At 38.1% G+C, this 122,329-nt stretch overlaps 3 protein-coding genes and 1 non-coding gene across 14 annotated transcripts; all 4 read right to left on the bottom strand.

Annotated features, from left to right (window-relative positions):
• Nucleotides 1–6,670: 6,670 nt before the first annotated feature.
• ERLIN1 (ER lipid raft associated 1) lies at nucleotides 6,671–46,791 on the bottom strand. Of its 4 annotated transcripts, none has more exons than XM_012768400.3 (12): nucleotides 46,621–46,791; nucleotides 46,170–46,293; nucleotides 44,433–44,514; nucleotides 36,899–36,945; nucleotides 34,822–34,883; nucleotides 32,527–32,652; nucleotides 30,520–30,593; nucleotides 23,113–23,171; nucleotides 20,454–20,545; nucleotides 12,199–12,288; nucleotides 11,215–11,294; nucleotides 6,671–8,965 (listed from the first exon to the last, which is right to left on the bottom strand). In XM_012768400.3, the coding sequence occupies exons 2-12, from the start codon at nucleotides 46,280–46,282 to the stop codon at nucleotides 8,744–8,746; spliced, it is 1,047 nt and encodes a 348-aa protein (XP_012623854.1). In that variant the 5' UTR covers nucleotides 46,283–46,293; nucleotides 46,621–46,791; the 3' UTR covers nucleotides 6,671–8,743. The 4 variants fall into 4 exon arrangements, with proteins under 4 accessions (XP_012623854.1, XP_012623859.1, XP_075865975.1 ...); XM_012768405.2 differs by having other exon boundaries at nucleotides 46,563–46,710; XM_076009859.1 differs by lacking the exon at nucleotides 6,671–8,965 and adding an exon at nucleotides 8,972–9,856 and having other exon boundaries at nucleotides 46,621–46,712.
• A 2,495-nt stretch (nucleotides 46,792–49,286) lies between these two features.
• CHUK (component of inhibitor of nuclear factor kappa B kinase complex) lies at nucleotides 49,287–86,311 on the bottom strand. Of its 6 annotated transcripts, none has more exons than XM_076009854.1 (21): nucleotides 86,113–86,311; nucleotides 81,027–81,121; nucleotides 78,091–78,205; nucleotides 77,120–77,189; nucleotides 76,220–76,308; nucleotides 74,959–75,048; nucleotides 74,695–74,819; nucleotides 74,416–74,523; nucleotides 73,693–73,828; nucleotides 67,252–67,446; nucleotides 66,470–66,572; nucleotides 63,119–63,242; nucleotides 62,657–62,808; nucleotides 60,224–60,285; nucleotides 59,128–59,237; nucleotides 57,689–57,738; nucleotides 54,463–54,559; nucleotides 54,024–54,171; nucleotides 53,451–53,584; nucleotides 51,350–51,449; nucleotides 49,287–50,452 (listed from the first exon to the last, which is right to left on the bottom strand). In XM_076009854.1, exons 1-21 carry the CDS (start codon nucleotides 86,215–86,217, stop codon nucleotides 50,423–50,425), a joined length of 2,238 nt encoding a protein of 745 aa, XP_075865969.1. In that variant the 5' UTR covers nucleotides 86,218–86,311; the 3' UTR covers nucleotides 49,287–50,422. The 6 variants fall into 6 exon arrangements, 5 of the variants coding, with proteins under 5 accessions (XP_075865969.1, XP_075865973.1, XP_075865970.1 ...); XM_076009858.1 differs by having other exon boundaries at nucleotides 49,287–50,334; XM_076009855.1 differs by having other exon boundaries at nucleotides 53,468–53,584.
• Nucleotides 86,312–88,367: 2,056 nt separating this feature from the next.
• CWF19L1 (CWF19 like cell cycle control factor 1) lies at nucleotides 88,368–120,695 on the bottom strand. 3 transcript variants are annotated; one of them, XM_012768447.3, is made up of 14 exons: nucleotides 120,564–120,695; nucleotides 117,565–117,649; nucleotides 116,337–116,415; nucleotides 115,690–115,791; nucleotides 112,900–113,114; nucleotides 110,638–110,756; nucleotides 106,218–106,302; nucleotides 105,013–105,153; nucleotides 104,018–104,132; nucleotides 103,188–103,267; nucleotides 93,159–93,368; nucleotides 91,909–92,028; nucleotides 91,390–91,487; nucleotides 88,368–88,814 (listed from the first exon to the last, which is right to left on the bottom strand). In XM_012768447.3, the coding sequence occupies exons 1-14, from the start codon at nucleotides 120,584–120,586 to the stop codon at nucleotides 88,670–88,672; spliced, it is 1,617 nt and encodes a 538-aa protein (XP_012623901.1). In that variant the 5' UTR covers nucleotides 120,587–120,695; the 3' UTR covers nucleotides 88,368–88,669. The 3 variants fall into 3 exon arrangements, with proteins under 3 accessions (XP_012623901.1, XP_012623910.1, XP_012623921.1); XM_012768456.3 differs by having other exon boundaries at nucleotides 88,368–88,772; XM_012768467.3 differs by having other exon boundaries at nucleotides 88,711–89,525.
• LOC142875817 (small nucleolar RNA SNORA12) lies at nucleotides 92,220–92,367 on the bottom strand. Its single transcript, XR_012923100.1, has one exon. It is a non-coding gene; the product is annotated as a small nucleolar RNA SNORA12 (small nucleolar RNA).
• Nucleotides 120,696–122,329: the final 1,634 nt, after the last annotated feature.

The raw sequence follows: 122,329 nt of genomic DNA, 5'->3' as shown, positions 1-122,329 counted from the left end.
AATGGTTAATGGTGATGGTTACACAACACTGTGAATATACTTTTTGCCAATGAATTGTACACATTAAATAAGGTTACAATGGTAAATTGCATTTTGTATGTATTTTACCACAATAAAGAAAAAGAAACATTTACTAACTTGGTGGTTGAAAACTGTTATTTCATTTTTATTTGCATTTAAAATAATTAATGCTATGATTTATTCTTTGAGACAAATCTTACTATTAATATCTCACAGTCTATCCACTATTTTATGGGGAATTTAATTGGCATAATTAAAAATCAATCTTTTAAAAAATATAAAGTCCACTGTGGTTTTCCTATTACTTATTGCAGCAAACACTAAAAATCTATGTAGCACTAAAACTGTTGGTTTCAACTGTGTTACTGTTCTCTCATTTCAGAGTAATTTCTCACAGCAGCCTGCTTACTTCCACTAAACAAACTTGCTTACTAGCCTGCATTCACGTATCTATTAGCACGATGACCAGGACGGTTTTTACATAAAGGTTTTTAGGGTCCGTGAGCTGGGATGGGGCCCCAGCTGATGATGGATTTGTGTGTCAAGAAGAACTATAGTAGAGGGGATCAGCTTAGGGAATTCATATATATTTCTGTCATCCTTCTAGTACCTTCTGTGAAACCAGTGTCCACTGGCATTTTTGTTGAGTTTCTGCAAGTGAGACATCTCAGTGAGGTAAATTATTGACTTTGAAGTACTGTGAAAAGTTAGAACTTTAATGTTGATTTGGATGTTGAAAGTAGGTGAGCAGAGGTAGACTGGTAAACATGTGGCAAAGGGCACTATTCAGATCCATCCCCTGCTTAAAACTCTAACCTTTGGAAAAAGTCACTGGTGTGTAACAAGACTTAGAAGGCCCACCACCATTTACCTCACCCATTCCCTCTGATACCTGCCTCTCCAGTCTCAGCTTTTGGTGCGCCCACATTCACTAGTAATGTTATGCCTATGTTGAATTTATTCCCATTTCTGGAAGCTTCCTGAACTGAGGTCTTCACACTATCACCTAATCCTTTATATACTTTTAATAGCAGCTTGAGATATAACTCACATACAATTTATCCTTTTGAAGTATACAGTTTGATAGTTTTTAGTATATCCAGAGTTGTACAGCCACCATCAAAAGCAAATTTTGGAATCTTCATTACCCCAGAAAGACATCCCATACCCATGAACAGCCACTCATTTCTCTCTCCTCCCAGCCTCTAGCAATCACCAATCTACTTTTAGCCTATTTTCAACATTTCATATAAATATAATCATATAATATATAGCCATTTGTGACTGACTTCTTTCACTTAGCATAATGTTTTGAAAGTTCATCCATGTTGTTGCACACATCAGAACTTCATTCCCTTTTTTTGTTTTTTTGAGAGACAGGGTCTCACTCTGTTGTCCAGGCTACAGTACAGTGGTGTCAGTCCAGCTCACAGCAATCTCAAACTCCTGGGTTCAAGCGATCCTCCGGCCTTGGCCTCCCAGTGTGCTATGATTATAGGTGTGAGCCACCACGTCCAGCCTTCATTCCTTTTTTATGGAATAATATTCCATTATATGGATATACCACATTTTATTTATCCATTCATCAGATGATGAACATTTGGGTTGTTTCCACTTTCTGGCTACTATGAATAATATTGCTATGAGCATCCATATACAAGTCTTTGCGTGGACATGTTTCAGTTCTGGGTAGATACCTAGAAGAGGAATCATTGGATCATGTGGTAACTGATAAAGTTTGGACATTTGGCCTCTCCAAATCTCATGTTGGAATTTGATCCCCAGTGTTGGAGTAGGGCCCGTGGGAGGTGTTTGGGTCATGGGGGGCAGATCCCATATGAATGGCTTGGTGCCTTCCCCACAATGATGAGTCAGTTCTTGTTTCATTAATTTACATGACAGCTGGTTGTTTAAAAGAACATGGGCTCTCTCTCACTCCTTTTTTTTCCTTTTGTTTCCAAAGTCCATGAAATTGCTCCTTCTCTTGTCATGTGATGTGCTCCTCCTCCTTTGCTTTCCACCTTGGTTGGACATTCCCTGAAGCCCTCACCAGAAGATGCTGGCATCATGCTTTTTATACAGCCTGCAGAACTGTGGGCCGAATAAACCTCTTTTCTTTATAAATTGCCCAGTATTTATTTGTATTTATTTCCTTTATATTTAACACCAACACAGAATAGACTACCATAGTAAATATTTAACATTTTGAGAAACTGTCAAAATGTATTCCAAAGTGACTGCATCATTTTACATTCCTATCAGCCAAGTATAAAGATTCCAGTTTCTTCCCATCATTGTCAACACTTGTTATTGTCTTTTTAAATTTAGCAATCCTAGTGGGTGTGAAGTAGTACTTTGCTGCATTTCTCCAATGACTAAAAATGTTAAACATCTTTCATATTCTTACTGGCCATTTGTATATCTTCTCTAAATTATCACCTATTAAGATCTTTGCCCATTTTAAAATTAGGTTGTCTTTTTATTATCACCTTATCTTTAACTGTCTAGCACTCTTTCTCATTTTTTTTTTTTTGAGACAGAGTCTCGCTTTGTTGCCCAGGCTAGAGTGAGTGCCGTGGCGTCAGCCTAGCTCACAGCAACCTCAAACTCCTGGGCTCCAGTGATCCTTCTGCCTCAGCCTCCCGGGTAGCTGGGACTACAGGCATGCGCCACCATGCCCGGCTAATTTTTTATATATATATCAGTTGGCCAATTAATTTCTTTCTATTTATAGTAGAGACGGGGTCTCGCTCTTGCTCAGGCTGGTTTTGAACTCCTGACCTTGAGCAATCCGCCCGCCTCGGCCTCCCAAGAGCTAGTCTTTCTCATTTTTTATCTTCTCCCTCTCTTTTCTTACACTCTCCTGGCACTGCATTTCTCCCAATTACATAGTCTTATCATACTCGGAATTCTCTGATTAAGGGTCTACTTTTCCTGAGACTGTTGATTCTAAGAGAGCAGAGACTCTGTCCCACTCATTGTTGTTCACCGTTGGTCCATTACTTTGTACATTTTAGGTTTCCTGGCACATACCAGGTACTCAACAAACATTGGTTGAATTGTATTTAATTTTATAGTCACCTTGTTTTCTCTTGTTCTATCAGGAGGGTTGCTGTCTTCATTGAAAAAGTGTTTGGAGTCAACTCCTCCCTACCCCATTTATGCTCTTGTCTCCTGCTAGTTGAGGGTTGTCACAGGGTTATTAATGCTTGTGCCTATCTAGGTTAAGCATATGTATGGACTGACTATAGCTTTCATAGTGTTGGAAGATTCCTAGGGCAAAAACAACATGAGAAGTGCATGCGTGAAGGTAAGATGCAGTCGGGCCAACTATGTGGAACTGTCCAGTGCAGCTACAGTTGGAATTAGGAGTGAGGTTGAGTAGAATTGTGATAGGGTGCCAGAGGAATCAGATATACCATTTGTCAGAACTCTCCTTATGTGCTTGAATTCCAATTATGGTTACAGTACCTATTTAAGATGCAAATCTTGACATACCTGCAAATGGAGAAAAGTAATGCAAATATCGGGGGACAAATGGCCTCGTTCAAATAACTCTACCAGCCTGCATCAACCACTTACTCCTGCATCAACCACTTACTAAATGTGCTGTCCCCAGAGAGGGGGTGTGACCTTCGGCACGAGGGCTTTCCTGGGCCAATGGAAATTTTTGCAGGGCAACTAAGCTGAGAGCTGTCAGCATGGACACTCTGAAATTATGCCATAACATACCTTGTGCTAGTCCATCCTTGTGTGAGTCAGCAACACTTGCTTCCTATAGTAAGGGGAGTTGCCCCTCCAGGATGCAAAGGGCTAATCTTTCTGGAATTAGTTGTCATACTGTCCGGCTCACCTAGACCACTTCTTCCAAACCCTGCAGAGAGCAGAGAAAGTCAGCTCCCGGGTCACCACTTCACATCACATATTAGCCACATGCTTATCCCTTTCCTGACCCCAACTGCAGCCCACACATCCTCTTAAAACTCCCCTAAATGTAGAGCTTCCATTGCCCTAAATGTAATTGCTTCAAGGGCAAATGTAAAGGGCTGTGGTAAAGAACTTGGATCTGGAATATGGCTAGTTCAATCTTTACTTTGCCACTCATTATTCATGTGATCTTGGATGAAGTGACCTCTCTAAATCTCAGCTATATGAAGATTACAATAGAGCCTCAAAAGCTTTAACATGGAGAGCCTCCCATTGTTAAGCAAGGGGACTCAGTTAATTGCATTTTAAAAGGCAATGGCATGTGGTTCTCCCACTGCCTGGAAAACATTCCACCATCTCATTCTCCAGCTGGCTGGTTGCCTCCTGTCCATCCTAAAAAATTTAGCTCAGATCAGACACTCCTTTCTAGAAACCACCAGGCTGGGCTGACCTTTACTGGGGCACCCCCTAGAACCCAGTGTTCACCTAGCTGTGTTACTTACCACACTATTAAACCTATTTACTTGCTGCACTGCCCCCACAGAAGGCTATATGCCTTTTTGTTGCCTCAGCAATCAGTATATAGTAGATACTCAATAAACATTTGTAGGAAGAAAAGGAAGGAGACATTTTTGCAGATAAAAAATAGAAAGTAGAAAAATGGATTGAAAAGATATAAGAAAAAAAAATTGAATGATAGGTACTAATTCCAAAGAAACAAGGTAAGAGAAATGAGTCATTCTGAGTTATGGTCTATGTGATAATGGACATTAAGAGTAAGCAATGAATTAACAGTAAATTAGTTCAAAATGTTTATACAAAGAAAAGAGACCAGGAGAAAGCCGAAAAGCTGGCCCAGCTTGCTGAGATGTTCCTGGAGGGCTGTGGCTGAGGTTTAAAATCCTGCTAGCTTAGTTCTTAGCTGCTAAAGACATAAATCAGGTATTTTATTAGGCACTTGTATGTACCAGGCACTGGGCTCACTTTCTCCACTATGGAAACTTGGTCTATTCAGAGACAGAAACATACATTGACTTCTATTGACTAGGTGCACCATTGTATCCTAGCAATTACCATGTGTAAAACACTATGCTAAGTACATCAACATAGCTTGTTGAATCCAGTGAAGAGCTGCCCTGCAAGGATGAGTGAACAGGTTCAGAGATGTCAGGTAACTTCCCAAGGTTACACATTAAGTCCTGACACGGACACTAGCCTAACTTCTATCAGTAAGTCCTTTTTCCCATTAATCACCTGCCTGCACTGACCACATTTCACATTCAACCTTTTATTCTTTCACGCAACAAAACTGACCAACTTCTATGGGCCAGACACAACCCCCGGGAATACCACAGTCACACTCCCTGCCCTCACAGAGCTTGGCAAGTGTGAAAACAGACATTAAGCAGGTAAAGCAAAGTATGAAGTGTTATAGAGGGGGAAATACAGGATGCTAACCCCAGTCAAGCAGTTCAGGGTGAACTCTCTGAAGAAGCGATGAAGACTCATCAGGAGGTGGCAAACGAAAGCTGGCACCAGGGAAGGAAAGTGAGCTAGGCAGATGTAACAACATATGCAAAGAGACAAAGATAAGGTACGTTCAAGGACCTTAGAGAAGAGTAGCTGGAGAAGTCAGCAGGTGCCAAATCATGGAGCTTTGTGTGCACACATTTGGGACTTAATCCTTAAACAATCAGAAGCCACAGCTCTAATTCATAGAATTCCTCTCCTAAAGAAGCAGAAATCACTTCCTTTTTTTTTTTTGAGACAGAGTCTCACTCTGTTGCCTGGGCTAGAGTGCCATGGCATCAGCCTAGCTCACAGAAACCTTAAACTCCTGGGCTCAAGCAATCCTTCTACCTCAGCCTCCCGAGTAGCTGGGACTACAGGCATGCACCACCATGCCCGGTTAATTTTTTTTCTATATATTTTTAGTTGGCCAATTAATTTCTTTCTATTTTTTAGTAGAGACGAGATCTCGCTCTTGCTTAGGCTAGTATGGAACTCTTGAGCTCAAACCATCCTCCCGCTTCAGCCTCCCAGAGTGCTAGGATTACAGGCCTGAGCCACCACGCCTGGCCGTGAAATCACTTCATTTTAATACTTACCAAAAGCCTATAGAGTTTGGTAGTTTGAATTAGGTAAAGTTCCCTGGTCAGCAGCAGCTAGATGTAGGATACTATGGAGCTGGATCCCAGAGGAACCAGAGTAGAGCTGCATGCCCCAAAACTCCTAATTACCACTCCCTGCTGGCCCAACATCACCATGAAATTGTCCCCAGGAGGTAATGCAGAACATCTGGGAAGAGCAGGTCCAACCCCAGCTCTTGAAATAATAACATCTGAGTTAGTGTATACAAATATTCCTTCCTCCACTATAGATGACATTCTTCCTTCTTCAGTGTAAAAGCATTTTAGTTCTCAGGGAAGGCTCCCGGGGCCACAGTGTCCAATCCTCCCTTTCATCCTCTACCACTGGCCCTGTCCCACAGGGAACTAGAATATGCCTTGTTACTCCTTCCAGGAGTCATGAAAGAATGAAAACCCTGTTTTTAAATTCTTATACCAGCTAGGCAGTATTCTGGTAAAAGTATTTTAAAAAGCTTCTATAATTAAGTTAAACCAGCAAATAAATTAGCTACGTAAGGTAATGGGCAAGACAGCCTTAGAAACATGGTAAGACAACCAAAAGAATGGAGACATAAGGGAAAGAACACAAATCATTGATAGTAAAATAATTTTATTTAGTTTCTTATTTTAAAAAAGGTAGCATTTCACATATAAATTTATAGACTTCAAGATTACAGTGTATATCTTGCCAAAGGAAAATCCCTGAAGGACAGCTAGAGCTCACTGAGTGGGCACAGGGAAGCACACTCTGTGGGGAGTGGAAGTGGAAGTGCTTTCTTCAGAACATCACAACAGTATTTCCCTGCTCCTCAGCCTTGCCACCAGGGCTGTGGCTAGTAAGAAAACTCACAGCCATCACTCTGGGGCAACAGCTTTTTGCTCATAAGAACAGAAAACATCTCTAGGAATGAAAGCAGAGATCAATGATCCAGATTTCCCACAAGAATCATTATTTATCTATAGCAACAATAACAGGTTAAGAGTTTATTTTTATAATTCAAAAGTTCTTTTAAAGAGGGCTAAAGAACCCCAAATTCATCCATAATGAGAACTTATAGAATTAAATAAGCAAAAACAAATTTTTTTTCCTCCATATTACAAATGCCTCTACATAAGTATAACAAAAGGCCCAGGGAAAAGACCCATTCAAATCTGGGCTTTCCTTTCCCAATAAACTGTTTGGCACAACCCACGAGCTGTCATGAGACCAATAGGACTGACAGCTGAAAGGTTTCTGGAAGTGGTCCCATGACTTTTTTGTCAAGCTCCAACAGAGTGTACAAAAGAGGTGTTTCAACAAGTCGCACAAACTCAGGCCTAACTACGCAGCACACTGTTCGAGAAAAGTTAATCTGAGGGAAAAAAGGTCCAGATGAACTAGGTCTCCTGTAGTCATAGGTTAACTATGTCATCCTCTTATGAAAAATTAAATTCACTGGCTGCCCAGGTCAGGAGTCATGATCTCCTAGTAATGTGAAAGGTGGAGAAACAACTCTGATTTAAGCATCTCAGGGTTGGGAGAGAAGGAGACAAAGATGGTAAAGGATGCTTTCTAGGTTACTCTTTGTTCCATCCACACCCTATGGGGCTCCTGATGAACAGTATTAAGTAGAATCAGTGTGCTAGTGTTGTGGCTGCCCTATGATTTGGCCTTTAGACAGAAGTGCTGAGGTAAATGAATATACCTCAAATCCAGTTTTAGAAATAAAAACTTCCTGCAATTACGATACAATACTGTGCAGTGAATGGCTAGGAATTGTACGCTGCTCCTATTTCCAGTTAAAGCCCTGTTCCACTCTTAGCCAGCCATAGCTGAAAGGAGTTGGCTGTGGCTTAAAACCAAGCACCTTAGTCACACATGGCCTAGGGCAGTGACGTTGATAGTCATCACCCAATGGAGAGAACCAGGGCCCCAGAGCTTTGGTTCAGAGCAAAGGTTTCATCTTATCCACAACTTAAACCAAGCCCTCTTTATCTCTGAGCATACTAATGCAATAAAGTAGTGATTAGGAATCTCTATGAGGACTCTCTGATTGGGTGGCCAATCACAGGTCCCTGTAGGCCACCAACTTCACTGTAGGAAAACAGAAAGGTGCAACTTGTATCAAGTTAATCGTTGTTCAAGTGGAAGATCATTTGCTGGGGAACTTCAGTGGCCTGGATGTTAATCACATGGATGAATGCTGAGACTGGACCCCAAAGAGAGTGCCTGGGTCCCAGGTGCAATCAGTCTTCATTAACTTACCGTATCGTGGCTGTCTTCTCTCAGGCCTCCCATCTCTTGATTGGCTGAGATTTCCCCGGGGACCAATGTAAACATTATTCAATAGATTTCAGCTTAGAAAAACACAGCTTGTTATATATTTAGTGTTTAACATTCCAGTGCAGGCAGTATCTTAGCATCAGACTTTCCTTTGTTCTTGAGTACCAGTTTAGAAAGGAACACATACAGGATACTTGATAAAACTGTGGCTGACAGGACCATTTGAGTGCCAGACAGCTGGCTCTATCCTGCAATCAGCTGACAAACCAAGACTGTATCACAGGAGAGGCAGAACAGAGGAAGCACAAGTTCTCTGTAAATCTGAAGAGTTCGTACAACCATTGTTCCCACTTAACCCCTTGGGCCACATATCTTGATATGGAGAATATTTCCACCTCTTGCATCAACCTGTGCTCTCCTTGTTTTGGATGAGGCTCTCTCCAGAGGGTTCAAGAGCCTCCTTAGAGGGGAGAGAGCCTTCTCTTCCAGTCCTAACATCTGAATATTTCAAAGCACAAGACGAGTCAACGAACATGCTAGGGATGTTGCTGCCAAAGTAGATCTTACTGTTAGAAGCAATTGCCTGGTACTTTTTGAGCTCCAGATATTCCGGGGTCAATTTGTGCTGTGTGGGAGCAAACAAGAGCAAAGGCATCAGAATACTGTGGTGTAATAATCTTCTCTCTCTTTCCCTACATCTATTTCTCCTACTGGTCTCCTGAGTACCATGACTCAACTCTGAATGATTGCCAATGACTCTCTCATTTTGGGGAGTGGCTATCACATTAACAGGTATGATTCCAACTTTAAATTGCTTCAACAAGCTCCTGCCTTGTATTAATGCAGGAAAAGTTATTTACTTTTTAACAAAAGAATTGGCAAAGGGGGTTTTAGAGAACAATTAATGATAACTAATTATAATAACTAGTATTTCTACAGTGACTTTCTATAAGGCCTATAAAGTACTTTAACATCCACTTTTTCATTTCATCTAGCCAAATTCAACCTGGAATTTCTGCTGATTTCTTTGAGAGAGGTGCATAGGACAATGGATGAGAGTGGCAGAGTTTCAAAGAAGGGCTTGGGCTCATAATCGTATAATCGGCTACCTGTGATTCTGGTTCTCTTGACCAAATTCCAGAAATGGAAAAATATCTCAAGAAGTTACCTGAATCTAGCCACTTGCTTTTCCCAGAAGTTGGATGTTTAAGCTGTTTGTGATAGACAAATGTTTGCTAACCACCAGATCTCTCTCTCTGTCACAGTGTTTTGTTTAAATCAAGATATATCCAACCAAAACTTCTCGGGGGTTTGACTAAAACTCACTTCCACTGTTCCCCTATATGCCTCCCAAAGCCCCTCAAACCATTCCCTGTGATCTTCTCCTCATCTTCAGTCCAGCCAATGCCCCAGGCAAAAGCCAGTGTTGTCCTTCATAGTCCCACAAAATCTGTTTTCTGCACTCCAACATCTTCCACTCTGTGGCTCTCTATCCTCTCCAGTTGATTCATATCCTCTGTCAAAATACTGGAATCAAATCTGATCATAGTACACAATCAAATTACTTCCTAACCCCTTTTTAATATAGGTTGGTATCTGAGTAGCATTTTTCAACATTGTTTAAAACTACTGTCCCTTTCAGAATGAAGGTGACCTCAAAGGCAAGGTCTTGAAACTTGTGCCTGGCCAGCTTCTCCCATTACAGGTTTAGACTGCTAGTTTTCTATACTAAAGTTTCCTATCTTGCCTTCATCTTGACCAAAGTCCATTCTGGTTCTATAGAGTTGTGTCCTCCAATGTTTTCAAGGACTGACAACTCTCATTCTGTCATATCTTGTCATTTCTTCCAAATACAGATTATGTTCTTCCTTTCTAAATTGAAAGTTTAAGCCCTGTCTATAACTTAAATCTTGACTCTAATCCTTCAAACTGCATCACACTCCTTAGCAATCTCTATCTCAACCCTTTATTTGTTCCAATCTACTCCATAATTATAAATCTTGGACATCTACCTTATAAATCTTGGACATATCCTTCCCTTTTCAGATTACTATAGTGGTTCTAGCTGCCTCTTACTGAAATAACTCCTGCTCACTAGGCCTGTACTCTCTGGCCAACTTACTCCAGTCCTTACATAAAATCATTCACCCAATATCACCCAACCACCCCTTCTCAAATTATCTCACATGAAATTCCTTATGACTGAAACCTAAGTTTTTAAAAATTCAATAAACAAGGAGTACTCAACTGGGGGCACTTGGAAACGTGTGTGTGTGGTTGCTAAAACAACTGCTGAGCACTACTGACATTTCATAAGCAAGGGCCAGAAATGCAAAATATCCTACAATGAATGAGATAGTCTTTAATAATGAAAAAGTATTTCACTCTTCAAATGCCAAGAATGTCTTTGATAAGAAATACTGCTCCAAACAAGCTTAGCATCTACACAAAAAAAGCTACCCCAAAAGAGTAAGAATAAAAAAAAAAAAAAAAAAAAAGCTACCTTATTTGTTATTCTAAATAAACTTTATTCTTCTCTTGTCACTCTTGTCATTTCAGGAGAAGACCTTCAACTTTACTGATTATTGAGCCTTTATACAGCAGTATAAATGAATGGATTTCTGGTATTTGACATGTGTTTATGTCTTTGCCTGTGTCCTAACTCCCCATTTTCATAAGGAACTATACAAAGTTCATTACTCAATGAGTGTGTAATATGTCTTGCTAAGTGACTGGTTGATTCTGGAGGATGTCTTGGTCACTACCTTTCCTTGACAATGGATAATATCACCTCTAACACATTAGAGCCCTGAAAAATGGAAAGCAAAACCCCTTAATTATATCACTAGGAAAGTGGCATGGAAAGCCAGTCACCTTGTTTGAGGTGGCATATTTGTGTGCCGCATAATACTCAGCATCTGCTTTTGCCTTTTCTCGTGCCAGGAATGCAGCATCTAGCAAGTAAAACAGAGTCAGGGGATTTAAAACAAAAGAAAATATCCAATCCCTTCCCTCAGCTAGGGAAGAGTCCCTTTCTCCACTGCTTAATACTTACATTGCTTATTTCAGTTTGAAAATTTATAACATTAGCAGTTTTCAAATCCCAGTCCCTAGATAGCTCCTTCTCAAAGGGGAATACTCTTGTTACTGTTGAATAACTTTCAGCTCATCTGAGTCCACTCATTTTCTACCCTAAGTTGCTCCTTTTTCCTCCCCTCCCTCTTCCACCTTATATCACCCAAAGCCTCACCCCATTCAGGATCCAGAATTCAAGTAAAATAACTAAGTTCAGACATGAAAGCTCTGCTCTATTTACTGCATTATCCCACTCCCTCCAAATCCGATTCAGAATTAACAGATAAAAATAGAAGGCAGTAATATATAAGCAAAAGTGTTTTCAAGACTGCAAGTTTAGAACATCAACATCTCATTACATGAACTCAAGAGGTTGAGCCCCTCCATGAAAACTGGAGTTTCTTTTTTTCCCAACTAATTTTTTTTTTGATGGGTGGAAAAGAAACTGGTAGTGATAGGATTTATTATCTTGTACATTCTTTATAATTGATTATGGGTAATATCTGTATTTTATCTGCCTGAGAATAAAGTGGCAGGTGAGAATAAATATGCCCTAATTTAAGGAAGGAAATGAAAGGACGATCTACCCACAGTCACAACCAAACCAAGAGCTAGATATGTAATAGTAATGTTTTTTAAATTTGTCTAGAATATCAGACCAGCTACTTCCTCCAGACCAGATTATTCTGCCTATGGCTTTCCCACCCAACAAATCAAGAGCCCAACCCTGAAGCAGAGAGGCAGTTCAGGAGAGTCAGAGCCTCCTGCTCTCCCCCAATGTACCTTCAATTTCAGAAATGCGCTTTTCAGTTTCTTTCTCCATCACCTTCTGCTGAAACCGAATTTTTGCCACTTGTGCAATCTTCTCTGCCTCTATAATGATACAACAAAAGAAGACACATTCAAAAACCTTTCTATAGTACCTGAGGCACTTAGAATCAGTAGCACACAGTCTAACATTTAATTATAGAAGGCTTTATGGGCTAATTGTTTCATTAAGTTTTCTCTATCAAGACTGTAAACAACTCAAAGGAAAAAAGGAATTTATCTCCTACTTCACTATTCTCCTTTGACAGTGCTAGCTTTGCGGGAGGGAGTAAAAAAAGTTAATAGTTCCAATCCTTCATGGGACTATACAGCAATGGTCCACAAGCTAATGGGAAAGAAAAGATACTTTATGAAAGTACCACAGAACAAAAACAGAGTAATAGAAATGCACGGCAATGTAGGACAATTATATAATGTGGCAGGAGAAAGAATAAAGGAGAGGCCTAGCATGGTGGATCATGCCTATAATCCTAGCACTTTGGGAGGCTGAGGTAGAAGGATCACTTGAGGCCAGGAGTTCAAGCCAGCCTGGGCAACATAGTGAGACCACCATCTCTACAAAAAAAAAAAAAAAGAAAAAAGCCAGGCATGGTAGCACATGCCTGTAGTCCCAGATACTTGGGAAACTCAGGCAGGAGAATCGCTTGGGGCCAGGAGTTTGAGGCTACAGTGAGCTATGATGACATCACTGCACTCCAGCCTGGGGGACAGAGTGAGACCCTGTCTAAAAAAAATAAAAAATAAAAAATAAAATAAAATAAAAGAATAAAAGAGAGAAGTTAAACCAAGGAAGTTCTTCTGGAAGGAATCTTAAAGGAAATAATGAATATGACCTAGAAAGACATGCCAGGAAGCATAAAGAAAAGCAAGAAGAAATGAATGAACAAGTCACAATGAAGAGGTGATACAGAGCCAGTGGACAAGACAACAAAAAATAAAAACAGAAAGAGGGCTAGGAGACCTCTGTCTCAACTAACAGGCTAAGAAGCTTACTTTTATATCCTCAGGATCTACTGATAAGTTAGCATCAGGGAAATGACATGCTGAAAACACTATCAGACGAGGAGTATTCTAATTGCTGTGTAAGATAATGTAGAAAGCAGGATAATTCATCTGAGAATGGGAAAACAAGTGCTGGAGGTGAACATGTAGAAGGCAGGAGGCAAGTACATGCAGAGGAAACTAAACACCCATAGCAAACCTCTGGCCAACCAAAGCACCAGGAAAGAAAGACTCTAATTACACTTTAAATTCAATCACTGCAACTCTTAAAGAACATTCTTAATTCTCCTCTTCAGTCAAATAAGGTGGGTATTTTAACACATCTTATCTCTGGCCCCTGGGGAAAGTACATAACAGAAAGAAAATTTCCAATTGGTTTCTTCTTATCAGGAAAGAGTACCCTTTACCAACTACTCCAGAGGATACCTTCTCTATTTCCCCATCAGAGTAAAATCAATCTATATTATACCATCCTAAAACCAAACTACTGTGTTCAACTGGGCTAGAAATTTAAGTACAAGCAAAAAGTTGAGATAAAACTTTCTATTTCCCCATCAGAGTAAAATCAATCTATATTATACCATCCTAAAATCAAACTACTATGTTCAACTAAGCTAGAAATTTAAGTATAAGCAAAAAGTTGAGATAAAAAAATAAAAGGTAAGGGATCTGGAGCCTGCACTTAGAACCCAGAAAATGTCATCTCAACACAGGGGGACTGTTGTGGTAATCCCATTCAACAAAGCTCTCTGTCATGAGGGAATAAACCAATAAAGAGTATAACCAGACTTCTAGTTCTAGAAAAATGGTGGCATAGACTAGTGAGAAAACCCTTCCCCCTTCAGCCACCACCACCTTAACATGCTAGATAAAATATAACAAATTTGTTTTTTAATGCATGCCTGAGTTCATAAGAATGAATGGAAGATCCTCAAGTGATTAAGGAAAGGGAGAACCAAAAGTCTATATGGTGGCAGCCCTGAGGGTGGTTATGAGACAAAGAAGGAAGAGGGACTTGGGTTTTTGCCCATGCAGGGCCAGGAGATAAGGACTTGTGATGTTAGAACTAAGACTCCTGCATATAAATCTAGACTTCTAGAGGGCTGCCACTCTACTGAAAGAGAGACTAAAATCCTCTACCCACTAGCCCAGTGAGAATTAAGCTTTTCTCTACCTGGACACACCAGGAGAACACCCAAATATGGAAACAAAAATCTTAAAAGCTAAAAGAGAAGACTGATTACTTCAAAGGAACAATTAGACTGACAGCATTCTTGTAAATGGGTAAAAGAGGCCAAACAAAATTGAAATGATGTTGCTAAATGACAAGGAAAAGTTAGTTTGGTTTAGAATTGTAGGCTAAATTACCATTCAAGAATGATAATAAAAGCATTTTCAGACCAAGGACAACTGAAGAAGTTTTTCATTTCTTAGCCTTCACAGAAAAAAATGTAGCAGGAAAAAAAGAATACAGGGGGGTTGATGATGGGAGGTTCTTTGGTGGGTACAATGTGTGCTGCTAAAGTGATGTGTGCACTGAAGGCCCTGACTTCACCACAATGCAATATATCAACATAACAAGAATTAGAAAAAATAAACAAATTGCCAGAAACAATGGAGAGGAAAAATATTACCCAACACATGTAAATCAAAATAACGTTTACTGTAAGAATTAATAATGATGATGATAATAATCAATGGGAGAATAAAGACAACATGAAACTACAATACTAGGCAATAATAATATGTAAGATTGGAAGACAGTGATTAAAGTTAAAGCATTCTAAGGTATTGTTCAAGAAGAGGACAAAGAGAATGATTAACTTTAGACTTTGTCAAGTTAGGCATACTTGTTAATATTTTATAGGTAATGAATAGTTATCCATTTCAGAAACAGAATATAAAACTTCCAATCGAGTAAAAGGAAGAAAATAAAGAACATACAATCAATTCAATACCAACCAGAAAAGAGGGGAAAAAGAAGCAGAGAAAAAATACATGGTATATAGCACATAATTAAATGATACAAACAAATTCAAATATAGCAGTAACCACAATAAGTATAAAAAGACTAACTCACCAGTTAAAAGACAGATTCTCACATTGGATAAGATAACAAAATCCAGCTATATGCTGTTTACAAGAGACACACCTAAAACATAATGACATAGAAAAGTTGAAAGTAAAAGGATGGGAAAAGATACACCAAGAAATAACTAACCAAGAGAAATCTGGCATAGCTGTATTATCATCAGGCAAAATAGATCTTAAGGCAAAAAACATGTGTAAGGATAACAAAGTATTACCGAACAGGAGCAATTCTCTAGGGAGATGTAACAATCCTGAACCTGAATGTTCTTAACAATACAGCCCCAAAATATAAAAAAAAAAAATTACAAGTCAACAAATCCATGGTCATAGTGGGAGATTTTAACACATCTTTCTCAGTAACTGGTAGCTCAAATAGGCAAAAATTAGAAGAATACAAAAGATGTGAATAACAATTCATAAGGCTGATGATCAAATGGATATATAAAGAAACCTGTATCCAACAAATAGAGACTATATACTCAATCTTTTCAAGCACACATAAGACATTAAAAAAAATGACCACACATAGGTGGGCCACAAAGCAAATTTCAACAATCGTTTAAGAATTCATATAACAGATCTTATTTTCTGACTACAATGCAGTAACACTGAAAATCAACAATCAAAAGGTAGCCCCTCAAAACCCACTGAACCAGAAATTTTAAAATATGCTTTTAAAATGCATTAGTGAAATAAATTACAATGAAAATATGTTTAAAAGAATTAAAACTGAACAACAATAAATATTTCAAAAGTTGTGAGACATAGCTAAAGCAGTACTTAGAAGAAAGTTTATAATCTTCTATGTTTCCTTTAGAAAAGATTGAAAGTTAGTGAATTAAATATCTAAATCAAGAAGTTAGAAAACAGTCAGTGAGTAAACTTAAAAAGAGTAGCTGGGTGTGGTGGTGCACACCTGTAGTCCCAGCTACTCAGGAGGCTGAGGCAAGAGAATCACTTGAGCTCAGGAGTTCAGGGCTGCAGTGAACTATGATCATGTCACTGCACCCTATCCCTGGCAACAGAGTGAGATCCTGTCTCCAAAAAACAATAACAAAAGTAGAAAGAAGGAAGTAATAAAGTATAAATAAGACAGATCTCTGGCAAAACCTGATCTAGCAAAAGAGAAGGCACAAACAATTTTAGAAATGAGAAGGGGGTATACATATTTGGGTAGAGGTTTCAAAAATCATAAGAGAATTCTATAAAAAAGCTTATGTCCCCAAATTTGAAATATTAGATAAAATGGACAATTTGCTATAAAAATATAATTACCAAAACTGACTTAAAAAGAAACAAATACCTGGCTAGACCTATACTCAATATAGAAATTAAATCAGGTTAAATCTTACCATAAAAACATGCAAATGAAAAAAGCACAAACCCCACTACACCAAGATGGTTTTTACAAGTGAGTTCCACCAGATCTACAATGATGAGATAATACATATCTTATACAAAATGCTCCAGAATACAGGAAATGGAAATGCTCTTCAACTCATTTTGAGGGAAAGAAAGAAAAGAAAGAAAAGAAAGAAAAGAAAGAAAAGAAAGAAAGAAAGAAAGAAAAGAAAGAAAAGAAAGGAAAGAAAGGAAAGAGAAAGAAAAGAAAAGGAAAGAAAAGAAAAGAAAAGAAAAGAAAAAAAAACTGACAGTAAGAATATAAGAAAAGAAAATTATAAACTGAAAATTTCTAAAGAAATTACCAGCAAACTATATTGAGACATGTACTGGGGTGAATCTCCTACATCATGACCAAGTTGATATTTACCCCAGGAATGCAAAGATAATTCAGTAGTAGAAAATGCATTAATATAATTTATTATTATTAATAGCTTTAAAAAGAAAAATCATGTTTATCTCAAGATATGTAGAAAAAAATTCTAAAAGTGTTAAAAGCCATTCACGATGAAAGCTCTTGGCAAACAAAGTATAGAATGAAGCTTCATTAACCAATAAGTGTTAAGTACAGCAAACATAATTGGTACTATTTAAAGTTAGGGACAAGAATGCTTATCATCATCTTTCTTTTCTATACCATACTATAAGTCATAGCCTAAAGTAGTAAGATAAGAAGAAGAAATAAAAGATGTGGGACTATAAAGGAAAAAAATAGAATTGTCCTTATCTGAAGATAATATGATTGCTCCAGTGGGAAATCCAAGAGACTATTAGAAATAAAAGCATTTTCAGCAAGGTTGCTAAATAAAAAACAGCATACCTCTACAAAACCAACTAGAAAATATGCCTTTAAAAAGGAGTCTATTTATAATATTGAAAAACTTAAAGGATATATAGGAATAAATCTCTAACAAATGTCCAAGAACTTTAAGAAGAAAATTATGACACCTTTTGAAAGACATTTCTCATAAATGTAAAAATACAGATTTATAAGACTCAGTATCATAAAATATTACAATTCTCTCCAAATCGATATATACATTCAATGCAATACCAATCAAATCCCCACACAGTATTTTATAAAAAATACTGGTTCTAAAACTTATATGGAAGAATAAAGGGCACAGAATATTCCAGAACAATTTTAGGAATAGGAACAGTTAACAGTTAAGAGGAATAGTTAAGGAGAAACTCACTCTACCACATAGCAAGACTTAACATAAAAGCTACAATAATTAAAACAATGCACTATTGGGGAAGGACAGACCAAAAATTTGGAACAAAATAGAGATCTTAGCATTAGAACAAATGATATATAGTATCTTGTTACATGATAGATTTGGCATTAGAAATAAGTAGAGGAAATAATGAACTATTACAATAAGTAGTTTGTCTAAGACAACTTGCTTGGCATTTGGAAAAAATAAAACTGAATCTCTATGTCACACTAAACACTAAAATTCCAGATGGATTAAAGACCTAAATATGAAAATCAAAACTTTTAGAATAAAATTATTACTTTGAGGTAGGGGGAAAAATTCTTAAACAAGATAGAAAAGGCACAAACCATAAAGGAAATGATTAATGAATTTCACTACATGAAAATTAAATATATACATATGTCAAAGAAATTATAAAGTTCAAAGAAAAGCCACAAATTAAAATAAGATGTTTGAAAAGGATCATTATCCAGGAGAGATATAAAGAACTCTTACAAATCAATTAAAAAAAGCAATCAAATAATGGGCTAAGAACATTAACAGGCAATTCATATACCAAAAAAAGGAAATCTGAACAAATAAGCAATATTCAACTTTACTAATAATCAGCAAAATTTAAATAGAAATTATGTGATACCATGTCTACCATTGAACTGACATACGTTTTTAAGTCTGATAACTCCAAGGGCTGAGGAGGATGTGCAGAAATGGGTACTCAATTATGGCAGCATAGAAACTAGAACTCAAATATTGTTGAAGAGAGTCAAATGGAAGAATCATTTTAAAGAGTAATTTGGCAACATGTTAAATTTGAAGACATGCACACATATGACCCAGCAATTCTACTGTGAGACATGTATTCTAGAGCAATGCTTCTCAAGCTATCTGTGGGAAAACACCGTTTCTTTCTTTCTTCTTCTTCTTTTTTTTTATATTTCAATCTATTAGGAACTAATAAATAGTAAAATGTAATAAAAATGAATTACAGCACTAGAAAAAAAATTAAAAATATTACTGTGTTAAAATCCTATAAGAACTTAAAAACATCCATTCTCAATTTCTGTGCTCATCTCATAGGGGCAAAGAAACAAAAAGTTGGTGACAGGGCACTGATACATTGAGTAATGCTACTCTAGGAAAACTCTTGCACATGTGCACAAGGAGACATGGATAAGAACATTACTGCAGGAGTGTTTGTAATAAGGAAAAACTAGAAACTACCTATAACTCTTCATTTGTTCATCTGAATAAAATGAGGTCCACTCACAGAATAAAATACACAGCAGTTAAAAATAAACTAGATTGGCCAGGAGTGGTAGCTCACACCTGTAATCCCAGCACTCTGGGAGGCCAAGGGGGGAGGATTGCTTGAGGCAAGGAGCACAAGATCAGTCTGGGCAACATAGCGAGACCCCATCCCTACAAAAAAAATTTTTAAATTAGCCAGATGTGGTGGCGTGCCCTTGTAATCCCAGCTAGTTTCTAGGCTGAGGCGGGAGGATCACTTGGACTCAGAAGTTCAAGGTTACAGTGAGCTAAAATCAATCCTGCCACTGCACTCCAGCCTGGATGATAAAGCAACACCCCATCTAAACAAAACAAAACCAAAAACACCTAGATCTACATACATCAATATGAAAAAAACTCAAACAATGTTAGTAAAAAAGGGCAAGTTTTAAAATAAAAGGTAGAGTTTGATAGGATTTTTGTAGTTTCAAATAAGTAAAAGAATACTATAAACTGTTACATATTCACAGTAAAGGTATAAAAATAAGGACAGAAAGGATATACTTCAACTTCAGAATAGAAGCTATACTCTGATAAGATCAAGAAATATGACAGCAAAGGGTACAAAGGAGGCTTCAAACAGAAATTTTTTTTCCTTAAAAGAAAATATGACCTGAAGAAAATATGGCAAAATCCTACGCCTTCATTATACTGTTCTCTGTACTTTCTTGTATCTTTGAATTATTCAATAAAAAAGTCTTAAACTTTCAGCATCAACTGATGGCAGTCTAATATACAGTATTCCAGAGTGGAAGGGAAGCCACTGTAATTCAAAATGAGCTGTAAGCAATCCTGCCATATTTTCACAGATGACAATATCTATCCAGATAAAACTAAGTGCATGTCACTACCAAGGATGCATACTATAATCCTGAGCTTTGGCCAAAAAGTTTTCCTATCCTTAATCTGTATAAATGGAAACCTACTCCACAGAGACTAAAGCTCCCATAAACTCTGTCCATTCTCTCTGTTCTTGAAGAAGACAATAATGGCAGCTGACCACATGATGGAATGCCAAAGCACTTCATTAAGTACCGGTCTCACACCTACTTTTAAAGGTTTTAGGAGTTTCTACAGTTCTCCACCACATATGATACAATCTTACTTGAAACCCATCAATACCCAATATGAGACTGACAAATAAGAGAACAAACTCATTAACACACATCCTTAGAGACATTCATTCATTTCAGAAAGAAATCCAAGTACCTATCACAGCCTTTTTCCTCTCTGTCTCAGCTTCTTTCTCCACAACCTTTTGTTTCTGTGCAGCTATAAGTAATTTTGTCTTCTCAGCCTCCCTGTGAAGCAAAACATTATAAAAAATTAGAAATTATTTTCGTATGTGGAGTCATAGCCAGTAATTCTGACCCTGTAGTGCATTAGAGAATCATTTTTCAGTAAGAATTGTTTGACTTATTAGGGTAGGTAAAAGTGGTGCTATCTTGTTTTACTTATAATGAATCTGAGGTTGAAAGACTAAATGATTTGCCCAAAATCACCCAGAGATAGGAAAAAATTATATACATTTGAATTTTAGTCTAATTTTTTCCTTCTAATTGTTATCACATAAAGCCCTGTGATATGGAAGGGAATATATAAACACTTCCTTTGCTGTTAGGCCTCCTGCTAACCCACACAGCACCACTGTGCCAGTCAGAGAGGGCACCAGGGCCTGGTGTGGTAGCTCACATCTGTAATCCTAGCACTCTGGGAGGCCAACGTGGGGGGATCGCTTGAGGTCAGGAGTTTGAGACTAGCCTCAGCAAGATCAAGACACCATCTCTACTAAAAATAGAAAGAAATTAGCCAGGCAAGTAAAAGTAGAAAAAAAATTAGCTAGGCATGGTGGCACACACCTGTAGTCCCAGCTACTCAGGAGGCTGAGGCAGGATCCCTTGAGCCAAGGAGTTTGAGGCTGTTGTGAGCTAGGCTGATGCCATAGCACTCTAGCCCAGGCAACAGAGCAAGACTCTGTCTCAAAAAAAAAAAAAAAAAAAAATCAGCCTCTGGGCAGATGCAGTCCCTCAGATGCACAGTCTGGCGAGCAGAATGGAGCTGGATTTCAGCCCCTGCCCTCCTCAGGCAAACACTCATGTGCAGTGGCCCTAATTTTTGTATAGACAATATAACTAGGTGGCAGTTATTAGGTAGTGAACTGGGTGGGGAGCTTGAACATAAGGAAAATTTTCTAAGAATGTGAGCTTATAATATAGTTTGAACATCCCTAGTGTAAAGATTCAGAATCTGAGATGCTCCAAAATCTGAAACTTTTTGAGTGTCAACATCATGTTATAATTGGAAAATTCCACATATAAGTACTTAACACAAACTTTGTTTCATGCACAAAATTATTAAAAATACTGCATAAAATTACCTTCAAGCTATATTGTGTTTATGGAACATAAATGAATTATGTGTTTAGACTTAGGTCCCATCCCCAAGATATCTTATTATATTCCAAATATTCCAAAAATCTGAAAAAAATCAAAAATCAAAAAACACTTCTGGTCCCAAGCATTTCAGATAAGGGACATACAACCTGTAACAGAAATGCTGGCTTATACAAGCTTGCATAAGTGGCTACTGGATGACCACATGGCAGAAACGGTATTTAAAAAGATTATTATGTGAGAAGTTAGACTGGATAATCCCAAAGTGGCTCTTAATTCTGAAATTCCAATAGTTTATGAAATGAAGAAAGATCCAGAATTATCTGAAAAGTAACTCCAAATAGCTTCCCCAAAACATTTCTTCTCAAAGTTCCCCTTCTGTCAACATTGATCAAGACACGAAACGATATTCTGAATACTGAGTTATTTGAGGGCAAGAGAACACACAGTATTTATCTTTTCCATCACCAGAAGCAATCATATTTAAAGCCTAAGGCATCCTGAGCCTTTAATAAATACTTTTTTCTATAAGTGGATCACACCTATGATCTACCTGGCACTCTATGCTTTATAGCTTTAAAAGAAGTATTCCTTTTCTACAACAAAAAAAGAAAAAATAAAACTCCGCATGATAGAAGGAAGATACAGACTTGGGAACAAAAAGGACTCAGAAGAGTATCACCCCATGAAGCAATATTACTACTCCTAGGGCCCCCTATGTTTATACATCTATTGTATTCTTGCCTTTTGCAAATTTATTTTCCAGCACCTTGTATTTTTCCCTCTTAATATATCAGATAAATTTCCTAAAGACTTTTGTTTGTTTTTGCCAGTACCTGCCATACAAAAATATTGCCATTTCAAGTGTAGTATTTCCCTAAATGGGACTCTCTAAAACACTTAGAAATTAGTTTTCCATTAAACAACTAACTTCTCATTCACAGCCAGCCCTGGACACATAAAAGAGAAGACGTAGCAGTCAACTCAAGCAAAATTTCCCCAGAGGCAAATTATAAAGATTCAGGTCCAATTGTGGATACACAATCACACACAATGGAAAACCAAACTTTACATCAACAGGGTGTCTATTCTTACCATTACAACATAGTAACAAAATACAGGCACTCTCTTGAACCTTCACAGCTAGGACTTATTCCTCTATATTAATATTTAATTCAAGGTACTATTCATATAAAATTATAGCTCTTTGGCTTCCAGCAATAGTTCTATAGCAACCTACAACTTTAGCCACTGAAACTGCTCCTGAAAAGTCCATACATAAAGAGAAAGCTAATAAAGAGTCTAGTGGGAATTAACACAAGAAAATAGGTAATATTACTAGAATAAGAGTATAGAAGATAAACTATATACTCTCTACCCCAGAGTGTATTATCTCTCATGTTTTCTCTAAACTGGTATATTAATATACAGACAGCCTTAAATAGAAATATTGAGAGCCCATGCATATTACTCACATTAACTCAAAATTTCTTCTTATGGCTTCTGGGATTTTGGGTTTTGTGACACGCACAGCCTAAAAAACAAAAGTGAAAAAGCCAAAGTATATTTGAAAAATAAATCTTCAAAGTAAAGCTTCTATAGAAGAGTGCCTCAAATGATACTAACACATGTGGGGATCCCACTAGACAATTGACTTTTCATGCCATCACACCAAGAATCAAAGATAAGTTGCTTCACATTTCCTTAAAAAAATGCAGGACTACAGGGAAAGCCACTCTACCCGCTGAGGAAATAATTCCCCTAGATAAAAGGTTCTCCCTTAAAAAAGATGTTTTACAAAGCTCTTTAAGTTGGATACTTTTGCTTTCCTTTTCAAACTGGCAAACCAAAAAAACAGACAGAAGGCAAAGGTCCAAGATTGAAATTGAAAAGTCAGAAACAATTAGTCAAAATCAAAACCAAACAGAAAACCCAGGTCGCTATATGCAATTTAATACAGTGCATGGTAAGTAAATTACCTTATCACTTCCTACACCTAAAATCACTTAGCACTCACTGTAAATAACCTGGTGGCTGAAGGAAAACAAGTACCAATTATTGGCTTATATTCTTTCTTCCTGGAATCTTAGTACTATCTACCTGTCTTTGTAGATATTGTTTACTAGACACTTTGTTTCCCACAGTGTACTCTGACATAATTAAGATTATCTAATTAGAAAGTGCTGTTTTTTGAAGGCCAAATTTTCTGCCTAAAGGACTTGATCTCTCAAAAGCTTCTGATTTTACTAGTTAAACATCCGGTACCCCCCACCTACACCACAAACACACACAAAAAATACTTTGCTGATTTGAAGAAAGTTTTAATTTCCCCATGGAAACTGACTAAACTTTTAAGCCTTTAAGGTTTTGGTTTAAGGTTTCTTAAAAAAGCTTGGCTGGGCATGGTAGCTCACCCCTGTAATCCTAGCACTCTGGGAGGCTGAGGTGGGAGGATCACATGAGGTCAGGAGTTTGAGACCAGCCTGAGCAAGAGTGAGACCCCATCTTTACAAAAAATCAAAAAATTAGCCAGGTGTAGTGGTGCATGCCTGCAGTCTCATCTACTCAGGAAACTCAGGCTGGAGGATCACTTGAGCCCAGGAATTTGAGGTTGCAGTGAGTTATGATGATGCCACCACACTCCAGCCCAGGAGACACAGCAAGACTGTCTCTAACTAATGAATGAACGAACAAATGAACTAAGTAACTAAAAGAAAGCATAAAAATTTTTTTTGAGACAGGGTCTCACTCTATTGCCTGAGCTAGAATGCAGTGGCGTCATCAGAGCTCACTGCAACCTCAAACTCCTGGCTTCAAGCAATCCTTCTGACTCAGCCTCCCTCACAAATAGCTGGGACTACTGGCACGTGCTACCATACCTGCCTAATTTTAAAAATATTTTGTACAGACAGGGTCTTGCTATGTTGCTGAGGCTGGTCTCAAACTACTGGGCTCAAGAGAGCATCCCACCTTAGCCTTCCAAAGTGTTAGGATTACAGGGGTGAGCCACCATGCCCAGGCAAGCTTTAAAAACTTTTAAGCAACTTTACATTCCCTACAAGAAAGAGAGGAGTCAAATTTGTAGGTAATTTTGGGGACTATCATAACTAAATATAAAGATTGCAGGGAAATGGAATAAGCAGTTGGGGCCTCTGTGGAAAGAACTTATGACATGCTGAAGGCGAGGCATGTGGGGCCATAAGGAACAACTCAGTGGAGATACCCAGAAGATAAAAATTCAGAAACAGAATCTGTGAGAGATGCCAGATTTTACTACATGACAATCAGACATAAGATGACTTTCAATATGGATTAATAGGATTCAAAGGGAAGTTATTGCCCTACTCCATTTAATTAAGAAACTGCCTACACATCTTTTTAAGTGTAAAATAGGACTGTCTTTTGGAGACTCCCATTTTCCTATATGAGGCTGAAGAACATATCACATGCTTACTAATCTTGAGAAAACTCACAGATTTTCAAATATGTGAAAATATAAACACTTGCTGTAACAGATATCATGAGTAAGTTGCATCATAAGAGACTGAAGAAGTAACAACATATCCAAAAATAATGATACAAATACACACACACACACACACACACAGTGAGTGGAAAAGGTGGGGGAGATGGCTGATGAAATGAATATACTTGTTCAAACTGGCTCCTGGGTTATAAGCATATATTTTAAATCAAAAGCCAGCATATAATATAGTCACTTCCTTAAATAACATAGGAAAAAAAATATCAACGATGACCATTTTCACCATTTTAATTTACCAGAGCAGTTTTTCAAGAAGAAAAGTAGGGTATGAATAAGGGAAAGGAAAAATTTAAATATTGACTGTTATAGAGAATGTTAATTTAACAACAAATATTTATCAGGTGCCTACTCTGTGCCAAACACTGTTCACAGCAGTGAACAAGGCAAGACTGCCCTCACATAATTTAAAATTTGAAGAGAGAAAAGAGACAGTAACAACAAAAAGCAAGTAAATGAATAAGATAATTTCAGATAATTATGAGCGCTATGTAAAGAATTAAAATAGGATGATTTTAGAGACTGGGAAAGTACTAGGTTGTGGAGGGTAAAATCAAGATTTTATTTTTGGTATAACTCCATAACTCAAAAATCTAAGGAAATTAACCCCCAAAAAAATCACTAGAGAGAGTGAATTCAACAAAGTTGCAGACACATGATAAATCTACCAAGAATAAACTGCGTTCCTCAATGCTTAAAAAAAGACTATATACTGAACAGCATTAAAATTCATTAAATGCATGAGCATTAATTTAACTTAGGATTCAAGTTTTTCCCCAAAGTTAGAAATTCTAAAAGAAACAAAAAGTATGATATGATTAAGTAATATCATAAATTGTTATTTTTGAGCTTATATGCATATTTAGGTACTTGATATAGCTTGAAAATACCAATAATGAAAACTCATCTGGAAGAATAAACTTGCAGACATATCAAAGGCCATTATTTTTGAAAAGATAATGTACCTTACCAGGTTCTAAAACTGAATTAAAAGTTGAATTATCACAACCATATGGTAATGTGTTAAAAATAGGAAGGCTGAAAAACAGATCTGCAGTTCTAAAAATACATTCCAACTATTGTAAAAAAACTTTTTTATAACAATACAAAAGCAACTAAAACAACGGAGATCTTGTCTACCACTTTAAGAATGTATTACAACACTACATTTTTTCATTCAATGATTTTTAATAAAAACAACAAATAAATTCAAAAGATACTTCTTGCTGCTGTGCAGAAAATGACGCAGACAAAGGTAAAAGTGAAAAGGAGGAAAGACGATAAGAGGCTACGGGGAAGTACTGGCAAGAGACGATGGTTTGGCTTGAGGAGGTGGCAGTGCAGAGGCATGGATGCTTTTACATGGGTTTTGGTGGTGAAATTAGCAGGATATGGTGATTAGATGTTGAAGGTGAAGGGACTGTCAAAGGTGCCTCCCACACTGCTACACTGGTCTGGGGGGAAGGAGCAGCCACTTACTGACATGAAGGAAAAAACAGGAGAGAAGTAGATTTGATGAGAAAAGCTCAAGGGCTCAATAACTAATGAAAGAGTAGAAACAGAAAGAACAATGGAACAGAACAAAGTTCAAAAAAAGACTGTAGTATATTATAGCATATATTTAATACAACACAAATACCATTTCAAAGAAGGTGGAAGATGGAGAAAGAATTATTCAGTGATTACTGTTACTACCCAATTTGGGGTAGGGGGAAGGAATTGAAGCCTGATCTCACAATTGACATCAAAATTGTTCCAGAGGAATTAATGATTTAAATCTAAGACTACAACTATAAAAGTAGAGAAAAATTTTGTAATTTCTGATTTGATTTAAATTTGTATACTTTTGAAGTAGTGAAAGGATCTTGAAGCATACAGCTCAGCAATATACCATTAAAAAAATACCACTGAAATTACTATGTAGAAGCATAAAACTCCAAAACTGTCAAGGGGAAAACAAAATTAAATGGCAAAGAAAAAACTAAAACAAAATGCTTATTATACATTTTAAAAAGAACTGTAATAACCAATATTTAAAACATAATTTAAATCAATTAGAAAAACCATAAACTAAAAAAATGAATAAATCCAACAAACAAGTCATAAATGAAATACAAATGGCCGATAAAATATTCTAGGGCACTCAACCTCAATAATTAATACAAATACAAGATTAATTTTCTCCAAAAGGATTAAAAGAGGAAGAAAGATCTTGCACCTACTAATTATTTGGGTACAATTACACAATCAAATGTGTAGGAACTACAGCTCGCCAATCCTGTTGATGAGAGAGCGAGATACTACTAAAATTTTTCTGAGAGGCAATTTGGTAGTATGTACCAAAAGCCCCCAAACAGAATATGCACTTTGACTCATCAATTCTACTTTAAAAAATTTATCCTAAGGGAAGGATTTTAAAAGATGTACAGTATATATAAGCATGTTCACTGCAACATGTATATAACAGTAAAAATTTTGAAACCACAGAAATTCACTAAATATAACCATTAAAAGTGATGAAATAAATCTATATTTTTTACTTAGAAAGATATTGATACTATTAGTGATAAAAGCAGGTTTGGTATGATTCCACTTTAGCATGTATTTATTTATATCTATAAACATATGTTCATATATACTAAGAAGAATCTGGAAAGATACAACTGTTATCTCTGCACAGTAAGATTACTGATGAATTTCACTTTGTTTTTCATCCTTTTCCTAATACCTAACTTTTTTCTATAACATGCATGTGTATAAAAATATCCAGAATATATACAGAACTACTACAAATCAGTAAGAAGAAAAAAACAATCCAACAGAAAAATGAGCAAAGGATATATATAGGCAATTGACAGAAGAGAGTCTAACTGCCTGATAAAAACACCAAAAGATGCTCAACCTCATTAATAACCAAGAAACACAAATCAAAGGAGATATAACTTCATATCTACCCATATGGCAAAAATTAGCATGTCTGATTGCTTCCAATGCTGGTGAATTGGTGGGAACACAAGTATTTATATACTGCTGGTAAGAATGTAGATTTGTACAGCCAGTATGAAAGACAATCTGTACATATAAGGACATGTGTCATGAATGTTCATTACACTATTGTTGAATAGCAAAAAACTGTGAATAGAGAAATGGCTAATAATACAAGAAAAGGAATTCTAGGCAACTGTTAAAAAGAATGAGCTATATCTCTGAGTAACAACCTGGGCAGCATCTAAGAATATCTGATCTTCAGGTTCACTATCTTTATTTTTTTCTTTTATTTTTTTTTTTTGAGACAGAGTCTCACTTTGTTGCCCTGACTAGAGTAAGTGCCGTGGCATCAGCCTAGCTCACAGCAACCTCAAACTCCTGGGCTCAAGCAATCCTCCTGCCTCAGCCCCCCGAGTAGCTGGGACTACAGGTATACACCACCACACCTGGCTCATTTTTTCTATATATATTAGTTGGCCAATTAATTTCTTTCTATTTATAGTAGAGACAGGGTCTCGCTCTTGCTCAGGCTGATTTTGAACTCCTGACCTTGAGCAATCTGCCCACCTCAGCCTCCCAGAGTGCTAGGATTACAGGCGTGAGCCACCACGCCCGGCCCAGGTTCACTATCTTTAAAATAAAAAAGCTACTCCAGCTACAAATGACTAGACAACCAATAGGATTTTATAAAGTTACCTCTGATCATTTCAAACAACCCCTTAACTTTGGTGGTTCACCCTCAGGCAGGCACCTGAGATAATGGCAGAATATGAGGCTATGGGAAAAACCTCATCCATCTTTCCGGTCTTGTTTATGAGAAGAACACACACACATGATCACTTGTAGTAAACACACTCTCTGTAGGCAGTGCCACAGAGCAAAAAGAATTCAGACACATGTGACATTTAAGAAAGCTTTATGTTTAGTTGCAGTAACATTCATCAAAACCATCAACTGATCTCCTTCCTATATAGCCTCTGAGAAAGGACACTAGAGAAGCCACATTACCATTTCTTGGGTAATCCAGATCCAGAGAAATTGTTTTCAAATGTTATTAATCACAGACACAGTAAGAAACACATTTTGCATTTAAACCCAATATAAACATCCACCCCCCACACACTTACGTAAAACAAACAAAAGTTTCACTGAATACTTAAACTTACTACCTGCCATTTCTTTTCATATTCGATTCCATCTTATTTAAAATGCTGGTCAAGACCCACTAAAATTGAATTACAACTTCCTGGATTTCAACCCACAACTGAAAACAGTGACCAAGAAAAGCAGGGGTATAACCAACTTCTTACCATTCTATCTCTCAATGCTGCTACCACACTAAATCCATCTGCTACCTTGCTTTTACTCAGGCCATCCTGTGTACTTGAAATACCTTTTTCATTCTTCTCTCCCATAAAAATCCAATTAATTTTTCCAGACCAACCTAAAATCTCAACTCAATCACAGTTCTCCCCAAGGCACACAGGCACACTCATCAAAAGTTCTTCCTCTTAAGGCAATAATCATCTAATGAATTCACGTGTAAATCAGTATTTCGTGATATCTATTTTGTATAGAATTATTATTTAAATCTTACACTTGAATTCCCTTTTCATAATCTTACTGAGGGCAAGGATTACTTTTATATTGATTTATAACCATTACCATATCTTAATAATGCCTTATACATGGCGGAAATACAAATGTTATTTTCTTATAAGAGCATCACTTATCAGTTCCCTTGAAGAGTTCACAAAGCCACTCATGGTAGACTACAAGAGTATTTTATTTTATTTTGTTTTTTTTTTTTTTTCTGAGACAGAGTCTCACTCTGTTGCCCAGGTTAGAGTGCCATGGCGTCGTCAGCCTGGCTCACAGCAACCTCAAACTCCTGGGCTCAAGCAATCCTTCTGCCTCAGCCTCCTGAGTAGCTGGGACTACAGGAATGTGCCACCATGCCCGGCTAATTTTTTCTATATATATTTTTAGTTGGCCAATTAATTTCTTTCTATTTTAGTAGAAACAGGGTCTCACTCTTGCTCAGGCTGGTTTCAAACTCCTGACCTTGATCAATCCTCCTGCCTCAGCCTCCCAGAGTGCTAGGATTAGAGGCGTGAGCCACCATGCCTGGCGGAGTATTTTATTTTAGAAGAGACCTAAGGTCCAGTTGAGAAAGGTGTTCTATAAATCACCACAGCACTTCAATTATGTAATTGCTGAATAAAAAATATGATGAAAGTATTATTATTATTATTTTTTTCTTTTTTTGGTTCCATCGGGCAGTTTCATGATGAAAGTATTAAACTCAAAGCTCTCACAATTCCCAGAGAACTTCCCTAGGAAGAGGACTTACCTGTATAGTGAGACCTGGAGCCATGACGTTTAAATCTTTCTGCAGAGCTTGCTTCAGGTTTTCATCTATTTGATCTGTTTTTTAAGCCAAGAACAACAGATCTCATGATACTTCATTTTTTTTACATTGTATTACTATTGAAACAAAACCAATCATTACTACACCTAAAGTACTATTCTTTTACAGAGCATAACCTGCTTCTCCCCGCCTTTTGTGTGGGTCTTTGTGAGGAATTATCTAACAAATTAAGGAAGGAAGATGATAAGCAGCTAGTCAAAGTTTATCCAATAAAATAATTTCATCCAATAAACTTATTATTTAACTCTGGATGAACTTACTTATTGAGTAAAATAGTTTATCTAATAAATGGATAATCTGGGTCTCTAATATCTTAATTCAGGGATCTTACCTAACTTGTATCCTGATTCTCATAAAAAAGCAAATCCCTATTTTCAGTCAATCTTTACACAAATTCCCAAATTACTAAACTTGATTTACATAGGCCTCAGCCTTATTATATTTTTAGATTTAAGAAGAGAGAGAGAAAAGTTCATCGAAAAGTCTTCAAAGCACACAGAATGCATAATAAAGACATTGTCACTTGCTTTGTAACTCATGGATTTTCTACCTACTAAATTCACAGAATAGTAATGGTACTTTCACCATTAAAAAGATGGGTGATGTGACAAAGCAGAACCTATCAGTTTCCTCATATGCCACTGCAGTGGTTGTCAATTGTCAAATAGGAATCAATTGGTAGATTTTATATTGATTAACCATCCTATGCCTATTCTAAGAAATTCACTACAAATTTCAGAAAGGAGAAGTGAGCAACCAACAGCAACAACCCATTCCCTGGTCAGAACTTTCACTATCACAAATGAAAGTAATTTGTGCAGAAGAGAGTTAACATAGCAGGCCTGAGAATGCGATCCTTAGAAAGGCCTGGTTGCAAATTGGCCCTTGGCTGGCATCTGGTAACTTGGATTTGCAGGGGGTTCTTACCATTCCCAGAACTGATACAAGTGGCTTACTGTGCCTGAACTATTTATACAAACAATATGGTTATGCTGAACACCTCCTTTCCTTCTGGGAGTTGATAATTTTGGTATGTGGTAGGCAGATGGTGCCTACATGACCAGCCCCCAATAAAAACCCTGGGAGCTGAGTCTCTAATGAACCTCCCTGGTAGACAATATTTCACATGTGTTGTCACAACTTGTTCCTGGGGGAATTAAGTACATCCTGGGTGACTCTATTGTAAGAAGACTCTTAGACTCTTTTTTTTTTTAATTTGAGGCCAATCTTAGACTCTTAAAGCTTTGTTTCTGCTGGACTTCACCAATGGGCCTTTTCCTTTTGCTGATTTGCTTTGTATCTTTTGACTATAATAAATCTTATTATAGCTGTGAATACAACTATATACTGAGTACTATCAGTCTTCCTACCAAATCATTAAGCATGAGGCTGAGTCTCAGGGAGCCCCAGGACATAGACTTTTAAATTTCTTCAAAGTATCTGTTAAAACAGTAACAAAGCTAATTTTCAGTTATGCTATCATAGTAAAAACAGAATACAGTCTGTGAGTAAATAAATTTTTCTAATCTCTACCAAGTTACATAAAAAATTTTAAACTTAAAAAATAAATATATTGAAGACAACTGCTCTATTATAAATTCAGAAGAGTGGACATATAGGAATAACATTTTTCGGGTGTCGGGAGGGTGGGAGGGGGGAGAAAGGGATGAGTATATACAACCACAATGAGTAAGATGTGCAACGTTGGGGGATGGACACGCTTTTGAAGCTCTTACTCGAGGGGGAAGCGGGCATGGGCAATATACGTAACCTTAACACTTGTACCCCCATAATACGCTAAAAATGAATTAATAAATAAAGAAAAAAAAAGAAACAAATTCAGAAGAAATGTTCAAATAGCATAAGGTTTACTAATAAATGAGGTGAATGAGATTTCCAATGGGCTATTTACATAAGTAAGACACTTACCAAACAATTCTATGTAAACTTCTTGAAGTGTGTGGGCACTGCAAAACTGGTTCAGCTCATGGTGGATTTTATTGAAGATTAAGGTCTTGTCATAATCTGCAGTGTAGTTCCTCACAATATCAAACACTAAAGAAAAGGTACAACCCATGTTTGTTTTAACCAACAATGACTCAGGTATATTCAAATTCAGCCAGGGTAAAATTAAGAGTAATATATTACACAGGAGGAAAAGTGCCAACAAAATAGTGAAAATATAAAACATGACTCACAAACCTCAATGTGTTCTTTGTGCTCAATTTTCCAGATATCCTTGCATTTGCAATACTAACAAGCAAACTTTGAAGTCCATACTAAGGAGAGTATACATTATTTTGGAGGTAATAAGTAACTGTCAAAGTTTTCAAGCAAGGGCATAACACAGCCAGATTTGTACTTTGCCAGCAATGTAAAGATGAATTAAGAGCCATAGAGATCAGAAGCAAGAAAAGCATAAGGCAATTACTGTGAAGCAAAAGTTGAGTGGAGATAAAGAGGGACTAACCTAAATGAAGACCAGTGGGAATAAAAGAAGGAAGCAGTTGCAAAAGACCATTTTTAAAAAGGCAATTTTAAGGGCTGTAAAAAAGACACCAGGCTAGAAGGGAAAGGAGCTAACATTCACTGGGCTAGGTTTTATATCAGGCAATTTGCATAGATTAGCAGAGAATCTTCCTAATTTTGCATATTAGGAAACTAAGAACCAGAGAATTTTAGAAATGTCCCCAAAGATATATGTTAGACCATGTCAAAAACCTGTGCTCTACTTATGAAAACATGCTGCTTTCTGCTCTATGTTTAGATTCAAGGACTTGCTCCCCTGGCCCCATGGGGGACATTAGCTGCAACTGTATTCTAGATCAAAGTTAATGGACAAGTCATCAATAAATATTTGCTGACTAACGTACTTGCTTGATCATTTCCCAAATGAATTGGTGATATAATAGTTTCCTATTTATCTCTGGCTAGAGAATCAATCTCGTCTCTTTTCCTACTTTGAATCACAATCCATTCCAATGATTGGTGACCAAGGAAAAAAGAGAGATGGAAAAAATAGACAAGGAAAATATTTAATCTCTGAAAAATATGATCCAAATCCATATGTCAGTAATATACCTGCTCTCTGCTCTGAAATCTTTTCACTATTTGCTCCTGTACCGATGATGTGAAATTTAGCACGATCTTACATTCCGATATACCTTTTTTAGGTCTGTACCATGTCTTCCAAGTAAAATAAAACTCCCTTAAAGGCAAAAGCTATAACTTCTTTTTTAATTGTTCTTGCCAAACACACCATTCTGTACATAGTGGACATGTCAATTTTATTAGCAAGGATAAAGATAAAACTGTATACCTTAAGGGCTGGGCTAAGGTGGCTCACGCCTGTAATCCTAGCACTCTGGGAGGCTGAGGCGGGAGGATCGCTCAAGGTCAGGAGTTTGAAACCAGCCTGAGCAAGAGCAAGACCCCGTCTCTACTAAAAATAGAAAGAAATTAATTGGCCAATTAAAAATATATAGCCGGGCATGGTGGTGCATGCCTATAGTCCCAGATACTTGGGAGGCTGAGGCGGAAGGATTGCTTGAGCCCAGGAGTTTGAGGTTGCTGTGAGCTAGACTGACACCACGACACTCTAGTTTGGGAAACACAGTGAGACTCTGTCTCAAAAAAAACCATATCCCTTTTTTTTTCTTCTACTTTTATCTGGTTTTGAGTTTGTAATACTGTATATCTTTCTTCAGAGGTTCTAATTAAGTTTTTGATTTGAATAGTACCTACTCCATCTCTATGGAGTTTCATGCTTTACCAAGAAAATGCTTTCCCCACACTGAAGACTTTTAGATTGCTCTACAAGTTATAGCAATCTCAACTGGGAAAGATTTCTTTGTGATGGCAAACCAGTGTGGCCCAAGGAATTGATCAGTTATAGACTTTTAGCACACAAGGATATTATTTCTCTCCTTGAGTAGATGAAATGTTGTTTTCCTGTTCTAGAAATAATCAATGACCATTTTGTTCTTAAAAACACTAAGCTCACAATAACTCATATAGTTGCAGAAAGTCAACCCTGCCCAGAACTTCTGACCTATTTCTGCCTCTATTCCCTAAAAATGGAAAATATTTCAGTGATTATTCTCTTATATTTATCAGTAATCAATGAGGCTACAAAACAAAAAGTATTTTTCTACTCAGGGACTCACTCAGTTATAAACACTCTGAATATAACTATAAAAACAGCAGGATAGAGGAATAACATACCTGCATAAGGTGCCAACATGTTAACCACTTCTATCCGGTCAATATAGATCATGACCCCACCACTAAAAACAAAGAAATGGAAAAAGTGTAAACTACTAAAGAGAATCCATAAAAGAGAGTTATAGATAGACCTAAGGAGAACTAGATAATCAAATATATTAACTTAAAACAGAGACCCTTTAAAAAATTACTTCTGGGCCGGGCGCGGTGGCTAACGTCTGTAATCCTAACACTCTGGGAGGCCGAGGAGGGCTCAAGGTCAGGAGTTCGAAACCAGCCTGAGCAAGAGCGAGACCCCCCCCCTCTCTACTATAAATAGAAAGAAATTAATTGGCCAACTAATATATATAGAAAAAATTAGCCGGGCATGGTGGCACATGCCTGTAGTCTCAGCTACTTGGGAGGCTGAGGCAGAAGTATTTCTTGAGCCCAGGAGTTTGAGGTTGCTGTGAGCTAGGCTGACGCCACGGCACTCACTCTAGCCTGGGCAACAGAGTGAGACTCTGTCTCAAAAAAAAAAAAATTACTTCTGGCTGGGTACGGTGGCTCATGCCTATAATCCTAGCACTCTGGGAGGCCGAGGCGGGTGGATTGCTTGAGGTCATGAGTTCAAAACCAGCCCGAGCAAGAGCGAGACCCCCCTCTCTACTATAAATAGAAAGAAATTAATTGACCAACTAATACATAGAAAAAATAAGCCGGGCATGGTGGCGCATGCCTGTAGTCCCAGCTACTTGGGAGGCTGAGGCAGCAGGATTGCTTGAACCCAGGAGTTTGAGGTTGCTGTGAGCTAGGCTGACACCATGGCACTCACTCTAGCCTGGGCAACAAAGCAAGACTCTGTCTTAAAAAAAAAAAAAAGTACTTCTGTCCCTCTATAGATGTCAAAGTCTCTTTTGTATTCTTTTAATAGTAATATTTTAGGTCATTTAAAATAGGTAATTTAAAAAATACCTTGAATTTCACCTTCTTCTTTTGAAACAATTCAATGAAGTGACTGTACTTTAGAAATAATTTGGGCCTTGCCTGCCTTTTTTCCCCTAAACCTCTTTAGGGTAGCAATTCTCAAAGTGAGGTCTTCAGACCAGCAGCATCAGCATCACCCAGGAACTTTTGTTAGAAATGCAAATTCTTGGGCCTCACTCCAGACCTACTGAATCAGAAACTCTAAATTAGATGGCATTTAATGCTACAAATGAGAAGAGATGGAATGACTTAATTTTAAACTATGTTTTACTGAACACCTACTCTGGCCTAAGTGCTAGGTTAGGCACTTCATATACACTAACTCTAACCCTTAAAACAACTCTGCAAGGTAGGTTTTATTACCTGATTTTTTACAAACGAGGAAAGTAAGCTTAGAAAAGTCAAAGTAGGTCGGGCACGGTGGCTCACGCCTGTAATCCTAGCACTCTGGGAGGCCGAGGCGGGCGGATTGCTCAAGGTCAGGAGTTCGAAACCAGCCTGAGCAAGAGTGAGACCCCGTCTCTACTATAAATAGAAAGAAATTAATTGGCATATATATATATATATATAAAATTAGCCGGGCATGGTGGCGCATGCCTGTAGTCCCAGCTACTTGGGAGGCTGAGGCAGAAGGATTACTTGAGCCCAGGAGTTTGAGGTTGCTGTGAGCTAGGCTGACGCCACGGCACTCACTATAGCCTGGGCAACAAGCGAGACTCTGTCTCAAAAAAAAAAGAAAAGTCAAAGTAATGTATGGGGGCAAGAGATATGTGAGAACTCTCTGTGCTTTGTGCTCAGTTTTGCTATGAACCTAAAATGGTGGTAAAAAATAAAGTCTATTAAAAAATTAGTCAATAAAGCAGATGTGGCATGCTGATACACCTAGTTAAGTCTATTGGCTCTAAAACTCTTATTTTTTTCAATATTGCCAAAGGCTCTTAAGATGGAAAACTCCTATTTAGAGACAGACCTTTGCTCAAGTAATGCTCAGATCAGAAATCCCCTTGGGTTATTATCTTATCTACTTGAAAGATGTATAAGTGATCACAGCTTTAGGAACAGAAACTTTGTATGAACTAAAGGGAGGCTGGTAAGCAAGGACAAAGCTTACCTTGTTCCACAAGGCACATTTTTAACTTCATCAGTTTGTAGTGTTGTCTAGAGAAGAAAAAATATCTGATCAATATTCAAGACACATATTGTCAAGGAACTACTAGTCTCAGAGGCAAACCTCTGGAAAGCTGCTGACATTAAGTACAAGAGCACTCCATTACAATTTCAGTCTCCAAAGATTAGCCCTTGGAATAGTCATTTCTTTTTGTATCTTAGTAGAAATGCAAGGCTTGAGACAGAACATATTTTTTCAGAAAGGTTCAATGTTCAATCTTCTAGTAAGTAGAAAACTCTTGCAGAGCCCCTTATTTCCCTGGAGCTCACCTGAGACTGTAAACCACACAGCTTACCCACAAAGATACTGTGGCTAGGACTTGTGCTTTGAACTTTGATCCCACCACCGATATTACTGTTTACATTGAAGATAAAAGATAACTATTATATGCCTTCAAGTACCTTACGACTCAAAGCTGCCCTTCAACTCAACAGCAACCTTTCTTCTCTAAAGCTATTGTCAATAATTTACTTTAGGACCTAGTGATCTCTCACAAGTTTTATTCAGTTTCCTTTTTAATAGAAGGGCCACCACCATACTGCTTCCTCCTAGTGAGCCAACAATCCAGTACTTAATTGCTTTGCCTATGTCTTACCTTTGTTCAGATCCAGAATGACTTCCTATCACATTCTAAGGCCTCAAATAGATCAGCACCTAACGAGTGCATTTTGGACACACTGTACCTTATCAAACACATAGCACATACTATTTTATGGAATATAAAAGAAAAAAGAAGCATGGTTCCTGTTTCCAAAGAGCTCACAATCCAGCAAAGGAGACAAAATCCTTACAAAGTAACCCATGAACAGGTACAAAATAACAGAGTATAAAATAAACTGTAAGGAGCTAAATTACAGAGAATAAAATAATAATTTGAAAAGATCTCTGAGATGAAGTATTTATGAGCCAGGTCTAGAGTGGAAGCAATAAGAACAGATGAGACACAAGAACCATCTTAAGTTCAATAAAGATCCTATTCAAATACACAAAGTTAGCTGGGCGTGGTGGCTCACGCCTGTAATCCTAGCACTCTGGGAGGCCGAGGCGGGTGGACTTCTCGAGGTCAGAATTTCGAAACCAGCCTGAGCAAGAGCAAGACCCTGTCTCTACCATAAATAGAAAGAAATTAATTGGCCAACTAATATATATAGAAAAAATTAGCCGGGCATGGTGGCACATGCCTGTAGTCCCAGCTACTCGGGAGGCTGAGACAGTAGGATTGCTTGAGCCCAGGAGTTTGAGGTTGCTGTGAGCTAGGCTGACGCCACGGCACTCACTCTAGCCTGGGCAACAAAGCGAGACTCTGTCTCAAAAAAAAAAAAAATACACAAAGTTGAAAACAAATAGTGTATAGATGGCAGGAAGTAGACTGGCTTGCCTGGAGCAGAAGGGGCAACTGAGAGTTGAAATTCTGAGAAAAGAACATGGTGATATTAGGTGAGGGCCCTGAATGCTGGCTGGGGAATTTGGGCTCTCTTGTCCGTCTTATACACAGTCACAAAATTAACCTTTCAAAAATATGTTTTTCACTTAATTCCTTTGCTCATAGGCGATGTGTTTCTCATTATCCATCTTATTTGGAGGCAAGACCAGCTAGGGAGCTAAAAAATCAATTGAATTAGGTTAATTCATCAAAGGCCATGAAATTGAAAGCTGTCAATTCAAGAGACATAATAGAGGAAGGATGTGATACTTGCTTGAATATAAAATTCCAGGAGGGAAAAGAATTAAAAATAATTCTTCAGTTAAGGGGTCACAGTGATGGTAAACATTAATGATGGTGAGGAGAACTGATGAAGAGATGAGTTCAATTTATTTTATTTCCTTCAAAACATGAAATTAATTCAATTTACTTAAATCCACGCCAACTTTAAATACATATTCCTATTTAAACCTAAGGGAGAAAAAGAAGAACAGACCAACCCCAAACCCAGCAGAATAAGTGAAATCATTAAGATCAAATCAGAACTAAACAAAATTGACAACAGGGAAACCATATGGAAGATTAATAAAACAAAAAGTTAGTTCTTTGAAAAATAAACAAAATCGACACACCTTTGGCTAGACTAACGAAAAGCAGAAAAGAAATATCTCTAATAAGCTCCATCAGGAACAATAAAGGAGAAATTACAAAGGATGCCATGGAGATACAAGATATAATTTATGAATACTACAAAAACCTCTATGCACACAAACTGGAAAATGTGGAGGAAATGGACAATTTCTTAGAAACACACAGCCTCCCCAGGCTCAACCAGGAAGAAATAGAATTCCTGAACAGACCAATATCAAGTACTGAGATTGAAACACCAATAAAAAAATCTTCCTAAAAAGAAAAGTCCTGGACCAAATGGTTTCATACCCGAATTTTACCACACCTACAAAGAACTGGTGCCTATCCTGCAGAAATTATCCCACAACATCCAGAAGGATGGAAACCTCCCCACCACATTTTATGAAGCAAACATAACCCTGATACCAAAACCAGGAAAGGATGCAACAACAACAAAAAAAACTACAGACCTATATCTCTTATGGATATAGATGTAAAAATTCTCAACAAAATCCTAGCCAATAGAATCCAGGTGCTTGTCAAGAAAATAATCCATCACAACCAAGTGGGCTTCATCCCAGGGATGCAGGGATGGTTCAACATACACAAATCTATAAATGTAATTTACCATATAAACAGAAGCAAAAACAAAGACCATATGATCCTCTCAATAGATGCAGAAAAAGCATTTGACAAAATTCAACACCCTTTTATGATAAGGATGCTCAACAAAATAGGCATAGACAGGGTTTACCTAAAAGTGATATAAGCCACAAATGACAAACCCACAGCCAATATCATACTGAATGGGGAAAAATTGAAAGCATTCCCACTTAGAACTGGAACAAGACAAGGAAGGTTGCCCACTATCTCCAATTCTATTCAACATAGTGCTGGAAGTCCTTGCTACAGCAATCAGATAAGAGAGCGGAATTAAGGGCATCCAAATGGGAGCAGAAGAGATCAAACTCTCACTCTTTGCTAATGACATGATATTATACCTAGAAAACCCCAAGGATTCAACCAAGAGACTCCTTGAATTGATAAAGAAATTTGGTAAAGTCTCAGGATACAAAATCAATACACAGAAATCAGAGGCATTCATATACGCAAACAACAGTAAGTGAGAACCAAATCAAAGACTCAATTCCCTTCAAAATAGCAAGAAAATAAAGTAACTAGGAATATATTTAAGTAAGGTGGTAAAAGACCTCTACAGGAGAACTATGAAACACTGAAGAAGGAAATAACAGAGGACATAAACAGATGGAAGAATATACCATGCTCATGGGGCGGCAGAATCAACACTGTTAAAATGTCTATACTACCCAAAGTGACCTAGAGAGTCAATGCAATCGCTATCAAAATACTGTCGTCATTTTTCACAGACACAGAAAAAATAATTTTACGCTTCGTATGGAACCAGAGAAGACCCTGTATAGCAAAATTGAACCTAGGCAATAAAAACAAAATAGGAGGTATCAATTTACCAGACTTCAAACTATACTACAAGGCTATAGTAATTAAAACAGCCTGGTACTGGCACAAGAACAGGGACATTGACCAGTGGAACAGAATAGAGAACCCAGATATAAAACCAACTTCATATAGTCAACTAATCTTTGACAAAGCAGACAAAAACATACACTGGGATTCTTGAAAAGAATCCTTATTCAATAAATGCTGCTGGGAAAACTGGATAGCCATATGTAGAAGACTGAAACAGGACCCACACCTTTCACCTCTCACAAAAATCAACTCACGCTGGGTGACAGACTTGAACCTTAGGTGTGAAACTATTAGAATTCTAGAGGAAAACATTGGAAATACTCTTCTAGATATTGGCCTAGGCAAAGAATTTATGAAGAAAACCCCATAAGGCAGTAACAGCAGCAACAAAAATAAATAAATGGGACCTGATCAAATTAAAAAGCTCTGCACAGTCACAGAAACTGTCAAGGGAGCAAACAGACAACCCACAGAATGGGAGAAAATTTTCACAAGCTACACATCTGATAAAGGGCTGATAACTAAAATTTATTTAGACCTCAGGAAAATCAGCAAGGAAATATCAAACAACCTTATCAAAAAATGGGCAAAGGACATGAACAGAAATTTTTCAAAAGACGACAAAATAATGGCCAACAAACATATGAAAAAATGCTCAACATCTATAATCATCAGGGAAATGCAAATCAAAACTGCAATGAGATATCACCTATCTCCAGTAAGAATGGTCTTTATCAAAAAGTCCCCAAACAATAAATGTTGGCGTGGATGCAGAGAGATAGGAACACTCCTACATTGCTGGTGGGACTGCAAACTAATTCAACCTCTGTGGAAAACAATATGGAGATACCTTAAAGCAATACAAGTAGATCTACCATTTGATCCAGAATTCTACTAATGGGCATCTACCCAAAAGATCAAAAGTCACTTTATGAAAAAGACACCTGCACTGGCATGTTTATAGCAGCACAATTCACAATTGCAAAGTTGTGGAAACAACCCAAGTGACCATCAATTCATGAGTGGATTAATAAAATGTGGTATATGTATACCATGAAGTACTACTCAGCTTTAAGAAACAATGGTGATATAGCATCTCTTGTATTTTCCTGGATAGAGCTAGAACCCATTCTACTAAGTGAAGTATCTCAAGAATGGAAAAACAAGCACCACATGTACTCACCAGCAAATTGGTATTAACGGATCAACACTTAAGTGGACATATAGGAATAACATTTATCGGGTGTCAGGCAGGTGGGGGGGGAGAAGGGGATGGGTATACATAAACACAATGAGTGAGATGTGCAACGTTTTGGGGATGGTTACACTTGAAGCTCTGACTTGAGGGGGGAGGGGAGGGCACAAGCAATATATGTAACCTTAACATTTGTACCCCCATAATATGCTGAAATAAAAAAAAAAAAAAAACTAAGGGATATTCACCAGCCAATTTTTAAACCAAGAAGAACTAAAAGAGTTCAAATGCTAAACCTTCAATATAACATCCTATTTTTATGTACTTTTATACTTCTTTTATATTCTCTTAAACATTATTTTTTCAGTATGACAGAATATTTATTTTAAAAGTGAGTCTATGGTTACTTCACATATGCTTTAAAAAATAAAGGTTTTTATAATTTCTCTAAGCACTGTTTTTTCTTCTTTTATCATGTATGAGATTTCATGTTCATATATATTGCTTTCAATTGCCAAGTGTGTTAAAACATTTGTTTATACAGGGCTTTGTCTTCTAATGTGTTCCAAAAATTCCTAGAAATAAATTTATGTCTTATTCTTATAAGACTAATTTCTTAAAAGGGTTTTATTAATATAATTCTTTCCTGGAATGTTACTGTTTCACATATAAAGAACATTCCTATTTAGTCACTCTGGCTCCAGCATTTAAGTTTTTTGTAGATGCAAAGTATATTAGTTTACACTGAAATCTTTTTACCTACTTCATTTGCATCTCTTATGATTATTACCAAATATATATACACACATCACATATTTGTTACATATACAATTAAACTCCAAAATCTGTTTAATGTTATTGTCTATATCTCCTTTATATATCTCTGCATAAGAATATCTTAACACACTAAGCTTCAAAAAGGCAGAGACAGATTTATCTGACTTTGAACAAGATCTAAAAAGGAAGCCTTTGATCTCTAAGAATCTGATGATGCCATTACTAACATAATTATAGAGTGAGCTGTTGGTGAGGTCACATAATTAAAATTCCTTCTTTCACAGAAGAATAACTGAAATCTACAACAGTTAAATGATTTCCCTAAAGTCATGCAACCAATCAGTGGCAGAGCCAGGTCCCCATGTTCACTACACCACAACATTGCTTCCTGAGAAATCAGCTCAATTTAGTAACTTCCACCATCAGTAGAGTGTCAGAAATATAACTGTGTTACAACCCCGGCCTTGAAGAAGCCTGGAGACTTTCTGGAAAGAAAATGCACACAAAAACTTAAGAGAACAATACAAAACAACATTAAAGAAAATAAGATGAACAGTCAAAATTTATAATGCAAACTTTAAGAGCTATAGATCGGAATAAAAAGAATCTGGGATGAGCCTTAAAAAGGTTGGCAAGAATTAGGCAGGAGAGCAATTTGGTGAATGAAGAGGTTAACAGCATGAACCAAGGCAAAACTGAATAAAATAAACATGGGAAAATAATATGGAAATCAGTTTGACTAGGGAAAAAACCCCACATTTCACTTTGACAGACACAATTCTTTCCCTAAAACATCTAAAAGGAGACAGGAAAGAAACCTGGGGGATTTAAGTATTCATAATGGAACTCTCACTTAGCAAGAAGACTAGACTTAAAATTATGAGATTAAGGCCGGGCACGGTGGCTCACGCCTGTAATCCTAGCTCTCTGGGAGGCCGAGGCGGGCGGATTGCTCGAGGTCAGGAGTTCGAAACCAGCCTGAGCAAGAGCGAGACCCCGTCTCTACTATAAATAGAAAGAAATTAATTGGCCAACTAATATATATACAAAAAATTAGCCGGGCCTGGTGGCGAATGCCTGTAGTCCCAGCTACTTGGGAGGCTGAGGCAGCAGGATTGCTTGAGCCCAGGAGTTTGAGGTTGCTGTGAGCTAGGCTGACGCCACGGTACTCACTCTAGCCTGGGCAACAAAGCGAGACTCTGTCTCAGAAAAAAAAAAAAAAAAAAATTATGAGATTAAATAACACTGAATTTTCCTGAGTCCTGAAAAATTAGCAGATGGTATGCAAACTTCTGAATCCAAGGATTTATGATCACACTGAGCTTGCAAAAGTGGTCACAGCCTAATTCTGTTTTGTCATCTTGTTATATCAATATATTTATCGTCCCCCATGGCCAAATCATGCTTTATCAAATGGCCACTTATTTCAAATATCCTGGGGATGCTGTCAAAATATAACACTCACTAAGGTTCCACATAAAATTGTGCTTGATGTACCAGGCAAAAAAAATGTGAGCCAGAAAAGCTGTGTATAAAAATTCAGATGCTCCATGTTAACAGTAGCCCAGGAGCCTGCCTCTATGGAAACCAAACACTGTTCTAAACCAAATGATCACTGGTTTGTATTTCCAGTTGTGTTCCTAAGTCTTGCTTTTGACAGCAGCAACAGAAAACCTGCTATATACCACTATACAGATGGTAGAAATCAGTCCTTCCAAGCTGCCTGGCTCATATCTCTAATTCATTTCAAGAGAGTGAGGTGGTTCAAAATAATAACTTGTGCTGTGACAACTGTACTCTGAACTTGTACTCTAACTCCTGCATTTAAGTAAATACCACCATCTGCTTGAGCAATAAGGAAATTCATCTCCACCCACGAGTGTGGTAACTCCTCCTGTCATACCTGTCTATCTGGTGTGGGGGCTTCCCTAGGAATCACTCACCTGCACAGATCTGAACGTAGTAATGAAAGGCAACATGATATGATAGCCTGGTCCACTGGGGCTAGTTAGTAAAGCTCCTCCCCTGCAAAAAGATGTTTCAATTTGACAAAATTATAAAGAGAAAAATTCTCTTTCCAAATCTAAAATGCTATAATAAATACCCATGCTACTGACCTACTAAAGCCTCACTAATATGAGTTATTCATAATGAATGACTGCTGCTTAAAATACCTACCATATCTAAAAAGGTGAAAAGAGCAAATTAAACTGTTGATGTTACACCTTGTTTCATAAGCTAGACTAACTCATACCTCTGGGTCTCCAGCACTTCTCTCAAGTTCAAAGGATTCTCTTTGGTATTTACCCTTCTGAGAAACACTTGTTTAAAAAATTCTAATGGCTCTCAGTTGAGGCACTTTTAATTGTACATAACAAGAGCAAAATATATTTAATCACCAGGTTGGAAAAAAGAAGACAACATAAACTTTCAAGGAAGGAAAATTTCTGGGGCTCATGGTTCTTTTAATCTATCTGCAAGGAAATTAAAATACTGGGAACATAAAGTTTCTGTATAAAAACAAAAAATTAGCATGGAACAATGAAAGGTGAGAGGATTAAGACTATAAATAGATAAGATATGAACTTGTTCACCAAATCCTGGAATGTGAGAATTACGAAAGCAAACCCTAGAAATCACAAAAAGGAGGCATTTGGGGAACACATAAAAGACAGAAGTTCTATTTTACATAGTGAACAGTAAATTCATAGAACTTTCCTGTCCTAAAAATATAAATAGGTGTGCAAAAAAGTCATAAAAACTAAGAAAAGATGAGCTGTTTGGGGTTTATCACTAATTCCTTGAGAGCCATACCTTGAAATGTGCTTTCCCTGGTTTTAATGCCAGAAAGACAATGCTAAACTGGAGGGAAATCTGGAAATTTGTCATTTCTTATGCTAGAGTTCCACGTGCTAAGATACACCACTAAAACTGTACTTTTTCTAAGATTTGGGAAGGATCTAAAAATAGAAATATCAGTTTTGAGGGATGATGGAAACAAGCAAAAAGTTGAGTTCTTTGTGAATACACCACTATCCCAATTACACCACAAATTGGCCTCTCTCTAACCTATATCAAAAAGAATTAGTAGTAATTATGCTGAAGGAAAAGCTATGTGAGCTAAACACCATTCCTCTCCTCAACCTGAAAAGAAAAGGTAAGGAAGGAGGAAGGTGGCCCATCAATACTGTGCTTATGTCCTTTGAGGTTGAGGGATATGACTGTCATGGTCATCATGGTAAGACATAACCAGACACTGGGAGTTTTTCAAATGAACTAATTGAAGGAACAACAATAAACAGGGCCAAATTTTCTAACTAGCATCAGTAGCAGCAAATTATTATAAAAGCCTGTACAGTTGTACATACTATAAATAATTTATCTGTTCAGTTACAGGTACAGCGACTTCTTCCTTTCTCCCTTCTTCGTTTTTCTAGAGTTTGCTGTGTACTAGAAAGCACTGTAAGGAGTCTTAACCTTTGCACAAAAAGAACATAGCACTAAAACTGTCCAGCACCTAGAAAGTGCTCCACAAAAGCCTGCTTCAGCCCCCATGCTCTCCCTAGAGTGGGACCTGCGCCCCCAGACGCTGCCGAGGTAACAACTTCCCAAACTCCACTCTAATGGGAGTACCCTTTCTATCTGCTAGAGAGCCTGAGCTGACTGCACTTGCCGCTCACCTGTAGTACACAGCCAGGTGCCCTTCCTCAATCTTGTGGATGGAGGCGTAGAGCAGGACAACCACCAGCCCCACCACTGCAGCCACCAGAACCCGGGCTTGAGTCATATTCATCCTTGTTCCTCCTGGGTGAGGGAGGAAAGGACCCTCAGTCCCGGGAGTCACAGGCCCACTCCCTCCGGTTTCCACCATCTCCCCTCGGAGACCTGGCGCCCACTCTCCAGGTGAGCCGGGGAGTCCCGCTCCCAATTCCCCTTATTCTTCCCTCCTCGCAGACCCCGCTTTCCCCACGCCAACTCCTCCGCCCCAGGCGGCCCGCGTGCCGCCCCTGCGCAGTAAGCTTCGTGACATCTCCTCCCACTCCAACGGCCGCTCGCCGGCTTGAGGCACTAACTGAGAAGGGGCCCAGCCGCAAGGTCCCGAGGGAAGCCGACCCCTCCGCCGCGCCTCACCGATCAGTGACGCATCGCCCCCGCCCGCACGTGCAGTCGCCTCCCGGCCGAGCCAACCGCCGCCAACGGCCGGCCCCGCCCACTCGCCCAGCACTGCGCCTGCGCGGGGACGCACACCGACGCAGCGGTCCCCTATCCGCGACTGGTGAGACGGGGAGCGGACGGGACAAAATTCTCCCAGCCGCCCGTCCGCGCACTCTTTCAGAAGTATGTGGTTGTTTCTCTGTGCGTAGCTGGTTAGCTGCTCCGGAAAAGAAGGAAAGTCTGTAGTCTGTGGTAAGCAGGGATGCAGAGGAAAGGAGAGGGCCTCTCGGACAAGGGACTGGTCAGTTTGTTCTTGTGCAAAGTACCCACTCCCTCACTCTCAGTGGTAGCGGTTCCGTTTATTTGTCCTTTTGTGGTTTATACCGAGGCCACTTGTGTGGCAAGCACGTACTTCAGGCACAGATCCTGCACTTCAGGAGCAACCAGACTTGCTGCAAGTAAAGTGCTGTGGATGTTCAGAAGAGCAAGATACTCAATATATTATTAATCATAACTGCATCATTCACTCATCAAGTTTTGTTTTTGGTTTTTGGGGGCACTTATTATGTTCCAGAATGCTGATCTAGTGAGGGCTTTATGAAGGCCATCCAGACAATAGGAACAGAATGAGCTAAAGCACATCAGCATGTAAGAGTTTGTGTGTGTGTGTGTGTGTGTGTGTGTGTGTGTGTGTGTAGGGGGGGGCGGTCCTCCAAGGAGACCAAAGGGAATTGTAAACACTTAAGTTTCCTTGAAGGCTTATGTGATGGAAAGGAGTGGTATGTAAGCTAGGGTATTTTGAAAGACTGGAATAACTTTTTCTACTATTAGGGGAACTGTATGGCTAGAGAACTGAAAGAGATAGACCTTTTCACTACGTAGTCTTCTGTTCTTTAATTCTGCACGATGTGCATATATTACCAAAAATAAAAAAGGCAAAGGAAAAAAGTAGAGGTGGGGCCGGGCGCTGTGGCTCACGCCTGTAATCCTAGCTCTTGGGAGGCCGAGGCGGGCGGATTGCTCAAGGTCAGGAGTTCAAAACCAGCCTGAGCAAGAGCGAGACCCCGTCTCTACTATAAATAGAAAGAAATTAATTGGCCAACTGATATATATATAAAAAATTAGCCGGGCATGGTGGTGCATGCCTGTAGTCCCAGCTACCCGGGAGGCTGAGGCAGAAGGATCACTAGAGCCCAGGAGTTTGAGGTTGCTGTGAGCTAGGCTGACGCCACGGCACTCACTCTAGCCTGGGCAACAAAGCGAGACTCTGTCTCAAAAAAAAAAAAAAAAAAAGTAGAGGTGGGAGTGAGATGGATGACTGCAAGGGAAATAAGGGCAGCATATTAGAGTAGGTTGGGCAGTAAGGTAAACCTTGAAAGGCTAGTGTTGAAACCACAACTGAACTAGGTAGACTAGGATGGGAAGATCCTCTAACCTTCTGCAAAACGGCTAACAGTGGACCCAGGCCTAAGGCAAGGGAGGCCAGTGGTTAGGAAACTGGAGGCCCAAGGTTACCTAGTAGTGGAAATGGGAAGAGGTAAATAGAACCATTAAAGCCAGCCTACGCAGACCACTCTACCCACTCCCTTCAATAAATGCATTTACCTGTATCATTCAAGTTTTTATTACCTGGTAATGTCTGGGACTTTGTTCCAGATAAATGATATATGCAGAGCTTAGCTATTTCAACTTAAAGCAAAAGGAAGAACTTAACTCCAGCCCCTATGTTTTCTGGATACATTTTAGTTTAGTTTTTCTTAATATTGTTTAGATTGGAGAATGAAATGTATATAATTCACAACTGCCATTCCACTCTGAAAAGTTGTTACCCAAGAAAAAATAGAGTGGTCCACTTAGGCATCAAAAGTAAGTTTGGGGATCTCACTATGATAGTCTTCTGACTCACACCAGCTGCTCAAATTATGCAGATCAGGCTGCCCTGACTTCACCTCAGCCACACACCATCAATGGCCTCCACCCTATAGCAAAACTTTTGCCAATTATTAGAATGATATTTAGAAAATGCATGATCACTGAACAAAAAATCCTTTAACAAAAATTTCAATGCTTGGACGCCTGCAATGTTCAGACTCCCAGATAAGCACTTTGATTGTACTGCCCTTTGTTAACTTTCTGATCTTGCCATCTAGCTTAATATCTTCCAAGCAACAGGTACCCCCAAAATAAAAATGTTTATTATCACAATCTTCTAGAATTAGGGAAGCAAGAGAGACTGCCTATTATAACAGCTGACAGGGATGAAATTACCATCTTTAGAAAGTGGTACCTGATGACTACAAAAGATAGAAGACAATCCCAAGGTTTTAAACTTAGGTGACTGGGAAAATCACACCACTAGCAAAAATGGGGATGGGGGACTGGCATCAATTTATAGGGCAAGGTATGAGCATGTTTTTTACACATGAATACTGGTGATAGGGCATCTCAGGGGAAAGCACTATATTAAAGAAGTTGCCCAATACTGACTTTACAGTAAGTCCTGTTTAATTCCTGAGAAAAGTACAGGGAGAGCCTATTTGTTATTCTGTGCTCCAGTTCCACTTCATGGAACCATCATATTTTCCCAACCCATATTCAATTGTTCTATTATCTGATTTTTAGAATGAATAGAGATTCAAAAGTTAATTTAAAAATCATTTAATACATAAAATGAAAAACTAGAATATAAAAGCATTTCACATTTTGTAAAACAAGTAATACCTTCTAAATTACAAATGATAGCAATCCACAGTCCTGGGTGCCCGATGTTTCAGACTTATGAAATATTCAGATTTTAGAAAGGCAATTCAGTGCATATACCATACTACATTAACCCTCAGCAGAGTCTGGGTTAGCGACCCTCCCCCCAATCATCAAACATCAATATTTCTGCAACAAAATAAATGAATATTCACACTAAATGGGATAAATAGATTTCAATGTCAGTTCAGATTAGATTTACAAGCAAATGAGTTTTGTCAGTAAGCTTATGAAAACCTTGTTTTCAGAACTTTTTGGATTTTGGAATTACAATTACAGATAAGGGCATGTACATCTTTATAAATTTGTATGACAAGACATGAAAGATTAAACAATTGACTCATTTTTACAAATGAAGAAACATACACACTTTCAAATACATTATAAATTAACAGGCATCTTCTCTTTGATATTATTAAATGTACATCTTAAATACATATACACATAGCACACTTAACATGGTTTATGAATGTGCAGTAAAATTAAATATGGGATTAAGCCAACTCCTTATGATGCCAGGAAGAGAACTTTCTGAGTGTAACACAAGGAGGTAGGGTTTATTCTTCAAGAAATACAACTTTACTTGTGAGCAGTCTCTTCCACAGAAACACAAGTAGACAACTTTTACTTAAAATGTATGTTAATTGAGATTTCTTCTCAACAATACTATAATAGGCCTTATACCCCAAAGTTAAAATTTTAGAAGGTATTTTTTGTTCTTTGAAGATAAATGAGTAACAACAATGATGTTCCAAAGTAGCTGTGGTATTAAAACAATTATTTATACAAGTTCATTGACTTTTTATAAAATCCTATCTGTTCAGAGGCTAAAATTACTCAGAATAAAAATACTGCGCTTGTAAAATCATTTTTATGATCATAGTAGAAATGCAGTTTCTGATCACAGCCAGTTCTTCCACTCACTGGTGTCTGAAGAATGGTTTCAGGGGGAAAAAACAAATTCCAACATGTGCAACAACAACTTCCATCAATTTGGGGACACTGAACAAGTGGCAAGTCATTCTGTTAACCAACTCCAATCAAGACTCTAAAACCAGGTATGAAAAAGTTACAATTAGATGTTGACTTTAAGTAATACATATACAGGTGTTCATTTTTGCAAGTTTCCTGCATGTTTGGACATTTTATAATCAAAAGTTAAAAAATCAAAAATAATAACCATTACAATTAGAGAGTTTAGTTCACCTTATTTTCTGGTAATTTCAAAAAAATATTTCAAAGAGTTTTCATAAATATTTGAAGCAGATTCTTCTTCTTCTTTTTTTAAGAGACAGGGGTCTTGCCATGTTGCCCAGGCTAGAGTGCAGTGGCTAGTCACACTGCAGCCTTAAAATCCTGGGCTCAAGCAATCCTACTGCCCCAGACTCCCACGTAGCTGGGACTACAGGTGTGCTCAACAGTGCCCAGATGCTATTACTCTTATTCAAAGAAGAAATATACAGAATTGACATTGAGACTAAATGCAGTAAAAGTTAATTCAGTAAACATTTTATTGATTTCTCCAAATTTTAACAAATCAATAGTTTATAGTAACCAAATCTTAATATAAGCACTTTATTATTGTTACTATTTATAATGCAGCAAGTACTATATAAGAATTAAAGTATTAAAAGTCCCATCTTATTGGAGATAATTGATTGCTGAAGCATAAAGGTACGGACCATTCAATTTCAGTGGTCATATTGTGAAGAAAGCTTCTACTCATTTAATATGACCAAAAATGTTATTGTTGAAGATTACTGATGACATACCCCTGAGTAACAGAAGATAGGGATTTGAGGTTGAGAATATTCCTCAAATGCTCTTTCCTCTGAGTTCTATTCCCTATCTGTATCCCAGATGCCAGATAAGGCTAGCATGGAAAGTTAAACCCTTTGCACCCAACATATCTAAAATACATACTCATTATCCACACAAAACTCACCATCATACTACTGCTGCAGTCCTCATTTGCTTCACGAATAATAGTGCTTAAATGGCCAAGACAGTTCAAATTTTCTTCTATCATTTGTGCTAAAGTCTCCCTGTGAGAGGAAAGAACAAAGCCTTCTCAAATTCTGCAAAGGGGCATATGAATTTCCTCTACTTTCTGTTCTTCTAAGTCAGGATGATCACTGCCCTTCCTGCAACCAGCACACCAATGCAGCTAATTCCTGTAGTCTTCAGTTTCCTCATTCCTCCCCCCAGAGGCAGAGTCCTATTTCCAAACTGCTGCCTCTGCCTAACTCTAATGATAAGAAGTCCACTGTAACTCCAATCTGATTTTCCTCTCAAATGTAAGTGGCACTTAGGTACAACTTTTTTCCCCTCTGCAAGTGCTAACTGGGAGAAAAATATCCTTGTGGTATAGATAAGATGAAAGACCTATTTTTGTTCCTGGAATATTTCCCTTTCCTTACAAGTAGTAAAAACACCAGCATGCTTACTTCACAGACACAAACATAAAGGGAAAAGATAGAAAAGTAATCTGTTCTGCAGAAATCAGGGAAGGTGAAAAAACTCACTGGAAACTACAGGTGATAGCAATGAAAAGGAAAACAAGCAAGCTGATTCCTGAGGGCAACAAAAGAAAACAGTGTGATGAGGGAGCTGCTCAGAACCAAGAAGTATCCCCAGAAGTTTATATTTGAAGGAGATTCTAATTCTGGTTTCTACCTTCATCCTTTCCTCTTCCACCTGGCCTCTATCTTCACCCTTGACCAACCCTCCGGTCCCCTACTAGAGCCAGTTCTAGGCCAGGGATGCTAGCCAAATATTAGCTTAGAACTAAATTCTGATTCAGCTTATATCCAACAGATGGAAAAATTGAGGCCAACAGTCCCAATCCTTTTAGTTAAGTACCACAGGTACACTGTAATTAAAATCAGTTTTCCTTTATAATGTATTCCTATTAGAAAAGATATTTAAAATACCTGTTAGATATACTTTTGCAAACAACTACAACCTCAAATTGGAAACTACTTGTATAGAGGTGACATTTGCAACCATTAGCATCTCCTAACAAAACTAAATGCTTTTAATAAGAATAAAAAGATAAGTAATGTGTTAAATTTTATTTCCTTCAACTCTTATGAATGGAATGTTTCCTAAAGTCTATGTAATTAATTATAGCTTGTGCGATAGTTGCAGATATATTGCATTGGGCCACGTCTATAATGACCCCAAGATATACCTTGGAACTTGCTTTCTTTAAAAAAATAAAATACCTGATATCAGCTTGCCTTCCTGCCATGTGCTTTTCTCTCATAAAAGCAGAGTATAGAATGTGCAACTGCATGATCTCCTGAGCAGTGATGTAACATGGCTGCACTTCTGCAAAACTAATTATGGGCAGAGCTTCCAGGAAATGCTGGTGCTGTAGAGGTCTCCATGAGTTGTGAGAAAAGTGACAATACACAAGCTAGCAAAGAGCCACTGGCTCTGGAGATGGCACATCTTATGCTGAGAAAATAACAGAAATGGATAGTCATTCAGCTTTTAGCAGAAGAGTAGGAATTAATAAAAGAAAATATAGGGCTTCAAACTTGAGTTTTTTATTTGCAAAACTGATTTAAGGCATTGAAAAAAGTCTGATTTTAGAAATACTGTTATAAAACAGAATAGATCTCAACAATTTATTTGAAGGGTAATCAATGATCCCAAAATGATAAATGCAAAAAGATAGCATAATTCCTCATAGAGATAAAAAGTTGGGGTAAAAGAAAGCAATAAGCCAATAACAGAAAAAGGACTTAGAACTTGGATTGAGCAATAATAATAGCAACATTTGCTGAACATTTACTTCCCAAGTACTTTACATGCATTGTCTAATCAAATTTTCACAGCAGTTCTATGAGACATTCTCATTTTACAGGTGAGAAAATATGTAGATTAAAAAAGTCAAGTAAGTTGCCCAAAATTATTACAAAGGGACAGTCAAGACTCAACCCTTCTTTGAAGGCACTGAAGACTGCCTTAACCACTACTGCCTCATTCCTATCACTGCTCTGAAAACACAACTATCTATTGTTACAAAGTGAACCCACCCATCTTGAGGAGTTACCACGCATGACAGAGAATGTTCACGTTCTGCTGAAGTCGAGGGCAGCCATGCTGATGCTTGGGGGTTTACTGCACCTTCTAAACTGGATCCTACAAGGGACCGGGCAGAACTCTGTGTCTAAAGGAAAAAAAAAATCAAATGCTTATAAGCAAGTACCTCTGGTGATTCATACAATTTGTTACCATATTCCTAAGACTAACGTATCCATCACAGAGTATTTCTGTACAAAATTATTCCCCCCTTTCACACCACTAGTAACTATCCTGTTGTAGCTCCTTTCTTCGTTGACTAAAACCAAATGTATCTACCCTTTTAATACCACTTTAGTTAGAGAAAAAAAACAAAACTCAGTTGAACATTAGGAACTGGAAAGGAGAGATGATCATAAAGTCCTGCATCTCAGTTGCTAGTCTGACTTCAAGGTAGGTACAGGAGCATCAACCCAACATGAAATACATGTCTTCAAAAGGGCCCAGCTCATGCTGATAAATATCCCTTTCGCAAGGAACAATAGCAACATAATGTTAAATTAAATAATTCATTAAAAATTACTTACACAAGCAATTTTAAGGAGATGCCATATTTCTTTCTGCCTCTTTCCCTGCATAAACATGACAGTATTGTCAGCTTCTTTGATGTTACTGAGGGCCACTTCCACCTTGGGGAGTAGATCAATAATCTTCTGCTTACAGCCCAACAACTTGCTAGAGAAATTAAATCAGTGTCAGATACTTACACATCCCCCAAGACTACACCATACTCCCAAACCCAGCTGGAGAAATGAACTACGATCAGCATCAGATGTCATGACTGATCTCCAAAGCAGTGCATACAAACAGGACATACAAATGCATACAGTTGTGGCCAAACTACCCAAGGTATTGCCAGAACTCTTCCTGGGTCTAGTATATTTACCAAAGAGGGGTACTATATTTTGAAAGGAATGTGATAAAGGTATGCTGGCTTTTTGGTAGGAAATAAAGCAATTTTTCTACCTCAGATGACCAAACAGCTCCTTGAGAACACGATCCTGACTCTGTACAGTATGCACAATGATCTTCACCATCTCTGTGCTGTCACTGTAGGAGTGATCTATAAAAGACATTAATCAGGGGGTATAACCTCTCTTCTGTGTGAACATATCTGCCTCCAAACAAAAAATTCCTCAAAATCTGAAACTAGTTTTAATTAATAAACATCTCCATCTAAATTAAAAATTGGACTACGACATTTAAAGATCACTCATAAACAAATTCCAATAACATATCAAAAAATAGTTAATGTGTGCTTGTGTGTGTACAACATTAATACAAATTTATCACTGTGTCTTCAGAGACCTTAGTTTCTGTGCTTGAGAAGGGCAGTCTTGGCTATCTTTAACCCACACAAACCCAAGCCCCAGACAAATATGCAGTCTCTGGCCAAGAGACCAATTTTTCTTGGATAGTTAACTACTTATTTAGAAACAGTGGGACAATTCATCTAACTTTCACTGCCTAAAGGAAGGAGGCCCTTGCTGTAACTAGGTTGCTTAGAATTTCCTGTTTATCCATCAGTTTACAGCCTATAAAAACTTTGAAAAAGCTGACTTAAACCAAATCTGATACACTAATAAAGGGAACTTAGACACCCTGAAAATTCAGTCTGAGGGTAGTATGACATCTTAAAGCCAACTGACAGATGACAGATGTCTTCAGATGGGATGGTTGTTGGTGAGTGAGTTTTACAGTTCAATTGATGAGATGCTACCTTAATTAAAAATTACTGTCATTTTATATTTCAGAAAATGGAAAACTTGTATTTTAGAAAACTTCAGAAAGTTTAAGAGTTGAAAGTTGCTTATTGTATCATCTGGACAATAATTCAGTCTGAATGCAATAATAATAATAATAATAGTATTTGCTACTACCTGCTTATATTTTTTTCATTTAACCCTTACAGCAGTCCTTTGAGATGACTACTTTTGTTACCCCATTTTGCCAAAAAGGAAACTATGAGAGGAGTGTTAAAGTTTTAAAAAGTGTGTCCTCTGTTCTCAAAGACCTCCTCCATTGTCCAACTTTATTCTCCCACACATTTGTCTCCCCCTCACCAACAACCAGACACGAGACTCCAAAAAGGCTTCTTTCCAAATAGCACTCCTTCCCACTGACCAAGCCAACTATCATACTTAATTATATAGCAGAAACACTTTATGAGTACTTCCCACTTTATCACAAAGAATACATGTTTTTAGAGACAGGGTCTTACTCTGTCACTCATGATGCAGTGTAGTGGTACAACAGTCGCTCTCTGCAGCCTTGAATTTCTGGGCTAAAGGGATTCTCCTGCCTCACCCTCCCGAGTAACTATGGCTACAGGCACACGACACCACACTCAGCTAATTTTTTTAAAACTATTTTTAAAGACAGCATCCCACTATGTTTCCCAGGCTGGTCTTAAACTCCTGGGCTCAAGCAATCCTGCCTCAGCCTCCCCAAAGTGTTGAGATTACAGGCAGGAGCCACGGCACCCAGCCAATCACACACAATATTAAAAAGACATGTACTCATGGGTTGAGATTTAAATAAAATTATATTTTTACTGCTTTATCAAGGACATTCTTAAATGAAACTGGCATTTTAAAACAACTGAATGCATGGTGGTAATAACTACAAGCATAGTTTGGTGCTAGTGCCTTGATTCATACTAAGGTGCAGGCCATTTTACCCACCAGTGCTTTTGTACCATCAGTGCAAATGTCAACGTGATGAAAGAAGCAAATGACATCTTAGTATTATGAAAATGGCTTTGACCTCATAGACTTTCTGAAAAAGTTTCCATTATATTAATGGTTCCATGAGCCATACTTTGAGAGCTGTTGGTCTAGACTTAACTTCTCTATTTCCTCCTGTCCCATTCCCTTCTCAGCCCACTACAGTCTGGTTTCTGTTCCCAAAAGGCCATTATATTTTGCAAAGTCGTCAATGATATCCAAACTAAATCCAGTGACCATTGTTTATCATCTTCATTATTCACACCTCTGCAGCATTTCACCTTATAGATCACTTTTGCCTTGAAACTTTAAATTTTTTTTTTTTTTTTTTTTGAGACAGAGTCTCATTTTGTTGTCTAGGCTAGAGTGAGTGCCATGGCATCAGCCTAGCTCACAGCAACCTCAATCTCCTGGGCTCCAGCGATCCTCCTGCCTCAGCCTCCCGAGTAGCTGGAACTACAGGCATGCGCCACCATGCCCGGCTAATTTTTATATACATTTTTTTAGTTGGTTAATTAGTTTCTTTCTATTTTGAGTAGAGACGGGGTCTCACTCAGGCTAGATTCGAACTCCTGCAATCCTCGAGCAATCCGCCTGTCTCGGCCTCCCAGAGTGCTAGGATTATAGGCCTGTGCCACCATGCCTGGCCGAAACTCTAATTTTTAAAACATTTTTAATAGAGATGGGGTCTTGCTGTATTGCCCAGGCTAAACTCCTAGTCTCAAGCAATCCTCCCATCTTGGCTTCCCAAAGGGACAGGATTACAAGCATGAGCCACTGTGCCTGGCCTATTTGCAAATTTTGAAGTGTAAAACGTATCTCTCTCTTTTTTGTTTTTTTACAATTTAACTATATTGTGTATTAGGGCACAGACTTTACTTTTTATTTCTTCTGTAATCCTCAAAACAAATTTTAATTAAATGATTAATATCTTGCAGGTACATAATACTTTATAGTTTTCAAAGTATTTTCACAAATATCCTCTTAACATTGCCATAACATATTTTTCACTGAGTAGGAAAGCTAGGTTTCAACTCCATTTTGCAGAAGAAAGAAATAAAAAACAGGGATATTTGCCTGAGGTAACTTGGTCAGTACTCACAGGACTTCCCTTTAACTACTCCATACCTAAAACCCATTGCATCAAATTCTTTCCAACCTGTCTAATATTAAGCAGCACCCATTTTTTTTTCCATTTTATTGCTCCCTCTTCCTCTTCTTTGAATTCCTTTTTCTCTCTTCCTTTCCTTCTTTTCATTTCCCTTTTTCCCTGTCACTTTCCTCTTCTAATCCCTTAAATTCTAACAAACTTAAAGCTACTGTACCATAAACGTCTCAATGGCAATATGAAAACTGGAATTTATTCTGCAGCTTTTAAAAAATTTTTAATTTAAAATCCCTTGAATTTGTTATGCTAGTGATAGTTTCTTAAAATGCCTTCTAGTACTGTGACAGAAGTGTCTTACCTGAAGGTCTGTGCTTTAACTGTTTATATAGATCAATGGCACGCTGTTCCCTACAAAAGAGAAAACATGCTTCTATATCTGAAAGTAATTTAATGATTTCAATAATCTACAACTTGAAATGAACGATACTGACTATTTGAATAATGATCCCATTTTAAAGCAAGTAAATATTGCCAACGAGTATTTTATAGAGCATTTTATTAATAAGCAAGAACTATACAGGTTCTTAAAATGCAAAGTTTAATTACTTCATATCTGCCCTGAACTACCACAAGCACAACATCCTTGCACCAGGAAACACTTTAAACAGGTAAAAATTATGGCCTGTAATTAGAGAAAAAAATCTGGTTTCTAATCTAAAAACTTGGAAGTTAACCTCATTTAGGGCATTTAAAAAGCAATACCTTGGACCAGAAGTACGCTAAGTAGGGAAATAGTTGTAACTTAGATATACTTGGAAAATTCTTCTTCTTTTTTTTTATTTTTTTATTTATTTTTTATTTATTTATTTTTTTTGAGACAGAGTCTCACTTTGTTGCCCAGGCTAGAGTGAGTGCCGTGGCGTCACCCTGGCTCACAGCAACCTCAATCTCCAGGGCTCAACGATCCTTCTGCCTCAGCCTCCCCTCCCGAGTAGCTGGGACTACAGGCATGCGCCACCATGCCCGGCTAATTTTTTTTTTGTATATATATTTTTAGTTGGTCAATTAATTTCTTTCTATTTTTGGTAGAGACGGGGTCTTGCTCAGGCTGGTTTCGAACTCCTGACCTTGAGCAATCCGCCCGCCTCGGCCTCCCAAAGTGCTAGGATTACAGGCGTGAGCCACCGCGCCCGGCCTTTTTTTATTTTTTATGTTTATTTTTTGAGACAGAACTTCGCTCTGTTGCCCTGGCTAGAGTGCCATGGCGTCAGCCTGGCTCATAGCAACCTCAAACTCCTGGGCTCAAGCAATCCTTCTGCCTCAGCCTCCCAAGTAGCTGGGACTTGGCACATGCCACCATGCCTGGCTAATTTTTTCTATGTATTTTTAGTTGGCCAATTAACTTCTTTTTATTTTTAGTAGAGACAGGGTCTCACTCTTGCTCAGGCTGGTTTCGAACTCCTGACCTTGCGTGATCCACCTGCCTCAGCCTCCCAGTGTGTTAGGATTACAGGCGTGAGCAACCACGCCTGGCCAGAAAATTCTTCTTAACATGCACATGAAAAAGATAGCTTTTTAAAAAACTATAAAAAAGGTCAACACAAAGAGTTATTTCCAAAATTTCCTTTGACTTAGAAAAGGCTTCCATTTTAAATATAACGCCAATATACTTGGGGAAAGGAAAACTATAAAAAAGAACCGCACAGAGCTTTAATCTGCCAGATATAATAAGCAGGAAGAACAATCTGCTACAAAACACTAGAGACGTGAAGATCAACAACACAAGTACAGCCTTACAGAGATTCCATCAAATCTCCCTGACGTCTTCCATAGGGGCTCTTCTGTAGCTCCATGATTTCAGTGTGCAAGGACATAATCTGATCCTCCAGGTATCCAATGACACCAACCTAAAATATGATGAAAACACAAAGGGAACAACAGACTTGCCATAATACAATAGGAAACAAAACTCAGATCTTAAGGATAAAGAATGACTTGCTGCTGCAGTAGGAGAACTAAATAAGATGAAACACTGATTTTGTTAAAGCACTTTTATTCTTCAGATTCTGATATCTGTTCACATTAGAACATACCTATTCCTATGTTTCTCTCTTTTCTGTCCTAACAGTAAACTACTAGCATTTGCTTTTTTCTCTGGAGAAGCAAAAAAGGTACAGATGTCACTAACAAGACAGAAAAAATGGTCACCAAAACCAATGGTATTACTTGCATCTCAGCTCTATGATTTTCATTGCTTTATTTTGGAATGCCTTGAATAAGGACACTGAAAGATAAAGATGCTGAATTTCCCACTACAGGATTCCAGCAGCCCCAACCACATCCTCAAGATAAGTATTGGCATCAAGGAGAGCAACAATCTAGACCCATGGACAAATGCACAGGGTAAGGAAAAAAATCTGCCACCTAGAGAATGAGCTATACCTAGGGAGACCATGTAATTTATTGTCCAAACCAGCATAATTTTGAGAGTGAAATGGAGTATTATTGATAATTATGGAAAGACATCAGATATAAACTGGGAGTGTCCCAGGTAAACCAGGATGTGTAGTCATCTTCTCTTAAACTAATCATAAAAATAATAGCAATAACTGCCATTTATTATTGATTCTCATTTAATTTTCATAACCCTACTAAGAAAGGTACTGTCCCCATAATATGATATGGAAATTGAAGCTCAGTTAGGCTAAGTAATTGCCCAAAGCCCTTGTTTTTATCACTATACCTCCCTATACTTAAACAAAGCATCTACTAGAATTTTGTCTAAAATTCAGGAATGACATGAAAAATACTCTTTATATACCAAAATTAAAGATACTTTCTGAAGAAGACATCAAGAATTAATAAGCAAACAGAATGAGACCAGTGATTTTACCTCAGCATAGTGGATGGCCTTTTCTTCCATTTCTTTCCATGCTTTTAGCATTTTTTCTGAAGCTAAAAAAAAAGTTTAAAGTGGTTATCTCAGAAATACTCACAGCTTTAATTACTGGCTTACATATCACCTTGCTATATCAACATCAAAGATGTGTTATAGATTGAACTGTGTCCTCCATAAAGATATGTTGAAATCCTAACAATACATCAAAATATGACCTTATTTGGAAATAGGATCGTTATAATCAGCTAAATTAATACTTATACTGGAGTAGGGTAAGCCCTCAATCCACTATGACTAGTATGATTAGTGTCATTATAAGAAGAGAAGAGACATAGGATACAGACACACAAGGGGAGCAAGCTAAATGACAATGGAGACAGAGATTAAAGTGCTGCAGCTATAAGCCAAGGAACACCAAGGATTGCTGGCAAACCACAAGAAGCTAGGAAGAAGCAAGAACAGATTCTTCCTCACAGGTGTTGGAGGAAATGTGGCCCTATAACACTCTAGTTTTGGACTTTAGGCCTCCAGAACTGTGACATAATAAATTTCTGCTGTTTTAAGCCACCTAGTTTATGGTATTTTGTTATGGAAGCCCTAGGAAACTACTACAGATCGTTTTCTCTTTTAAAAACATTTAAGTGATACACAGGTATGATTTTTTTTCATAGGTATGATTTTTTTTTTAAAAAAATCAAATATTATAAAAGGATATGAAAAGAAAAGACTTCTCTTTACCCTTCACCTCAAGGAATCTTACTAGGATTACTTGTTAGACACATACCCTGTTCCTTCACAAGTGAGACCATCTATATACTCTTTTATTTTTTTCCACAACTTAAAACATTGCAGCCAATTATAGAACCAAGTGATCTTTTAACATTAGCACATATACATTTACCTCATTCATTTTCAACAATTATATAGTATGCCTTTGACAAGTGAAAGATATTTTAATGAAATAATTATCATGTTTTGTCCTTTACTAAAGTGCCTTTAATACACAAATATAAATAGAAAATCAATCATAGAACCAGTTCTGGAGAGTAAATTTTTTTTCAACTGGACACTATAGATCATTTATTCTGACATACACATATCTTGCTCAGAACAAATGTACCAAATAGTATTTGTTTCTCACAAAGGATTTGTTTTATAAAAGAAAAAAGAAATGCTGGTGGTGACCTCTTCAGTTTATTAAAAAAAATTTTTTTTTGAAACTCTCGCTCTGTTGCCTGGGCTAGAGTGTAGTGGCATCAGCCTAGCTCACAGCAACCTCAAACTCCGCGGCTCAAGTGATCCTCCTGCCTCAGCCTCCTGAGAAGCTGAGACTATAGATATGTGCCATCACGCCTGGGTAATTTTTTCTATTTTTAGTTGTCTGGCTAATTTCTTTCTATTTATAGTAGAGACAGGGTCTCCGCTCTTGCTCAGGCTGGTCTCGAACTCCTGAGCTCAAGCTAGGATTACAAATTATTCAAATTTTAACTCTACTCTTACATTCCTTAGTACCTCTGAAGGAGATAAGCTTGGAGTCAAATACTGAAAATTTGGAGACTGTGTACAAAAAAATAGTAGGACTTCACAGTAGGTAGTCTGGCAAAAATCATAACCTTGGAATTATCTGTGTTACTATTTATAGAAAGATAAGTAGTTGAAGACTCATTTGGGCTGCTATAACAAAATACCATAGACTGGGTAGTATATACACAACAGAAATTTATTTCTTGAACTCCTAGCCTCAAGTGAACCTCCCACCTCGGCCTTCCAAAGTGGTAGGATTGCTGGTGCGAGCCACCATGCCCAGGAAATGTATTTCTTACAGTTCTGGACACTGGGAAGTCCAAAATCAAGGTGCCGGTAGATTCAATGTGTGGTGAGGACCTTTTCTGGTTCATAGATGGCTGTCTTCTTACTGTGTCCTCACATGCAGAAGGGGTGGGGACTCTCACTCAGGCCTCTTTTATAAGGGTACTAATCTCAAACATGGAGGCTCCACCCTCATGACTTAATCACTCCAAAGGCCGCACCTCTTAATATCATCACCTTGGGGGTCAGGATTTTAATATATGAATTTTGGGGGGACAGAAACATTCAGTCCATAGCACTGGCTAAGAAGTCACCCCAATACAGATTTTGCATCTATTAAAAAAATGAGGTTTGAAATTCACAGATTCTTAAATCACTTCTGCATTTTTCTGGAGCTAAATAATTTTAGTTCAATTGTGAAACTAAGTTGCTCAACTAAGGGATTACAAAACACAGTGAACATTGAAAACAAACATGGTTTATAATAATTTAAATTGTCTTGTCTCTTGTTCTAATGTGAAGGTAAGTGAAACAACTCACTATGAGTTGAGAAGGCAAAATAGCAGATGGCTTCAAGAGACTAGACACTTTTTAAAAATACATTACCCAGACACTTACATATCCCGTAAGTCATCTGCTCACTATATCTCTCCAAGTCAAGCTGAATGCTTTTGTGAAAAAACTGCAATTTAGCTTTCAGTTGCTGTGATGCTGAGATCAAAGTGTTCTTCATTTTTGTCAAGTTAGCATTATATCTAAGAAGACTTAACCTAAACCATAGCAAAAAATAAATATATTATCAGCATTCAGAAACACCAGACAATAATTTCAAACTCTAAATTGCCATAAGCCCAAAGCTTCTTATACTAGTATTCAAGAACTACTACATCTCAAGCCATTACAATTGGATAGCTTCAGATCATTAGTAAGAATTCCACAAGTCTAATCAGAATATTACATTTCAAATTAGCCCAATATGTTAGCATTGCATGAAACACTGATTAGTGAAAACTGGGAAGAGTAATTCTTGAGTATATCATGCACATTAGATTGTGCTTATAAACAATGGAATCTGCTTACATTGCTGCTCTTTGTCCCTGAAAGAGCCTGCTGTAGTCTTCTTTTAGCCCAGACACATAGTGCACTGCTTCAGCCCATACTTTACGCAGCTGTATAATTGGAAGCTGTATTTTGCTGTCCTGTACTATATGCAAGAAGATGAGAAGAAGGAGAGGGGAGTTACTTTTGAGGAGTTTTGAGTATATTTATCATTCCTTGTGATCTCCTGTCCACACAAACAGTATTCCCATAGAAGCTAGAAAGTATGCCTGAAAGAACCACTTGTTACCATTTAATTTAGTTTGATATACATTTAGTGAGCACCTGTAATATATAAGCCCTGCTCCAGATACAAAGGGAAAAAAAATGAATGACATAATCACTACCCTCACAGAAGCTGAGACTCTTCCTATACCTATCTTTTCTACTTGAATTTCATCTTATACTTTAAGGTGGCAAGTATATTCTCTGCTATTCTTTTCTCATGAAAAGCTTCAGAGAAAGGTTAGGCAAAATTTGCTGCACTAGTAGCAAACTTAGAAAACACATTATCTGAAGCAAACTTTTCAAAAAATAAAGCTGTATATCTAGAAAAAGTTTTGCCTCCCTTAATAATTATTAGTAGCCACAATTAACCTTTCTTTTATTCTTTTTTTTTTTAAGAGTTGGGGTCATACTATGTGCTGGACTTGAACTCCTGGGCTCAAGTGATCCTCCCTCAGTCTCCCAAGTAGCTAGGACTACAAGTGTATGCCAGCTTTTCTTCTATTCTTACATACCTACACTTTCTCCTGGCTTCCTACAATGACCAAAACCAAAACAAACAAACAAAAAAACATATCAAACTTTTTTTTTTTTTTTTAGTCTTAGGGAGGGGAACCTGACTGCTTTCACCCCATCCCCTAAAATCATATACTTTAAAAAGTAAAGTCTGAAAGGGCCTAAAAGAAATGATAATGCAATAGCAACAAGCACACCTAATCCTCAGATCTTGATTTCTAATACTATTTTCCAACAGAAGGAACCAGGGTTCCTTGGAGAAATGGCTGATGCTAGGACTGAGGCAGGACATACATAAGATAAATCTAGAGCATATCTTGTAGTGCCAGAATGTAAGGAAGTGCTAAAAAAAACAACAAACAAAATAAAACAACTCATTCATGTGGGCTTGTAAAGGGATATAGGAGCCAATTAAAGAGCTCCTAATGGCCAAAGCTGGAACAATTTGCACAACAAAATAAACTAGTATTGGATTATAGTACAAAGTATAAAATAAATATCATGAGTTCATACTGACATAAATAAATGAACAAATTAATAAATGAGAAGAGACAAATCTCCATGCAGAGGAATTACAAATAAATTATGTGGATACTCTATCCTAAAGGAGGGGAACATAACTCCCCACTCCTTAAGTGTGGGTTATACATGATGACTTCTATCCAAAGAGTACAGTATGGAAAGGGTAGAAAAGATTAAACTTAATAGTGCAGAAACCTGACAAATACTATTTCAGCCAAGTGATCAAGGTTTAACACCAACCATCATAATTCATAAGGTATCCTTTATAGGTGATGAAAATATCACTTTACTTCTGTGATCTTTCAAAAACCCATAATCTCAATTATGAAAAAAAAAGAGATTTCAACAGAGGGGCATCCTACAAAATACTTGACCAGTACTCCTGAAAAGTGTCAGAGTCATCAAAAACAAGGAAAGTCTGATAAACTGCCACAGCAGAGCCTAAGAAGACATAACTCCTAAATGTAATGTGGTATCCTGAATGTGATCTTATAACAGAAAAAGGACATTAGGTAAAATCAGAGGAAATATGAATAAAGTATGGACTTTAGTTAGTAATAATATATTGGTTCATTAATTACAACAAATGTACTATACTAATGTAAGATGTTAACAATAGAGGTAACTATATATGTGAGGGACGAGCGGTTATACAGGAACTCTGTACTATCTACTCAATTTTTCTGTAAATCTAAAACTATTCTAAAAAAAGTAAAAAAATTAGTAAAAAAAAATTTAATAAAGGTCTGAGGAAAGGAAGATTGACTGGAAAGAAACATAAGAGAACTTTCTGAGGTGAAGGAAATGTTTTATATGATGACTACAGTATGGATTGTACAAGTATATACATTTGTCAAAAATCATCAAACTATATGATCTGTGCATTTCATTATATGTAAACTACACCTCAATTTAAAAGAAAAATTCAAGAGAAAACTAATAAAAAGGTAAGAGAGGACAGATTTTAGCCCTTATGGTCAATGTTATTCTTGATTTTACAATTTTGTGCTTTATTTTAGTTTGGGTAGAAATAAATTGATCAAACATTTCTTCAAAAGAAAATAATTTTTTTTTTTTTTTTTTTTTTGAGACAGAGTCTCGCTTTGTTGTCCAGGCTAGAGTGAGTGCCGTGGCGTCAGCCTAGCTCACAGCAACCTCAAACTCCTGGGCTCGAGTGATCCTCCTGCCTCAGCCTCCCGAGTAGCTGGGACTACAGGCATGCGCCACCATGCCCAGCTAATTTTATATATATATATCAGTTGGCCAATTAATTTCTTTCTATTTATAGTAGAGACGGGGTCTCGCTCTTGCTCAGGCTGGTTTTGAACTCCTGACCTTGAGCAATCCGCCCGCCTCGGCCTCCCAAGAGCTAGGATTACAGGCGTGAGCCACAGCGCCCGGCCTAAAAGAAAATAATTTTGACAGGATAAATTAAAACATTTGAACATAAAGCAGTATTTATAGGATAAAATGAAATAAATATTTGAACATGTTTAAATAATAAAGGGACAATTAAAAAGGAGGTTTAATTATGAGTGAAGTTTCATTCTCCTGTGAGAGGCCTATCCTTAGGAAATAAATCCTGTCTTAAATGAGGGACCTGGCGATGATTTAAAATCTACCTTTTCACCTTCCAAACTACATAAATCCATTTTTCACCATATATAGAAACTTCAAGTATGAGAGATACAGAACAGAAACACCAAAATACCATTTCTACTAATCATATTGAGAGTCAAAATTATATTATTTCAGGTTTAACACATTGACTGCCACACTAGAAAAAAAAAAATATTTTCCTTGGGGTCACGGTGTTTTACTACAAAAATAGAATAAAAACTTCGAAAACAAAATGATTCTTTCTAATTTAATGAAAAATTTGTTATTTTTTATTGTTTTCTGTGTGTGAGTTATATGCAACTTGAAAAATAGTTCACGCAACTCCCCAGGTAAAAAGACGTGAGTTCCATATGCTTCACAAGGCCCTGGGCTCAAAACTTGCATGAGTTAAACACAACTCACATGGCAGTTAATGTGTTAAAGCTTAGCCTCTAAATGAAATGTACTTACCAATATAATTTACACAATCAGATAAACTTCTGGAAGCAAATGGCCCTTCATATACAGTCTTACTTTTATCAAACAAATAAACCATATAGCTATCACAGCCTCTCTGAAAAAGAAACAAACAATTAACATTCTGCTCAAAGATACTTGAAAATCCTAGGCTCTCTACTTATGTACCAGACTTCCTACTTCAAAACACAAATGAACAAAGTCAATGTATATTAGCACACATCTTACAGATACAGAATACATACTTTTGTTAAGGAAAAAAACCCAAACTTTAGGAAGGGTGAAAGTGAAAAACAATCACCAAAATAAAAAAGGTATATATATATACACACACATACATACACACACACACACACAAAATGAAAATGCTATTTAGTAATCAAATGGAATTAAGTACTTATAAATGCTACAACATGGATGAACCTCAAAAATATGTCTAAGTGAAAGAAGTCAGACACAAGAGACTACTATATTATATAATTCCATTTATATGAAATGTTTAGAAAAGGCAGATCTATGGAGATAGAAAATAGATTCATGGTTGCCTTGGGCAGAATGGAGATTAACAGTTAATGAACATAAGGGATCTTACTGAGATGAAAATGTTTTTAAACTGATTTAGGGTGATAGCTGCACAATTTGGTAAATTTACTAAAGAAATTACTGAATTTTAAGACTTCAATATCCTCAGAAAAAAAAAAAAAAAAAGTGCAGGGCATGCAATTCCTCCACAGAAACAGATTTCTTATACTCTAGGTATATTAGAATTCTCTTACAACTCCATCTAGAACACACTGGGAAGCTGGTTTCCGAGGATCCAGAGAAATGCCTGTTTCTGAAAGCAGCTCTTGAGAAACAGTACTTATCCCAGTTTCACGCTCAATACGAGACTGCAGTGAATGAAGACTTTCATCAGGTGGTAACAAAAAAGAAATTATCTTTGCAGAAGTCATATTTAGGATATGTACTATCTGTATAAATAAGAAAAAAGATAAGTTTATTAATCACTTACTATGTAAAAGATTCAGTACAAGATACTAAAAGGGGATTATGAGCAAAACGCATTATTTCTACACTAAATAAGGTTCACTCATTCTTCAAAGTGAAATCTCCTGCTATAATTGTAAAATGACATTCTGAAAATGGAAGAAGTTTTACTTTTCCACTACAAGAGATGTTAGTTCCAAGAAAATTTCAAAGTTCTAGAGATGCACAAAATCGAGAAATAAAAATCCCAATTTTAAAAAAATAACATTTATTTTGAAAAACATTAACATACACCTAAAAGGAAACATTCCCATTTAAGAAGTGCCTAATAGATGCCAACCATGGAGTAAAGTGCTTTCACATAGCATCCTCATTAATTAGATCTTCTAATGTCCATTTTAACAGAGGGAGAAACCAGAGTTCTTTTTTTGTTTGAGACATTCTTGCTCTGTCACCTGGGCTAGAGTGCCGTGGTGTCAGCCTAGCTCAAAGCAACCTCCAATTCCTGGGCTCAAGTGATCCTCCTGTCTCACCCTCTCGAGCACCTGGGACTACAGGCACACACCACCACAACCGGCTAATAATTTTCTATTTTTAATAGAGATGGGGTCTTGCTCTTGCTCAGGCTGGCCTCAAACTCCTGATCTCAGGTGATCCTCCCCCCTCGGCCTCCCAGATTGCTAGGATTACAGGTATGAGCCACTGCGCCTGGCCCAGAGTTCTAAGTTAAATAATGTGTTAGGGATCACACAGCTGATAACTGTTAGAGCTTGGATCTGAACTTCTTTCTGTCTACTTCATGTTGCCTCAAGAAATAATCATCTGATAGAGAGCTGTCTCTCTTTAAACAGGAAAGAAGCATTGTTGTTCCCATTAAGGCCACCAAATCCCAGAGCAGTGACCTAAGGGCCCAAAGTTAGATAATAACAGTCTTATTACTCTCACCTAACGTCTCAGTAAAAGTAGCCTTATATAGACCACATGAGTGTGAGGCTGAGTCAGGTGGAGCTCTAGCCAGGTAACCAGATAGCCACAGCCACAAAATTGGAGGACAGTCTTTTAAACATACATGATTTCAAATTCTCTTCAGTCCACTGTTCTTAGATATGTCATACAAAATTTTTATTTTTTTTTTATTTTTCCTGAAGCCACGTGCAGAGTCATACAAAATTAATGCCTACGTTTCTCCATGCCTTACATTAGCTAATATATGCAAATGATTAAAATTATCTCTGATGGAAATCCTTACTACAAAGGTAAAGCATTAATCCAGGCCATTATTATTTCTTTTTTCCCCCTTAAAATATAAAGTTTAACGACCATTTTCAAGCACACAAAACTACAGATGACAGCATAAACTCCCTTCCTAACCCTGTGAATGCCTTCCCTAGTTTCAACCATTATTTACACATAGCCAATCTTGTTTCATCTATAGCCCCCCTCGTAACCTGATCCTCTGAAGTATTTCTTTTTGGTCTTTTAAACATTTTATTTTGTGACAATTTTTTTTTACATATAAAAATTGTGTATATTTAAGGTATACAACTTAATGGGGTTTTTTTTGTTGTTTTTTGTTTTGAGACAGAGTCTCATTCTGTTGCCTGGGCTGAAGTGCTGTGGCGTCAGCCTAGCTCACAGCAACTTCAAACTCCTGGGCTTAAAGCAACTTCAAACTCCTGCCTCACCCTCCTGAGTAGCTGGGACTACAGGCATGCGCCACCATGCCCAGCTAATTTTTTCTATATTTTTAGTAGTCCAGATAATTTCTTTCTATTTTTAGTAGAGACGGGGGTCTCACTCTTGCTCAGGCTGGTCTCGAACTCCTGACCTCGAGCGATCCTCCCGCCTTGACTTCCCAGAGTGGTAGGATTACAGGCATGAACCACCACACCCAGCCCAACTTAATGTTTTGATATACACTGTGAAATAATCACATTTCAGCTAATTAACACATCTATCACCTCTTCATAATTACTATTTTTATACCCCTTAAACATCACTATATTCTCCCCTTCTTCCCCAGCCCCTGGCAATCACCATCCCACTGTCTGCTTCTATAAGTTTGACTATTTTAGATTCCACATATAAATAAGATCTTGCGGTATTTCTCTGTCTTGCTTATTTCACTTAGCATAATGTCCTCCAGGTTTATCCTGGCAGGACATTATGCTGGCAAGATTTTCTTCTTTTTTTTTTTTAAGGCGGAATAATATCTCATTGTATATATACCACATTTCCCCCAACCATTCATCTATCAAAGGACATTTAGGTTGTTTCCATATCTTGGCCATTATGAATAACACTGCAGTGAACATGAGACTACAGATACCTCTTGGTAATCTTATTTTCAATTCCTTTGGATATATACCCAAAAATGGGATTGTTGGATCATACGATAGCTCTATTTTTAATTTTTTGAAAAACATCCATACTGTTTCCCATTATGGCTGTACTAATTTACATTCTCACTAATAGTGTATAAGGGATCCCTTTTCTCCATATCCTCACCAACATTTATCTTTTTATGGCAGCTGTTCTAACAGGTATAAGGTGATATCTCACTGTGGTTTTGATTTTCATTTCCCTGATAATTAGAGTTGTTGAGTACCTTTTTATATGTCTGTTGATCATCCAAATTTCTTCTTTTGAGAAGTGTCTATTTAGGTCCATTTTTAATTGAATTATTTATGTTTTTGGTATTAAGTTTTATGAGTTCCTTATAAATTTTGGATATTAACCTCTTATCGAGTATATGGTTTAGAAATATTTTTTTCCCATTTCATAGGTTGCATTTTCATTTTGTTTACTTCCTTTGCTGTGCAGAAACTTTTCAGTTTGAAGGGCCACTATTATTTCTACTTACATATCCTGACACAGATGCTCAAATAAGTGGTGTTACAGAAATACCAAACTGCTTTTTAACCTGAAACTGCTCTTTTTAATGTAAATTCCAAGTGTTTTAAAAAGATTACCAATATTGGCCAGGTGTGGTGGCTCATGCCTGTAATCCTAGCACTCTGGGAGGCCGAGGCAGGAGGATTGCTTGAGCTCAGGAGTTCGAGACCAGCCCGAGCAAGAGTGAGACCCCATCTCTACTAAAAATAGAAAGAAATTATCTGGACAACTAAAAATATATAGAAAAAATTAGCCAGGTATAGTGCCACATGCCTATAGTCCCAGCTACTCAGGAGGCTGAGGCAGGAGGATAGCTTGAGCCCAGGAGTTTGAGGTTGCTGTGAGCTAGGCTGATGCCACAGCACTCTAGCCTGGGCAACAGAGTGAGACTCTGTTCAAAAAAAAATTTAAAAAAAACATTACCAATATTTCTCTTAGCATATCATTAACAGACTATCTTTTAATATATAATAATCTTTTATATTTAAAAGAGGGGGGGGCTGGGCACAGTGGCTCACGCCTATAATCCTAGCGCTCTCGGAAGCTGAGGTGGGCGGATCTCTACTAAAAATAGAAGGAAATTAATTGACCAACTAAAAATATATAGAAAAAAAATTAGCCGGGCATGGTGGTGCATGCCTGTAGTCCCAGCTACTCGGGAGGCTAACGCAGTAGGAGCGCTTGAGCCCAGGAGTTTGAGGTTGCTGTGAGCTAGGCTGACGCCACGGCACTCTAGCCCAGGCAACACAGTGAGACTCTGTCTCAAAAAAAATAAAAATAGGCCGGGCGCGGTGGCTCATGCCTGTAATCCGGTGGCTCATGCCTGTAATCCGAGCACTCTGGGAGGTGGAGGCGGGCAGATTGCTCAAGGTCAGGAGTTCGAAACCAGCCTGAGCAAGAGCGAGATCCCATCTCTACTATAAATAGAAAGAAATTAATTGGCCAACTAATATAGCTAGAAAAAATTAGATGGGCATGGTGGTGCATGCCTGTAGTCCCAGCTACTCGGGAGGCTAAGGCAACAGGATCGCTTAACCCCAGGAGTTTGAGGTTGCTGTAAACTAGGCTGATGCCACAGCACTCACTCTAGCCGGGCAACAAAGGGAGACTCTGTCTCAAAAATAAATAAACTGGCTGGGCGCGGTGGCTCACGCCTGTAATCCTAGCTCTCTGGGAGGCCGAGGCAGGCGGATTGCTCAAGGTCAGGAGTTCGAAACCAGCCTGAGCAAGAGTGAGACCCCGTCTCTACTATAAATAGAAAGAAATTAATTGGCCAACTAATATATATAGAAAAAATTAGCCGGGCATGGTGGCGCATGCCTGTAGTCCCAGCTACTTGGGAGGCTGAGGCAGAAGGATTGCTTGAGCCAGGAGTTTGAGGTTGCTGTGAGCTAGGCTGACGCCATGGCACTCACTCTAGCCTAGGCAACAAAGTGAGACTCTGTCTCAAAAAATTAATTAATTAATTAATTAATTAAAAAAAATAAAAGAGAGGGGGAGGGAAATCTTCAAAACTGACATGGATTTACAAGCATACTACCTGAGATTTTCCATGCCTTCCCAGTCTAGGCAGATTTCACATTATGACATCTGCCACTAATAGCAATAGCAGAAACTTAGGATGTAAATCCTACAGTGGACATTTACTTTTACACCAGGTGTATGTCAAGGTAGAAGTCATCAAGGCATCCCACTACCAAAGCTTCAAACAAGAAGGGAGCAAAAAAGGAGCAGGGCTGGGTGTAGTGGCTCATGTTTATAATCCCAGCACTTTGGGCAGCTGAGATGGAAGCACTGTTTGATGCCAGAAGTTTGAGACCAGCCTGGGCAATATGACGAGACTCCATCTCTATAAAAAATAAGAAATATTAGCCAGGCATGGTGGCACAAGCCTGTAGTCCTAGCTACTTAGAAGGCTTAGGCAGGAGGATTGCTTGAGCCCAGGAGTTCAAGGCTACAGTGAGCTATGATCGCTCCCTTGTACTCCAGCCTGAATGACAGAATAAGACTCTGTCTCTAAAAAGAAGAAGATTCTACACATGTTCCTGGCCAAAAAAAAAAAAAAAAAATAAAAAAAAATAAAAAAAAAATAAAAAGAAGAAGAAAGAAAGGAAATATGACCTAAATTTATCTTTTTGTTTACTGAAATAGAGTATCTACTATGGTACACACTAGTGTGTTGTGGTGGTAGTAATGGTAAGCAAACTGAGTAACTTATGATCCTTGCCCCTCCATATGATTACAGTCAAAAAGAAGATATTAAGATACACTAAGAGAACTAAAATACAAGGCAGAATGTGATAGGTATTATAATCATTATAAAAGACTACAGATGAGAGTTGTTTCTGGGTGTACAGCACTATAGAACTCTCTATACCTCTCCTTCATATCAATGAATAGTTTACTAGGAACTTGATACATGCCGTGCTCTGTACAGAATGCTGGGATAGCAATGGGGTTGGGTGGGTGACTGTTAATAAAAGTAGTAAAACACTTCTGGCCTTGACGAAGATGACAATCTATATGGAGAGGCATGAATAGAAGACGATAAATAATTAGAAAACAAAGGATTTAATAAATATGACTAAATGACAAAACTATATGGCAGATACCATTTTAAAAAAGCTCTTAAAGACATGTCAGCATAGGCGAGGAGATACACAGAGATGGAGAACATATTGGGCAGAAAGACAGCATCTGTCAAAGCACAAAAATAGATAATGGATTTGAGGCATAATGAACAGTGACGAACGAGCATAACGAGTGACGTAAAAGTTAAGAGAAGCAGGTACAAAGCAACACTTGGCTGGGGAAAGTCCCCAAAAGCCACACATATCAGTTTACACTTGATTTGTTAGGCAAAAAAGAACTATGTTAGTTTCTTGGACAGAATCAAAAAGCATTTTCAGAAGATGAAAAAGGCAGTTCATGTTGCATGGACTATAGCATGGGGAGTAAGTATAAAGGCATAAAAGCCAAGTAGGAACTTTTCCTCACCAAACCAAATCCAGTATGATTACACATAAATGAATGAGGTGATAATGGTAACAACATGGGAAGGGAAAAATAGAAAAGATACTTCAAAGAACCACATAGAAGCAAACTGAGAAAGCTTGCTAAAGAAATAAAAAAGAAATAAAGAAATAATAAAGACCACATAGAAGCAAACTGAGAAAGCGTGCTAAAGAAATAAAAAAGCATCAGCTCTAAGAGTATCATTTTCTTTTTCAAATAAACATCAGGAAAAGATTATTAAAATATATTTATGCTCATTTTCCACATAAACTTGTTAACTTCAATGCAAGTCTTATGAAGTAGACCCCATTAAAACTAACCTTCAAATTCAGAATGTGATCCATTAATACAAAACATCTTGGCTGCTTCAAAGTAAGATCAACAGGTCCTCCTCTCTGCTGAGGGTCCCAATTCAACATCAATTGTAGCCAGTTTTCCATGGGTTCTACCATTAAACTAGAAAATGTACAAGAATAGGGTGAAAATCATTATGTCCTAATTTTCCTTCAGTATTGTTAAAAAGTTTTTTTTATAGTTGTCCATTTCCTTTTCTATCACTTGTCTGTACCCTTTTATATCTTTCAAATAATTCATGAAATGACAGGGGATAATCTTTTTTCATAAATACAACATAAAACTCCACATATATAAGTTAGTAACTCCAACAGATTGAGTCCAATTCCATTTTCCAAGGAACCCATTTACTTCATTATCCCAGGAGCATTCTTAGCACCTAAGCCAATTAGTCAAATGGCTGTAGTTCTCATTTCCATTAGACCTGTGCTGTCCAATATGGTAGTCACTATACTGGACAGCCACAAGTAGTTATTTACATTTACTATTTATTTAAAATTCAATTCCTCAGTCACACTAGCCACTTTTCAAGTGCTCTATAGACTCATGTGGCCAACAGAGATATAGAACATTTCCATCATCACAGAAAGTTCTACTGGATAATGCTACTTGAAACAGACAACTACTCTACTGTTCTTTTACAACCCTGGAGAAACTGAGGCAAACTTCCTCAACTAAAATACACTTACCTACAAAGGCTATTTGGCTGAGGTAAATGGGTACTAAACCGAACTTCTCCTGTCATCTCTTCACATGCAAATATACACTTTGGATCCTTCTTCTTAATCTTCTCATGGCTATAAAAATAAAACTACCATAGTTGACAACCTGATTCTCACAAACACTATAAGATTTCTTGCCATTTAGTTTTACTCAATTATGGTTTAAAAGACAGACCATTAAAGAAAGAAAAAGGCAGACAAATGAAAAAATTTCCATTCCTTATTAAGTTCTCATTCATTTCTTACCAGGTAAATGGCTGCAGATGATGCAAAAAAGGCCTGTATCCCGCAATACATTCAAACACCATGGTCCCAAAGCTCCAATAATCAACAGTGGCTGTGTAAGGCTTATTCTCAAAGAGCTCTGGGGCCTTAAAAAGAGAAAATACTTTAAATGCCGACACCATATGGGAAAGGCTACTTTATTTCTGAACTACTGTATTTATGACCTTCAGAAATAAGAATGAGAATCTTGTACACTTAAAATCAAGGAAATAATACAGGTCTCACCAGATACTGCAGTGTCCCCACAAAAGATGTACACAGGCTTCCTTGATCAACATCTTTGGCATAACCTAGATCAATTATTTTATGCGTTATCTGCAAAATAATAAGAATAAGCATTAAATGGTCAAGAAATTTGAAAAGGAAAGGCAACAATGTTCTTATAAACCTGTATAGGGGTTGTCAGTAAAAAGACTGAGCTATGAAACAACACAAATGTGTTGCAAGCCTAACCTCCACCACTTAACTAAGCATGTGCTCTTAAGTTACTTAATGGAATTACTAACAGTCCCTACTTCACAGAATTTTTATTAAGATTCGATGCAACAGTGAAAGTAAAGAACTTGACACAGTGCTTGATACCTGGTAAGCAGTGCTTAATAACTGGAAAGCAAAGGTAAGGTTGACTTCCAAACTTGAAGCATCATACCACCTTAGAGTGGATTAAATGTGAGTAAACACCTATCTAACTTCAAGAATGTCTCGAAGTCTTTGGATACCCCCCCCAAAAAAAAAATAGCAGAAATAATTGGTACTAAGCATACACAAAAGGCTCCTAAGAGAAGAAGCATCACCAAAGTTCCATCCAACTGATCAACCACCATTTTTACTAACTAAAGAGAACACAATCAATGCCAATTTCAGACTGTTGGCTTTTTTTTTTTTTTTTTTTTTTTTTTTTACAGGGAAGATCAGACTCTTGGCTTTAAGTCTTTATTGGAATGGAACCTGGAAGCTAGAAACAAGAAAATTGCTCAAATTACTAATGAAAATGAACATTTTAAGAGTCAACTCACAATTTCTGGTTCTTCTCAAGATGACTCACTTAGGAATTAGAGAAATCAAGGTTTTAAATTTTAACTAAATACAGAACTTAGGATCTGAGGGAAGGAGAATGAGTTTTAAAAAATAAATACTTTTTCTTTTTCTTAAAGTGGACCCATGATGCATATGTATATGTTTTGGATGTGCTTCATAAGATAGTAAAGGTTAACAAATTATTTACTTCCTGCCTGTATGTCTGATAGATACTGTGTTGAAAAAACAGACATGAACAAGATAGGTACAGTTTCTGTATAAGGGAGACACTATTTAGCAGAGGAGACAAAAAACTGAACATAAAAGTACAGTTCAGTGTGGTGAGGACTAAAACAGAACAAGCATAAAGTGTTACAGGTACACAGCAAAGACACCAAAGCTCCATGACTAACTGTACCAGGGAGACTATATTCAATAGGCATGAAATATTTCTCTAGGTTTCACTTACCTTTCCACCAACATCCTGAAGAACTATATTTTCAGGTTTTAGATCTCGATGTATAATTTTGTTTGCATGCAAGTATCGAATCCCAGACCCTAAATAAAGTTTAAAGTGTATTTTGAAGTAACAGAAAACACTGAATTAAAAAAAAAATTCACCTCACATTTTATACAAATCTGCTCTGACACTCAAATTTATATGTATAATCATAACTATATAACTAATAATATTATAGTAGTTCAGATTTTCTTCTCAGAAAATATAGTAATATTAAACAAATACTATAGAATTATATACTCAACTTCTTAGAATAAAAATTAAAAAGAAATGGAACGAGTCATTGAAAAGATCCCTATAACTTTTATAGCCTTTTTCTCCCACCTAAATCACCCTCTTCAACTGGATTTTGGCCCCCATGACTTAAGAAAAGAAACAAAACCAAAATATATAAGGAAACCAATTCTTGATTTTTGAACTTCTTCCAAAGGCCTAGATACTGGTTATATTAGGAATTTTTCACAAGTAATTCTGACTAAACAGAAACTTTCACCCTAAGAATTGACTTGATGATCTATTCCCCAAAGAGATGCAATTCCACTGTAAACAAAATTACAGTGTCAATCACAGGAGTGGCAGTGAAATTGAGTAAGGTCATTTCACGCCATCTTTTGGTCAGGAATTGGGGTATCTATTAGACAGAGAAGGATGCCTAGTCAAAAATAAAACATAAAATATTCTAGTTTTAATTTAGCATCAATAGTAATAGATTTTTAAGATAATTTCTTATAGATACTAAAAATCTCTATGCTTTGTATAGTATAGCAACAATGCCCAAGAAATATACAGAATCTTTTATGGACCAAAGGGACATTAAATTATAATGGTATCTTAATATTGATTACATACCTATATCACTTAGTAAAGAAAGTATCTGGCTTTCTTTAAGTCCACAACAATTTTCTGGTTTGTTGAGTAGCTAAAGAAAAAAAAGAAATCTAAAAATGTATACTGCAAATTGCTGGGCTGCTATTGTGACATACATCAACCACTATACTCTGAGAGAATATTCAAAAGAGAAAATAAGTCATGATAAAGAAAGTGTAAGGGAAAAAAAATTACCAAATCCATACCTAAGGGCATGTAAATTTCATGATAAAGCTCATAAAAGTAACAGTGGCAAAAGTATTTGAAATGGGAAAAGGCTGACAAATCTCACAGACATATATTAATATAAAAATAGCCATATGAGCACATTTAAAATGAGATAGGAAAAAAGATTGCAATAGAGAACACAACTTGTCATAAGCACCTTAAACTCCCTTCCCTCCCAGTAGCTGGGACTACAGGCACACACGACACTCATCTAATTTTTTCTATTTTTAGTAGAGATGGGGTCTCACTCTTGCTCAGGCTGGTTTCGAACTCCTGAGCTCAAGCAATCCTCCTGCCTCGGCCTCCCAGAGTGCTAGGATTACAGGTGTGAGCTACTGCGCCCAGCCTAGCACCTTAAACTCTGATACTTTGATCCAACACCATCAATACAGTCCCATCTTGCAAACAATAACAACAAAAATGCATGTTCTAAATCAGGGGTCAATAAACATTTTCTGTAAAGGACTAGATAATAAATATAATACTTTAGGCTTTGCAAGCCATATGGTCTCTGTCAAAACTACTTAATTCTGCAACTATAAGAAAGCAGCCATAGACAATGTGTAAAGAAAGGAGCATGGCTATGTTCCAATAAAACTTTATTTACAAAACAGGTAGCAGACCACAGTTTTTCAATCCTTATTCTAGATTATCACATTCAATGTGATTCAAACATTGCTAAAGTTTGTGATTTACTATCTCTCATCTCAAAACATCCACACTACCTTCCTGAGATCTCCTCCAGAACAGTATTCCATTGCTAGAAGAGGCACATCATTAATCAAAAAATTCAATTCCTCAGGAACATCACAGGCCTTTACAACATTCGCATGGTTCAACCTAACAAGAAGGGGAAAACATTATAATCAAAAATTTTTTCCAATGAAAAGGGACTGCATTTGAAATGGTAGTTAATTGGGGGGAGGGAATAAAGATTGGTATTATTTATAGAATTCTATTTTCTGATTTGTATAATTAAAAATTATCAATTTTTAAAAGAAAATATACGTAAAAATACTACCACTACCATAGAAATATTACTACTATTTCTATGTGCCAAGCAGTAAACACTTTACATATATTAACTCAATTACTTGTCATAATAATCCTTTTATAGGTAGATTTATTAATACTTTCATCACACAAGAGAAAATTGAAGCACATATTAGTTAGGTAACATAAGATCACACAGAGATCCTAGCTGAGCATGACAAGACAAAAATTTTTAAAAATTTAAAAAAAAAAAAAAGCAAAGATCACATAGCAAGTAGGTAGTCAAGTAGGTAGTAAGGATTAAAATCTCATAGTCTGGCTCCAAAGCCTTTATCATACTGTCTCTTCCATTATTACTTACAATGTTACCCAAAGATGAACATGATTAAAATTTGGGCATATTTCCTTCCAGTTTTTAATCTGTGCACAAATAAATTTTCCAGTACATACTGAATCACACTATATATTGCTTTCTAACAGTTTTTTAAAACTTAATAATATATCATATCCCAGTCATCATCATCATCATGATGGCAATAGCTCCCAAAACTGGAATAGATTTTCAAGTCCTAGGGACCTAAAGAAACTGACTGTACATCTGAGTGTAGGGTGTACAGTGTAGGGCCTGAGAAGTTATAGTGTTAAGCTTTTCTGGTGATTCTGCCACATAGCCAGGTTTGAGAACCACTAAAGTGGATTGACCACAGACACTAGAGTCAAAAAGTGCTTGTTTCAAATCCATACTCTACTATCAGCTGTGTGAATCCATGAGCTTCAACTTCCTCATCTACAAAACAGAGATAATACCCAAATACAAAATCGCTGTGGTAACTAGAAGAATGGTCTATAAAGCACTTAGCACACCACCTATGGAAGTTTTAAAATATGTCTACTTCTCCCCCTCAGAAGCTTAATTCTCCTCCCTTGAATGCAGGCTGTGATTCATTAGTAACAAATATAATGTGGTAAAAGGATGCAGTGTGACTTCTGAGGAAAGATCATAAAAGCTATGTGAGCCTTCATCTTGCTCTGACTCTCTCAGATCACTTACTCTGGGGTAAGTTAGCTGCCATGTCATGAAGACATTCAAGCTTCCTATGGAGAGGCCCACATGGTGAGGAACATCTGGCCAATGGCCATTAAGTGAACTTGGAAGTGGGTAATCCAGCCCCAGTCAAGGCTTCAGATTATAACAGCTCCACTAAACATATAAACATCTTGAGATGTCTCAGGTGAGACCCTGAGCTAGAACCACCCAACTCAACTACTCCCAAATTCCTAAGGCATAGAAACTGTGAGGTACTAAATTTTTGTTGTTTTAGGGGCTAAATTTGGGGGTAATTTTTACAAAGCAATAGATACACTAACAAAAGTGAGTCCCAAAGACATGAGAATAGTGATTGAACACTGCCTGAGATCCAGAAGATATAGATTCTGTCTTCAGAGAGTTAAGGTCTGATAATACCTAGTTGACCTTTTTTTTTTTTTAACTGAAATACTTTTTACATTTTGATTATGGTAAAACGGATGTAACATAAAATTTACCATCTTAATCATTTATTAAGTGTACAGTTAGTTCAGTGACATCAAATACTTTCACACTGTTTTGCTATCATCACTTCCACCCATGCACAAAACTTTACTTTTACAAAACTGAAACTCATAACTATTAAAAATAACTCTCTATTCCTCTTTCCCCTCACCCCTGGAAAACACTATTCTACTTTCTTTTTCTATGAATTTGACTACTCTAAGTACCATATATAAGTGGAATGATATAGTATTTGTCTTTTTGTGACTGGCTTATTTTATTTAGCATAATATCCACAAGGTTCATCTATGTCATGGCATGTATCAGAATTTCCTTCCTTTTTAAGGCTGCATAATATTCCATTGTATATTGTATATACTACATTTTGTTTATATATTTCTCTGTCACTGAATACTGGGTTGCTTCCACCTTTTGGCTATTGAGATTAATACTGCTATGAACATGGTGACTCATCAGAAAAAAATCTCTTCAAGTCCCTGCTTTCAATTAGTTACCCAGAAGTGGAATTGCTGGATCATATGCTAATTCTATTTTTAAATTTTTTTAGAAACTACTGTGTTCCATAACTGGTGTGCAATTTTAGATTCCTGACAACAACGCACAAGTACCCTAGCTGACTTTTTTTTAAAAAAAATCCCTGGGGGTAAAATTTTTTTTGGGTGGGGACAGGGTCTTGCTCTGTTTCCAAAGCATACAGTGGTATCATCATTGCTCACTGCAGCCTTGAACTCCAGGGCTCAAGCAATTCTTCTGCCTCAGCCTCCCATAAACTGGGACTACAGATGTGTGCCACCATGCCCAGCTAATGTTTCTTATTTTCAGTAGAGGTGGAGTCTTGCTGGTCTTGAACTCTGGGCCTCAAGCAGCCCTCCCGCCTCAGCCTCCCAAAGTACTGGGATTATAGGCGTGAGCTACCATGCCCAACCTGACTTTTTAAACTAAACTTTCTTAATCATAATGTGATATTACCTACAATAGAATATATATATATATGTAATGAGAAAGACAGAAACATGTTCCCAAAAAAATCTTCAGAAGAGTGGATTCCTAATCTCTCTCCCTATGATGACATCCGGCTACAGAACTGGGGAAATTTAAGTCATCAAGTACACTTACTTCTTCATGATCTGGATTTCATGGCACCACCGTTCTCTGTTTTTGGTATTTAGCTCTACACGACAAGACTTAATTGCTATTTTGAGATCAAGTTCCTGCCAAAATAGAGAATCAACAGAAAAAAAAAATAAATTAGGCTTTTGTGTAGATTTATTTGCTATCAAAGAAATGTCAACCTAGGAATACAAAACTCATTTTAGTTTTACTAATTAAACATATTTATCTCCAACTCTCTTGAGCTAACACTTTTGTTAGATAAATTATGACACTATTACACCAATTTTTCAAAACTGACCTTTAAACACATAGCAGCACACAAGGAAACAGTGATCGAGACTGATCCTATAACAGGTATTTTCAGAAAACTGGCTCATATATAATGCTAGGGGGAAAAAAAAGCCCTGTCTCCTCAACAAACCCCTTTCAGAGCTTGCTCGAGACAACTTACATGGAACCCAGCTTCTACCATAACTAGAATGAAGAGGATAATCCTGGGCTCCCTGGCCTCAAAACAGTAAGAAGTAGTTTTAATATCACTAAGCCTAAAGCAAAAACTCCAAAATTAGATCCCAATCTTTACATTTAAAAAAAAATCTTTTAAAAATTATCTCTTACTTCATAGTAAACCTGTTTATCACAGAAGAGAGCTCTGGCTCATGATCTTTGTATTTCAAATAACATGAAAAGGCCAGGCACAGTGGCTCACACCTGTAATCCTAGCACTTTGGGAGGCTGAGGCAGGCGGATTGCTCAAGGTCAGGAGTTCAAAACCAGCCTGAGCAAGAGCGAGACCCAGTCTCTAATATAAATAGAAAGAAATTAATTGGCCAACTAATATATATATAGAAAAAATTCATCAGGCATGGCAGCGCATGCCTGTAGTCCCAGTTACTTGGGAGGCTGAGGCAGGATTGCTTGAGCCTAGGAGTTTGAGGTTGCCGTGACTAGGCTGATGCCAAGGCACTCACTCTAGCCTGGGCAACAAAGTGAGACTCTGTCTCAAAAAAAAAAAAGAAACAAAAACAAATAACATGAAAAAAAATCCTATCAGTAATTGTACTTCTGTTTCCTTATCTATAAAATGAACCTAACAGCTCTTGCCTATGACTAGTAATTTAGCCAATTCTGACTGAAATTAAACCTATCCTGATGCACATTACAGGAAATGGCCAGAACCCATCATATTCTGGCAACACTAATAATGCAGCCCAGGAAAAGTAGTCAGGGCCAAACAGGCTACACTATGTTTCTGATATCGTGAGGCAAGTTCAAAAGAACTTCCAAAATATATAATTTCTGACACAAACCAGAGGTGTGGTAAAGGCTATGTATGAATAAAGAGAGTCTTGCCCAGAAGCTGGGAGGGAAAAAAAATTATAGGTGAGGAAGCAAGACATAGCTTGGGTGAGATAGCGTGAATTGGAGAGTAGGAGGGAAAAAGAGGCTAGAGATAACATAGCACATGCACAGAGAGAGAATAAAGAAACTAGGACTAAAAGCTAGTCTAACAATAGTTCTCACTCCCTTGAATCGTTCTTTTGTTATAAGCAGGTACCTGGTTGTAGCTATATGCCCCACGTAAACTTTTACTACCCTGGAGACAATCTGGCACAACCATGAACAATATTAAATCCCAAATTCTCATAGGAATGAGGCAGGAAGTTATCTATTTCAAAGATCCCAGCCTGTAAGATTCTTCAACACCTCAGTATATAATTCATCTACTCCATGAAATACCACTTTTTCCAAAGAACATTCTGTGAGAAGTTTATAGATGTCTAGCAGAAATAAAGTTCACTGTTAAAAAAACTAGAATATTCTAGAGATGGATAGTGGTGATGGTTGTACAACAATGTGACTGTACTCAATGTCATAGAACTTAAAAATGGTTAAAACCATAAATTCTATGTTACGTATAATTTTGCCACAATAAAAAATTAGAAAATACTAAGTTAGCTTTTTTACTTTTCAGGGCTTTTAATGTGCTAATTTAGATTATGAATCTCCTAATAAAGTACCCAATGTATTTGACCAAAGTATCCTTTTATCAAAGATTTCATCGGCTGGGTGCAATGACTCACACCTATAATCCTAGCACTCTGGGAGGCCAATACAGGAGGATCATTTGAGCTCAGGAGTTCGAAACCAGCCTGAGCAAGAGCGAGACCCCGTCTCTACTAAAAATAGAAAGAAATTACTTGGACAGCTAAAAATATATAGAAAATATTAGCCAGACATGGTGGCATATGCCTATAGTCTCAGCTACTCAGGAGAGGTTGAGGCAGAAGGATTGCTTGAGCCCAGGAGTTGGAGGTTGCTGTGAGCTAGGTTGATGCCACAGCACTCTAGCCCAGGCAACAGAGTGAGAGACTGTCTCAAAAAAAAAAAAAAAAAAAAGATTTCATCAGATTAGTTTTTCCAAACACACTTTGAGAACTGCTACTCTATTCCATAGGAAAAGTTCTTTGGCTGTTCTGCCATGCTTCCAAATCATTTTGCAAATACCTTCATTATATAGGTTACTACATTATACTTGGTTTCCACGTCTATCTCTCTCACTAGACTTGAAATCTCCTTTAGGCAGAGAATATCCTTGTCAATTGTTGCTCTTGTTGATTTTGGCATCATTAGCACCCAGAGCACAGTAATTAGCTAAATAAACCATCTCATATCCTCTCCTCTTCTTCATGGTGTTTTAAGAGATGTAGATGAAATATTGGGACATAGCTTCCACCAAAACATGAGGATCTTGAAAGCTGTAAATGCAAACCCAAAGTCAGGCTTGGAAAAGGAATGATGCTGTTTTTTCCAAGTCTTGTTACAGAGCAGGGGTTCCCAACCTATGGTGAGTTGTACAATTATTTCATTATATATTACAATGTAATAATAATGGAAATAAAGGGCACAATAAATGTAATGCATTTGAATCATCCGGAACCACCCCCGCCCCTGCAGTCCATAGAAAAACTGTCTTCCATGAAAATGGTCCCTGGTGCCAAAAAGGTTGGGGACCACTATTATAGAGTATTCCTTCTCTCCTCACTACAGGCCCAGTTGTCAAATGTCCCAGTTTTGGAGAAGGGCACTCTGATCAATGAGAAAGTTCCTGAAAGATTTCTAAGATTGTAAAGGGGCCCAAATCTCTTCTATTTAAAAAGTAATTAATTCCATAGAGACAGAAAGTAGAATGGTGCTGCCAGGGGTTAGGGGAGGGGGAAATGGGGAGTTAACTGTTTAATGAGTACAGAGTTTCAGTCTAGGAAGACGAAAAAGTTCTGGAGATGTTGGTAGTGATGGTTGTACAGTAGTGTAAATGTACTTAATGCTACTAAACTGTACACTTAGAAAATGGTTAAAACTGTGAATTTTATGTTATGTATACTTTATCACAATAAAACAAAAAGTGATGAATTCATCCATCTTCAGCCAGGGACCAAGAGAAGTCACAAAAGCAAGCCAGCATGCATTCTTTTTTCCTTATAACCAGGCCAATGGGCAGGCTTACATAACACAGGCAACATTCTGCTGCAAGTACTTGGCTCCCTCTTTTTTTTTCCCCCTTTGTGTGTATCACATCCCCTCTTATGGTGAGAATTATTAAATTTACTACTTGTCTGGCTATCAGCTTCACCTTCCATTCTCTCCCTCTCTCCAAGATTTTCTCCTATGCTCTGTCTAGAAGCCTGCTTCACAGAATGTCCTCAGTTCTATCAGTTTCATTTGTCATTCTAATTGCCCCACAAACATGCCTATTCTCCAAGGTTTACTATCACCCCTCTCTCCCACCACAAATTATAGGCTCTCTCCCCACACCATGGTCCTTAAGACAGGAAATTATGATTTTTCCTCTTCATTTGTCTATTCACAGGCCAAGTATAGGCATTTTAGTAACATCTTAACTGCTCATATTGTCCATGTTTTCCCAAATTTATCCTTTACAAAATTATTTACCTAGAACACCACTTTTATCTTAACATTTCCTTTTTTAAGGCCAATTAATGATGATGAGGATTATGATAACAGCAACAACACAGCAGCAGGAGGAGCTAACATTTGAGGGTTTTCATGGGTACTTACTTAGCTTTACATACATCATCTTATTTAACTTTCAAACAGATCCATGATGTATATACATCATTATACCTACTTTATGGGTAACAAAACAAAGGCTATACTCAGGGATTATTAGTTAGGGTCTATTCACCTAACATGTCCTTCAGGAAAGCACTGTCCTCAAATAGCCATGCATAAGGTTGTGTGGATGTGCATCTTTCTGGGGAAAGGAAGGGTTCATGGCTGTTACTGACATATCAAATGACACATGACCCAAACATGATCATTAACTGCTGCTATAATGATTAAACAATTTCAACTAAATCAAAGTAAAATACCTGAGTGATGTTGGCTGTCTTTAACCCACTATGGCCCCCTCCTCACTTTTTCTCCTCTTTGAAGCCATGATCTGTACCAGCTTACCCTCATTCTATTCCCTACCTGGAATGCATCCCCAACTCCGAGGCCTTCCTATGCTTCCAAAGGCATAATTCTAGACCCACCATGAAACCTTCCTTGTCTATTCCCGTCCCCACTGATATCACAGTCTCCAAGCACACACAATTTCTAAAAGGCAACTCCCCTCTTCAGTCCTATTTTCTCGCCCATTCGTGCTCACACATACACACTCTGACATGCATCAGCCTCACACACTGACACTCTACATTCACAAAGAGATATATACGCACTATCATACTCACTATGGGCACATCCAGGTGAGTGTCATATTCACCGGGGCACATCTTGACACTCATACCGAAGTTCCCCCAAATAGCTCTATCTCACCACACTGCCCCAGGACCTCAGCTACAATCTCGGACTCAGTCACCAGGCTCACAGGCACAGTATCTCAGTCTCTCCCTCTTTCTCTCTCTCTCTTCCTCTCTCTCTCTCTCACACACACGCACACAAGCTCACTGTCCCACACAAATACTGCTCAAAGCCTCAGCAACAATCTCTCACACACTGACAGCCCTGAGTCCACAGATGCTCTGACAAACCCACCGCCGCTCCCTCTCGCGCCCCGCCTCACCCGATGCTGGTACAGACAGACGTTCCCGAAGCCGCCGGTGCCTAGCCGCTCCCGCATCTCCCAGGGCCCGCCCGCGCCCGGCCGCAGCCCCGGGGGCCGCTCCATGGGGCGGGAGGGGAAGCGGCCTCAAGCCCCGCCGTTGTTCCAAGGCCGGTTCCGGGCCGCCGAGACTCCTGCACCTCCCTTCTCGCGAGATACATGCGTCACTTCCGGTAGCTGGCGCAGGAAAAGCCCCGCCCCACGTTCCCTCTGGGCGCCGCAGGAACCCAGCCGGAGAAAGGGTGGGGAGACTGATAGAAGCGCTCGGGCCGCTCTCTAAGTCCCCCAGGCATTTTCCTGGCTGAGATGATCCACAAGTGTTTTCCTAGTCTTTAAAAGATCTCTCCAAACCCCACATTTCCATCAAATCACTCTCCATACCAGTCTCTCTCGTCTTCTTTTCTAAACTTCACCTTGTCCCCACTCCTGTCTACACTTCACCTTCAGATCCCCTTCAGACCCCTCTAGTCTATCCAATTTCTCCAACTGCTGAGCCGGCATTTGCAAAGACCACCAATGATTTAATACTGCGGAATCCGAAGAACTTGAAAGAATCCTACGTTAACAGGCCCGCTGATGAATTAGCCTTCATAATTCACTGTATCTTTCTATATATCGGTTTGAGGATCTCTTCTGTAATCCCAAACGACTCAGGGATGTGACGCTATTCCGGATTAAAGAATGTTCCTCGAGTCTTAGGGAGCTTTTCCCTAAATGCCTCACGGAGCTTGCTATCAGGCAGTCCTCCAGTTGGGAGTTTGCCAGCGCGGTAGTTCTTCATTGTGACAATTATTTCTTACACGTGTTGTAGGGCTGCAAAGGCAAGCTTTGGGAGTGCTGTTGGTGCAACAAATGCTTCCCGGTTGCCTTAGCATAGGGGAACCAGCACCCAGTTTTCCATTAGAGTCGGCCACACGCTTCGCAGAACCTGGGAATCTCAATTTCTGCAGGTGTAGGAATAAGTGTGGAATCAAATCCTTGAAGTATGTCAGTGCAACCAGAAAGTTGGGTGCTGCATGATACAGACCAAGTTATAGGTCATCAGTAACATATGGTCTGGGAGGTTATGGTTTCCCTATGTGTGTGGTTTCCATGGAGCTGGAGTATCATGAGACTTGGAGATGATGGCAAATAGTGCTTCTAAGGACACATTCCTTAGAACTGGGCAGACTGCACAGAGGATTGTGGTGCAGATTATTGTAACTGTAAGAAGCCCCTCATTTTCTATGTGCACAGCATAGCTAGTGCTAGTGTGTGTCCAATCTCCACAAGGGAGGCTACAATCTTGCAATTCCCACTCAAAAGAACTAGGGAGAGACGCTGAGGACCCAACGATACTGATGATTGGGCTGACCCGAAGTGGCCATTTTTGTGGAAACCAGGTTGGTTTTCTAAGTTCGCTCTTTAAATGTCCTCATTCTCTGGACAATGCATAGTTTTGTTTGTTTGTTTAAATCCTAGGCCAATTGGCCCTGGCTCCACAGTCTTTAATTTTGCTAGTCTGTTTTTTCATGTGTAAAATGGAAGTAATAATACCTATAGATTGTGTTAAGATTAAGTAAAACAGTGTCTGGGCCATAAGTGCCCAACATAAAAGGAGCAATTATTTTTCTTTTGGCTTCCAAGATATGGCATTCTCCTGTGATCTCTCTCTCTGTTCCTTCTCCAGGTACTTGTTGGATCACCCTATTTCCACATACTCCTTTTTTCATCCATCCTCATAATTTCACCTATGGCCTATGATGATCCCCAAAGCCTTATCACCAACCCAGATCTCCATGAGTTTAGAATTTTCCAACAGAAAACCAGATACAAGTTGGATATCTCAAGCATCTAAAACAACATATCCAAAGCAGAATTTGCCTTCTGTTCTTAAATCTAGCCCTTGTCTTTTAAATTATACTGTATGCTCCCCAATTATACTCTGGGACAAGAGGGACTACACATTAGGACATGGCTATACTCCTAGAGCCTAGCAAAATGCCTGGCACATAGGAGTTAAATATCTGAAAGACTGAATGGGCTCTTATCTATGAATAAAATGAGGAATATAAGAGGAAAACAGCAAAGGCCTGGATCCCTTCTCCATGTGGCATTGCTCAGAGAGAAAACTACCATGTGTGATTCTGGTATAACAGCTGAGCCAAAAGCTCTAACCCCTCCTATTACACAAACTAACTCATTTCAATGGTCACAGGCAACATGAATACAAGACGTTTCTCAACCAAGGAAAAGCATTTGGATTTTATTTGATAGTTTAAAGATGTTTGATAATATTGATAAATAGAAGCTGTGCTTGAGCTGGATGACAGACATGCTTTTAACATAGGATTTTCATCCTAGAATGACATTTCTCCCCCCCAAAAAAAATTCAATCTTGGGCCTCTTGCTGCAGGCAGGTTCCATGGGAATGCCCCAAAAAAGAGGCAGGGAAACAGTCCCCATGGGAGACTGTAGTTTCTTTAAAAATAGACTTCCAGTACTTCCTGTGAAGTTCAAAAAGTATCTTTCCCTTTGCTTAGTCATCCAGAGTGAAGTCAAAGGGCTCAAAGTCTTTTCGAAAGCGACGAGCCAGGGTCTCCTCATCTTCCTTGCTCATCTGACATTGCCTCCAGTCAGACCTGTCAGGAATATTAAGGATGGCTTCACTAGCCAGGACCTCCCTGCAGAAAGCACAAAGAAGTCAAAAAGGACAATAACAGGCCCAAACTCCCTCCTCCCTATAGTCCTCTCCAGCCTGAGAGCTCTCCTCAGCATTACCCAAAGAAGGTATGCGAATATGTCTGACTTGCTTTCCTGCCCTGAGTACCATCTCTGCACTCCTTTCTTTCAAAATTGTAACCATTTTAAATGACCAGCTCAGGTCCCACCTCTTTGCTGATCCTTCAAACCCCATTTACTTCTCCCTCTCTTGAACAACTTGGAACTACATTATTTGTACTTAGAGAAGCAACATGGCATAGTAGAAAGAGGGCAGGCCCTAGTGTGAGTAAGATCAGAGGCTGAATTCCATTCCCAGCTTTGCCACGTGCTGTCTATGACCTGGACTGATTACTTCATCTCTGAGTCTTGATTTCCCCCGCTATGAAATGGGAATAAAAGCACCCACCTTACAGGGTTTTTGTCAGGTACACAGATAATACAATCAAAGCACCATACTGGCTGTGATTACATCCTGCCTTACTGTAGTTTTGTTATCTCAACAAGACCAGGAGTTTGCTCAGGGGACATGCATGGTACAGAGTCAGGCACCCAGCGTCATACCCAGCGTCTGATTTAAAATTCCTTTGCCTCTCCTTCTTAGAGAGTAAGATCTTCATAGGCACAGCAGCACAAGCTCAATGTCAACAAACAACTTATCCTGGCTCTCACGACTAAAGGATAACAACATACAGACACACACACACACATAAGTTGCCTTCAAATTGCTACTGCTTTATATTTTTACTTATTTTGATATATTAGACATAATTCCATTACACATTTATATGGTTCATTTTCTACTTCAAAACTAGAGTAAACAGAAAAGTTAGAAACAAATCACATGAGTTCTCTAAAAGTCAAAGAACCTAAGCTCAGGTTCTAGCTCCCTGGGCAAACTTTGAGCCGCCTTCTTCATATGTAAAATGAAGATATGCCCACCTTTCTTGTACAGCTGGAAAAAAAGGTCATCTCAAGTATTTTATTAACTATAAAATGCTATTAATATTTCACTGTAAATTAGTATTTTGAAAAATAGTATTGAACATAAAACTATCATGAGCATAAAACCATTCAGAAAACTCCCTTTTATGTGCTTTATATGCCTGTATGTATCTGCAGTCATGTGCCTATGCCATCAATGTGATCAGTATCTGTTGCTGAGACAACAACAAAAAGATCACATTAGATGTCTGAAGCTCATAACACACTTTTTTTTTTTTTGAGACAGAGTCTCGATTTGTTGCCCAGGCCACAGTGAGTGCTATGGTGTCAGCCTAGCTCACAGCAACCTCCAACTCCTGGGGTCAAGTGATCCTCCTGCCTCAGCCTCCCGAGTAGCTGGGACTACAAGCGCAAGCTACCGCGCCCAGCTAATTTTTTTGTTTGTTTCTATTTTTGGTTGACAGGCTAATTTTTTTCTATTTTTTAGTAGAGATAGGGTCTCTTGCTCTTGCTCAGGCTGGTCTCGAACTCAATACCTCAAGCAATCCTCCCCGCCTCGGTCCCCCAGAGTGCTAGGATTATAGGCGTGAGCCACCTCGCCTGCCTCATGCCACACCTGTTCCCATTTAAAAATTATTGTTTTGAAAATGTAGACAATTACTACTGTTACTGGACTTATCCAATGGAGCAACCTCTTGGAGGCTTTCCAAATTAGTCCACGAAGGGGTCAAGGCTCACTCAAAGCCCAGTTCTAACTAAGGAGGAAAAAATGGAAGCTAATCACAGACACCAGCATCAGACACTCTGTTCCACACATTTTTTACTCCCCTCAATACTGTCTCTTCCTGTTAGCAACTCCCTATTCTCAATCTTTGCCTAACTTATGCTATTCCTTGTATAGCTTTGCAGTCATGTTCTGCCTGATATGAGAAGCAGAAATGAAGCTTCCTCCAGGCCTTTAGAAGACTGCAGAGTAATGAAGTTTGGGGTTCACCAGGCCTGAGTTTGAACCTATCACTGTGTGACCATGGACAAATTACCTAACACCTCTAGAGCCTATTATCCAATATAGTAGCCACTAGCCGGGTGTGGCTATTTAATTTTAAATTAAATAAAATTAAGTAAAATTAAAAATTCAGTTCCTCTGTCACATTAGCCACATTTCAAGTGCTCAGTAGCCACATGTGGCTAGTGTTTACAGTATTGGACAGTATGGATTATTGAGCATTTCCATTGCTGTGAAAAGTTCTACCAGGTAGTATGCTAGAGCCTCATTCTCCACATTGGTAAACTGAGATGACAGAACCTATCTTACAGAGTTGTGAAGATTATTAAGGCAATGTATGTAAAGTCCTGGACACCATGCCTGGCACAGAGCATATGCTCAATTAATGGCAGCACTTTACTTCCTCTAGCTGGAATGCCCTCACCCCAATCTCTGCCCTCTAAATCTGTCTCTCAGGTTTAACTTTAAGGTCATGGGTGCCTTGGACCCATTATTATTTGGCTTTTTATCAATTGTCCACGTAACCTACCACTTTATTCATAGTAGGTCTAGTGAAAATACATTGAAAAGAAGAAAAACATACAAACCTTCCAAACTGCAAAGGAAAATTCTTTTTAATTCTGTGGAAAAGTTTCTCTCCTGTGTCAAGTTCAACATAAAAATACGCTGCTCCTGGCTGTGCAATCTAAAGTAAACAGAGTTGTATGAGGACATACAATAATGCTTTATAAATCTCAAATTCTAGCTCATCTCCTGGCAAAGAATTTAGTCTAGATGCACAAGAAAAAGAATGTGTGAGTAGCTATAAATCCCAACCTGTTTAGTGGAACTAGAGTTTAAACAGCCAAACTAGAAGATATTACCAGTATCTTCCTAGTGGCATCCATCTTTCTAAATTTCTAATTTCTTGCTCTTCCCAGGAAAACACTAAGACTTTACAGTAATGCCATATTCATCTCCAGTCTAATCAATACCCAGTGCTCTAGTTCCAAATTGTCCACTGCCTATTTAACATTTTGGGAATGCCTTGATAGTTCCTCAGATTCGACATGTCAAACACCAGACTTTTACTCCTCCCTGAACATCACCATCCCCTCTGATTTCACCTGTTTGATGTCAGAGTGCTCTGGTATTTCTAACAGCTCTATCTGTTGCTCCTGTGCCTGGGTAATGAAGGCATCTTTAATGTCATCAGTAGCGCAGCAGCTGAGTGGCACAGGAATGACCTAGAGGGGTTGGGGGGAGAAAAGGAGAAGTTCTTTGTGCAGTTCCCAGAGAGGCTGTATCTGCACAATCTCTGAGAAGTAGCAAATCCATCACAGGGGTAGAGAGACACCCCTCAGCATAGACTCTCCTCAAGCCAGACAAGCCTGTGTCAGCTTGTCTGTAAGGACTTAAACTTATGAGATAGCCTGCCACATGTGGGAGCCAATCTCTGATGCAGAAAAGGCTTAAGAGAGATCTCTTTGTCACCAAGCCTTTGCCAGCTCCACTGTAATATATGTGGCAGAGTTAGGCCCATTTGAAAACTTAACAAATGTGCCAGAAAGAAAACCACCACAATTACCAATTATTTATAAACAATCTTAATATTTTTAGCTATTAGCTCCATGCAGGATATTTCCTACCTCTAAGCCTTCACTCATTTTGGGCCTCTATAAACAAAAGACTCCCTTCCTTATAATCCTTTCCTTTCCCCCTTCCTCCCTTCCTCCCTCCCTCCACTCCCCTCCCCTTCCCTTCCCTTCTTTTTTTTTTTTTTTTTTTGAGACAGAGTCTCACTCTGTTGCCCAGTCTAGAGTGCCGTGGTGTCAGCCTAGCTCACAGCAACCTCAAACTCCTAGGCTCAAGCGATCCTACTGCCTCAGCCTCCCGAGTGGCTGGGACTATAGGCATGTGCCACCATGCCCGGCTAATTTTTTCTATATATATTAGTTGGCCAATTAATTTCTTTCTATTTATAGTAGAGATGGGGTCTCACTCTTGCTCAGGCTAGTTTTGAACTCCTGATCTTGAGCAATCCGCCCACCTCAGCCTCCCAGAGTGCTAGGATTATAGGCGTGAGCCACTGCACCTGGCCTAAACCCATTCTTTTTCTAAACAAGGCACTTACTATCTGTGCTATTCACTTGTACTGACCACACATTTCCCTATGAAATCTCTGGGGTTATCACCTTTTAAATAACCTTTCCAATGAACATTATTTAAATATTAATGTGAAAATCCATATTAAATATTTTAGGTATTAAATTCATATTAAATATTTTAAATATTAAAGTTAAACATTATTTAAATATTTATTTCTCAACATTAAGATCCCCATAGTACCCTTCCAAGTTCCTGTTCCTGTACCTACCTGTAGCTGGAGGTGATGGCTCTTATAATTTCTCTCAAATAGGATACACCGTTTCCCTCGACTCTTAAAGAACCTTCTCAGTGTAGCCTTATACTTTTCCACCTCTTCCACCACCTCTGCTGAAAGCTCCACCACTGACTGGTAGTGTCCAATGGGCAGGATGAGGACATGGTCATCAGATAAGCCTCCTTTGGCCAGGGCAAGGTAGCACTGAAGAAGCAGCACAGAGAATGGGGACATTAGTACCACATCTGTGATTCTCCAGGGCAAAAAGCCTAGATAAGAAGTAAGCCCAAGAATGTAGGAAAAAGTGCTCAAGAGGCTCTCTCTGACTTTTAAAAATCTAATTTTTGAGGCTGTAGCAACAATGTTCTCAAGTATCTGCTGAAGAATAAGATTAGGTGTCATATATTTCCATGCAAGGAGCAAATGAATTGGGAGAGGCACACAGCAGGCTTTGGTTTCAAACAGGCCAAAGGTGAATGAGACCAGAATAACAGACAGTTGGGTTTTCCCTCCCAGGCTCCAAACTTGAAAAGTTGCTCAGTTATTATTGCATTCAACCACAGAAAGATATCACTTCTGATTTTAAAGTGACCACTTTCTGCTTCCCCAATAACATCCACTCCCACCCCATGCCTAAATACACCCCCTGGGCTAACAAAAAAAAAGCTGAGATGACATGATTAACACCTAATGTTTCTATAGCCTTAAGCTGCTGACTAAACTCTATACAATGAAAGCAAACATACAACCTAATGAGGCAGAAGGAAAGAGAAATCTCAAACTCAGATACATCAAAAGAGGCAGGAAACTATAGTTTCCAACAATGGATGTTGGCCTTTAATACCAACTAAAAATATTTCTGTAAAAATCAATACATGCAGGACTGTTCTACCACTCAGATACTCCTTGAAAGGAAGATACTGTGAGTGAGCACAGAAGGGCCCAAGAGTATCAATGTAAGCAAATATAGGTACTTTAGAAAAAAACAATCCAAAGTATACTCTTAGTGTGGAAGGATCAAGGTTAAGGCTAAAGGAAGGAGTCATTTATATTTCATCTACGATGGGAAAGTCCAATAGAATGGCAGGATAAGTATTAGAGACAAACTAACGTATGATCATCCTTGATTTATTTGGCAGAGTGGCCTGAGCACATCGACAAAGTTAACTTCCCAGATGACTAATGTTCATCAAAACCTCATAGGTACTAAAATGTTTTTTAGATTTTTACAATAACCATTTTTTAATTTTACTTGTTTTAAAAGGTTACTCTAGAAGCCTGAGTCTTCTAGTCTTTTCTTCATGTCAGAGTGTCACTGCCATAAACATCAGCTTTTATATTGGGATGTGCATTCTTTGGCTATTGAAGTCTAGACTAAATAGCTCCCCCCACTTCCAATGCAATGCTTAAAGTCTTTGTAAATACTTTCACTACTTACCCAATCTCCTCCCTCCCTTTCAAACTCTCACCCTTTCATCTTTTCTATACTTCAAACCTAACAACGTGTAACAGGACCTGAATGAATTTTTCTCCCGTAAGTAAAATGCATGGATCTTGCAATAGTTATTTTAGACTCTTAGTAGTCCTTCCCCCTTTTTACCAATCTGTGGCTATGGGCCATAAACATAGTTCTATGTACATCCATTGAGGAAGGCACAGCAAAGGCAGAAAAAGTCAGGGAAAAAATATAGTAAAAGGTGATTTTAAAAAATGGTGGCAGAGAGAGGATCCCAAACCGTTCCCCTCAGATACCCAAAGGCCATTACAGGTTCCCAAGAAGTTTCTACCGGACAAAGGATAGTGTAGGCTCTAGGCCAAAATGCTCATGTGGCCTACTTGGGGTGTTGGGCTGGGCCACAAACAACACCCTTTTCCCCTCCAGCTTCAGGTCTAGCTGAGAAGAAAACAGGTTTCCTTGATCATCCCCCAGGCCCATACCCTGAGTTAGATACCATGGACAATAGAAAGGTGAATGGAAAGAAAAGGTCATTACTTGCTGAGGCCTCCAGCAGCACTAAGCTAGTCACCCACTCCAAATCTCTTTTTCTCCTGCATGGGATCTTGTACACATTGAGGCTTCTCAAACAGAAGGCAGTCCAAAGCCTGCCTTACTATACAAATTGTGTAGGAAAGAAAAATGACATCAACTAATCTAAAGAGGAAAACAGGTCCAAAGAGATAATCCAAAAAGGGTATTCCTTTCCAAGTTTGCTCGTCTTCCACTGAAGAGTTTATCCACAGGCTCTATGGCTCAATTGTGTCATAGGCCTTGGCCCCATTAGTGCTCCCTCAACATAGGAATGTGCCAAAACATAAAAAATAAATATAAAAGACTGGGACTCTTCAGCTTGAAACAATACAGGCAGAAGTATAACTCCTCAAAGTGACTTAGAGTGTAGGATGAAATTGAGACTCTAGTCAGTCTATAGGAGGCCACAAAAAATGGTCTTTAGGCCAGGCACAGTGGCTCACACCTGTAATCCCTACACTTTGAGAGGCCAAGGCAGGAGGATCATTTGAGGACTGGAGTTTAAGACAGGAGGATCATTTGAGGACTGGAGTTTAAGACCAGCTTGGACAACATAGTGAGACTCTATCTCTACAAAAAAATTAGCTGGGTATTGAGGTGTACACCCGTAGTCCTAGCTACTCATGAGACTGAGGTGACAGGATCGGTTGAGCCCAGGAATTTGAGGCAGTAGTAAGCTATAATCATGCCACTGTATTCCAGCCAGGATGACAGAGTGAGACCATGTCTCAAAAAAAATAAAAAGGTGCAGGGATTCTCAGATTGTTAGGATAAGTTCAGGAAAAGGTCACTTCAGAGAGCAAAATTAACAGACACCACCTCCCGGCTCAGAAACTAAACAAGGCGAGTGAATACCCAAACGAAAACCTAAAGGAAAAAAACAACAACGATCAACATGGGACGAAATCAGTGAAGGAATTCCAGAAATATGAAGAACCAAATGGAAAACTCACCCCCAAAGAGGAGCACCAGCCCCCTAGAAACAGACACCAACCAAAATCAGGCAACCAAAATGACAGAAGAGGAATTTCGTATGTGGATCATAAGAAAATTCAACGACTTGCAAGAACAACTCAATAACCAACACAAAGAAACCACAAAAAGCCTCCAGGACCTGGAACAAAAGTTCACTAAATAAATTGACACAATGAAGAAAAGTTTACTGAACTCCTGGAAATGAAGAATCAATTCAGGGAACTACAAAATACAGTGGAAAGTCTCAAGAACAGGGTAGATCAAACAGAAGAAAGAATCTCAGAGATTGAAGATAACATCCTCCAACTAAATAAAACCATCACAGAGATAGAGCAGAGAAACGAGAGAAAAGAGCAAAGCCTACAAGAGATGTGGGATTATGTGAAGAAACCTAATGTGAGGGTCATAGGGTTATCAGAGGGGAAGAAGACAACACTCAAGGGTTAGACAAGCTGTTTGAAGATATAATAGAGGAAAATTTCCCAGGCCTTGCTCAAAATCTCAATATACAAGTTGAAGAAGCTCAGAGGACCCCTGGGAGATTCAATGCAAACAGGAAGACGTCACGACATGCAGTCATCAGACTGACCAAAATATCAACTAAAGAGGCCCTTCTAAGAGCTGTAAGATGAAAGAAGCAAGTAACATACAAGGGAAAGCCAATTCGAATAACACCAGACTTTTCTACTGAGACTTTACAAGCAAGGAGAGACTGGGGCCCCATTCTCACTCTTCTGAAACAAAACAATGTCCAGCCTAGAATCTTATTCCCTGCAAAACTAAGCTTCATATATGAAGGAGAAATAAAGACATTCTCAGATAAGCAAAGTCTCAGGGAATTCACCAAGGCAAGGCCAGCCCTACACGAAGTACTCAAAATAGTGTTACGCACGGAACACCATAATAAAAACTCACAAATATAAAAACAACCAAAACCCAAAGATTAAAGGCCAGATATTATAATGGCTAAAGAGAGAAATCAAAGCAATAACATCCAACCCAACAGAATGAACAGTAATCTACCTTACCTATCAGTTCTCTCAATAAATGTGAATGGCTTAAACTCTCCACTCAAGAGACATAGGCTGGCTGAATGGATAAGAAAATGCTGTCTTCAGGAAACACATCTAACCTGCAAGGATGCATATAGACTAAAAGTAAAAGGGTGGATATCAGTATTCCAAGCAAGTGGAAGCCAAAAGAAGGCTGGTGTGGCAGTTCTAATTTCAGACGATTTAGTTTTTAAACCAACAAAAGTAGTGAAAGACAAAGAGGGTCATTATATAATGGTGAAGGGCACAGTTCAACAAGAAGAGATAACAATTTTAAATATATATGCACCCAACTTAGGTACACCCAGATTCATAAAGCAAACCTTACTGGATCTAAGCAAATTGATTAACAGCAACTCCATAATCACCGGAGATTTCAACACCCCACTGACGGCACAAGACAGATCCTCCAAACAGAAAATTAATAAAGAAATAATGGACTTAAACAAAACTCTAGAACAATTGGGTCTGACTGACATTTACAGGACATTCTACCCAAAATCCACTGAATATACGTTCTTCTCATCAGCTCACGGGACATTCTCTAAGATTGACCATATCCTAGGACACAAAGTAAACCTCAAGAAATTTTAAAAAATAGAAATCATACCATGTATCTTCTCAGATCACAGTGGAGTAAAAGTAGAAATCAACCCTAACAGAAACTCACATTTCTACACAAAAACGTGGAAATTAAACAACCTCCTACTAAATGATTACTTCATAAATGAAGAAATCAAGATGGAAATAAAAAAATTCTATGAACAAAATGACAATGGAGAGACAAGTTATCAAATCCTCTGGGACACAGCTAAAACAGTTTTGAGAGGAAAGTTTATCTCCATAAATGCCTATAACCAAAAGTCAAAAAGATCACAAATAGACAATCTAATGAAATGACTCAAAGAGCTGGAAAAAGAAGAACAGACCAACCCCCAAACCCAGCAGAAGAAGTGAAATCAACAAGATCAAATCCGAACTAAACAAAATTGAAAACAGGGAAGCTACTCAGGAGATTAATAAAACAAAAAGTTGGTTCTCTGAAAAAATAAACAAAATTGACATACCATTGGCTAAGCTAATGAAAAGCAGAAAAGATAAATCTCTAATAAGTTCCATCAGGAACAAAAAAGGAGATATCACAACTGATCCCAAAGAGATACAAGATATAATTTATGAGTACTAGAAAAATCTTTATGCACACAAACTGGAAAATGTGGAGGAAATGGACAAATTTCTAGAAACGCACAGCCTCCCTAGGCTCAACCAGGAAGAAATAGATTTCCTGAACAGACCAATCTCACGAGCTGAAATAGAAACAGCAATTAAAAATCTCCCTAAAAAGAAAAATCTCAGTCCAGATGGTTTCACACCCAAATTTTACCACACTTACAAAGAACTAGTACCTGTCTTGCAGAAACTATTCCACAACATCGAGAAGAACGGAAACCTCCCCGACATCTTTTATGAAGCGAATATTACTCTGATACCAAAACCAGGAAAGGATGCAACAAAAAAAGAAAACTACAGACCACTATCCCTAATGAATATACATGCAAAAATTTTCAACAAAATCTTAGCTAACCGAATCCAGATGCTTATCAAAAAAATAATCCATCACGACCAAGTGGGCTTCATCCCAGGGATGCAGGGATGGTTCAATATACGTAAATCTATAAATGCAATTCACCACATAAACAGAAGCAAAAGCAAAGACCACATGATTCTTTCAATAGATGCAGAAAAAGCTTTTGACAAAATTCAACACCTTTTCATGATACGAACACTTAATAAAATAGGCATAGAAGGAACATACCTAAAAATGATACAAGCCATATATGACAGACCCATAGCCAACATCATACTGAATGGGGAAAAACTGAAAGCATTCCCACTTAGAACTGGAACCAGACAAGGCTGCCCACTATCTCCACTTCTATTCAACATAGTGCTGGAGTCGTGGCTACGCAATGAGACAGGAAATTGGAATTAAAGGTATCTAAATGGGGCAGAAGAGATCAAACTCTCACTCTTTGCTGATGATATAATATTATATTTAGAAAACCCCAAAGATTCAACCAAGAAACTCCTGGAACTGATAAATGAATTTAGTAAAGTCTCAGGATACAAAATCAATACACAGAAATCAGAGGCATTCGTATACGCCAACAACAATCAAACTGAGAACCAAATCAAAGACTCAATTCCCTTCACAATAGCAACAAAGAAATTAAAGTACCTAGGAATATACTTAACCAAGGACGTAAAAGACCTCTACAGGGAGAACTATGAAACACTGAGGAAGAAAATAGCAGAGGATGTAAACAGATGGAAATCCATACCATGCTCGTGGATTGGCAGACTCAACATCATTAAAATGTCTATACTACCCAAACTGATCTACAGATTCAATGCAATACCTATTAAAATCCCATCAGCATTCTTCACAGATATAGAAAAAATAATTTTACGCTTTGTATGGAACCAAAGAAGACCCCGAATATCAAAAGCAATTCTAGGCAACAAAAACAAAATGGGAGGCATTAATATGCCAGATATCAAACTATACTACAAAGCTATAGTCATTAATTCAATATGGTATTGGCACAAAAATAGGAATATTGACCAGTGGAACAGATCTGAGAATCCTGATATAAAACCATCCTCATATAGCCATCTAATCTTTGACAAAGCAGACAAAAACATACACTGGGGAAAAGAATCCCTTTTCAATAAATGGTGCTGGGAAAACTGGATAGCCACTTGTAGAAGGCTAAAGCAGGACCCAGACCTTTCACCTCTCACAAAAATCAACTCACCCTGGATAACAGACTTAAACCTAAGGTATGAAACTATTAGAATTCTAGAGGAAAATGTTGGAAACACTCTCCTAGACATCGGCCTAGGCAAAGAGTTTATGAAGAAGTCCCCAAAGGCAATCACAGCAGCAACAAAAATAAATAAATGGGACATGATCAAACTAAAAAGCTTGTGCACAGCCAAAGAAACAGTCATGAAAGTAAACAGACAACCTACAGAATGGGAGAAAATTTTTGCATCCTACATATCTGATAAGGGGCTGATAACTAGAATACACTTAGAACTCACGAAAACCAGCAAGAAAAAATAAATTACCCTATTAAAAAGTGGGCAAAGGACTTGAACAGAAACTTTTCTAAAGAAGACAGAAGAACGGCCAACAAACATATGAAAAAATGCTCAACATCTCTAATCATCAGGGAAATGCAAATCAAAACCACAATGAGATATCACTTAACCCCAGTGAGAATGGCCTTTATCAAAAAATCTCCAAACAATAAATGATGGCATGGTTGCGGAGAGAGAGGAACACTCCTACACTGCTGGTGGGACTGCAAACTAGTTCAATCTCTGTGGAAAGCAATATGGAGATACCTTAAAGCGATACAAGTGAATCTACCATTTGATCCAGCAATCCCATTGCTGGGCATCTACCCAAATGATCCAATGACACTCTACAAAAAAGACACCTGCACTCGAATGTTTATAGCAGCACAATTCATAATTGCAAGGCTGTGGAAACAGCCCAAGTGCCCATCAATCCAAGAATGGATTAATAAAATCTGGTATATGTATACCATGGAGTACTATTCAGCTCTAAGAAACAATGGTGATATAGCACATCTTATATTTTCCTGGTTAGAGCTGGAACCCATACTACTAAGTGAAGTATCCCAAGAATGGAAAAACAAGCACCACATATACTCACCAGCAAACTGGTTAATTAACTGAGCAGCACCTAAGTGGACACATAGGTACTACAGTAATAGGGTATTGGGCAGGTGGGAGGGGGGAGGGGCATGGGTATACATACATAATGAGTGAGATGTGCACCATCTGTGGCATGGTCATGCTGGAAACTCAGACTTGTGGGGGGAGAGGGGGAAAGGGCATTTATTGAAACCTTAAAATCTGTACCCCCATAATATGCTGAAATAAAAAAAATAAAAATAAATAAAAGAAACCAAAATTAGAACAAATTAGTGAAAAATGGATGAAAGCATCTATCTACAGAAGCACACTACACATGAAGAAATTGTCTTAGTTTGTCTTGTGTTGCTGTAAAAGACTACCACAGACTAGGTAATTTATAATGAACATTAATTTATTTGGCTCATGGTTCTAGAATCTGGGAAGTCCAAGAGCATGGCACTGGCATCTGGTGATGGCCTTTGTGCTGCATCATCCCATGGCAAACGGCAAGAGGGGGCCAAAACTTGCTTTTATTACTGAGCCACTCTTGAGATAACTAACCCACACCCGTGATGATAACATTAATCCATTAATGAGGGCAGAGTCCTCATGACCTCATCACCTCTTATTAGGCCCACCTCTCAACGCTATTGCATTGGGGATTAAGTTTCCAACACATGAAATTTTGGGGACACAGTCAAACTACTGCAAAATCTGTTTATAAATATTTCCCTCAGAACCCTTGGGGAACATCTAATTTTAGCTATGGGTGACTACAGTGCTGAAAATTAATTTTTCTTCATTCTAAATGAATGAAAAAGGAGGATAATGGTCTATAGGGAACCCAGAGAAATGAGGGTCAAAGAATGGTACTATTTAATCTCAAATGGAGCACTGCCCAAGCAAAAGTATGAAGGGAAATGGGAAATAGAATGACTTTCCTGTAAGACATACAGTCATCAGGGCTTTCCACAGCCTGAGTAACATCACACTCAATCAAGACCATCCAGTTCTCATAGTCTGACTCAGTGCTTACCAGGCAACCTTATAATCATCATCTTGGGTTCTCAGATACTCATACCAGGAATGTGTATATGGGTATTCCTGTCATTAGGAAGTTACATACTCTGCTACTAGGCAAAACTGAGAACTTATCACTTTAGTCTTTGACATGACTGGTAGTATGAATCAATTCCCAGCATTACATAATTCTAAATAAAAATTAATAAGCTCAACTTTCTGAATCTGAAGCTATAAAAAGAATATCAACATTTTTAACCCAATATGGATGGGTACATAGCAACATAAGACTTCCTTTTTAGGATGAAGAAAATCCCTGTTTTCAATAGCAATTATCAAAAGCAACTCATCATTCTCAAGTAGTATGGACTCCAAATACAGAGAGTTCAAGAATTATATGAAAGCATCACCCCAGGAGAACCACACCTATTTGTGAGACAGGGAGTAAAAGAAGGAGCTATCTTGTCAAACTGGCTATTGGTATAATAAAAAAGACAGACAATAACAAATGTTGATTAGGTTGTAGAAAAGCAGAAACCCTCATACATTGCTGGTGGGAATATAAGATAGTACAGCTATTCTGGAAAATAGTTTGGCAGTTTCCTAAAAAGTTAAACATAAATTTACCACACGACCTAGTAATTCCATTCCTAGGTATCTATCCAAAACAAATGAAAACATATGTCCAGACAAAGACTCACATGCAATTCATAGCAGCATTATTCCTAATAGCCATAAAGTACCACCAAAATATGCATCAACTGATGAATGCATATAGACAAAATGTGGTATATCCATACAATAGAACACGATATGGTAATAAAAATGAAATACTGATATATGCCACAACATGGATGAACCTCAAGAATACTCTAAGTAAAAGAAGCAGACACAAAAGACCACATATTGTATGACTCTATTTATAAGAAATGTCCAGAGAAGGCAAGTCTATGGAGACATTAAGTAGACTCATTGCTGCCTGGGGCTGAGGGTGGGAACAAGGGATTAACCATAAATAAGCATAAGGAATCTTACTGGAGTGACAGATATGTTCTAAAACTACTATGTGATGGTTGTACAACTCAGTAAGCTTACTAAAAGTCATTGAATCACGTATTTAAAATTGGTAAATGTTATATGCAAATTATTCCTCAATAAAGTTAATAAAAAACAAATGGGCATCTCCTCTGTAAAAGGTCCATAGAAGTAACTCACATGTGTGCCAATGTTGACCACCAAATGCTTTTCTACTTCAGGGCTGGCAAGGCAAAACCAGCAGGGTCCTGGAGGCTGAGCTGCATGCAGAAGAAAGCCAAGTGTTACTATGGTCCAAGCACTACAGCATATAATCACCCTGTAGAACTCAGCCTTGTCTGATCTTTATATCCTACAGAGAATCGTACAGCAGTGCCACAGTGGGTTGGGCCTGTTGTGTTCCTAACTATGACCCCCATCACCATTTTCAATGAAATTAACCTCCATTAGAAAAATTCTGAATTTGTAACCAATCCACAAGTAGGTGATCCCCAAGTGGATAATCACATATTAACTAAAGTAGCAAATAACTGGCAATACACTACAATAAAAGAACACTGAACTGAATGTCAGGAGCCCCAGTTCTAGTCCCAGCTATGCCATTAGCTAGGCATATGACCCTGGAAAATACTTTACCTTTCCAAGGTCAGCTTCTTCTTTAAAACAAGGGGGTAGAGAATCTAAATAAAATAGTCTTAAAGACTTTCCTCTCAGTTCAATTTTTCTACTATTTTATGAACCTACATGTTTTGTATGCTCTTTACCTCAGCATGTTTCACAGACACAAAAGAAAGGGGCTTTTTCTTTCCATAGTTCTTACAGAAAGAGCTTCAGACAGTCTCAAAGTCAGGCTATCTTTATATTATTTTATTTTTAGTTACTATTGGTCCTAATGACCAAGATCATTCTCCTCTACCAGAACAGGTTCTCTTAGCAATGCTGCTTTCCAAACAAAACTCAAAATAACAGTTACTGCTCACACAGGAGACCTCTAGAACCAAGATACTTACGAGGTTTGCGAGGCTGCTTTGGGTGTGGAGAAGATTTGCTATCTCTGCCGGTGGATGGACGCTTCCTTCCTTGCTTTTCATTTAAATCAAAGAAAAACTGACAGGCTGATTCTTCCTGGAATGGCCAAAGGCAGAAGGGTAAATATTATTCACCTAACCTTTAGACAAGTAGCCAACCATTCACATACTAGGGAACATTCCCGCCACGTCATTTCTATCTTTCTTCTCAGCCCTTTTGGCCTATTCTAGGAAGGAAAAATATCTTCCCAATCCTGATGTCTAGACTCTCAGTCATACAAATCAACACTCGACCAAGCTAACACCAAATTCATCTCTTTGGAAAAACAAGTTAAAATGCAAGATACAGAGCAATTCTTGCCTAAAACAGAAGATAAACTCACCCAAATTCCTCTTCCTTTTTCTCTCAATAGGGACATAGTGTAGTCCCACAATTTCACAGGTCAAACCAGACTAATTCCACTTTAATTAAAGAGATGAGAAAGCTGCTCATCAAGAAAGAAAAGTCTGACAAAGCAGACCATGAAAAATAGAAGGGAACTTGACATCCTTTGCTTTAGTGTGGAAAAAAATTAATTTCAGAAAAGTCTGCTATCAAGAAAATTTCTTCAGAGTGATTCTTATTTACCTATTAGCAATTGTTACAAAATCACAAATCACATTGCTACCAAGCAGCTAGATCCTTGCCTGAAGAGCCAATAGATAATCAACTTTGGAAAAGGAAAGACTTAACATATGCATCTTAACATCTGCATCAAGTTTAGACAAAAAAAGACTTAACATCTGAAACTGTTAAGTGCCAACTACAATAAAAAACACTGATACTAAGACTTTCTAAACACCACCATGATTTCCCAAGAAAAAAAAGATTTAGATTCTAAGGATTAAATTTGTCTTTTGTACTAAATTAACCAGGAAAAACACACCTATAATGGGCAATCCTGCCCAGAAGATACCACCTCTCAGTCAGAACATACCTCAAAGGCAGGAGTTTGCTTTCCTATGGGTGCTTCTTGCCCAGATTTTCTATAAGGGTTTTCAGTGACATCTGGAGGCTGTTTTACCAGTTCTGCTGCATCCATTAGTTTCATGGGAACAATACTGAAGGCATAAAGATACTTTAGGAAAAAGAACATAACAACATTAGGGGAAATACTGTTTAATCAAGTGTAATCAATTTATTTTACTGTAAAGATTTCACAGGAAGCATCTGAAACTCAGCCAGGGTGGGGAACCTGCGGCCTTGGGGTCACATGTGGCCTTCTGGATCGTTGAGTGTAGCCTTTTGACTACATCCAAATTTTACAGAACAAATCATTTTAATAAAGGGATCTGTTCTTTGTAGTTTGGATTCAGTTGAGGGGCTGCACGTGGGGATCTAGAGGGCCACATGTGGATTTGAGGCCACAGTGTCAATTCAGTGGTCTATGCAAGGGCTAACAAAGGGCTAATGAAGTAATGAGCAACAAATCAAAGCCCCAGCCCTTACATAAATCAGGGGTTCTCACTCAGATAAGGAAATAATAATAATAAGGAAGTCATCACAGGGCCCAGCAGGACTTTCTCTGTAACACTTGAAGACAAAGTACTTCTGACTTTGAGTCTTTTATCTTTGTGTACTTTGTCAACAAAATCATGGCATTACTATACTTTTTTCCTTATGAAAAACACAACTGGACAACTTTGGGTTTCCCTCTCTGATATTATACAAATTCTGCTGTATATGCTGAAAAATTTTCTTAGAGATTAGTAGCAAAGTAAATATTCATGTAAATATCTAGAATCTTGGCACAGACATTGAAAACTTTAGATAAGATAGGAATAGATGGCTAACCTGCATATCCTCAGGGAAATACAATTAAGTAACAATCTTCCATCTATGAGACTGGCAAGACCTTTAATAAAAATGTGATGCTACCCAATGAGAATGAGAGAAAAATACCATACACTGCTGATAAACTGAAAAAAAAACTCTGAGATTAAGTTAATAATGCTTGCCACATTTTAAAATGTGCACACCCTTTGATTGAAGTATGAGTTCCTTAAGGCTGAGGCTAATCTGTTCCTGAGAGTAAAGACACAGACTGAGAGAAGAGAAGAGAAGACCTGAATGTTAAACTGGGCAAAGGAAACACTTATCAAGAAGACAATGAACATTACCACCAAATACTCAAATTTTTACCTTTTTCTTTTCTGGATTTCCAACATTTGCCAGAGCTATGAACCGAGTGGCATGCTGTGCATTTTCCTGTAGGACAATGTGGTTTCTAGAACATATTTGAGAGATAACAAGTTACCAACACTTTTACTTTTGATTTGCAATTATGAAATATGTAGACTCCATGGGGCCATGAAAAGAGCAGGGGTCCTGAGTCCATCACCACAAGTCACATGATTTCAGGTAGTTACCTATCCATCTAGTAAGGTAACAAACCCCTCACTCACAGGACTATTGTTAGGAAGAGATGAGATCATATCTCTGAAAAGCATCAAAACTCCAACTTTCGGTTTTAAAAGAATTGTGAAACTGGCAAAATGTTGATAATTGCTGAAGCTAGGTGATGGGTACATAAGGGTCATTTTATTATTCTCTTTTGTGTAGAATAAAAAGCTAAAATAATGAAAACTAAAAAGAAATGTATTCTAAGTGTAAAAAACATGACTCTATTAGTAATATTTCATTTTTATAAGAAAAATATAAAAATACATGAGTGTCTATATCATAGAAAAAATATGGAAACTATATATACCAAGCCACTTTGAGTGTTTCTGTGTGTTTTTTTGTGGTTTTTTTTTTTTGAGACAGAGTCTCACTCTGTCACCAGGCTAGAGTGCCGTGGCATCAGCCTCGCTCACAGCAACCTCCAACTCCCAGGCTCAAGCAATCCTCCTGCCTCAGCCTCCTGAGTAGCTGGGACTACAGGCATGCGCCACCATGCCCGGCTATTGTTTTTTTTCTTTATATATTAGTTGGCCAATTAATTTCTTTCTATTTTTAGTAGAGACAGGGTCTCACTCTTGCTCAGGCTGGTTTCGAACTCCTGACCTCGAGCAATCCGCCCACCTCAGCCTCCCAGTGCTGGGATGACAGGCGTGAGCCATCACGCCCAGCCTGTTTCTGTGTTTTAAAACCATTCTACACTGAGCGACTATTATTTGAAATTAGTTTTGATATTATACATATATATTTTTATTTTTAGTGAGTTGACCATTAATAAATATAGATGTCAATCCTTAAAGTCCTTTATTTTTCTCATGCTACAGAAATTTCCTGAATCTGTCACAACATATTTTATTTTTTAAAAATCTAGTACAGCCAGGCATGGTGGTGCATGCCTATAGTCCCAGCTATCAGGAGGATGAGGCAGTAGGATTACTTGAGCCCAGGAGTTCTCGGCTGTAATGTGCTATACCAATCGGTTTGTCTGCAGTAAGTTTGACATCAACATGGTGACCTCCTGGGAGCAGGGGACCATCAGTTGCCTAAGGAGAAGTGAACCAGCCCAGGTCGGAAACAAGCAGGTCAAAACTCCTGTGCTGATCAGTAATGGGATCACACCTGTGAATAGCCATTGCACTCTAGCCTGGGCAACACAGCGAGACCCATCTCAAAAAAAAAAAAAAAAAAAACCTAAAAAATCTAGTATAAGACCATTTTATATAAATATATATTTTATAGTCACATGATTGAAAGAAAAACGTGAAAATATAGTCTGTTTTGCTACAATCTGTTTCTTTAAAGAGAACAGGCACATTCATAATTGGCAAATAGGAGACTGATGTCAGTATTGGGTGAAAGTCATGCTGGTTCATATGCAATTTTTGACAATTTTAAAAAATGATTGAAAGAAGTTTTCTCACAAGAAAAACTTTAACAATATATGAAGACATTAAGAAAAGAAACAGGTGAATATCTTGCAGAAGTGTCTTTCTTTAATATAAGTAGCGACTAGTGCAGTGGCCTCAAGAACTACTAACACTCGCTACTATTATGCTACCCAGGTGTGAGGCAAAATAATCCCCCCACCCACGTCCATGTCATAATCCCTCTAATTTGTCAATATGTTATCTTACACAGCAAAAAGGAAATTAAAGTGACAGATGGAATTAATCAGCTAATCAGTTGCTAACTGGCTGACCTTAAGAGGGAGATGATCCTGAATTACCTGGGTAGACCCCACACAATCACAAGAGTCCGTAAAAATGGGAGAGGGAGCAGAAGAGAGTCAGAGGGAAAAGAGAATTGGAAGGTCAGAGTTGTAAGGATTCAAGCCACTTGCTGGCTTTAAGATGGAACAAGGGCACATGAACCAAGGAATGTAGCTGGCCTCTAGGAGCTAATGTTTGTGGTAATTTGTTACACCAGCAATAGAAAATTAATACTGCAGAGAAAACACAAGTATAGATAAAAATGTTGTGAAGACATTTGGCTCATTTTAAAATAAAAATGATTAAATTCATCCATTTTACACATAAAATTCAATAGTTTTTAATATATTCACAGAGTTGTGCAACCACCACCACGGTCTAATTTCAGAACATTTTCATCACTCCAAAAAGAAACCTTATACCTAGTAGCAGTCACCCCCTACTTCCCTCCAACTAGCCCTAGGCTATCACTAATCTACTTTCTATCTCTATGCACTTGCCTATTCTGGACATTTCATATAAATGGAATCATATAATATGTGGTCTTTTTTTTTTTTTTTTTGAGACAGGGTCTCACTTTGTTGCCCAGGCTAGAGTGAGTGCCATGGCATCAGCCTAGCTCACAGCAATCTCAAACTCCTGGGCCCAAGCAATCCTCCTGCCTCAGCCTCTCGAGTAGCTGAGACTACAGGCATGTGCCACCATGCCTGGCTCATTTTTTTCTATATATATTAGTTGGCCAATTAATCTCTTTCTATTTATAGTAGAGACGGGATCTCGCTCTTGCTCAGGCTAGTTTTGAACTCCTGACCTCGAGCAATCCACCTGCCTCAGCCTCCCAGAGTACTAGGATTACAGGCATAAGCCACCATGCCCAACCATATGTGGTCTTTTGTGTTTGGCTTCTTTCACTCAGCATAATGTTTTCAAGGTTCAATCGTGTTGGACCACATGTCAGTACTTTATTCCTTTTTCTTGCCAAATAACATTACATCATATGGATATACCACTTTTCATTTATCTATTCAACAAGTGATAGGTTATTTCCACTTTTAAGCTATTATGAATAATGCTGTTATGATCATTCTTGTACAAATTTTTGTGTGAACTTATGTTTTTATTTCTCTTGGAACAAGAGTGGAACTGCTGGGTCATATGGTAACTCCTATGTTTAACCTTTTCAGAAACTGCAAATAGTCTTCCAAAGTGGCTGCACTATTTCACATTCCTACCAGTAACGTATGAGGGTTCCAATTCCTTCACATCCTTGCCATCATTTGTTATTGCATATTTGCCTTCTTGATTATAACCATCGTAGTGGGTGTGAAGTGGTATCTCATTGTGATTTTGATTTGTATTACCCTAATGGCTAATGATATGAGCATCTTTTCATGTGCCTATTGGTCATTTGTATATGTTCTATGAAGAACTGTGTATTCAGATTCTTAAAAGTTGTACAGGTTTTGAGTGGCTTGCTCCCATAACCTCTGTTTTTAGAGAATAAGAGATTTTTCTGGAATGGAGATTTAACAGAAAAACCTCTATTACCTATGATTATATATCAAGCTGTGGGATTATGGGGGGAGGCCAATTATTTTCTTCTTTTTGCTCACTTATATTTTTTCAGGTGGCAACAAGCACATATATTATTTTTGTTTAAAAAAAATGAAAAAGTTACCCTTTCAGGGTAAATTAGGGATAAAGGGATTATCCATATCCTTTATCACTTAATCAGTCAAGATAGGTAAGAGTTAAGTTGATTATACTGAGAACTGAGTTGTTAAGACATATAGTACTGGCCAGGCGTGGTGGCTCATGCCTATAATCCTAGCACTCTGGGAGGCCGAGGCGGGCAGATTGCTCAAGGTCAGGAGTTCGAAACCAGCCTGAGCAAGAGCGAGACCCCATCTCTACTATAAATAGAAAGAGATTAATTGGCCAACTAATATATATAGAAAAAATGAGCCAGGCATGGTGGCACATGCCTGTAGTCCCAGCTACTCGGGAGGCTGAGGCAGTAGGATTGCTTGAGCCCAGGAGTTTGAGGTTGCTGTGAGCTAGGCTGATGCCATGGCATTCACTCTAGCCTGGACAACAAAGTAAGACTCTGTCTCAAAAAAAATAAAAGTAAAAAAGACATATAGTACTAGTTTGACCTGATCAAAGGGACCTAACAGGACCTAATGTGCTACAAAGAGCTATAATGGTTAAATAGTATTGTTACCTCAGACCCTCAATCCTTTAAGGAAACTTATAGTCCAATCCCTTATATTTCAAATTAGGGAACAAATTCAGAGAAGTTGAATGACTTGAGAGCCACTCATTTCATTGTCTGTGTAACCAAATATTAATAGAACCAAGGTATTATATGGCTAAAAATGAACAAGGAACATTTACATGGAAGACCCAAAGCAAATTCTTCAAAAAGCCAAAAAGAATGAAATACTGCTCACCGATATGGAAGCCTCTCATAATAGGTCTTTTCCAAAGCAGCAAAATGATATCTTGGTTTCAAGCTTGTGGCAAGAGTGGAGATCAAAGCAGAGCCACATTTTTTGGTATCCACTTCTCCCTAATAAATAGAAACTCAGTCATCCATACAGACCCAACAGTAATCAAGAAACACAAAGAAGTAACAACACACTTTGAAATGTCTTTGAAATTTATATGTGGACATAAATGTGGGCAGAATGATTTGCACAGTGAATTTCATACTATGGCAATCACAGATTAATCAAACAAATAAGGGAACTAGACTATTATGAATGCAGAAATAGGTACAATTGTTGATAGCCAGAGGTTAAAAGGTAACTCTCCTCCATATTAATACCCAAAACATGGATTATGAAAACCTTTTTTGGAAAGTAAGCACTCTCTGGAGCCCACAAACTGTGCTTCTAGTTTGCTTTGTAATGTACCTGTAGTTCTGACAATGCAGATAGTCATAGTCAAGGCAGAAAATAAAAACTAAAATATAGCCTTCAGGGCCCTTAGGACCAGTAGAATATTTGGTATAGAATATTCAAAGACCTCATCACATAATCAAGTATTCCTTTATTTTGTTTCAGTCAAGGAAGTGGCAGTTCATGAAAGGGCACAACCACAACCTTTTTTACAGTTTTAAAGTAACATACAGTTTGTCAAAAGTTCTCAGAACAAATGTTCTCAGAACATCCTTAGCTTCCGTTAACAACCTATTATGTGATCTCTCATCCATAACATTATTTATAAACTCTAGTCTGAGAAAGCATTAGCTGGAAATAAAAAAATTACCAAAGTTTATGTTCCACTAAGTAAAGCAGGAACTTCCTTTTGTCTTACACTTGCCTCCTTTAGGTTCTGCTGAAGGGTGGGGAATTACCTTGAGGTTAGTCACAGTATTTTAGGGACTGGTAAACTATACTTTTCTCCCCTATAAATATCTTGCATAATTATTCATAAACTTTGATCCAAATTCTTTTTCATCTCCCCCCAAAATCAAGGGGCCTCATTTTCTCATCCTTTCTCACAGAGCATCACATGTGTCCTTCTCCCTTCCATCATCACTTTAACAGCCCTTCTCTGAGCTTCCCTAGCTTTGCTATATCCGTGAGCTGCAACAAGCACTAGCCCTTGTTTTCCAGGTGAAGAATAACCATGGGTTTGTGAAAGGGAAGAGAATATTGACCCTTTTCCTTTCAACAACCTCCCTGACAATGCCTGATATCTTCTTGGCCTTTTTTAGTCACAGACACATGGTGCTGAAGTGGGCACCTCTACATGGGCATGCTCTACAGGGCCCTCTTGGGGATCATCACTGATAATTCTGAATCCATTCCCATAGATTTGTCCCCAAATGCATTCTTACACTGCCCTTTACTAATGTTCAGCTGATGCTTTCTGTCCTCACACACAACCTTTTCAAGATCTTCCTTAGGCTTATTTACACCAATGTAATATTTCACTCCCCATGATAGCTGCCACTTCTGATGCACATTTTCTTGAAGATTACTTATAAAAATACTAAAATCAAATGCAATGATGAGCTCCAATGCATCCCAACATTAAAGTGTTAGGATGAAATACTAAGAGAAATATCTAGTTTTCAACACCTTGTTTCCCATCTTTAGATCTTGAGATCACTAGCCTCTATCCCATAATGATTCAATTTTAAAAATAGTCTGATAGTCAATAAGTAATAATATAGAATGGAAGAGGGAAAATACAACTGCAGAACTGCCACTAGCTGTCAATCTTTTCACTGAAAATTAGTGAACCCTCAAAACATATCAAAAGGAAGCTTGAGAGGACACTAGAACCAGAGAATATAATTTTAAAAACCTAGCCGGGCATGGTGGCACATGCCTGTAGTCCCAGCTACTCAGGAGGATGAGGCAGTAGGATTGCTTGAGGAATTTGAGGTTGCTGTGAACTAGGCTGACGCCAAGGCACTCTAGCCCGGGCAACAAAGATTCTGTTTCAAAAAAAAAACCATTCACTTATATCTAAGATTTCAACAAGCTCATCTGTGAATCACACTTCTATAAGATCAACTTTTGCTTTGGTCAGTTGATATAGCATTTAGAATCCTAAAAAAAAAATTCACAAAAGATTTCTAGTGAAACATACCAAGAGCTAAAATACTCAATATAAAGAGCAAAACAAAAAACCAAAAAATCCAACTTAAGCTAGTACAATTTGCTTTTAGATATTCCAGCTGAACAAGCACTACTCACAGAAGAATTCCCAAAGTTCCCCACATACTTGGGCCACGGGGATGTGAGCAAAATATCAACACCCTTAAACTGGGAGGTTGAACACAGCATTGTTCTCAGGAAAGACACATCCTTGATATGAAAACTGTAACCTGGGACTGGCTCATGTAAGCACTCTGTCCCACTGAGGTATACAATCTGCAGCCCCGAGCTTCCAGTGAAGATACCTTTACGACCTGGGTTCAAAGAAAATTAAACAAGTTTTAGTCAAAACTGCAGAACAAAATGCCATCAATATGGTGATGAATCACCCCATGCCATGACTCTCCTACATCCCTGCCATTCTGCATGCCTGAAGGACAGTAAACTTTCCTGTACTGCTTATTCTAGGTGCCTTACAAATATTACTCAAAAAAGTTGGGAAGCAAAAGATTAAGAAAAAGGCTTTCTAGAGAAGATTCTACATAGACTAAAAGAAACCCAGACACCCGGACACAGGAAGAGGCAATGAGAAGAAAAAATAACTGCAGTTCTGAAGAAACTACAGTATAGAAAAGATGTACTCTTCAGGCAGGCAACAACTTCTAAGTGAAGGAAAACATTTGGAAAGAGCAACTGCTTGGGAAAAACTAGAGACTCTACTCTCTTCCAGAGTTATTCCTGGCTTGTGGCCTTGATTCCATTCTCTCCTGTTGCCTTCAAGTTCTTGCTCCAACAATTTCACCTCCCTTTCATCTATTGAGTCTCCTCTTCTCAACTGACTTTTTCTGTTCAGAAAAACATGCTCAGTCATCCCCATCCAAAATGAACACATATACTAAGAACTTCCTCTTCTTTAGTTTCAAATTTCTGAAGAGTAGTCCTGGCTCTCTAAATGCTTTTCCTCTTATTCTTATTAGTTCCTTAAGCCACTACAATTTAGTTTACTTCTCCCACCACTCTGTTAAAGGTCACTGATCACCCTGTAATTGCCAATGGCATCCTCTCCTGAAACTATTCTCTCTTCATTTAGATTCTACAAACTTGACAATATTTTAACCTCTCTAGACAGTCCTCTAAGTGCTTTTGCCTCTCTTTGCCCAACCCCTAAAAGAAGATATACCCCTCCCAAGGTATGATCATCTACCTGCTTCCCTTCTCATTATGTTTCTTCCTTAACAATTTGATCCTCTTCTCAGCTTTATTTTTCATCATCATAAGACCAACTCTCCAAAGCCTATACTCTTCAATATTGATACTCTAGAAAGAATTATCACTTCCAATTCCATGTTGAGTGTTCTATAAGCACTTCAAGCTCACTAACACATGTTCTCCATCAAGTTCATTGCTTGCTCCTTCTACTGGATCCAAAAAATCTATTTCACAAAAATAGCCCAAGTACTTCAGCTGCTCTTTCCACTCCTGGCACAAAATTCATATAGTAAAATGGCTGCCAAATATCTATAGTAGTACTCAATCTAAATCTAAAAACTACACCAAGAATTGCCATAAGTCAGCCCCATGTTTAAGATCTACAACAACAGATTTCAAATTGTATATCTCACAACTGTGGTTAAAAACAACAAACAATTAGTGTCATGTTCTCTGGGCAAAACGAAAAAAAAAAAAAAACAACAAACAAGTAAAAATCCTATCCTTAATTTTTTCCTTAAAGGAGCCCCATATGATTGAAGTAAGATGAGATTGCTAACATGAGGGCCACAGCCAGATATAAAGACTAAAGGCCAAAATGGACTATGGTGGGGAGGGAGAAGGAGGGTATTTACAGCAAGGGAATATAGAAGCTTTCTAGGGAAATGAGACCAACAAACAGGAAATGGAAAATGCAATGTAGTCATTTTAGAAAAAAAATGAGTTGAATGATCCAAGAGTCACTAGAATGACAGCAGGTGGAGGGAAAACAAAAAATTTGACAGGGGTTTTGAAAACAGTCAGACATTGAAAGAACCACTAAAAGCAGCACAGTGGGTTGTGGAGGAAACAACTGTAACCTGGACTTGAAGAGTGGTCTTAGAACCATAAAAAGGTCAAAGACAGTAAAAAACCCAAAGGATCAGCACTAAAAATTCGAGTTGCCAAACCTTAGAGTGAAACCTACAGTGATAACTAGTTGGTAGCCGAACTAACAAGTAAGCTTTATAAATCTATCAAGGTTATATATATGTGAAGGTCACATATATGGAATTTCTTTTATTTATTTATTTATTTATTTGAGACAGAGTCTCACTTTGTTGCCCAGGCTAGAGTGAGTGCCATGGCGTCCGCCTAGCTCACAGCAACCTCAAACTCCTGGGCTCAAGCAATCCTACTGCCTCAGCCTCCCGAGTAGCTGGGACTACAGGCATGCACCACCATGCCTGGCTCATTTTTTCTATATATATTAGTTGGCCAATTAATTTCTTTCTATTTATAGTAGAGACGGCGTCTCGCTCTTGCTCAGGCCGGTTTCGAACTCCTGACCTCAAGCAATCTGCCCGCCTTGGCCTCCCAGAGAGCTGGAATTTCTTTTATTTGAACATAATTTATATCTTAAGTACTGCATACACTGTAGACAAAAGAGTTTATCCCTCTAATTGGCTAAAAAAGTATGTGTTGGGTTGTGACAACACAGGAGATTGGGGAGAGGTGAGGGAGACAATAAAGGGAAAATGCCATAGACATTGGCATAGACACAGACTTTGGGAAAGAACCATCCAACCCTCATTCTCTTAGGTATTAATGGCAGAAAATCCCAACCCAAAATTTCTTGGCAGTCTAATTCCTGAGAAGACTATATTATCTTCATTACAAACACAAAAAATATCAACTTACCCAGATAAGTAATGTTTTCAGCTAACTCACATCCATCAGCATCTTGGAAATATTTAACTGTTTCCTGGTTATTGGCACCAAGCACATATGTCTGAATAGGAGCTAGTAAAGAAAACAGACATGACACCATACAGTTACCAGATGTGCCTTAGAACTTGAGAAATGCTTCCCCATAGAAAAAATACTCATAGCAAAAGTAAAGAGTCTATGCATTCACATTCCCCCCATAGCAATCCTAAACGTGGAACCTTCTCACCGCTAAGGATATACTGCTCCAACCTCGTGGCTTGACTAGCAAGTGGTATCACTAGGCCAATGAAGTATAATCTTAAAGAGGATGGTCCATGAATAACGAGAAAACCAGACACCAAAAAGCTTAATAAAATACCCTAAAACTGGAAAAAAGAAAGGATATGTGGTTGTATTTATTCAGTTCCTGCCAACCTAGAAGAGCATTATTTTTCTGGAATTAAACTAAGCCAAATTCAAAATGCAAACACATAGATTACGCATAGACATTCTTTCTAGCTCAATGCAGAGCTCAAAAGGGAAATTCTTAAGAACCAATATGTGAAAAACAACTCAGCAAGAACTGCAGCCCTTGAAATTTTATTAGGAATCACATTAAATAAAAATAATTTCTATACCTTTCTTGACGCCAGTCTTATACTCCTCCCATTCAGCATCTGAAGTGGAGCCAAAGAAATTTCCGACACATAACAGCAGCTAAAATGAGTTTTTTAAACAGATATGAGATTTTTAAATATCAAACAGTACACACTTGATAGCAACATTCAACTAATTATCTTACTTAATGGCCTCAAACCAAATTTTTATTCTTTTTTTCCCTCTAAAATGACAAGAGAAACAGATTTTTATTCTTAATCAATTTGCAGACTTCAATACACAAATTCTTTAGCAGCAATTATAATAGTCACTGATTCTATGAATTATTAAATTTTGGCTCACTAGCTTTCAAATTCAACTTGCAGATGGACAAAAGGGAGTCAGGGAACTGAACTTTCAAAAGAAGTCAGAGTCTGAATGTTCCTCAAGTATTCCTAGACCCACCCTGCTAGTCCATGGCTCTCTCCACCATCCTCTTTCCTTGGAGTATACATTAATAGAGAAATGGACCTTTAAAGAATCCCTCTGTGAAGCTGGGTGTGGTGGCTCATGCCTGTACTCCTAGCACTCTGGGAAGCAGAAGTGGGAGGATCACTTGAGCTCAGGAGTTCGAGACCAGCCTGAGCAAGAGAGAGACCCCATCTCTACTAAAAAGAAAAAAAAAAAAAAGAATCCCTCTGTGAAATATAAATCTTAAAGTATGAAATATCCTGAGATATAGAGGGCATATTTTGTTTTTACTCAATCTTTAATTCAATGAACAAATTATCCTCATACCTAAAATACTCTTCTGTACTCTAAGAGTTTACAGTGTATTTGGCAACTGTACATAACATTTATATAGGGCTCTTCAGATTGTAAAGCATTTGCACATGTTATCTGACTCATAAAATCTGTGCTTATCTGTGTTGTCTGATTCATAAAATCTCATAAGATCTGTGCTTCCCAAACTCATGGGCCAGAATCACCCACAGAAGTTTTGCTAGTCTGTTTTCAGTTTTTGTACAGTAATAAAGTAACAAGATTCAAATTCAAAAAGCATAAAAAGGTCTATAGTAAATAGGTCTCTTTTCCTCCTCCCTCCCCCCACCACTCCACACCTGGGCTCTTATGCTCACAAAAGGAACTCAATCTAACAAAAAATGGAGAGTATGGGTTCAATCAAGAAATTAATAAAGAAGCCCAAATTTTATTTTAGCATGTTTGACTATAATGGTAAAATTAAGTTCAGGAAAAGAAATATCTTACATCAAAGTTTCCACTTTTCTTCTGAATTGCTTGAACTCTATTGAATAAAACATCAAACTTTCCTTCAACATCTCCACAAGCCAAGCTGCAAACAAGAGATAAATGTTATGGCAATTCAGGAAACACAAATGGGCCTACCAGCTTTGGTATATACTAGCCTTTTGGATTAAGCAGATTCCTGATCCAGCCTCTCTGCAGTTATACTTTGAAAGGTTCGGTGCATGTAAACTACTGGGCAGCTCCACCTGAAGGTCTCACTAACACCTCCAATTTGCCATATCTAAAATTTAACTTATCATGTCCTCCACAATTGAGCCAGCTTCTCCTCATTCCTGTTTTGTGGATGTGTCTATCACCAACTTGGTCACCAAGAGTCAAAACTTCCCCATACAGTCACCAAGTTCTGTCAATCTCTTTTTCCAAACATCTTTCACATTTGTCTATCCTCTAATTTCCACTGAGACTATCTTAGTACAGAGTGTCAGTCATTCATTCAATAAACATGTACTGGACACCTACAAAATGCTAAGTGCAATATGCCAAGTATATTATATGCTAAGAACATGTTAGACATATAAAGAGGAGGAAGACTCAGTTCAAGCCTCAAAGAGTTTACAATCAGGGAAGATACTCTAATCATTATAAATTTTAAGAAAAGGACTATAATAAGAGGTATGTATAAGGTGTTATAGGGCAGGAAGAAGAATATGATGAGAGCTGAGGTTGGTAAGGTGGACTGGCCCCAAGATGTGAAAGGACTTGGTGACTTGACTTATTCTATCATCTCATTTCTGAGTTTTTCTAATTCTGATTTACATGGTTTTACCACTGCTCATATAATTTATTTTCTTTCTTTCTTTTGTTTCTTTCCTTCTTTCTTTTTTCCTTTCTTTTTTTCCTTTTTTCTTTCTTCCTTTCTCTGTCTCCCTCTCTGTCTTTCAACAGGGTCTCTTTCACCCAGGCTGGGGTGCAGTGACTCACTCATAGCATCATAACTCACGACAGCCTCAAACTCCTGAGTTCACGTGATCCTCCTGCCTCAGCCTCCTGAGTAGCTGGGACTACAGGTGCAAACCACCATACTTGGCTAATTTTTCTTATTTTTGTAGAGACAGGGTCTCACTATGTTGCTTAGGCTGGTCTTGAACTCCTGGGCTCAAGCAATCCTCTTGCCTCAGGCTCTCAAAGTGCTGTAAAACAGCCTCAGAAGGAGAAGCCTTCAGGAGTTATACCTGAAGAAGGCATCATTATCATAGGAGATGACAGCTCCATGCATGTTATTGCCCTTGAAAACCTTCCCATGGGATAAGATCATTGATACTGATGATCCTGATCCTGTGTAGGCCAAGGCTGATGAATGTGTTTGTATCTTAGTTTGTAACAAAAAAGTTTAAAGATTAAAAAAAATTAATAGAAAAAAGCTTATAGAATAAGGATATAAAGAAAGAAAACATTTTTATACAGCTGTACAAAGTGTGTTATAAACTAAATATTGCAAAACAGTTAAAAATTTAAAAAATTTTAGAGTTATAAAGTAAAAAAGTTACAATAAGCTACGGTTAATTTATTACTGAAGAAAAAGGATGAATTAAGGCCCTTTGCAACAATTTGGATGTAACTGGAGACCATTATCCTAAGTGAAGTATCTAAAGAATGAAAAAACAAACACCACATGTACTCACTATTAAATTGGAACTAACCTATGAGCACACATACGCACAGAGGGAAGTAAAACTCAGTGGAAATAAAGCAGGGGAGAGGGGGAAAGTAAGGATGGGTGAAAACCTACCTAACTGGTACAATGAACACTATCTGGGTGTTTGCTACACTTATAACTCTGATTCAAACATAACAAAAGTGATCCATGTAACCAAAAACATTTGTACTCCCATAATATTTTGAAATAATATAAAAAGAAAAAAAATTATTGAAAAAAAAATTTTATAAATTTAGTGTAGCCCAAGTGTACAGTGTTTATAAAGTGTACAGTAGGTCTCATCAACGTGACCAGATAAATAAAAAAAAAAAAAGTACAGTAGTGTATGGTATAACATCTTAGCCATTCACATTCACTCACCATTCACTGACTCACCTAGAGCAACTTTGAATCCTGCAAGCTCCATTCATGGTAAGTGTTCTATGAGGGTGCACTATTTTTAATCTTTCATACTGTATTTTTACTGTACCTTTTCCATGTGTAGGTACATTTAGATACACAAATACTTACCACTGTGTTATAATTGCCTAAAGTACTCAGTACAGTAACATACTGCATAGGTCTGTAGCCTAGGAGTAATAGGTATACCACAGAGCCTACGTGTTTAGTAGGCTATACCATCTAGCTTTGTGTAAGTATATTCTATGATGTTCACACGATGACGAAATCTAACAACACATTCCTCAGAATGTATTCCTGTCATTAGACAATACATTATCATATTACCTGGTACAATGAACACTATCTGTATTACCTGTACCAGGGCTCAATCTTCACTTTCTTAGGAAGCCTTCCCGATTCCTACCATTAAGCCAAGTACCCATATTTTATACCTTCCCGGACCTGCGAACCTTTTCTTCAATTCATCACTATTGTCATTTTACATTTATCTAGACTCTTTGATTAATACCTGTTCCTCTAGACTATAAGCTCCATTAAGGCAAGAACCCCATCTGTTGCAAAGCCTAGGACAATCTGGCACACTTCAGTACTTTAATAAATACTTGTTGAATGAATAAAGTCCTGTCTTCACCATCCGACCGCTCCCTCCTTCCCCAAAAATGTGCTCCAGGGAAGGGACCCTATGGATAAATCCAGGCCCAATGTCTAGAAGCACTTGGTAAATAAATAGATGGAGTAAAGAGAGAAATGAAGGGAGGTGATGTGTTAGAGATCAAGCCGGCTGAAGATGTAGGAGGCCTAGCTCCCTAACTCCAATCTCTCTCTCCCTCTCTCCCCCCCTCCCCTATACTTCCGATACTTCCGATTCAGAGTCACTCACACGCGCAGCGGCTTCTGTGCCATTCGTCCGAATAGCCGGGATAGGAACGACCACCTGAAATTGGGAATCCAAACGCGTCCAGACGCACGCGCGCGCGCTTCCGGGGAAAATAAGACCGCGCTACAATAAGACGTCAGAGCACTCTAGCCAATGAAGGTTCACTTATCTACGGAGAGCGCCGAGGGAAAGAAGGCTCTCTCAGGTGGTTACGCCTCAAGGAAGAATGAAGGGAGGAGAGTGGCGAAGGGAGGCAGGGGCAATGACCAAAAGGATTCCAAGTACAATTTTTGAATTTCAGAGCAATTGAAGTTACTGAGCTGTTATAAAGTACCCTGCGCAATGTCAGGCCCTAACCGAACCTAACCATTCTACCGATCTAATGGGCAAAGCACACTCCCTCCATCCATGTTTTTTGTGAGTTTTGAACCGATCAAAAAGTTAAAAGAATAAGTCATTACCGCTATTCAATAAGTGTCAGCATATTGCCAAATTTGCTTGCGCTCTCTCTTTCTTTCAAGGTGCCCAAGCACTTTTATTCTCACTGAATCATTTGAAAGTAAATTTCAGACATCAGTAATAACTCAGCATGTATCTTCTATTATGGACATCAGCCTACATAACCATAATACCATTAACACACATAAGAAAATTAACATTAATCACTAATAACACCTAATGTACATCCGTATTTAAAGTTCTTCATTTGTCCCCTCAAATTGATTTTATACCTGGGATTTGTTTTCATTCAAAATCTAATCAAGGCCGGGTGAGGTGGCTCACACCTGTAATCCTAGCACTCTGGGAGGCCGAGGCGGGCGGATTGCTTGAGGTCAGGAGTTCGAAACCAGCCTGAGCAAGAGCAAGACCCCACCTCTACTATAAAATAGAAAGAAATTAATTGGCCAAATAATACATATAGAAAAAATTAGCCGGGCATGGTGGCACATGCCTGTAGTTCCAGCTACTTGGGAGGCTGAGGCAGAAGGATTGCTTGAGCCCAGGAGATTGAGGTTGCTGTGAGCTAGGCTGACACCACGGCACTCACTCTAGCCTGGGCAACAAAGCGAGACTCTGTCTAAAAAAAATAAAAATAAAAATAAAAATAATCAAGTTTCACACTTGCTCTTAATTTCATCTCTAGTCTCTTTTAACCTACAACCCTCCCCCCCACTTTGGTTTTCTTTTTCATAACATTGACCATTTTGAAGAGTTCAGGGCAAAAGGTAGGAGACAACAGTGTATAAGGAAATGGAAACAAAGGAGAGAGTTCTGACAACTAGGGGGAAGGGAAGACTAATCAAGGGCATTTGAGTAACTCAAAATTAACTAAAACATAAAATAAGTTTAAGGAAGAACTATAAAGTTCTGGTTTTCCCCACAAGTTCTGCAATGCCTTTTTGGGGGAATTACCAAGTTCCTTGCCTCATAAATATTGATGCCCCTGCTTTCTGTCACAGTAAACATACATTTTTCTACTCTTTGGGCAATACAGCATTGCCCAGGAGCGTCACTCAAGACGCAAAGCTTGGCCAGGCGCGGTGGCTCACGCCTGTAATCCTAGCTCTCTGGGAGGCTGAGGCGGGTGGATTGCTCAAGGTCAGGAGTTCAAAACCAGCCTGAGCAAGAGTGAGACCCCGTCTCTACTATAAAATAGAAAGAAATTAATTGGCCAACTAATATATATAGAAAAAATTAGCCGGGCATGGTGGTGCATGCCTGTAGTCCCAGCTACTCGAGAGGCTGAGGCAGAAGGATTGCTTGAGACG

This window comes from Microcebus murinus, chromosome 14 (assembly GCF_040939455.1).
Source record: "Microcebus murinus isolate Inina chromosome 14, M.murinus_Inina_mat1.0, whole genome shotgun sequence".
Lineage (NCBI taxonomy): Eukaryota > Metazoa > Chordata > Mammalia > Primates > Cheirogaleidae > Microcebus > Microcebus murinus.
Note: the sequence above shows the minus strand (reverse complement) of the source record. Positions and strands in the feature narration are given on the sequence as shown.

Coding starts and splice junctions, on each gene's coding strand:
- CHUK (XM_076009858.1), bottom strand. CDS start 86,217: ATGGAGCGGCCCCCGGGGCTGCGGCCGGGCGCGGGCGGGCCCTGGGAG. Junction 81,122..86,112: donor TCTGTCTGTACCAGCATCGG/GTGAGGCGGGGC, acceptor CTATTTTGGCAG/GAACTTGATCTCAAAATAGC. Junction 74,820..74,958: donor TGGGGACACTGCAGTATCTG/GTGAGACCTGTA, acceptor TCTCTTTTTAAG/GCCCCAGAGCTCTTTGAGAA.
- CWF19L1 (XM_012768447.3), bottom strand. CDS start 120,586: ATGGCACAGAAGCCGCTGCGCGT. Junction 115,792..116,336: donor TAAGACTGGCGTCAAGAAAG/GTATAGAAATTA, acceptor TTTCTTTACTAG/CTCCTATTCAGACATATGTG. Junction 105,154..106,217: donor GAAATCCAGAAAAGAAAAAG/GTAAAAATTTGA, acceptor TTTTTCCTAAAG/TATCTTTATGCCTTCAGTAT.
- ERLIN1 (XM_012768400.3), bottom strand. CDS start 46,282: ATGAATATGACTCAAGCCCGGGTTCTGGTGGCTGCAGTGGTGGGGCTG. Junction 34,884..36,898: donor AATGTGCCTTGTGGAACAAG/GTAAGCTTTGTC, acceptor CTTTGTTTTTAG/TGGTGGGGTCATGATCTATA. Junction 32,653..34,821: donor CATGTTGGCACCTTATGCAG/GTATGTTATTCC, acceptor CCTTTTCTTTAG/TGTTTGATATTGTGAGGAAC.